Source organism: Eleginops maclovinus, chromosome 3 (assembly GCF_036324505.1).
Source record: "Eleginops maclovinus isolate JMC-PN-2008 ecotype Puerto Natales chromosome 3, JC_Emac_rtc_rv5, whole genome shotgun sequence".
Lineage (NCBI taxonomy): Eukaryota > Metazoa > Chordata > Actinopteri > Perciformes > Eleginopidae > Eleginops > Eleginops maclovinus.
The window spans coordinates 15,957,436-16,101,614 of NC_086351.1; the positions used below are offsets into that span (position 1 = coordinate 15,957,436).

A 144,179-nucleotide genomic window follows, 5' to 3' on the forward strand; every position below is an offset into this window, starting at 1 on the left:
TTCACATATTGACATAAACAGATAATGATTGATGCAAAAACAGTAAAGAACAAAATGTCGTTATAAAGCTGAAGTGCAACATCACCACCTAAAATCTCACATCACGTTCCCGTTACTCGTTTACTGTTTTGACATTTCAGATTGTTCGCATTATACAAATGCCAGGACAGTAAAAAAAAAAAACCAACAACATAAGCTTTTAGAAAGTCAGTCATTCAACCTCTAGGTACCTTTTCATTCAAGCCCACCCAACCTTGATTATTTTGTAAAGCATCCTCCTTTCCTAAAATTACAGTATAAAGCATGGTGTTTGAAATAAGATGGGAACATACTGCCATCTCCTGGCCAGCGTAGTTGCTGTCATATTCTTGAATAGAATTTGGCTCCCTGCCTGAGACATCTGGTTGCAGACATCTAATGTTACTCGATCCCTGGAGACCCTTTGCTCTTGTCCTATCCAACCTGGTGTTTCTATTTGCTTGTGTGTTTGTCTGAAACAGGGAGAAAGAGAGGAACCGAGACCAAGAGTGAGTTCTCGTTAAGATACTGATTGCCCTAACACGTGTTTCTAGAACGCAGGGACATTCTTCCACTCCTTGGCTACAACGCCCTCCTCACTGTGGGCGGCATGCTACTCTCAGTGTGAGTTCCCTAATGGCCATAATGGAGGACAAGACCATTTATTATTACTGGGGGGTGAGGTATGTATACGGCTACAATTAAGGAGAAAAACATCCTGGTGCTTGTAAAGGGCAGTAATGTGACTCGGGGAGTGATGGATGCTGCGGGAATGAGTCTCGCAGGCCAGTGGGAGTATCTTATTATCTGAGGCAGGTGGGGGATCCGTCATTGAGGTAAATTAGAGAAGGGAAGGAGAAGGAGTGATAGGGAAAGGAAGAAATGGAGAAAGAGGGGAAAGGGGTCAAGAAACGAAGTAAGGCATATTTAAACAGCCAGTTGCATAGTAACAGTGGTTTACGACAGGTAGGGCTACACTTGTTATTAGTATATTTGTTATTAAAGATAATTGCGAACTCCACAGGGAATGACATCATTGGCAAATTACTAGAGATCATTTCACATTCGTAACTATGACTTCCGCTTGTTTTCATGGATGTTGCCATGTCTAAAAATGTACAAGTGATGGTGAGTGTTTATGTTATTTAATACATTTGCATAAAGTATGTCAATGCACATTTGTGTCACTATGCAGCTATCCAAAAATAATTTTACATACGTGCTAAGGTGTGTATGAATACAAATATACATTGTGGTTGATGTAACCATGTTTACATGTGGGCATATTTTTCTCTGTAGCCTACAATGAAATGAATGTGTTATTCCAGGGTCCACGGTCATTAATGTGTGCCTGGAAACACATTCTTGTCTCAGTGTACCGAATAGGCCTGTCTTCCCTTTTTAATAAGTAGCTATCTATTTGAATTACCGTATCTAGCTGCATCCACAATCACAATTTTACCCTGGGGACTTGGTCAGACAGACCATTTGGGTTGGTCAGTGGCAAGCAAATCTCAATTACACTGACAGGTGACAGCAAACTGAATAAATTGTCATTATGCCTACCGAGTGCAAGCAAATGTATTGCAGACTTTATGTGTGTCTATATGTTTGTGTGGGTTCCTGTACACGTGTGTCCTCTTTCTGGATGAACAGCCATATGCACAAATTCATTCTGTGGGGGCAGCAGATGCCTATGAGCTGCCTAATAGCACCATTAGGCTCTGACAAATGAAAACACTAACTTACTCCAAAATGGAGATTCACGTGTTTCAGTGCAGTTGGTTTCTTAACCATCAGTCCTGGGTCAATCTTATGATTATGTATGGCTCTGACATTTTGAACTGCCATTGATTCGAATGGAACATGTTTGTCCATGTATCACTGTTATTCAGCTTGTAAAACAGGATAAAACTGTGGAATTTAATGTGGGCTGATTTTATTATCATAGGTAATCGGTAATGTCAAACTCTAATACAAAACAAAGTCTGCTTGAATCAGGCATTCAGGAGAGGTTAACTCTTCACAAACTATGACTTCCAAATGCCAATAGTTTATTAAGCTATCATTGACTTAATTTAATTGAAGTAAACTGTAAATGACACAGGGTAAATATTATTAGAGATTATAACTATGGGCACTAACAAAGTGCAGACTTCCTCCAAGGTCACATGCCATATTTCCAATGTTGAAGTTTATTTCAATCCCTTAATGTCCTACACTCATGTGGCCTACCTACGAATGGTAGTGGGACCATGCCGCATATACGCTCCACGCCCACACTCCTGTTCCCCACCAGGTTAGCGCTGCAAACAGCCCCATTGCTGTTGTTAACCATATCTTTTTCTGAATCCCGCAGACAAACTGCTATGACACACACATAGTGGCCTTCAAATTAATGTTTTTTTGTTGTTGTTGTTTGTTTGCTTCACCGAGAGGGGGTTTGTTGTAACAACAGTTAGAACGGTTAATGTTTTCTCATTGGTTAGTTCAGATCTTACGAGTCCTTTTTTCTGTAGTCGATAGGGAAACACTGTAGCATGCAGCATGTGGTCAGACAAAAAACTTCTTGGAGAGCATTTCCTTGTAAGTTTTAGTACTTGTTATGTATTTCTCTTCAAATATGTATACTGTAGATGATTCGGAAATTCATGTTTTATTTGAAGAAAAAACTTTTGTTAAAAAATGCCGAGCTAAGCTAAACCTAGGTTCTTGTTTTAGTATGCATATAGGCTGTTTGTAAGCAGTGTTGCCACAGTTACTTAAAAAAAGTAATCTGATTTCTGTTTACTCCTTTAAAAAGTAACTTACTTTACTGATTACTTGATTTTACAAGTAATTAAGTTAGATTACAAGTTACTTTATTAGTTACTTTCAGCAGCTGCCCCCCGCCCCAACATAGGCCTACTACCCGAGTCCACTGCCCGACCAACTTCTTCAACTGTCCCCCACTTACTGGTTTTGCACTGAAGTCCAGCTTTTGTTGTTTGGGTGTTGGGGGACCTCCTGCATCAGTCGCAGCTCTGTGCTTCGCACCACCTGGTGGGATTTGCTCTGTAAGTCTGACTGTTTCCAAATGTTTCTTCAAATTTGACGTAGTGTTTTTGAAGCTAGATAGCACTTTGTCTCCAGCACAGAGTGTACAACAAACCTTAATATTGTCATCTTTAGCTGATACAAACTCAAAATAGTGACTGTATTTCCGGCTGGAAAACACGCATCTCTCTCCTCCCTCCATTGTTGTTTACGTTTGTGTCGCTGCTTGGTGTTACACGTGAGTTGTCCTCATGCTGAACACGTGACTTAATTGTCGCATAGACTTCACTCCTCGAGACGCAAGAAGAAAGCAAAAATATATCTTTTTACTAATGAAAATGACAAAAAATAGTAACGCACAGTGATTTGGATAAGTAACTTTAATCTGATTACAGGTTTGGAAATAGTAACGCGTTAGATTACTCGATACTGAAGAAAGTGGTCAGATTAGTTACCGACATCTCTGTAAGTAATTCAAGTTAATGTGTTAAACTTAAAGAACATTTTGTAACCAAAACATGTTTACTCCACATTAGGTTCACATTTACAAAAAAAGGGATGAAGGTCAATAAAATGACAATTCAGGAAAAACATCCTGATCTAACTTTTGTGTTTGAGTTTTTCTGATTGTTCACCCTGTCTGTCAGTTTTTGCGTAGACGATGCATGCATCCAGGATAGAATACAAAGACAAAAATAAAACAAACCAAGACCAAAATCTTTTTGGCGGATAATCATATAAGCACAAACACAGTAACAATATGTTAATTTAGTGCCCAAATAAATGTTAGTAGCCTAATTGCATCATATTACAGAATTGGACATATCCAAACCGTCCACAAACAAGGGCCATTCCAACATGAATTTTTGCCATACATTTAACAAGGAATATGATAGGTGTGATATGTACGATTGTAAAATGTGTATTATTGTGTTTATTTCATTACATTCTGTCATATGATATGTATCTGTAGTTCACCAAAATACAGGTTCTTTACCAAATAATGCTGCAGTTATCCATGTTGCAGTATAACCAAAGGAAGGCAATTGGTATTTTACCCAAGCATAGAAACCAGGGACTACAGAATATCCCATTTAAACCATGCTGATATGCTGTGTAGACACCATGCAACGTTTTATCCATCTCATTCTTATCTGGATAATCCAAAATTCCAAAAATGGTTATAAAATGTCACGGCCCTCTATCTCATGTACAAACCCGTGACATTTGTTAAGCATGGAGTATAAACTTTGTTTATCCCTATTTCTATGTGCGTGTTGTGCATGTGTCTATGCATATGCATTTCTGTGTATTGTATAATCTCTTGTTTATTGTGTATTATTTGCTCCGTTGTCCCTATGCTTTGTGAGTGTTTTGTGTGTGTCTATGTGTGCAGGTAGACTTTGTAAATTTACTTTTTGGTAGATGTCCCTGATTTGCAGTGTCAGTGTACATTGGGAGGCGAACCAGTCCAATGGACAAATACATAATCCCCAGCATCATGGTGAATACATTATGATAAGAAAAGTATTGTCACATGAATATGTTTTGTTGATATCATCATCTGCCAAAAGCAGGGAGGGAAAAACGAGAGGAAAAACGAGAGAGAAATAGATCGGCGCAGAGGAACAGAGAGAAAGATACTAAGACTGTTAGTCATAAAATGAGACAAAATGAGTACGGTTTAGAAGACAAAAAAATGCATTTATACAGAAAGAATGGACGACAAAGACAGTGAGACAGCAGGAGCAAGTGATAGAAAGAGGCAGATGGGGGACATTAAGTCAAAGTTAAGTAACCATCGTCTGCTTCTTTATCTCACCCAGATATGCTAATCCAGTGAGCCTCTGCTGATATGAGTTTAACAGCCTGCTGGTGTGTGTGTGTGTGTGTGTGTGTGTGTGTGTGTGTGTGTGTGTGTGTGTGTGTGTGTGTGTGTGTGTGTGTGTGTGTGTGTGTGTGTGTGCGCACGTGTGTGTGCGTGCGTGCGTGCGTGTGTTGTGTGTGTGCTTGAGTGTGCGAAAAGACCCAGTTGTCCTTTTTCATCATGCTTCCAGTTAGACCAGAACTGCTTAGCCAGTACAGGATGACACAGTTCTAATCTAATTGCAATGGAAAAGTGAGTATAAATGACCTCTAAGGCACCCAGCAAAATGCAACTGTGCGTTAAGGAAAAGGGGTAAATATGTGTACAGTGTAAAACTTCTTTATGCGTGATAGTAACTGAAAGAGAGTGGAAGTGTGTTCAGCTCAAAGAGGAAGGGATTAGTGTGTGTTTGCATGTGTGTGAATATGTGACAGAGGGATCAGATACAAAGCGACAATTGTTAAATATACATATTTAGAGCTAGAGGGCAAGGTTGATTTATGCTTGCGTATATTTCTGTGTCATCAACGCAAAGGTGTTGTTTCAACAACACTAACGCATTTGGATTATCTTGATCCAAGGGAAAAGTTCACCATCTTGTTCTTATTATTGTTGTTTAATGGAATGGTACCGATGTTAAAATTCAACCCTATTTCCAAGCATGTTGATGGATAAAAATGCAAAATACTAGCCACAAAGGGATTAATTTTCATAAATTTGAATTCTTTGAAGCAGTGATACAGGCACACATGTGCAATGGAGATGTTGAACAATAAGCTAATGTTACTTAATCATAACACATTTTTACCTCGCACGATGTGAAGTACAAACAATAATTCTAACCTAATTTCGAGAGCATGGCCATACCACAAAACCTGCTTAAAATGTATCATTAGAGGCACACAAAAAGATGAAACATGGGAAAGGATGACCAGAGAAAGATCTGTGGTTGGAGGAGCTTCTTTTGGCAGAAGTAACACATTTGCAAAGGTTTCTGGAATGCTTAACCAAGCTGCTCCATATCACGGGTCAACAATTCAATTCACTTATGAAACCATGTTGTAAAGCACATTTTTGATACACTGCCACCTACAGTTTGCGGGAAAATCAGATTGATGCGAGAATAAACTAATTGATTGATTTGTTTTTAGGCCCTATGGATACAGTGCTCTGTATACCCTGTATAATTTATTTTTGAATAATAAAAAAATAACCAAATATAATTGCTAATTTGCAATATAGCAGAATATGATGTTAAGAGGATGTAAAACATTTAATGTAAAGTTGGTACAAGAAAAATTCCAGGAATTTCCAAAATACGCATGATAAAGCCTTTAAATTATCTTTCCAAGCCCTGTTTTATTGAAAGGAAGGAAGGATGTCCCAACGTACCTCTCCAGGCTTGTCGCCGTAATCTGCATCACATGTCCGTAGGGATTGAGCGCGGTCCTCAGGGGAGTGCATCTTCCTTGTTTCCTCTTGCAATAGTTTTGCCTCATCGTCTTTCCCCTGGGATTTCAAAGAGTTCACAGAGTTACACAAAATTAGATTACACACAATAATTGCTTAATTAAAACAATAAATCAATAATTAGCTTGTATATTTGCTCGCATTTACAGAACCACTTAAGCTTTCTCTCTGTCTCTTTCTGTCTTTGTAGACTACTGGGAGATCAGTTAGATGCTACCAAACTGTGTGCAACAAAGAGAGGCCTTATCACTGTTTTAAATGCTTAAACACAGCTACAAATGGTAATGAGACGAGTGTGCTTGATAGGTCAAAGCTCTCTTAAACAGTATGTGTTTTTGTGTAAACATAAATAATAATCTTTGGTAAAGTTCCCATAAAGGTTTACATACATATCAGATGTGGCAACCCATAGACACAAAATTACGTATCACATGGTTATGAAATGATCTTCCATTCTTGTGACCAATCAATTGGACATGGACCCTGCTATCTCTGAGACATGACCTAGTAACACATTTAGATTATAATCTAACTGGTACTTTTTCATGTAAGAACATGTCTAGGCAGAGACAGCATGTCAGTGATCTATTCACGTGTCTGAAGTGTGACCGATCACCTTCAACCTTATTGGCACTTATGATTTAAATAAACCTTATTTCATTTTCAGTGACACATGTTCACGGGACTTTGGCATGCCACAATTAAGTGTGTCCAATCATCACTCTCCCAAAGACTGGATGAATAACAAAGTATAAGCCCATGTTCAAGCCCACATGCTGTTAAATCCATGATACATCTGCAAGCATAGACATGCACCCAGACACATGCATGTTCCCTGACATGCACCAGAGGTTTCAGAACTCTTTACTCTTAAAATGACTATTTCAGGCCCTACTGGCTAAAGTGAATAAGGCTCCATTAACTCTATCACTCTATCCTTTTTCTCTGAAATTCTCCCCATTTTATTTGCTCTCCCCATCTCTGTTTATATCCTGCCTTGGCGCTTTCTTTCTTCCCTTTCTCTTTCTCTTTTCTTCTTTTCCCCCACCTTTTATCCATCTAACTCTCCTTCTCAGCCCTCACTCTAATATCTCCCCTGCAGCCATTTGCAGGACTCTACGGGGAGGGAAGCAATCTTAGATTTATTTTACCTCCAATTTCCAATTTGAGAGACCCCTGCTGCTGGAGGCGAATCTTCAGCAGGCCTGATGTGAGTCGTCCTGTTAAAATCAAGTCTGTAAAAAATGGCAAAATATTTCAATGGCCTCTTATGTTTATAGATCAACAAAACCAGAATACTTTCCATGTTCTGTACACAGAGCAGTATGCATCACTTTACCACCTTGGTTTCTAGGGCTACCAGTTCCCATATGAACTGAGAAGTAATATAACTCAAAGAGAATGAACCCAGGGGGTGACAGAACTAGGCCCAGAGCTAAGAATTCATGAACAACTACCCCCGATTGGTAACTTGACGACCCTCATGCGGCAAGTAGATGCCTTAAATAGAGATGTTAGGATAGACTAGAGTCTGATCTTTGATTATAAGACTGTGCTTGTTGAGGCCTTTTGTGTAACTTTATATGAAGCAATATGTGTCTCGGACATAATACTCTATATCTGTAGTCCCAGACAAAAAACAAACATTTAACAGTTACAGTGGGTATCAGTCAAAGTGCAAAGAAAGCTTTTTCGGTCCTTGTATTACTGCTAATCTGACCCCCTGCACAACAAAACCCCATCTATTTCCCAAATGCCCTGTGATACTCCATTACGACTGAAAAAAATACAGTCTGCCTTGTAGTCTCCATATGTCCAAATCGCAAATCCTCACATAAAAGAGCCTCTCGCACAATATTCCTTTTTACCTCTTGATCTAGCAGAAACACAGACTCCCTCTCCACCAAAAAAACACTCTCTTCCTTCTACACACTGTACTCTTGCATTCACACTCACACAGCACACAGTCCTCTATTCCCAGTATAAAGCCCAGAGACAGGTGTTGGATTAGCTTTCTGGAAGAAAAGAGCTCAGCTCCTTTGATAGGAGTTGAGCTGGCCTGGAGAGCAGGGAGGCAGGTGCACCCCGAGAAGAGAGGAGGGGAGTGAGGCGTGTGTGTGTGTGTGTGTGTGTGTGTGTGTGTGTGTGTGTGTGTGTGTGTGTGTGTGTGTGTGTGTGTGTGTGTGTGTGTGTGTGTGTGTGTGTGTGTGTGTGTGTGTGTGTGTGTGTGTCAGAGGATGCAGCCTAGTCATCCCATCTATTGAGAAGAAAAAAAGGGTTTTTCTGGCAGAGCTGGCCTCTGTAATTGGAGAGCTTGGCGCGGCCAGCAGTGAAGCGTGGTTGGCTGTTGCCACGTGGTGACAGTTGCTTGCCAGCCGGCACACGCTCGCTCGCTCGCACACAGACACACGGACACACACACACACACACACATTCATGCACACAAGCACACACAAATACACACTCAGGCAGACGTTTAACTTTTGAGCTCCTTCAATTGATAAAAAAAATGTCAACTTCATTTGTGATTCGCCCAACACCAATTGCTTCTGTATATTCAGTATCCCCAGACATGGGATTCTCAGTTTCATCTCTAAAATACAAAATAATATAGTTTAATCATGTATTTTGTGAAAATCTTTCACTCAGGATATTTCAACTGCACCATATGACAAATACTTGCATTACAGACTCACAAACTATACAAACACACACAAGCTGCCTGCCTGTAACCACGGTAACTGAGGGAGCAAAGGAGGCCCCCTCCAGATGCCTTTGTTCTTAAGGACACCCCTTGGAGACTGTCTGCAACATCACCACGGGACTTTCTATCAGTGGTTGAGAGACACAGAGAGACATGCAACTCTAATCCTCCAATTTGAGGCTTTTTCATTTAAATGACCAATTACAGAGACACAGGAAGAAAGAGAGGAGAAAGGAACCAAAGTGGATAGGGTTGAGATGACAGACGGATGCAAAGCATACAAAAAGAGCATTAGGTGAAGTACTTACTGAGTGTCCCCAACCAACCAAACCTCACCATACTCTGTGGGGCAGGTGTAAAGTGACATCAAGTTGCAGGGTATACAAAAAGTTTGTCAGTGTTTATGTTCAGAAACAAGTTTGTAACCTCCTAAGACCCTTTATGTGTGTTCTCTCTGGGGGACAGTACACTAAGGCCTTTATTTCAACATCAAACACGCCGTCTAGTTTAATACGTATATACTGTGGCAAGCACATCCTGGCTAAAGCTAAACACATGAGGGTAAGGCCAACAGAGAACATGCGTTTGTTTTTCTTGCAGAAAGGAAGATACTTGATCACAGGCAGTATATTGTTTGTGATCTTCATAAAGATGACTCTTACTTATATTAAATCAAGTGGATGGTAATTTTTCTAACCTTCCTTGAACCATTTTGCTTTGGGTGACAAAGGGACAATTCAGACAATATTTCATACTTCAGAAAACACAGTGTGGCGTAAGGCAGAAAACATTTTGGTGGATTTTTACCCACAATGGGTCTCAGCAGACACTCTTATCTGAGACTGTTTACATTTGAGGGGCTCCTACAATACCACCAACTTGGGAGCATTTTTTGGCATTTAGTTTTCATGATGGCTGCAAAAGAAGCTTTGATTCCAGTGAAGGCACAAAAAGTCATGCGCTAGAAAGTGTTGGCCTTCAGAAAACATTGCCTTCTTACAAATGTGGTTTTATTTACTGTAAATGCAGCAATGGACAAATCCTGATCATACTACTATTAATACACGAGTTCCATAAACAATCTCTTATCTTAACCAAGACAAGAGCTTTTGGATATGAGCCTATACCCAAAGGGGAAAGTGCCCTATTTTGTAGAAGCAACTTTCTGACAACGCTCAACTAAAGGACTTGAAAAACACAATAAGAAAGGGTATGTGAAAGGGTATGGTTATGTGAAAGGGTATGGGTATGTGTAATGTGTGTGTGTGTGTGTGTGTGTGTGGGGGGGGGTGTGAGTGGGGGGGGGGGGTGTGTGTGTGTGTGGGGGTGTGTGTGTGTGTGTGCGTTTGGGGTGTGATCCAGCATGATTAATTGCTATTAAGTGTGTCTCTCATAAGTGATGCTGTGCCTGGAGAGCAAAGCAGAGACTATTACATCTCAGACACACACATCAACCCCCATAGGCCGGTGACTGATGACCACTCAGTGTAAATGTTTGAAATGGCACAATTAAAGTATGGGGGTAGCTGAGGATCACCGTTGGAGCACAAGTCTATAGCCTCAGAAAGTGTGTGTGAACACGTGCGGCGGGGCCTGAAGGTAAGTGTCGTCACTAAACTGAAACAAATAACTTATTTATAAATGATGATCATGACTTTCATATTTCATATGAAAATGTATACCAGTAGTCATTGATTTGTAAATTAGTTGACAAAAAAATGAGGTGCTTGACATGGATAAACATTTATCCCTTTAATTTACATAAACACTTCTGTCATTACTTGGTTTTCTCGTAGGAATTATTCATGATTTATTTCCTTATTTTTTTTCCTAACCATAATACGTCCTGGTGTCTTAAAGAAAATCAACATTACTATAAAATTCAATCACAAAAATGTATAGCAAAAACAAGATGTAAGTTTAATTTGTATTGGAAGCCCAAGTGTCTAATATGGTTATACTTTCATTACAAAGACAGATATTTTATAATTACATTTTGCCTATATACTTCTTTGCCTACCTTGGAGTTGTTCTGTGATTGATCTGTTTAGAAATCCCAAACTGTGGCTTTACCATCCTAACCTGATTCTCTGTATCTCCCCTGAAGCGTCTCAGTTTGTTAATAAACGATTACAGGAAATATGAGCAGCGTCTTCTCATAAATAGATTTGTTGAAGACCACGTAAAACAGATAGCCTTTGGCCACAGTTTGAATATATGGATGTCATTAGTGAAGGAGGATGGGGGCTGTGTTACGCTTACAATTAAATTTGCATAACAGTTATCTGTATTTTCTGTCCTTTCATAACAAAAAAAAGAAATTGGGGCTGCTCTGGATTATTGACAAATTTAAGGCGTTGGTCCTAGATTTTCTAAGTATCACTTAGAAAGAGCTGAATAAGTGTGCCATCTAATGTCCTTTGGTGGGATGTATCCATTATTCTATTACAGGGCCAAAGATAATGATGAATTTAAACCAATTACTTTCACCAAAGGCCAGCGACTATGTCAGTTTTCCACATTATGCAATGGGGGTTTTATTCAGATGCGTCCCCACTTGTAATACCAGTATTTGAGACTGTATACATGATGTCACCCTTGCCTGTTATAGCTTTAACTTTGACAGCTTTGTCCAGCAGAGAAAGATCACCTCCATCAGAACGACACCTCTTTGGCCCCTTCAGTCAATGGTTTATGAAATACAGCGCAGCCCGAGTGGAAAGTCCGAGCTTCCAGCCCTGGTATGGCAGAATGACAGAGGAATCAATAAGATGAAAAATGGACAACACCACCAAGGCTACGGTTCCTGAGATGGATAGATCAGGTGGCTCTCCCTTTCATATATCAACAAATATAACAGAGGTGGGGGGGCACTAAGGCAAGTCAGCAGAAATCATTTTATGCAGTACTTTTTGTCCTGTTTGAGAAATCCCCCAAATAGCTGTTATTTATAACTGGTTTGAATGAGAAAGAATAGATTTGTTTTCTGACACAATCCTTGTGTTTCATTCTCATGGTTGTGTGCATGGAAATAAAATATGTCAAATAAATTATATAGAAATGTAAAAAAATTGTAAATTGTTTTAAAGCAACAAAGATGAAAAGCTGTAGTTCTGCTGTAGAGTTGTGTTTTTGTGAAACACTCAGTTTGATTTAAGAAATATACATCAATATTTATTTGAGGGATCATTCATTGATTGTACAATACGTGAGGCAAATGCATTCATCACCCATATGAGAGAAAACATTGTAGTATTGCATTCTGGTGTGGTTAAACTAACCAACTTTCCCATCTGCACAGCATGTATTTACTGTTGATGCAGAACCCATGATGTCCAGTAGATGTCAGCCTTGTTAGTAGGAAGTACTTAATGTGTACATTGCTATTTACAGCTGCACATAATAGTCTGCTGTATTGACTGCCTAAATGGTATGGTAAATATTATTTAAAGCAAAATCCATAACATCACAATATCGTGGTGATCAGAACCATATCCGGAGAACACATAATATTAACAATATACATTCTTTCGAATAATTGTGCATTTATTTGCTTGTTTCATGTGAGAATCTATAGAAAACGATCAGATGTTGGAATAGTGATCTTACAATTGCTTAAGAAGTGTATAAAAATAGTAACATCATTTATCCCTACTCCCATTTGAGGCTTTGTTTTAATATATCTATTTAATGTTTTATGGAGACAATCTTATGTGTATTTTGGTCTGAGGGTAACCTAGCATGCGAGGGGGGAAGTCATTGGTGAAGTTACGAATGAAATAAAATCACAAACATATAAAAGAACCTTGCCCATACTTCAAAAAGTAACCTATGCAGACATTAAATAATAATAATACTAATAATAACAATACTAATAATACTACTAATAATAATAACAATAACAACCATAATAATAAGTAATACATGCGCAATTGCTACAATCCATATTGTTTCAGAGCAGTGATGAAAAACATATATTTTTTATCATGGAAGCATGTGGAAACCAAGGGTTCTCTTTTTGTTACATTAAATGCACATAAAATACATTCAGGTTGGTGGGGAAGACACTTTGTGCCACTGGATAAGAAGAAGTCATGTTCCAATGGCCTTGTAAAAAAAATTAACCTACAGTTTATTATAATTAATATTTGACTGCTCTGAGTAGTTTTTATTGCTGATTATTATTGCCTTTGCTCTTGTCAAACCACAGTGCTTGTCGCATTGTAGCTGCAGTATATATCTGCTAATGTAGGTCGTAACGTCCTGCCAGGCAGCCAGGTAGGAACGCCTTACATCAGCTAAGTCCTCTTGTTTGTAAATGATCTGACAACCAGGCAAGTATGGCCTACATTACAAAAATAATTAGCAGATAAATTAGTCTTTTTATTCTCTTACCCAACAAGTTATTTACCTGTCTACAGTACCAGCATCCATCTGAATTACAGAGGACAGTCGTCATCTAATTCCTTATAGTCATGCCTTTTTTTATTTCTGCTAAATACATTAGCATCACTTTATGTATGAATAAAGTGTGCATACTGCATTGGATTCCACATTAAAAGCATGGCATGCCATTAGTTAGATGTTCTATTGTGTCTTTGCTCTCTGTCTAATAATCTCCCCCATTCCCCTCCACCCCATTTCTCTCCTTCTCTCTAATGAGCTGTGGTCTGTTATCAGTCATTACAGGAAGCCTGATTATCCAACTGGCATTCTGCACACGCTCACAGAGAACTTCCTGAAGGTGACCTTTCCACGTCGCCATAGTAACCGCCTCTCTGCTCTGAGATGCCCAGCTTGTACACACATTGTGAGAGAGAGAGAGAGAGAGAGAGAGAGAGCGAGAGAGACAGAGACAGAGAGAGAGAGAGAGAGACATAGGAGAGAGACAGAGAAAGAGAGACAGAGAGAGAGAGACAGAGAGCGAGAGAGACAGAGAGAGAGAGACAGAGAGAGAGAGAGACAGAGAGAGAGAGACAGAGAGAGAGAGAGACAGAGAGACAGAGACAGAGAGACAGAGAGAGAGACAGAGAGAGAGACAGAGACAGAGAGAGTGAAAGAAAGACAGAGATGACAGAACATTTTCTTCCAAACAAAAGGACATTAGTATGCTGTGATGGGATAGCACATGCACACACACACACACACACACACACACACACACACACACACACACACACACACACACACACACACACACACACACACACACACACACACACACACACACACACACACACACACATTGTTTTATGATGTTTGATTAACAAATACTAAAAAGCAATAAACTGAGCTCTTTTTAAGCTTAGGACCTTTGACAACTTCAATTTCTCATACTTAATTATATCTTATTTATCCTAACAATGAGAAGGTAAAGGTATATTAGTTCATTTGGCCTGAAGCAGCTCTCAGTAGCAAAGTCATCTATGTGTGAGCTGATTAAACACTTTTCTTTTTTGAAATAACACAGTTACAAGCATCTCTTTTAAATTAATTTTCCACTGTACATGAAATACTTTGTGTGATGGAATACAGAAATGGATGCAATGTATTTGCAATTATTTGCTAGAACAGGTGAATGCTTTAAGAGAATGGCATACAGTACAAATGCACAAGACTTGTGAAATATGTTAAAGGCTCTTACTTCAAATGGTCCTATTCTGTTTTAGCACCTGTACTTAATGAGGGATGCTTAGCTACTTTCCAGAAGCATGTCATGTTGTCACATATGTGCAATCAGCATTGGTTCCTTTTATTTTGGACCATTCAGGGTCACTGGGGGCCTATTCCAACATACAACAGACACAAAGGCAGGTATACACCCGAGATGGGTCTCCAGTCCTTCACATATCATCATCTGCATGTGGTAGGCAGTACAATACATTTGGACCAGCCACTCAAGTTATGGCAAAATAATTCAGGTGCATTACCATTAAAATAAATCACCAAATGTCATATGTCTAACTCTAGTACAACCCAATGGTCTTGACTCATGTAAAGCCAAAATTACTACGTTGCAAATGGGATGCAGTTAGAAATACTTGTGTTTTAATGAACAAAACAAAACTGTTATCATTGAAGACTCCTTTGTGGAAATTATTTAACTCATCTTGATACACTTTAAACAACTCTTCAAAGCAACCAGGTGCACAACACAACTAAATAAACCTCAATACAAGTCATTTGTTTACATGAAGGTAATGACAGCTATTTGAAATGTTCATGTGACGCACATTGAAACACAACCTCTCCTTAGAGACATAACAGCGTCTCTTCAGCTTCGAAATAATGAAGAGATCATTGTCATGGCGACAGCTGCTGCCACCTTCTCATTTCCTGTGCTCCGTAGTTGAGCTCATCTTGTGTACAAACAGACCTCTCCTGGTGTGCCTGCTACAGAAACATGCTTTTCCAAACCTGCCAATGAGCTGATGTTGAGTTTCCAGTCTGACTTTACCAGACCACATCAGATCTGTGGTCCAGTGTTACAAAAAATATCACTTTCTAAAGGACTATTGACAATTAATAAATGGTGATTGATGGTGAATTTTAGACGTCACTCAGTACAGCCCTCACTGAGGAAAAGGAAATGGCAGTTGAAATTACACAATTTATGTAACCCAAATTAAATTAAGTCAGAGACCAAAGAAACCAACATTTTCCTGAATTATCAAACACTCTCACTTTGAAAAAAATGTTGCAAACATGTAGTGCTGGAGTCCTGAAATTATTACATTTGTGTTATTACGAAGTAAGGCATTGTTTGTTTGTTTTGCAAACATGAGGATAACATTTAGTTTAATGAAAACCAATTCCTCTGTTGTTCTCTAATGTATTTATCTTTTTCTCGATATATCTTTTTTTTCATTTTTTGGTATTATCCCATTTAATAATGTTTTGGAGCAAGTTCATTTTTGGTGTCATGTTGAAATATTGAATGTGATGTGATTAAACCCGTACTCATCCAGTACAAATAGGATTCTAAAAAAAGAAAGAAAGAAAAACCATTTGACCAAGTGCATGCCATTTTTGCAGACTCTGAACTTCTGAATGAGTAATGCATAACAACTGTTTGAAAGAACAGCAGACTCGTATTTAACTCAGCAGGAATTTTATACTGGAGTCGTGATGTAGTTCATCTCTTTGAGGTCATACCTTCCTCGAGAGGAGCACTGAGGGAGTGACTAACACTTCCCTAAAACAGTACACGTCACTCACAGTGCTAAAAATAGACTGTAGACAGAAATGTGACCGGAATCCTGGAAAATGGTGTGTGTATGTGCGTGCATGCGTGCGTGCATGTGCTTGCGTGCATACGTACGTATCAGCGTGCATGTGTTGCTTTCACTTTGAATCTACTGTCGATTTGGCATTATACCGCATTTATATATTATAATCTGTAATTTAATGTCGTGTTTCACATATTTTAAGTGTCTTGTTTTAATTATGTTTTGTTGAATTGTACCTCTGTAAAGTGTCTTTGAGTATTATGACTATTCTTTTTTTGCATATTGTATATACTTATAAAATATGTATCTATATCTAGATACCCATGCATTGCGTAGCTATCCCTCGACTTTCCATTGACAGTGTTATTGCTCCCCTTAGAAAAAAAGCATTCCTTCCCTTCATCTTTATAGACACATACACCTACCTCCATCTACCTATCTAACTATCTATCCACCTATTCATCTATCCACCTATTCATCTATCCATTCATTCGTTCATTCATTCATTCATTCATTCATTCATTCATTCATTCATCAGTTAGTCAATCTAGGCATGAATGTTGAATCCTGAATGAATGTATTTCTCTTCCAACACTCATGCCAACTTATTTATATACGCAATATTGTCATGGATGTGACGCATGCGCAGTAGCCATTCAGAAATTCTGAATCATCGATGGAAAGAGAGAGAGAGAGGGAAAGAGAGATGGGGAGAGAGAGAGAGAGAGAGAGAGAGAGAGAGAGAGAGAGAGAGAGAGAGAGAGAGAGAGAGAGAGAGAGGTGACTGTAGAGTGATGGGACCCGGCTGAGGGAACAGCAGCGAGTGATCAGTCTCCGAGCTGGTAAAGACAGTTAAAATTACTATTTAAAATTGTTTAGAATAATATTTCTGCACTCATAGAGCCTCGGATCAATTGTTGATTTGGTAAATAACATGCCGGGAAATCGTATTTCCTGCATGGACTCCGTCAGCGGTGCAAGCATTATCTGGAAATGTCATCTGGAAGTAGCGATCATGTGGGAAAAATCTCGGAAGAATGCTCTATGGAACTTTGTGTTGTCATTACATAATAATCGCTGGTTTCTGTTTGTATTTACGCGCGTTTCGGGCGGTGGTATCCTGAGATGAAATAAAACTTCAGCGCTAAGAATTCTACCTGCACATGTCATATTTAGTGTTTATGCTTGTTCGGGTGGTTAAGACCACACGCGACCTGATTTAAGTCTAAATGTTTAGATGCAAAGACTTAGTTTAATTGAAAAGATCACTGTGTCTATCTGCGTCTCAGGGGGGGTTGGGAAGAGCTCTGTTCTCAGATTGGCGTCACATATGACGTCTGTGGGTTTTCTTGCTTGGCTGAGGGCTGGATGATAATAATGGCGATCAGCACCAGGGCCAGCTCCCGGTTTAACGGCGCACAGGACATATTGTATGTTGCTTCAGACTTTGGGCTTTTTCATCTACACTGTGGTGTTTCTATTTCTGTACTCTGATTTTATTTTTTCAGATCATAGTTGGATTGAGGTTATTATAGGTCGAGATGCATTTTGTTTGTGAGGAAACATTTTTAAATATGAGAGAATGCAGACTGGAAATTACCCAAAAGAAACACACAGTCTATCTGCCAGCTCATCTCAATCAAGTTTTTGGCCATTTTTACATTTTGTTTTGGTTGTATACTTTATATATCTCCATGCATTGAGTGTATGCTATCGTCTCATTTAGAGATATCAAACATTACTGTCTGTAAATGGCTTTATGTCATGTGTTGGTTGGTTGGTTGGTTGTGTGTTTCTGTGTGCGTGTTGCCATACGCCACAAGGTCAAGGGCACTGAAGCTAAGATTATGTCAATACATGAAAAAAAGACAACATGACATTTTAATTTCCCAGTTGTGTTTAGTGTTTGAATGGAAATAGATGAATCTTCAATGTAGTCTCTATACCTTAGTTCATGATGAACAATCTGTCATATTTCCATATTACACATTATCATTATAGCTGGATGAATATTTAAAATGTCTTGAATATATGCAGTGAGGATGAGCAGCATCTGGGTAGATTCAGATGTTCATGACAGTCCTCAGCAGGTTCAAATTAAGCAGTAATATGATTAACACAATGTAACAGGGGAAACTGTGTCTCGTCTTTATGCAGCTTCTTACTCATCACACTCAGATTATGTTATCTGACTGAATCTCATACAATGTGTCAACTCATGTTTGCCAATTTTATTAAATGAGACACTCTTCACGTAGTTTGCACATTTCTAAACATCTATTATCCCTCCGTATTATCTATAAGGAGATTCAGACATGAAAAGCAATGTGTAAAATACTGTAGAGTTGCAATATATTAGCTGTGACTCACCAATGTTTAAATTATACCCCAAGTTCTTTAACTTCAAGCATTCCATCTAATGAACGTAAACCATACATTATTATGCTTAACAGATGGTCAGAGACCCTCAGATGCCAAATATTGACTGGGTTATATAAAAAAGACTTGTCTGTGGCACGACAAGTCATATTTAGATGCATAATGTCAGTTTTCAATGACAAATAGCCAAGATTATAATGAGTTTCGTAATTGATTCATTATTTTAAAACCTCTCAAAGCTTCAAGAACACACGTTCTGTAACGCAGACTGAAGGTCAAAGGTGCTCTTTTGTGCGTACCTAAAATGTCCTTATCATTACTGCAGAGCTTGCATCAGTAAATATTAGAAATACTGCGCACACTGATTATTTTCACCTGCAAAGAATTTGGTAAATAGTTCATTGATAAGTTTACCACAACGTGCCTCCAGATACAGGCCCAAAATGTACTGTATCCCCTACAGTATTTTAGTCAACAACATGTTTTTTGTGCAACTATTGCTAATTATTTCACCCACAAGTCAATGTACATCCCTATCCTGACTAACCATAAACCCATTAAGCCCCACCAGTAACAAATATTTCGCTTCTTTTTGTAAGTCTGTTTCTTTCATGAAGTGTCATAGGAGCTTGCTGCTTTTGGATCAAACCATGTTATAAACAAATGTGTGTCGCAGATGTGTGTTCAATGTTTTAAACTGTTGGCCTTTTGAAGAAAATTACAACACTAGGAGCAATATTTTGGTCCCAGTGCTCTTCTGTTGTGGTGCAGATAGTTAGGATTTAAAGTTAGCTGATGGAAAATTGAAACAGAGTTGTGTTTGTACAAAGGCACTGAGCTGGGAAATGCCTCTGGATCTCAAATGGATGCTGAGGGACTTGTACGTGTTCTAGTAAACGGTTCCTATAGAGCTTCTCTTTTGTGGTCTCTTAATGTAATTGTTTTTATAGCCTCAAAACAAAAAACAGGGTTACAAGTTTAATGTTGGATTTAATTTTAGGCTGCAAAACTAGCAAGTCAAATAACCTGAATGATCTTTATGTATAAACATTTGAATCTTCTAACAACAAATTAGTATAGGCAAATTACTTTAATTATTGATGCGCAGCTCAAAAAGTGGATGTTGTTGTTTTTATTGTTGCATGAAATGAAGTATCGAAAGAGGAGAAGGGGATTTCTCTGCATGTCAGCACCCTCTGGATTCAGCCGGCACTATATTGAATTTAAAAAAGAGGACCGATTCAACATTTCATGGCTTATTTCATAACAGCAGACAAGGACAATGCTTCATTAATCTCAATGTTTTGAGGCACCAATGCCTTCAGCACAATGTTACACAACTGGCTGGCAGTGTGTGTAACGGTAAATCCTTGTGTGTATACATATATTTTATACACTGTTTATTCATGTGTGCATGTTTATCAATGGGTAAATGCTAGAGAGGTTTTGTCCACAAATGTGTGGGTGGTTGCACAACTGACATTCATCCATTCATCCGTGTATGTGTGTGTGTGTGTGTTTTGTGTGTGTTTCTTCAAGCAGGTAGACAGATGTGAAGGATGACTTCTTGCTCAGAGATCTGTGGGTCGGAGTATGGTGAGCAAGCTCAAGCCAGCGGAAACTGCCAACAGTATGGAGTCCGGTCTTACCTACACCAGGTACACAACACACAAACAGGGCAAATTGTTCAAAAATTATTTACGGTTTCTTTTTGAAAACTTAGATTAGAGGTTTTGAGATCTTGATCTCTGGTGGGTTTCAGGGTCCATGTATGGAAAGTGAAAAAATCAATCTCTTTTTGATGTCTTCTCTAGTTTTACGAGGAGTGCACAGCTTCTATCTGGGAACGTGATGAAGATTTTCAGATTCAGAGATCGCCTAGCAGGTGGAGCTCTTTACTCTGGAAGGTGAGTTTAAACAACACAGCCACTCACCTGCTGTTTTTTGTGTAATGAAGTCGCGTAACATGTCATTTTGTTCTCCGCCAGGTCTGTCTCGCGTTTGGATCCCTGATCTTGTTTGCGGGTCTTATTGTTGTTTTGGTTGGATATGCCACTCCAACCAGGACTGAGGCATTTGGCGAGGATGATCTCCTTTTTGTTGACAGGTAAAACCAAAATATGGAAGAGGGTTAATGAAATATTTTACATACATATACAAAGCAATTCTGTTTAGTTAACATTAACATTTTAAATCCTTTTTATCATATAATTTTAATTGATAGTGCATTGTTTTACTGGAAAGACATCATTCAATGAAGGTCAACACAATTACAAGAAGAAAATACATTTTTGTTTTCCCAGTGTTTTTGGATGAATATTTTAAACTTGTTTTAGCTTGACAAGTAATGCTTATCCATATTGAATTCAAATTTCCGTCATTTGTCTTCCCCTTCAACAGCCACGCCGTCAGTTTTAACCATGCTCTGGATGTGTGTAAGCTGACTGGTGCTGTGTTGTTCTGTGTGGGAGGAACCTCCATGGCTGTGGGTCTCCTGCTATCTGCCTTTGCCAAAAGCTACTCCAAAGAAGAACTGTACCTGCAGCAGAAGTTTAAAGAGAGGTTGGCAGATCTGCACGCAACAGTTGGTAAGCCTTCACTCTCTATCTTCTTTATAGACATTTGTGAATGGGTTAAAATCCAATGGAAAAAAGTGAATGAACAACCTGGTCTCAAGCACAGAGCAATACAAACTGATGCATGATCAGACGACGTCTTGAAAGTAAAAACTCAAACTACTTTGTACTGTAAATTTATCTCACATAGCACAACTGCTTTTGTCACAGGTACCCCCATCATGAGACCACCGACCCCCGGAGAGGGAAGGGTGCCAGTCACGCTTTCCAAAGTCCAGAACATACAGCCAATGAAAACAAAGTCGGAGACTTGACAGAAGACCACATGAAGGCATAAAATGAGGAAGTGTGTGTGACGACTGTGTGCAAATCTTAATTTGTGTGTGTGTGTGTGTGTGTGCGTGTGTGTGTGTGTGTGTGTGTGTGTGTGTGTGTGTGTGTGTGTGTGTCAGAGGATGCAGCCTAGTCATCCCATCTATTGAGTGTAGAAATATGAGTGCATTTTCTCTTTTCAAAGGTCAGCTTACATGACTGATAGCATTTGCTCTTCATTTTTATTTGCTTGACATTAGAGCTTGGTTTAAGGTGTTGTAGGTGCAGAGTTTAATTTAGCTGGGCAAAGTTTAAGCCTTTTGTTTGTTTGACAGCAGTTATATGAAATTCACAGTGATCTGACAAAGCACAGCTAGATCTCGAGCCCTACCCAGAAAATAAACCACAGAAACAAATCGATAGAACACAGCCACTGAACAACAACAACATCATTTCTTTCACCAAACATGTTTCTGTCGAGAGGATTCACATTTTGTGAAAGAGAATGGTGTTACTGCTGGAGGGTATCGAGCAGCAGATGTTGCGTTGTTCGAAGTATTTGGTGATCGGACCTCCATTCCAATGATCAAACGAAGCCCTCAACAAAACAACCATTATCTGCTAGTGTCTAAAAGGACATCAAAGGGATCCTTTCTAAGTGCACATGCTTTTTGTACACATGCTGTATATGCAGCATAACCTTATTACACCCCTAATAAGAGCTGTCAATCACAAACACACATTATGAGGATATGTGCTTCAGCTGAATACTTATTTAAAGTTATGTTTGTATGCAAATCAAGCCAAGTCTTAACAAATACTTTGACAGAAGTTCACACATCAGAGCAGACAAGAGAGCAACACAGATTAGAACAGACCTCCAAGGCAGATTTCAAGCTGCCTTTTTTTCTGTCTTATTAGGCCTCTGACCTTGTCTCCTTCAGTGAATCTTCAGACAGGATCGATAGGCGAGACAAGAAAGACTGATGAAAGATGAACCAGACTGAACATGCGGAACAATATACCGTAGTCCATCACATATTTCAGATGTCTTCCAGATAAACTAGGTTAAAACAAGGTATACTGAAGTATTTACCCTTCTCTAAAAAAAAGTAGAAGGCAGACCAATTTTGAGTATACTTAGTATGATCTTCATTAATGTTCTAAAAGTGTGCTATTTCAATACTAACAATATTCTTAACATGCTAATTTTATATAATTATTGTTGCGGATGATAAACTCAAACACAATTGAGGGTATTGACTGTACTATAACAATTTACAACAATTTGTTAAAACTAAGTGTATTACAGTCATATTTTAACAGGACTAACAATTTATTTCCACAGTTTGTTGCATTATAAATATATGTATTGCATTGCAGGTGTTTTAATATATACATTTAAACAGTATGAAACATTTACAGCATTATAGAAATGTTGTATGAAGTATATATTGATCCAACTGCCGTTTGATTATAGTACAATCAAGTACTTTCAAATGTACTATAGAATATCTTCCTAAAAGGTCAAATTGGTATACTAAACACATTGTAAGTACATCAAAAATAGCACATAAGTCTTGTGTATATGGAAGTAGTCTAAGTATTCTTAAATGAGGAGTACTAAAGTGATCTTCTTTAAACTTGGTTATGAAAATAAGGCTTTCTTTATACCTTCTATCTTTGATTTCTTTATTTTCTAAACACTACATTACCCAGGCTCCCCCTGAATGTGTTTCCTTCCCTCACTGTGACAAACACAAGCATGTAGACACATGCCTATCCATCCAACTGTGCACAAACGTGCAGCGAGAGGTCATTTTGGCAACAAAAAAAAGAAGACGCAGGTGCTCCGTGTTAAAATGAAGACAAAGCAAGGGCGCACCAAGCGAGACAAACAACGTGACAGATTATGTAAGATAACGGAGAGAGAGAGAGAGAACGCACGCAGCTCTCCAATGAGATCACATCAGCTACTTTGTGTTTAACAGCGCTCTTTGTTTACAGCCTGTCTAGATTCACAGATGCTCTCCACACAATAACTGCCTTCCTGCTCTCACACACAAAACTTGAAACTACATCATGAAGCATGCTGAGCAGCATCCAGTATGTGTGTCTCATAGTTGCATATTTAGTTGTATAATATTTGAGAAACAGAAGTTAAATTAAGAAGGTTTAACTAAGGTTTAGTTGTTTTGTTTTATTCTATAAAAACTCTGCTCTTATGAACGATGTGACTTTAACTAACAAGCACAATAACCTGTTGATGTTCATTATTTGCAGCTGAAACTTTGTGTATTTTAAATATTATTTGTTTTTATATAGTGACCATGCCATTTTAAATTGTTCAATTTGTGGTTGTTTCTTGTTAGTTGGTTTTGCATTCAATGCACACAGATACAAGATATGCTATCAAAATGGAGCATTTCTTTTTTACTGTTAGATTATGGTAGAAACAGTCCAAGTGCCATCAAGCTACATGCCTCATACTGTGCTTCAATGCTGCAGGGCTTTCTGAACTCTTCAGAATTATGCAGCAACAATACAAGACAGAAAAGAAAAACATTCTGTTTAAAAGAATATATGTTTATTCATAGACATACATAATAGAAGCTTTAGCAGCTATTGCTCTGCTGGCTACCTATGCTCATGTAAATTGACCTTTTAATATCCCACAATCTTCTTTCCATTATTTGATGTCATTTTAACATACTTTGGTCTCAGAAACAACACACGTGTAGATATAACTATGAAAAAATATACTTATAATTAAAACGTGTTCAAGGGATATTACGCAACCACTGTTAAGCTGCAAACCTACAGTACAAGAAGAAAAAACAATCTTTTAAAAACAAACGTTCAGTGTGATCAGAGCGTTAAGTCATCAATACATGTGCTGACTTGTAGTTCAATGCTGTAAATTGTGAGTTTATTTTTTATTCTCATTTTGACCAAAGTTGAATTCTGCATTACAATCTCAAAATCTGCGATGGATATTTTTCTGCTCTATATCTGATTTCCCAGTTTTAGTGTCCCCTGATGTACCGTGGATTCTCCCAGTAAATACTACAATAAAAAAAGTATACTGTACCTATTGGAGGTTGGATTGGAAAAGAACAAATCTATTAAGATATCAATGTCTATATACAGTATGTCTATTTTTCAAAGAACACAATAAAATTGAAATGTCCACTGCTCATAATGTCAGAAGACTGTGTGCATCCTTGTCAAGACACATACTCACTAAACTACCTATAGCAAATGAAAATTCAAAGTTTAGTTTCACCTCCACTATGTTTACACGTTTAATACAGTATTGTGAGCATATCACACGGGCCATTCTGACTTCTGGATTGCTTGAATATGGGTTTTATTGTGAAGATGTCTCCGTTTTATATAGTCTTTTTTGCTGTCAATATCAAGTAGTTCACATACATGGACAATTGGGGAACTTCAATGCACTTCACATGTGTATTAATGTCTTTCTGTACTTCAAAATAGTGTGGCCTGCAGAAGACCTAAGAGACAAGGTGAACCAATGAGATTTGATCTCCTATATTTGGGATTTCATTTTTGATAAAACATATTGCAGTGCATAGGCTGTTGCGATGTCAGGGCTGTCCCCTCCTAGTCCAAAATTGGGTTGTTTTAGTGTAAGGTGCTAAGTCAATTGTATCGCTAATTTCATCCTAATGACTTACTGTATTTCCCATAAAAACAATCTGAACTTATTCATTACAGGACTTTTGAGTCTGACCAGTAAGCAGGTTTTTCTTTTTCCTTATTTAATTGAGTTTTAAAAAAATATGAACATAAAAGATAATCTATTTCGCATAAGAGGTTTTACCCAACATTGAACAGCAAACAAAAAATAACTTCCTTGCCTCTGAGGGGTTACTGTGTCCCTTTCTGATTGGAAAACAAAGGAAGGATGAGCAATTATGGCATTTGGTTTTCATTAATAAAAAACTTCCAACTGTCAATGGTGTTCCGACACACTAAGCCTTCATTGCAGCGTGTAGAAAGCTCTTACTGTAATCAATCAGGTAAGTCATTTAGAAGAAAATGAGTGCTGTTCAGGGGCTTATTAATACACCAGCGCGCACACACAAAAACACACACTGGAAGGCGCCGGTGGAGGAGATAAGATAAAATTGATGGTAATTCCAGAAATAGCACCTTAAGGATCATCACCTCGACCAGTCAGGCCGAATGACTCACCCACACCCGCCTCCTCTGCCTCCCCCTGTCTCTCTCTTACTCTCTCCCTTTACCTCCTCTCTCATCCATGTTCTGCGCCTCTCGTGGGATGGTGACTCACAAACACATTGACTGCATGAATCCCAATTTGAACAGCTGCAGGGATGAGATGGCAGCGAGGAAAGAATTAGATCACAGTTCATAGTTTTCTTTCCTGCCTGTGGGAGGGAGTTTATCGTGGATTAATGCAACCTTGTTTCATGGTAAAACAGAGATGCAAAACAGATGAACAAAATAACGAGATGTTTTTCTGTAAGCGTAAGCTACATAGCATTATAAATCTTGTCCCGCCTGTGTTGCTGATTATATATATTTTCTAGACTCAGGCCCAGAGTATTTGTCCCTTATAAGATATTGTATTCACACATAATTATTATTTTAACCTGCCCATTAAGTAATGCAACATTTAGCTGTTTCACTGTAAACCCTAATGTTATTGTGTACACGTAATTATCATGCACACAATTCAGAAATTATTCATTTGTATGAAAAACGGGCTAACGACGAATGTATTGGTCTGACTGTCACTAGAATGACAAACATGGTGTGGCTCACCATGTTGTCATGGTTAGATCATGGTTGTCATGCTAACTCTGACATCATCTTACAGATCAGTTGTCCTAGCAACATGGACACCATCACTGTTGCTGGTGGATCCATCTATCTAGGGTGAAAGCAACATTATTAAGTTCAACTAGCTACACTTTAATGAGTAATGTAAAGCAAAAGAACGCCATTCAAATTACCAAACTGTAGTGAAGAAGACATGCTACAACTGTTGTAGCAGGAGTGGCTGAAGTCAATATAGAAGTGTTGACCTTTTATCTACTTCTTATATATCTATTTTACAATTTCAAAAACACTGTTTACAGTAAAGTTGAAACCAACACCGTTATCATGATCACACTTTGAGTATTTTATTAAGTTTGTTGACACATTTGATTACAGTGATTTTATAATGAAGTAACAGCCATCAAATTCTGTTTAGTTGAATCCCTCCCTTTATGACTGAAATAAATGAACTAAAATGCATAAGACTGAATGACTATGTAATGAGGAATTTATATTTTGAAAAAAAAAATCACAGTATGTCAAAAATATTACCCATAGCTTATTAAACATACTTTTAAAAAGTTCACTTTTATCCCTTGCATACCATAGAAAATCATGTTTAAAAACAAGAAAGCATCACCTGATAGAAATACGTTTTTTTTTAAAGAAACGGTCATAAAGAATGCACATATATATTTAAGTTCCCCAGCATCACCCAGAGTACACTGAAACAAGCAGCCCAAGAGTTTTTCTTAATGAAAAATAAGAATATATAACTAAAGCTCTTTTTTAATCTGTTTCATAAATAGTTTTTAAATACATACCTGAAATTTAGATCATTAAGCAGCCATTCAAACCTTCTTCTCGACATTTGGGGAATTGTTTTTATTTAAATGCATACTTTACATGGCCATTGAATCTGTGAATTTGTTCTGCCATTTCATTATTTATATATTGGATTTGAAAAGTATTGCTTTATATTATGAACATTCATTTTCTTTATTTATCTTTCCTTGTTTTATCTTGATTGTCTTCATTATCACTTGCTGCCTCTTTCTCTCCATTTTCTTCGGCATCTTTGGCAGATTTCTCCTCCATGTCCAGTTCTGCTCCACTCTCCACCTCCTCATCCTCTCCGCTGACCTCTTCATTCACCTTTCCCCCCACTCCCCCTGAATCTTTGGTAGCTCCCTCTTTTTTTTTGCTCTCTTCCTCTCCCTGCTTACCGCTGCTTCTGCTACTTCTCCCGTTTTCGCTCTCTTTTGTCTCTTTACCTGACCGAGTCTTCCCCGGGTCACTGCTGTTTTCTGTCGCTTTCTGTTCCTCCCCCATGTCTACACCATTAACTCGCTCCTCGCTGCTTTTTTTACCCTTCCCACTGTCTGTATCTCTCTTCTGTTCTTCTACATTTTTGGCTTCCCTTTCACCCTCAGAAGATGTATGGCTTCCATCTTCTTTCTCTTTGCTGTCCCATGTCTTATCATTGCTGGTAATGCTGGGCCCCTGCTTCTCACTGTTAACCTCCTCCTTACTCTCATCAGTGACCTCTTCCTTCACTTCTTCTTCTTCTTCTTCTTCTTCTTCTTCTTTAACCTCCTCCTCCTTCTCCTTAGATCCCGCTGTTGCTTCTCTCTCTTTTGTATCATCTTTCTCAATCTCTTCCCCTCCATCTTTATGGCCACTTGTCTCCTGGTTTTCCTTCATTTCCTCTTTGATAGGAGAAGTGTTTTCTTCTGTGGTGTTTTCACCTTCCTCCACCTCCTCCACCTCCTCCTCCTCTTCCTCCTCTTCCTCCTCCTCCTCCTCCTCCTCCTCCTTCTCTTTCTGTTCTTCCTTTTCACCATTCTTCTCTGTGGCCTTTGCATCATCATCATCATTGTTTGCAGTTTTCTGTAATGCAATAACACCACAGAAACCATTTATAGCCCTAAATATTTTATGTAATGCAATAATTTACAATAATTCTACCTGTGACCTACACTTTCCAGAAAGAGAGTGATAGCACTATTGAATCATGAGCACTTACAAATCAAGTGGAGCCAAATCATTTTAAACCCTTGTTATGGCACGCCAATGAAATGAAATCAAACACATTGTTCACATAACGATATGTATGATTAATATATTTTTTTATATAAAGTCATTTGGATAAAGAAAATCTAAATGATATGAATTTACAAAACTACACTAGGCTAGCAGACTCAACAAATTCTCCGGGTATCATGTAATAAACAGAAATGTACCCCTTTTTAGAATGACGCCATCTATGCTTATGAACTAGTCTATAATCAAGAGTTTGCATACCTCAACAGCTGGCTGGTCTTGGGAGGTTTTGTCCTCAGCGTGCACATCATCATCCTTTGATTCAGGGTCATCTGAAAAAAGATAGAAAGCACAGTTATATGAATTAAGGACACTGATGGAAAATGGGCAGATTTCCAAGAAATGTTGTATATTTCTTTAAGAAAGTGAATTACGGCATATATAATTCAACGTGCTCCAGCCTTGAGTGTGTCATTGGATTTGGAAGGGGTTTGTTAGGGGCAATATAACATAAGGGTGAGTCATGGAGTTCATCATGGTATAACTATGTCAACATTTGTTGCATCTCATACCGGTTCAAATATTATAATAATAATAATAATAATAATAATAATAATAATATTATAATAATAATAATAATATTAATCATTGATTCAATTAATTTGATAATAATTTGACTGACATTCTGGTTTGTAGAAGCTCAACAAGACAGAATGAAGCAGAACACATAGTACAATCTGCACATCACAGTCTTAAAGGTAAAACTATCCCAAACATGTGTTCAGATTTATTAAATGCCACTTTTGTTGTATACAAATCCTCACTGATGACTCTGTGTTTTATTCTCTAATGTCATTTTACAGGTTTAATATGAGGAATATTGCTGACTACTTTTCTAAGACCATAATGCCTGTCAGAGCCCATTAAATCATTTCAGAAATCCATAAAACGTCTCTTGCAAATAAGGGAGCTTTTATTCATCCTTCAGTAAATGACTTGTTGAAATTATACATCTTTTATAACGCAGCTGTGTTTTTCAGTCTTTCTCGAACAAAACACAGCACAAGAGTGACACCTGGTGGTGAGCTGGAAGACATTCAAGAGTATTTCGGGCAAGTAAACAACTTCCACAGACAATGGAAATGTGGAGGTAGAGATAGAGAATATTCTTGCAAGCTCAGGACAGGAACAGAGGCAGTGAGAAATTGAACAAAATAAATGTCCTTTGTAAGCATTTTATTTACCATGAACCCCACATGTATATTAAGGTATATGATTTTCTATCTTAACCAAACATTAAAGAGATTCCTAAATGGCTTTTACTGTTAGTATGTCAACTCAAAATGTACTTTTGAAAAAAATCCCAGATTTATTCTGAAGCTTTTTAGATTTCTAATAAAAATGGTATCAACGTTGTTGCAAGCTGCAGTCATGTACTACTTTCATGGACGACACAATGTGTACAGACTGAATAATGTACCTAAGGTTGGTAGATTGGACACAAGAACATCTGAGAGATTACAAGAACATACTGTATATTGCCCAATCCCCCAGAGGAAGCGCCTTTCATTATTTACTATCCAACTAACTGTGTGGTGATACTGGAATTTGATGTTTCAATGAGAACATCATAACCAGGACTCCTTTTTTTATTGAAGCAATCAGCTCAGCAAGGCAGGTTTGTTGGAGTGCAAAATTAAAACCTTTTTTTTCCTTTTTTCAGTTTTCATGTGAGCATGTGCATCAAAGGCCTAGGAGTAATTAACCCTAAACATCATAAGAGGAATACAACTATACGCTCTGATAAACAACATAATTACACACTTGTTTTGAAACACTGGATGAGACTGAAATTTCCAATCAAAAATAAGCGGCAAAAACAGTAAGGGGGTAAAAAAAAAAACAGAACGGAATAATTAATGTCTTTAATATTAGTTTCCCTTTCTACACATACCAGTTAAAGAAGAATAATGACTCGGGTAGAGATTAGAAGAGTTTATGGAGACATTTAATGCATTTCAAATGCAAAACTGATTGAAGTTTAGCTATTGTGGGAGATGAAACGTTATGGTAATAATAACGGACCTCTTTAAGAATATTTTATGGAAATCGCTCGCATTCATTAAGAGCGAGGGCCGGACGATTGAGTGTAAGCAGTAAGCAGTGGATGAGCCGCCGCGACTCTAAACATCTTAACGTGATTTGAGGTTGAGACACGGGCTCATGAAAATGTTAAATCGAATTAAACACAAAATGTACAATATCCCCCTCCTTGCTCTTCAATAAATCCAGTAGACTCGGGTTCTGGTGTTGCAAATGGCTTGACAGTGTGTGTGCAAGTTTATGTCTGTCTGTTGTTTTTTTTTGTAAGATCAGGCATACACACAAACATGCACGGACACACATCCCTTCTTTCACTTTGGCACACAATCTCAGACAGAATGTGGCCACACTTCTTAAGTAATGCTACATCTCATTCATCAGTGTGAGGTAAAACTGTAACTGTGTATAATTACTCATATAAATGGCTCTTGCTGCCATTCTTATGAAAGGTAAAGTTATAAATGACTGTTGTTCCAGAGGAATGTAATAAAGCAATACTTAAGATGAAGTGATAGCAGATAGTAAACTATAACATCTTCCCACTCCTCGAGAAGCAAGCTCTCTCTGTGCAAACAAACATACACACAGAATGTGTATTACAGCAGCAGGATTTGAGTTTTAAGAATGAGCTTCTCAAAACAAAAACACAGCACTTGTGATCTCCATACACCTTGGCTACATAAAACTACATTGCTCAGCTTTGATCTGTGTTTCCATTTGATGTGCTCATCCAATTCTAGCAATTCTAACACACCGGGGGAATCCAGTGTGCAGTTTACACCAGGTAACATTATGTTAATACTATTCCATGAAATATATATGGATTGTATTCATCAACTCAATTAATAAAACAACAAAATGTATCAGAGCTGAAACAACCCCCTGTGGTTCACTGTGCTTGGGTGAACCCTGAACCTGAAATACAACTTTTTTTTTTTCAGTCCCAGTACAGTGTAAGCAAAACCAGTGCATTGTTTAATTTATTCCATGTGATAAAAGAAATTGGCAGCCAATCTGCTCTCTTTTTTTTTTTTTACAGAAGTTGTAGAAAATGAGTTTGAACTCAACAGGGAGTATGGTAGAAATTGACGTGTGAATAAAGCTTTCATTTTATGGGACAGCAACAAAGAGCGACATTGTATCTTTTCTTTAAAGTGTTTCAGTTTTTTCTTCACTGCAGGGTTGGAGTGAGTAATCACATCTAGCAGAGACTCACAAGGTCTAATATCATGTCTGAAAGCTTTTCCACTCCAACAGGAAGAGTTTCTGAGAAAAATCCATACAGCACAATTATGTTCTTGACTCCACAGGATATCTGTAGCACACCAGGACATGGATCTTTTTTTTTTCTTCCACGCAAATGGAACCACAAATTGGTTTGTTGAGTATGTATATGTTGTTTTTAGCAGCCGTGAAGTCACTGTGCTGCAGAAACCTTTCTAAATGCTGTGTATATCCTTTATTCTGGTTTCTTTGGAAACTGTTTGTAATTGTTCTACAGTTACAAGATGTTCTCAGCGCTGTGACACTTCTGGGAAAACGCATTGAACTGATCCAAGCTTTTCTTAGGCCTTAGGCCGTACTACAGAACAGCTTATCAGTGAGGTGTTTAACTCAAAAGGTAACTTGAGATTTCAAATAAGCAAACCCCAAAATAATGCCAAACGTTGCCTCTTTCGTAAGAACTCCACTTATTACACTATTTATGAGGAGTCACAAAATGATCAGCATCCATCATTTACAGTGCAAACTGGAATTGACCTCGCTTAGAAGTTACAGTAATCCAGCATTGTGTTTGCCAGTATATTCCTTGAATGGGAAGGAATGCTAAACCAAATTAAGCCTCTAAAACAGGGGTGTCCAAACTTTTTTTCACCGAGGGCCACATACAGAAAAATATACGGAGAGCTGGGCCACTTAAAGAGGGGAATATTGCCTCATAAGTTAAGTTAAAAGTTAGCAAAACAAATCAAATGTAGGTGAATAATGCAAGATACTTTCAAATGGTTTAAGAAAAAAACTGCCTCCATCCCGTGTGTCTTTAGGGTTTCATTAATATTGTTGGCAGTTCATTCCTTAAAACAGTAGCGTCAGATTGCTTAAAATAAGAGTAAATATGAAGGTTACATTTCAAGCTTGTTATGGAAATAAGTTATTGGGATTTTTTTTATCAACTAAGATTTGTTAGAAAATGTTTTAAATTTTAAATGACTGAATTTATTTGAAAATTGGGCTCATTAATATATATTAACATACAGTGGTATGCAAAAGTTTGGGCACCCCTTAGGGAAACCACTGCATCAGTTTGTCACTTGCTGAGCTTTTGAAGCAGCAACTTCATTTTAACATATGTTATACCTTATGGTAACAGAAACATCTCAGTAGTGAAATAACTTTTATTGGTCAAACAGAAACATGTTTATGTGCATTCAAACAAAAATAGGCATGTGCATAAATTTGGGCACCCCTAAGAAATAATTCCATTAATATTTAGTATTGCCTCCTTTTGCTGCAATAACGGCCTGTAGACGCCTCCTGTAGCCACAGACAAGTCCCTTAAGCCTGGCAGGTGGTATTTTGGCCCATTCTTCCACACAAAACGTCTCCAGTTCAGTCAGGTTTCTTGGCCTCCGTGCATGGACAGCCTTCTTCAAATAAATCCATACATTTTCAATGATGTTAAGGTCTGGGGACTGGGATGGCCATTCCAGAACATTGTACCTGTGCTTCTGCATGAATTCCTTGGTGGATTTTGATCGGTGCTTAGGATCATTGTCCTGCTGAAAAATCCAACCCCGGCGTAGCTTCAACTTTGTGACTGACTCTAGAACATTCTTGTCAAGAATCTCCTGGTACTGTAAGGAATTCATGTGGCCCTCAACTTTAACAAGTTTTCCAGTACCTGTGCTAGCCACACAGCCCCATAACATGATAGATCCTCCACCAAATTTTACAGTGGGCAACAAGTTCTTTTCATTGAATGCAGTGTGTTTTTTTCGCCATGCATACCTGTTCATGTTATGACCAAATAACTCAATCTTGGTCTCATCTGACCACAGTATTTTGTTCCAAAATGCTTCTGGCTTGTCCAGATGTGCTTTTGCATACCTCATGCGACTCTTCTTGTGATTAACACTCAGGAAAGGCTTTTTGCACATCACCCTTCCAATGAGCTCTTCCTGGTGCAAAGTACGCTGGATTGTGGAACGGTGAACAACTACAACATCAGCAGCCAGATGTTGTTGTAGTTCTCTGGAGGTGGTCTGTGGCTTCTCTGTGACCATTTTCACCATCCTTCGCCTGTGCCTTTCCCCTATTTTTGTCGGCCTACCACATCTTTCCTTCACACGGACTGTTCCTGTGGCCTTCCATTTCACAACTACGTTTCTGACTGTGGAGACAGACAGTTTAAACCTGTCAGATAATTTTTTGTACCCTTCTCCTAATTTATAATGTTGGATTATCTTAGCTTTCAGGTCAGTGGAGAGTTGTTTTGAGGTCCCCATCTTGCCACTCCCTAAGAAAGAACCTAGGCCAGGCACAGCCAGCTATTACCTATGTTAAATAGCCTTTTTCATGATTGGTTCCACCTGTGTTTGTAATTGAAGGTCTAATGAGCTAATCAAAGCAATTTTGTGCAGCAACCTGTCAGCTATAAATCCGTACAGGTGTTGAAATGAATGCTATTTATAAGGGTGCCCAAACTTTTGCACATCCCATTTTTTGCATTTTATTTTATTATAATAAAACTATGTAATGCTACCCTAAGAATTTTGGTCTGGAAAACACTAAAACGTCTACATCTTTGTAGGAAAACAAATGTTGTTGCTGTGATCTTCTATTATAAAGGAAAAGCAAATTGTCATGAAATCTCAGAGGGGTGCCCAAACTTTTGCATACCACTGTATATATTTGAGAAGTACAATACAAGACAAGCAAAAGTTTGATTTGTGGGCCATATTCCATTATACTTTTAGAATTTGCTGAGGGCCGATTCAAAATGGCCTGCGGGCCGCATTTGGCCCCCGGGCTGTAGTTTGGACACCCCTGCTCTAAAACAACAGCTTAATGAAATGTATGTTATTTCATCCGTTTGGCTGTTAACATGCGCCAGGAGACACTCACATATTTGAACTCTGACATTTTACTTAACAAGCGCTTTAGGAAGACATGTTCTTGAAAATGCCATTGTTGGAATAATTTCTGTGAGTTTTGTTTAAGTTGCAGGAGAGCAGGATCTTTATTTTTTCAAACCCAGTAAGTTTCTGAAAGGCAGATGTTATACAGTAGCTGAACTACAAATCACTTCTTTTAGCACACAACATTTGTGCTTGTAAACCAACTCATGGATAAATCTTTGGTGTGGCCTCTACAAGCCAATTTAACTTTTAGTGGATTAGCTCAGGAGTGTTTAATACACATTTGACATATTACTTAATGTACCTAAATTACCCAACACAACACCTCCTATACATCACCATACAGTACAGTGTATTGCTTATTTACAACCAGCTGATTTAACCCACTCAGCACATGGCTGAGTTATGGCAGGATGTAAAACCACATGGGTAGTAACTCTGAATTGTAATTATGAAATGTTGCCACTCAGCAAGTGTGCTCCAGTCACGGGCCAGGGTCCTGTTAAAGCATTTAATGACTGCATGCCCGGCCACCAGCATGATAAAGGCCCAGTTGGTATCGGGTTTATAGTGATGTGGCACGCAGAAAAACAATCCATCTGATCAGTGTAAAATCTCATGCCTGGATATTGTGCTTGTTCATCTGTTCCTCTCTCTCTCATGCATACACACAATATATTTTATTGTAATTCATATGTTTATGAGGCAAAATGGCATAAGAGAATCATTGAGTTTAGAGTGATGCGTGTTTTACAGTCAACAAGGCTGAGAATCATAGCTGAGTACAGCTAATTAATCATATTTGTAATGCTGATGCTTTACAAAACAACTCTTTGAAACAGGAACAGCAAGATTTTTACAGCTTAAATAAATATAGGTGTTAAAAAAGAGCATTACTGTGCCTGGAAAACAGTTGTTTGGCTCTATTGGAAACATTTCTCATGACAGATGCTATCAAGTTGCGTTATGGGGAATGTAATAACCAACATTTTCAGAGATTGACCAAATTAGGAACTAGATGTCACAAAAGCTATGTCTCTGTTGCTTGACTGTTTTTTTTTTTTTTAACCGGTCTCTTTTTCGAGTCCCTGAGCTTAATGCTAGTGCAATGCTAAATATTCACTTTCAATAAATGAGCATGGTGGAGCCTGTGCTTAAGAATAAGGATAACAACTATAGATTGTTTTAACAGTGAATGCACTAAAAACAGATACAAATTTCTTATAGTGCATGTGGTAGGACATATGCAGCAGTTAAGTTTCTCTGATTATTTACATAAAGTTTTTTTCCAGGATGCATTTGATTCAAAAACACTATCTCAAGAGTGATTTTTTCAGTGGTGTAGAACTTTCCTCTCATCTACCATATGCGTGCACAGATTTGACATTAAATCAGAGGAAGGCTCAGTTTAAATTTTGAAATTTATTTTATCAACACTAGCAAAAACCTAAGTCATTTTAAAGTATTTATTAAACACCTTGAACAGCATTGTTCTGACTAAAAACTCATAAATTACAAAAATGTTCATTTAAAAGTCAATGCATGGCTGCGTTAAAACCTACAGTGATAAACAGAAAGCACTTTGCTCTGGCAGCAAAGCAACTTCCTAAGCCTATCTTCAAAACATGATGTAAACTTCAGATCCCCATAAATGTCAGATATTTACTCTTGCCATTTAGGTTGAATGTCAAAGCTGTTTCAGTGTCTCAGGCTGATAAAAACCCTTCAGATGCTGATGTTCCTATCACAGCTACTCCAGATGTCCGTCTATAGCTAAACCTCTAAGAAAATGCTAAAACGCGAAAAGCTAGTGAGCTGGATTAGAAGTGACAGAAATTAAGAAAATGAATGTCATTGAAAGTGTCATACGTTGCCCTAACTCTGAACTTTAGATGTCACATACAGGCCTGTTGTATGTCACAGCTGAAACACTTGTTAACAGATTAATGTGGCAGATCAGTACAGCTACCCTGCACTTTAATCCAGTAATCCTGCATCAAAGGGTCACCAAGAACCTTTTTCAGATGTGGTGAAAAGGGGAAGATGAAAGGAGAGGAAGAATGAAGGAGGGGATAGAGGTCTGCGTTGTCTAAGATGTGACATGAGAGCGTGTGCACGAACACACATAAAAAACAGGCATGCTCATAAACCCAGACATTAACACTTTTAAAGCAGTGTTCACTGATACTTTCCAAGAATTTAGCAAGAAGGAAATCTTCCTTTAAATGTTGCCATCTCTCATCCTTCGCTGCTGAGCTTCTTTTTTTTGACACAGGCACACAAATTCAGACTCACAGCCTCTTTGTGTAGATGTCTCCTGCCTCCCGACGCGGTTCTGAACCCTATTTCACTCTGACAGGCATTATAAATACATATGCTAACAAGGCTAATTCCCCAAGGCAGCATCACATTTTATGACACCAGAGGCACAAAGTTGATCTGGCTTGGATGGATTGTGCACAGGCAAAAGCACGCATAAACACACACAGACATGCTCACAGATGCTCCTTCATTCCTCTCACATTCAACTTGCAAATAATACCAATAATGTTTCATTTTGGAAATCAGTCTGTTCAGAAAAATACTCCATCTACCTTGACTTCAAATCAAAATTCCCTTCAAGGAAAATTATAGGAATGGATATAACAATGGCCAATTGTGTGGCATGGATTGCCTTTGGTCCTGCTACATTAAAATATGCCACTTTCTGCATGAAACATTGGTAACAGGCTATTCAGAGCAAAAGGTTTCCTGTTAAGGGGATGACCCTGTGTTATTTCAAAGAGATTTGCAACAAAATGCAGAATAAACCATACTGATGACTTGCGATTGTACATTTGAGATAAAAAAATATATATACTTGTGTGTTTTCTGTGAAAGAGCCCAGGGGGAAGGCCTTAGGATGTGTGTCTCCAAACTCTCGCTGATGAAAAATCTACTAATAATTTAATCAGATTAAGATTTTTTGTTTTCCAACCGTATCCCATAGTGTAACACACAAGGAACTTGCTTGTGTAGTGCACATTTTATTTATAATACAATAAATCCAATGCGAGCAGTCTGAAACCTGCATTATTTCTAACCACCAGCAGGGGGCTCGACTGGTAACAAGAACACGTTTGATTGTATAGAAGTCAACGACAAAATCACCCTACTTCACACTTGATTTATTACCACAGCTTTAATTTTCCTGACAGGTGTTGAGTCTCAATCGCTAGTTTAAGGATTTCTTTAATACAGCATGACGTCTATTTTATTAACGATGGGCCCATTTACAATGAAAACAAAGACTGTAAAGCGGTGAAACTAAACATCGGTGGCTTATTTCGGCAGAAGCCAATCAGGTGCAGAATAAGAAGGACATACAATAAATGTTGCATGTTTTTCAAATCAAAAAGGCTTCTTCCTAATCCATGTGCGGAGGCATATATAATGAATTTAAGAGTCCAAGTAATCAGAAGACCTCCTTCTCTTCTCATTGTGTTGTGATTTTTTCTCTCTCTGCCTTTTCCTCTCTCTCCTCTTGTCCATACCTTTCTGTCTGTCCGTCCTTCTTGAAGTGCAAGGCTCTTTTGTTGATTTTCAAAGCAGCAATTTGGCCCCAGCAAGGGGCAGAGGCAAGTAAAATTCTGCTTTGATGACTCTAAATGGATAGGTTATCCAAATGAAAGGCAATTATCCAAACCCCACCCATCCCTCTACCCTTCAATATCTCTGTGGCTTTTTTTCTCCACTCAATGCCCACGCTCCACCATCTCAGGCTATTCATCATACTAACAATTTGATTCCACCTGTACTCTTTTCTTATGTTCTCCTTCCTTTTAATGTCATCCTCCCTTCATCATTTCAACCTTTATTCCTTCTTCTTTCACCCTTTTTTCTTTCTTATATCCCGTCACCTGCCAAAAAAAATCCTTTCCTCTTTCATTTATCTTTTATTCATTTTCCATTCCTGCTTCTTCTCTTTTTACTTTTTCCCTTTCTCTCCCTTCTCCTCAAGGGAGCAATTATCTGAACTGGTCACAAAGGCCCTTTAAGAAAAAGAACAATGATAAACATCCTATTTCTATTTTTGAGGTTAGCAACAACTGCTGATTGGTAACATGAACATGAATCTGTTCTTGATCACCGAGAAATCAGGCTGACAATTTACTGAATTTAAAAGGATTACATAAAGCATAACAGAGTTTGGTGAAGCGTACGACATGCAATGCATCTTGTTGGTCAAGTCTTTTAAGCCAAATGTCTTTGTTATAGTAAGTTCAAATTCATTCTGTGACCTTTGCTGCATGAGTGGTCACACTGCACCCCCCCCCCCCCCCCCCCCCACCGTCTCTGCTGTCACTCACCAGTGTGTTCACTCTAATGAAGCAGAAAAGTCAGAAGCTTTACAATACAGCAGACACAACCTGCTCGAGTTGTCCTCAGTCTGGCTTCCAGCAGCTGATAGACAGTGAATAATGGGGACTGGCGTTCCGGCACACACACACACAAACGGACACACACACACAAACTAACCTCGGTGTCACAGAGTCTGCAAAGAACAGAGGGAGAATCTCGAGTTACGGGGTCACTCTGTCTCATTTGTCTCTTTTCTTCTCTCTCTACCTCATTTGCTTGTTTCAAAGCCTTTTTTAGTCTGTGCATCTATATCCCCCTCACCTCACAAATACTTTGGTAATGACATGACACCTTTATAATAATCCTTTTGTTTTCATTCCAATGTTCCAGCCCACAACACCAGACATCTGAAGTGTGGGTTTCATGCTGTGTTCTTTCCACAACCTCTGCCAGTCATACAACTTTTTGGCTGCGTTCCTTTTTGGCTCCAGATTTAGAAGTGTTTACCTCAAAGCCAGCCAGGCCAGGATTCCCCAAAGGGAAGATAACACTGAACACACCTGTGTGCTGCAGTGAATCGCTAAACAAAGGTGGTATGAATACTGTGCTAAGCTAAACTGCACAAACATGACCACAACCATAATAGCTTATGGTGACCGAAGTAATCTTCAGCTCTCACTTGATTTTGAGAAGTAAAACAGCATTTTAGCAACTATTTGCCTTGGGCTAAATAAAAAGAGAGGACCGTTTGGGAATCCTCATTATGTTGTATGTTAGTGTTTTCAGCACCATAGACAGAAACACACTCTCACAGAATACAAAACACACACTACACAGACAGTAGCTACTACGAAAGACAAGTGAAGCAATGCTTTTTTTCCAAACATGACAGCATTTGAAAAAAACACTTCATTGGTCAAATATTCAAGGTGCATGAGAACGTCATATGCTCTCCAAGCTATTCAAACGATCTTCTTTTAATGCCTGATCTTGTTTTCCGAGTTGTCTGTCTGTTAATTTAATCTTTGGTCAATGTCACCCAAGGGGAGCAATAATGCAACATGTTTTCTCTCCGCCTGTAATACGACATGCCACACAATCTGACGGCAGAGGATTTTTGAGGGTGACATTACAGGTTTCAAATGCACACACGCACAAAAGAGACACGCGCACACATTCCTCATCCCTCTCTTTTGATGCTAAATGCCAGCTCCCCTGAACCACAGACACAATTCTCTACGCTCCTCTGGGTTTCTGCTGTCAACTCTCATGCCAGAAGAGCAAACAGGCAACATCTATCATGAGCCACCAGATGACGTAATGGTGCTTCATACCGCAGTAGGAGTGATAATAAGGTAAGCAGCAGTCTGCAGAAAATCCAAATCCTTTCTACTGTAAACGTTGTTCCTTTTTTTTAAATAAAGAAAGCAAAAATGTGTTATTCCCTATCACGGTGTTATTTACAATGTGGTGTATACCATCTATGGAAAACATCTGTTAGAGTCCCAGAACAAAAAACATCCCAATGTTAAAAAGGCTGTAAAAACTGGAGTTCCTGCAGGACATTATAATACACTGATCATAAGCCCAGAAGATGACGTAATGCGTTTCTTGGAATAGTAGTTAATGTCATCATGCTAGACCTACTTTCAACACATTGTCTATATTTTTTGCAGAGCAACAGTGCCACTGTGTGGGCATTTAAGAATGAAGCAGGTTACATAAGATAAGAAGGACATGCATTACATCATATCTGAGTCTCGTATGACCCCGTCTGTAAAGAAGCCATAGACAATCGGTATCTTTTGAGTAATATTCTGCCTCTCTTTATATGACATATTTACTGCTAATGATCTATTCTGGTTGTTTACTTTTGTATTGCTGCTTTGTTATATGCTTGTACTCCCCATAACGTGAGGTCACAGACAAGAAAACCGACAATACAGAAATTAAAGGTAAGGTTCTCACATTGTGTAAAAAGTGTCCTTTAGCCAGCATTCATCTTCTTGGTCTTACAATCACATGCAACCACACCTTTCACTTAAAGTCTCTCCCATTTTATATAGCACATGTACTGTAGACAAATATTAAAACAATGATGAATGATTAATACAACATGTCACAGATTTCGGTGACCCCTTTAGGAGATTTTGGTCAAATGTGACATCCCTACCATTATACTGCAATAGTAGGGATGTCACATTATTACCAAAATAGGGTGCGTGCAAAGAGTTCAACTAATATAAAACAAAGATATTTTAATATGTATTTATAAGAACAGATTCTAAATTCATTGATAGTGAAATAGGCAAATGAGCTAGTACAACCAAACGTTGAGAGAATACAGACTTCTGGACTGCTAAGGAATTTGATGAGTATAGATTCTCTTTATAAGCTTTTGTGTTCTGAATTGTTCCAAACTCTTAGGGTTGAATCTCATTGTTTGCTTGTAAACTTGTGATTCTAGTTTCACCTAGGAGTATTATTGTGATGATTTTACCTCATCGTTCTTTTTTTTTGTTTTGCTTAACTGAATCAGTAGGTATATTATACTATGGAATTGCTACTGTTCAGTTGTTTCTGCAATACCATTGTCAGCGATGCCGGGGGTCATGCTTTGTCCACTCCTCTTCTTCCTGAGGGACATGAGTCTGGCCTGGGAAATCTCTCTTACGATGGAGGACAGTTGATCCTTGCTGCTGCCGTTGAGGCCTGGAGGAGAAGCCTTGGATACTTCACCTCCACTATTACTGCATCGCACCACAGACTTACTCTGGAGAGAAAAGTCGAGCACAGATGAGGAGAAACTTGAAAACATGGACCAGCAATAAAAATACATACAGCGCTTGACTATAAATGTAAAGAATACGTTGTACAAACATTATCTGCTCCTGTTTGTCTCATTCACTTCCCTGGCATTAATGTTGAGTTGGACCTTTACAGTTAATTATATCAGAAATATAAAATGGATGGATACATAAGAAATGTGTTCAGTAAGCATTCACACAACAAGGCCACAAAAACACATCCCTGGACTAGGCTGAATTTTAATAGGTGAAGCCCTCACAAAAAATGCTGTGACAATTATTTATGTGTCAGTTGGTTCATGAAAGCTATGGAAGGTACCGTTATGAAAATATTTTATTTGTTCATTTCAATTGGAAACACAACTAAATAGTCAAAGATATTTTTTCCGGATACACATGCAATGCTTACATTTCCATTTTGCTTGGAGCACCTGTAGATAGGTGGTAGAGAGTAAGCTTTTGTTCTGTAAACAAAGCAAACACAGAATATTTTACTATCATAAAGACATGACACTGATTGTCTGCCTTACAGCTCTGGTTTATGGTAACTATTTAACATTTCCCTTGTGATCTTGTTCATTTCTACAGTGTGAAAATCAAGTCCTTCATCCTTCAAATTATATTTTGAGCCGAGGGATGTATATGTTTCAGTAAAAAGCAGATATTAGCCCTGGAAGAGTCAATAGTTGCCCCACTGAAAAAAACACACAAACTGAATGGTCCCCAAGAGGAATCCCAGATGGCCAAAAAGTCAAGTTTCTTAATTGCCATAACGTTCCAAAGAAGACTAAGTCAATACTTAATCATGTGTATCATTGGTCAATACAATGTAGTCAATGTTTATATTGTATAGTTTGAGAAGGCAAAATAACAGTATATAAGGGAGCAGATGTTGGAAACGTTTATTTAGGAATCATTTCGAAAGTGCAGTGCTTACCCATTGACCCTCCTTGTCCCCCTGGATTTGGTCAAAAGAAGATCACTGTAAGGCAGCTTCTTAAATTTTTCTCTTCCCACAGCCACATACAGCTGACCACACTCCAGCTGATTTCCATCAGTCACCTGCTGGCCTTCATAAGTGAAGAGACTGGAAAACAGACACAAAGCCAAAAGCCCAACAGTCTCTATCAAAGATTTGTAACAGTTTTTCAAAACAAGAAGCACTAAAGTTGCAGAACATGCTCCAATAATCCTCATTTGGACCGATTTGTTGGTCAAATTTTAACAAGGAAATACTGTTTCTGTATGTCAGATCACTGTTTTTGTATAACATAAAACATTCAAAAACCGTTATGTTAACATTATTAACTTATGGCAGTTAAGTCCTTCCTTTTTTCAATCTCAGTTATATCTGAAAATCAAAATCTAATAAGATCTGCTATAATAACAAAACATGCAGTGTAAGTCCAAAAACTTGTATTGTGCTGGTGCTTTTTGCTAACAAGGTAAAAGAGACATTACATCAGGGGAAACAATACAATCCATATGTATAGTGTGAGTCTATTGTTTATCTGTACCTTCGGACACCCCCCATGACTCTCATGCCCATCTTCTCTGTGATCACCTCGAGTACTCTGTCAAACTGGCCGAGTATCCTCTGGTGGATCAACAGCCTCATGGCGGGGTTCAAGACATCGCCATTTGCTACTACACTAAGTAGAGAAAAAAAACATTTAAAGAAAACATTAACACACAATGGTTTCCCAATGAGATTAGGACTAAGCTGTCCATGACATTACCTAACACTTGGGTTACAGTCTCACAGTCACAATTTGTGTTGAACATTTATTTTTTGTACATTTAAGGCTATATATCATTTTGTAATAAAGAGGTCAACTAGGGATAGGTATGTGGCGATCTGAAAGCTTATCAGGCAAAATGAAAACATAGTTAAAGTGCAGGAGTAGAGTGCAACTTACAATATTGTACATGGCTCCTTGATGGGTTTCAGGAATCGAGCTGACACAACGATTCGATTCGGTGGAAGTGGTTTGGCCTTCAAAAGAGTGATAAAATGTGTCAAACCTTCAGCTGCTCATAGATCAATAAAAATGATGTAGCATACATACAGTATATATCTGGTATTAGCAAAGGGCTAAAGATAAATGGAATATCCATAATATACTTTATGTATTTCTGTGAATACAACATGCTTCAAAAGCTTGTTCGCAGCTCTGTGTCCAGTTGGGATTTAAGGACACCTCTTGTTTCCCAGTGGAGACCAAGAAAAAACATCCAAACTTCAGGGACTCTTGCTTTTGGGACGAGTGCTAATACAGAGGTCAATATTGATATTCTTGTTGGCAAGGACAACATTACAGCTCCTAAATATAGCTGTTCATGTCAGGACAGTCGCCAAGGCTTATACTGCTTCAGATTCAGCGCCACCTGAAGGGGTAGCATTTTAAAGGAGGAAAACAAAATATACAGCTGGTAAAATAGGTATTGAACACTTCACCATGTTTCTCAGTAAATATATTTCTAAAGGTGCTTTTTACATTAGATATTCATCAGATGTCAGTAACAACCCATGCAATCCACACATTCAAAGAAATCAAATCATAGATGTCCATAAATTAAGTTATGTGTATTAAAATGGAATGACACAGGGGAAAAGTATTGAACACACTTACTGAAATGTATGTAACACTTCGTACAAAAGCCTTTGTTGGTAATGACAGCTTCAAGATGCCTCTTATCGCATGCAAGGCTCAGGTGTGATTTTGGCCCATTATTCCACACAAACAGTCTTCAAATGTTGAAGGTTCCGTGCGCTTCTTCTATGAACTCTGATCTTTAGTTCTTTCCATAGATTTTCTATTGGATTCAAGTCTGGTGATTGGCTTGGCCATTCTAGAAGCTTTATTTTCTTTCTCTGAAACCAATTGAGAGTTTCCTTGGCTGTGTGTTTGGGATCATTGTCTTGCTGAAATGTCCACCCTCATTTCATCTTCATCATCCTGGTAGATGGCAGCAGATTTTTAGTAAGAATGTCTCTGTACATTTTTCCATTCATCCTTCATTCAATTATATGAAGTTTGCCAGTGCCGTATGCTCAAAAACAGCCCCACACCCTGATGTTCCCACCTCCAAACTTCCAAACTACAAAAAGTTTTAATTTCTTTGCATGTGTGGATTGCATGGGTTGTAACCGACATCTGATGAAAATATCATGTCAATAGCACCTTTAGAAATAAATTGTGACATGTTCAATATTTATTTTACCCGCTGTATATACTTTTAAAACTATTGTATATTGTTTTCTTTCCTTTTGTTTTGAGAGACACACAGTAGAGGAAAGCAAGATTGTGTGAAATCAAAAGCTTAAACCCCTGACGGCAAAGAAAAATAGCTTTTGTAAACACTGAACTATTCTACTTCCCATCACTGTGGCAGCAAAAGAATGAGCTTCTTTAATCATTTGAGGTTGTGAGGTTGTAAAGAGTGAGCACTGCAGGTCCTGTCCCACAATGCTGCTAACCCACTGTGACTCTAAGTCTAAGATGTGGTCCTCTGACACAAAGAGAGATAAGGAAGGAGGTATATGAAAAGTCTCCTGGGGGCCTGGGAGTGCACCCTGGCAACAGAGATGTAAAGGCAAGTAGAAGAAGTACATTTCAAAACGTACTTCAGAATAACAAGGTGTGATATATTAGTTTCACTAATATACAAGTAACAAGTCACAAGGTCAGGATGTCCTACCGTTAGTGGACAGGCTTTTAAAAGGATTTTGATGCACGTGTGATAACTTGTTAATGCTGAGCGAAAGCAGTAAACAAAATTCTGACCTGGCATATCATAATTTCTATGCAGTTTTAGAATCGCTGATAAAAATAACTAGACAGGCGCCACTGCACTTCCTCGGGTGACATACGACAAGCATGAAGTCGATTGGTCAGAGGATTGGCAAGTAAATAAAAACTCAGAAACACTCACACCTAATATACAGTACACCTACACACACACGCACGCGCGCGCGCACACACACACACACACACACACACAGAGCTCTGTCACTACAGTATGATGAGGTGTATTACAAACCACAGAGACAAGAATAAGTCACATAGCTAGTTACCAATTGAAGCAAGAAACAAACAGAAAACAAGCAAGGCTAGATGTGGTTTACTCTAGGGTGCCATTAAAAGAACTGGAAAAGTACATCGCACTTTGTAAGCATATAATCTATGATTTTAAAGCAAGAAAAGTCCACTCGGTTCATTTTATAAACCGTTGTCTGCTAATTCACTACGACTTACTGTTCATTCAAAAGTTTGTTTTTAGTTTGTTATTTAGAACGTTTTTTTTTTGGATTACTTATGGATCTTTCAAAAGGCAAAAATTCAGATGTACTTTAGCAAACAGAGACATTGCAGTTTATAACTGTGTTAATAAAATCTTCATTTACATTTAGCAAATAATTGTAGAGATTTATTATCCCATTATTGTAATGTTATCCGATTATAAAAAAACAACATCTTCAACAATACATCGTAAAAATGTAATATCGGCTGCCCTGCTCTCTAAATATTGACATTGGCCAATGTTAAGCCATATTGGTCAACTACTAATAAAAAGCTACATACAGAATGGGTTCATCTGAGGCAGTAACCTTCCTATGATTAGTCCTTCCTATAATGCTCCAAAATCAATAAGAACAAGGAACCAGCTTACCAACCATCCAGCCAGCTGAGAGTTCTCATCATTAATCGAGACAATCAGGCAGGTTAAGTGGGGTAGTGAGGGGGAAGCAGGGTCCTTGTGAAATAAATTGGCACTTTTTATGCTCACCACGTAATCACAGCAGCAACAACAAGCCCTTGAGGTTATCTTTGATGAGTGAGCTTACACTGGGTGATAAGACGAAATCAAGAGCATAGAGAGCATTTCCTGATTCACTTTGTATGATTAACATTTTAACGTGCTGTGTGAGGCAAGACGCCCAGGACAAAGTCACAGAAAATCATTGGCTAAAGAAAAGACCTCACAGAAAAAATGTATGTAAGTGTCCGTTGTCCATTGAGTAAAGCCACACTCTCTCCATAATAATAGAATACAGGTTAATAAAGCCTTCCCTAGAATGCATTATTACTACACATCACGTATAAAAACAGAAACACTGAAACCTAGAACTGGGTTTTAAGCTGCTCTGTATTTGGCTCTGACTTTATAGCTGGTGATTAAAGATGCATTGAAAGAAGGGACGATTATGATCCATAAATCAATAATGCATGGCCATTGAGACAACAACAAAGTGATTATTGGAAAGGAATACTTAACATAACACCTTGCCTAAATTATCTTTCTCAAACCTTTACACTGTGGGAGGGGCAGGAGTGCAAGGGTGAATTCTCATGCATTTTGTATTTAGTGGCAGTTTCAGATGTTGAAAAGTTGGATTGAGTAAGGATATAAGAGCAACTGAAACACCATCGGTGAAGGGTTTCATCAATCTAATAACAGATAAATGAATACATGCAATTAAAGAAATGTGTCTGCAGCATAGTTATTTATTTTTATGGGACTACTAAACCTCTACTGCGTAAACAACGCTCAAAATTGGGAATAAAGAAGCACATCTCAAATATGTTCAGAGTGATCAATGTTGATGTGTCCAACAAAGACTTTGTACTGGATTTCTGTAATGCACAGGCTACCTTAATGTTAAGATGTTGTCCAGTCCACTGTGTACAAGGTAATTAGCAAGGGATGGACAGACTTGGTCAAGTGAGGCCACTGGCACTTCTCACTGCTAAAACTAAAGGACCAGGAGTTGCAGTGGAACCTGAGGGCTTTCTCTGGCAAGGGCATGTGGTAATGTACCACACCCCAACACTGTAGGTGATTGGCAGGACGATGTAAATTATGTAAACAGGTTCCATCTCTGCAGATTGTGTTTATAATATGATGCCAATGATTTTGCAGATTGGAAATGTCAGGCATTAACAAAAAGGCTTTGCTTTTCTCTAACAACACTTCCCGCTTAATATACTTGAATATGTCACTAAAACAAAACGTTTAAAATCATATTTGATCTGGGGGATTTTATCTTTATGATTCTGGGTTAAAATCTTAAAACAATGTGATCACACTGCTGTTTGTTTCAGTCATTACATTAATTTAATAGGAACTTATCTTTCTTGACTGTTTCAACAAATGAAATACTTTTCTGACTTAACACAAAAAAAATGTGCTCACTATAGAACTTTAGCCTTACTTGTAGTGGAAGAGTCTGCATCATCCTCTTCCTTCTTGAGCCAATCTGTAGGTAACTACGAAAAAAAGAAAAAACGTAAACTCAAGTTAGCCTTAATAAATCATGCAAAGCTCACTGATGTTTAACTGTTTACACTGTAACTCACCAAACTAAGAAATACTACAATATTTAATTAGGAATTTTCCTCAAATATGTGTTGGAGTAGAATATGTGATTGTATTGTAAGACTAGCATGTATTTTATTCTTTATCTTATAAGTAATCAGAAATGACATCCACACATCCCTCAATAATGTGGTGGAGAAAAAAGTAGCAGAAAATATAATGTCCTCATTGTACATAATAAGTAAAATATATTAACTGTAAGTAAATGTAAGGTTATTTTTGTAATGATATTTTGCAATTATCATGTTATGCATTATAACTGAACTCCACACAATCCCTCTGGGTATTGAAGCAACAGCATGATGAATTGAGCGCATGTTATATCCTATCTGTTCTGCAGGAGATAATATAACCATGTTTCTTCCTAGTAATATTAGTATACACATGGCAAAGAGCATGGTGGGAATACACAGACGTCATGTCCCCTTAATACCTTGCAATTGATCTGATTGATCACTGCACACCATGAACAACTCGCTGCACAAGTGCAGTATAAGGCCACTTATTTTTAGATCAGAGCAGAGTACTCTGCTCTGCAGCGCTGATCTCATCGACACCATGCTGTGAGTCGGCATGGGAAAAAACTGTTGTGTCAAAAAAACTTCAAGACCAGGAAAGTCTATAAACAGGTCTGAAGTGACAACAAATGGTATATTTAGACACGAACTGATTGACAACAGTGACAGTGGAACCCCGTTAGCGTATGCATTTAAGTGGGTTGAACCTGGTCACCAACAGTGGTTTGTAGCATATGTAACACTTCAGAATCTTCGCCTATGTATAGTCTATTGGGGCATAGATACTTTGAGGAATGTATTTTACTGTAGGCTACTTATCAAGCCAAATGCAATTCTTACTCAAGTCTTCGGAATCTCTCCCTCCCAGCAGCGACGTACTGCTCCCCGCTCTGCAGGCTCTCCAAGCTGTCCACCTTGTGCCCTCCTCTCGGTGTATAGATGTTTCTCACAGCTCCAAACGGGGCTTGTATCCCGCCGGTCACCTCTCTCAGCAAAGTGTCAAAGCTGGACACCCTCTTTTGGTTTATCACTATCCGGCGAGCGTCGTAGTAAGGGTCGCCGTTTCGGTACATGAAAATGTTCTTCACCACGGGCTGGGACAGAAAGTTTGGCTTCTCCGAGCCCATCGTTGTGCGTAAAAGTAGAGAACGTGAGGGATAAGAGGTCTTAGTTATAATAAACAGACAACAGCTTGATCCCCCTTGCGAGTCAAACGCTTAGGCCATTATAATGACAGAAGAGGTGCTCCATCTCGGCCAAATGTTTAGGGTTGAGTGGGGCTGCACGCGATGTCAGATCTACGAGGAGGACAGCAGTTTGAACACGGAGGCGTTCAAAGGAGGATCTTACTGAATCAATAAAATATGAGCACATGCATGAAGCAGTTGATGTGCCGGTGTTGTAAATGTCAACTCTCCATAAGTTTGCAGCAATCTCCTTCGGCTACCGAGGGAATTTGGTGCCGAGTTATTCGCTTCGCCTGCACCTCTGTGCACCAGGTGGAGATAAAAAGTCACACAGGTCTCTAGCTTCCCCAGGATGTAGGCTGGGCATCACTGGAGCTCATCTGTTGGGATGTATCTATGGGAACACACCGCTGTTAATTCTCTCACCGATTACCAGGGACCTCATGCAGCCGTAATTACCAGGCAGTCAATCATTCACTAATCAGAATATGTTTTAAAATAAAATAATATATAAAATAACGTTGCATACTGTCAGTGTGTAGGAAACATTATCAAAGATGAATGAAGAGCTATGTGCGTAGAGGAAATACACACGTGTAAGGCTTAGGCTGTGTGAAACTCTGCAACAGCCATGTGAGAAAGTTAATTGGGCATCGAGAGACCAATTGGAAACCCGGGGGTGACATCCCAAAAGTGGGACAAAAAACATGTTTGTTGTGTGTACTGTAATTGTGTTGCGTGACAACAGGAAGATCTTATCTGCACTCAATGTCCTTTTTAAATATTAATATTAGAGGCACGTTATCGTTTCCATCAAAATAAGAGATGTGGATTTATACATCTAATATTTATGGATTCCTTAGTTGTTGCTATTGTTTGTTTGTTTGTTTGTTTGTATTTATTCCAGTGTCCTTAATGTTACTATATATTTGTATTATTCCAGTCCTTAATGTTAATGTATGTGAACATTATACAATAATTATAAATCATACAATGTATTCCAAAGGCTCACATATAAAAGTTGTAGCAAATCTATTAAATGCTACAGTTTAATGTCTGTAAAATTGTTAAACTTTTTCAGGCTTCTGCCAGCTGTAATATAGTTGCCTGCGCCAGATCACCAACATGCACTATAGATGTTATGTTTCATAAGCCCACAAGATGGTGCCATTTCGTTTAAAGTGCGAGAACAAGAACATTGTTCAGCAGAGAAGTATCAGCAGTTAAAATATCTTCGAATAACACACTCAAGTGTTAATTTGCAAAACTCGCACGTGCCTTACAATATTATCCTTAAAAGCAGTCATGCTCTTAAAGCAGTTAATGGATTGATGGCTACCTAAAATATATTGATCGATTTCGAGCATAAGCTATGGGTATATATTTAATATTTTGTATTTTTAATATTTTTTGTTGGTCGACAAAATGCGAAACTCCTGTGTCATACTCCTCAAACGCATGTTCAGCAATTACTAACTATCTCGTACCAAGGTGTTACAGAAAATATTGTTTCTTATATTTCACTGGATTTAGTTGTTAGTTTTAAAGTGTAATATTATTTTATTTTTTTGTATTTGGGCTATCAACATCCCACAGTTGAAGAGAAAATAAATAAGGTGTGTTTGAATTTACAGTTTAGGCATGGGTTGAACTATGATAAATACCCATTAACTTGACAAACATGTTCTTGTTTCTTTTGCAAAGATAAGTCAAAGAGTTGTTTTCAACGTAGACAAAGGGATCTTGGGTGTTGTATGAACTTTTGACTGTTGTGATATGTGACAATGACTGCACAAGTATTTATTGGTATATAAAGTGATGTGTAGTAAGGGTGTATTGTCAGTAGAGGACAGTGTTAAACCAAAAGGCCCAAAAAAGGCCCAAAAAAGCTTCACAAGTTGGTCAATACACATAACCTTGTATAGCTATACTTTCGGGGACCAGGCCTTCCTAGCACCTTGCCTTAACCTTTTCAACTAAATGCCTGACCCTGGCCTGCAACCTTTCTCTTTTCTCTCTCTGTCATGAACCTTAAAAACAAGTTTAAACTCCCAAACAGTCTTTGAATTGAAAGTACACACAAACCAACATAAAGATGGAAATAACATTCTGGTGCGCTGTCTTGTCTCTTCTAAATGGGATGGTCACCTAAACTCACAGTACCTGGTGATGAATCTAAAGAAGTGTATTCAAACAGAAAACTTAAAATGTATTAAAGCAGGGTTGAACAAGTAGATCCTTAGTAATGAAACAATGCATACAACAAAAAAATATAAATGCCAATTCATATCTTGTTTTCTAAAATGTTCCCCCACCATTTTGGCTTTGGCAGATGCTCTTTATTTAAATCATCTTTCTTGTTGCACTACATTTAGATGGAACCCTGGTTAACGTGCAAAAAAAAGTGCAGTGAACCTGAAAAGAGTCCTTTTTTCTTTCACCTTTCCTTGTGTGTATCCTTCAGTTTCGTCTCTGGCAAGACATGAAATTATACATAATTGCTGTTGTTTATTGGAGGTGATGATGGCACCTGTTAAATCCACTCCGTGCATGGCTCCACAATTGTCTTAGCTGACAACGTTTGAAAAAACACACAGCAAAGATCTGCCGGAGCCCTTTGATAGTGTCAACAAATGGAGGAAAAACACACCGTCTGTTATACATTGTCAATTGAATTAAAGCAGGATGTACACAATATATTTTTATGGTCTCTTCTTTTACAACAATATTTGGTTTCTATAAATGTATCTTAATGCTAATGCACCCATTTTCAGTTCGTCTGATCTCTCCAATGAAAGCCGTAGTGTGCCAACATTACAGACGTTCTGAGTGGGTAATTATAGTGAATGACAGAAGAATTACAAAGGGAATATTTAAATAAATAAAAAAAACTCTCATTAAGAGGGACATAATTCAAACAAAACTACAAATGTATGTATTTGTTGCTGTAATGATTCTCCTCTTCCATTTGCCGTGTGATTTAGGATGCTCTTAGCATATCAAGCACAATCAGTTACACAGGGAAAAGGTAAAGGGTGATTTGACCTTGGTAAGGGATGGAATTGGGAGAAATGATGAATATGATGCATTTGACCCACAAATGATATATTTTTGTCTTTTATTGCCCATAAAAAACTAATAAATAAGTTATTGAGAAGCAAATAATTGTAGAATAGTATACAAACATGCACAACAGGAGGGTAGACTGTACTCCCCGACTCATTTTGCTAAGAGTCAACAGTGTATAAACCTTACAAACATACCTAACTCAAGAATGCCATTCAGGCCACACGCTTTTAAGACAGATGTAAATTCATCCAAAAGCTTTTAAGACAGCAATCATCCCCAAATGCTGTCTGCTGTGGATATTGGGTTCTCCGTCTGTTCAGAATGTCCCAGAGACAGTGAATCACTGTAATGAACACTGTAGATTCAGGGTCATGCTGACTAATCCTAAAGCTCAAAACAATTATAGGTATTCTTCACTACATTAGGGCTGTGCTTTTCTTCTCTGTTTGCACTCGATAGGCTTGATGGAACACATGGTTAAAGATTTTTTTTTAAGCAGCACAATCGACATCTCATTTTAGAATATTGAAAACGACATCTTGATTGACCGCTTATCTTTATTTATCTGGTGCAGTGCAAGCGGTGGAGAGCTTTAAACACGTTTTGGGTATTGTTGTAGCTTATTAAGAAAACTAACTGAAAATATTGTGTGTGCATTCTACAAATATAATGATTGTTTAAGTACAAATGGGAGAAGTACTATGATATTCAGCACCAAAGTAATTCTAAAAAAAGTTTTCTCTTCAGTTATCAGTTTATATTTAAACATAGGTTTGCTATGGTTCCTTCCAAATAGACAAACATCAGTTCAAAGGAAACAGGAAGAGCACAAAGGAAAAATATAAAGGAGAATATACAAAATTCTACTAATATTTCAAGTTTGATTCTATTTTGGAATCAAGCTTACCATAATAACCAACATGATAGTATAGTTATGAAATGAGTAATGATTGGCACTTTTGCCTTGTTGGCCTCACAATTACAAAGATGCAGTTTTAAATCAGTGGTTGACCTTCTGTGAAATCTTCTGTACACCTTTGCAGTGTAAGATAAATTAGGATCAAAAGTTGCAGGAAGAAAATGTGATTTAACACAAAATAATATAAAGGTAACGGAGAGAGTGACATTCAATAATATAACAACTTAATTCTTTATACTTTATTCAACAGTGCAAAACAAAAGTCATACAGTCAGAAACAACACAAGGCACAGTACAGCAGCAATGGCATACAATTTGGGACATAATTAACCCTTCAGTGTGTTACATGTACTACAAGGTGACAAGTAATTTATGATCAGTTTGTATTTTGCTGATTGAACAGAAAAGATAAGTATGAAAAATAAAGTTCATGTGGATTTCTCAAGTAATCCTCCTCAAAATTGTTAAGGTTAAGATGTTTAACTCCACATTAACATATTATTAAACCACATATATCATCTTGTTATTCAATATCATACAGTACAATACGATACAAGCCCCTCTACATTACATTTACTTACATAGATATATAACTTTATTACTTCATATATTACATTACACAATATTTATTGGCAGTTCAATAAAAAGAAACTTTTCAAAACATTCTTGAAACACTTAATAAGATTCTGTAAACAGTACAATTAAAGCTTTATGCTTTCTGAAGATGTGACAGTTATAGCTTTAAATCAACACCCGGAACTTGACGGGGATTAAATTACACAAAAAAATGGCAAATAAAGTCTGCTTTGACAGTGATTATGTATAATTGGGAAAAGAGAGATTGAACTTGTGTGTTAAAACAATCAAGCCATCTACTGATTTGAACAAAATATATTATTTCAGTCTTTGGTTTATTAAATTAGCAATGTGGCTTAATATGTAGTTTTATCAGTGACAATTATTTGAATGTAGACAAGTTTAGAGTGTTTGTTCATGCATTAGGCTTGTACAGTTGTTAAGCTGTTTAAAGTTGTCAGTTTATTTATGTATTTATTCACATATAGATTGATTGCCAAAACTACCCGTTTGCTCTATTGGTAAAACTGTGTGTCTGTTGGTCCATCTAAAGAATGAATGCTGTAAGAGAAGGTGACTTTTTCCCCCAAACAATCAATGCTATTGATTTTTAAATGATGAGTCTTCATTTACAAGGCCCGGGTACTGTTTAAACAGACACAGTTTTAGTTTATTCATTTGTCAACTGCTGTAGCAACTGTTCTTTCATGTACATTTTTTTGATGTAAACAAATGTAGGAGTCATTTTTCAGAGATCAGGAATGACATGTATTATAACAGTCTTCAATAACAGAAAGTACATAAATAAAGATAATAAACAATACATTGACATGGACTGGGATTAAGTGAAACCAGTAGAAGGTAACACATGTCCAATCTAAAAGAAATACATATTATTTGCACATTGTTCAGATGAAGTATATTCAATACGAATTAAACAGATTGAAGAAATCAAAAATGTGAATAATAGGAAATAACCGTAACAAATTATTTCAAATGTGCGTCACTCAACATTGAATGGCATTTGTATATTGTTAATGTTCATTTTGCCTCAGACAAATATTATTCCAAATCCATTCATCAAGAGTTTTGTATTTATGGACGAAACAGTCTGAACACTGCATTACCTGTTTGACTGAATCCCATTCACAAGAGTCAACTCAATGATGGTGAGGTTTAATGCACAGCTTCACATATGCAATGATTAAATTAAAGCATACTACAATGTGAATGGGTGTCGGCACTTTTAAACTGCTCGTACCACCACCACCATTATGATCAATTTAAATGGCTATTTCTTTCTTCTTCTCAGTTCTTCAGACCTTTGCTGTGCATGCATCTGTCCACCCAATGTCCACACTCTCATTCTTTCACTCTCTTGATCTTTCTCTCTTTTTCTACCTTTCAGATCACCAGCCAGTGTTTCAGCTGTGGGAAAAATGGAATACGCCCATGAAATAAACTGAATATTTTTTTGTCAGAAATGGTTATATGCTTAAAAAAAAGTTGTCCGGCATTAAAGTTTTTCGGAATAGTTTTACTTTCTTCATCTTTGCAAACCCATCAAAAGCCTTTACAGAGAACAGCTTGGACTCAAGGATGGTATGAAAAGAACGCAAAACGTTAGGATGTGTGTGAACGTTTAGACAATTGTAAGCAACTAAACGTTAGCCTCTTCCTAAAATCATTCATTACACCACATTAAGTTGAATAATCAATACGTATTGGTCCATTCCAAACATTTTAGGGCTGAAAATAGCAGACCGCCGCTAAGGATAGCAGACTATTACTACACATTCGAACCAAGCAATTCTTCCGCTTGAACGCTTTTTCACATTTTTTAAAAACCTAAGTTTAAAAATACAGACTCCGAAATAGGCAAATATGAATATTCATCCTGCAGACGTGGGGTTCCAGTCAGCAATAACAATACAAAATGTTGAGGTTTAAAACAATTAATAAATCAGCACTTACAGTAAACTGCCGAACTTCCCCGTTGTCTACCAAATGATGCTCTGTCTCTGGGCTGATGGCATATGCGAGTCTCTGTTTCAGGAGAAAAGGATATATTCTCAAAACATAATATTTTAAAGGGAATACTTGATCTTTAATGAAAGAATAACATTTACTATTCATTACAAACAATTAAATTCCTCTAAATTTTGATCTAAAAGCTTGGACTTACATTGCAGAACTTTCCAGGCAGGATGCAGAGTTTGTAGATGGCGTACAGAGGCACCATGGACATTGAGGAAATGGCAAGACACCATCCCACCATGTTAGCCCATGGAGGAAAGGTGTAGGTACCGTAATTTGGAGGGTTGAATGTGGCAAAGCTTACCACTACCATAAACTAAGGAAGAAAATCATTTTAACACAGAAAGACCTGATGAGCGATTAGTTCAAAAGATTGCCTGTTCATTTCAATCTTAATAAAAGCAACCAATTCAAGTGGTCCAATGTAAAATACATATTTCTGTCTAGAAATAGGCAATGAGAATCCTGTTGTGTCTACAGGTGCAAAACAACATGTACATTTGTCACTGCTCCTTTTTGGACAAGGAATGGGTAGTATAGTTTTTTTTTAAATTATGCAATACCATGAGGGAAAACATAGATAGAAATACTAGCATGAACTGAAACATATGTACCTGACTGATGCATATATTGGTAAGTGTCAGTCTAAATAGGTTTTCATCCTATCTCTTTTCAACTTGTCTTTTGGTTTGGCGAACATCGCAACTATTGAACTTACATTTATATCGCTCTTAGTTCATTGTTAATCAATTGTTTCAATATAAAACTAGTATGTGCACAGACTTACGAGGAGGAAGCAGGGGCTGACAAACTTCCAGCACAGTCTCCAGTACAGGCCTGGTCGATGGCCAATCATCTCCTCAATGTCGTCACTGAATCTGTCTACTCCTGAAACACAAACAAATAATTGACATTACTTCGAAGACATGATTGATAGCAGCCTTGGATGAAACTGAATAATGGATAATGACAATACAATCATGGCAGTAAGTGCTTTTGTTTATGGTCACTATGCATCAATTTTGAATCAAGACAATAATCATGACACTATAGGATAAAAACATATAATTCACAATTCAAGCATTTGCCATATCTAAATTCATGCAGTGTCAGTTGTGGAAAGCTAATGCACTACTTTTTGTCTCTCTTAAACCTGACTGTAAAAATGTGTTTATTGTCCTGCCTGGAAGGCATTTCTCACTGCGGGGGAATATATCCAGACTGACGAGCAGGTATTCAGCAAAGCCAAATGTACGTATGCAGTGGACAGCAAAACGAAAGACCACAGTGGCAAGGGGTCAAGGGTTTCTGTCAAAAGTTTTAAGGAAGGGGGAAAAGGCCCACTGAAGCCTTAGGCTGGATTTATCTGGTATGCCAAGGTCGGGACCCACCAAAGGAGGGCAAAATGCTGACGCCATTGCCTGGGGCCTGATTAATAATTAGACCTTTATGGATCCTTCTACAGTCAGGCTCTGTAGACACGGAATATGAAACTTGATGGGGAAGTTCAGGTAAATGTTTCCCCTGGACTTTAATTTTTTTCTAATAATATGTTTTGGGAGTTTCAAAATGTGGGTTGATAATTTTATACTCCATGAAATGTTTTTTCTTTTGTTTTTAGCTGCTGTTGTTGTGGGTGAAAACCAACGTAATAACTAATGAACCCATCAATTACCTCCACCAAAGAGGATATGTTTAGGGTTTGGTTTGTTTGTCTTTCACCAGAATTACACAATTACTACTAGTGCGGTTTTCATGGGACTTGAAGGCATGTCATCCACTCCACAAAACTCTCTTATCAAAAGTAGAGATAAACAGTGATTTATATATACATAGATATGATTGTGTGTGTTGTAGAGTGACACATTTGAAAAAGAAACATAAAGCATTGTAGAGGTGATGGCAAATGTGTATCAAAGCAAGTGTCAATAGAATTTAGACATCTGGAGAGAAATTTACTTTGAGGTCACCCCCACTTGCTACCCACAACAATCTACAACCTAGTAATTAGACAGCTGATTCCTGTCCATGACAAATGGGAATTGCCTGTTCCACAGCTGCAATTTTCTTTATGTGTAGGCTCACTACTGCTCAGAGAACATGGAGGTAACACTGGCAGTGTTCAAACCGCAAGCCATGTAACCTCACTGAGCTCTCATGATTACAAAAAAAAAGTATATCATTGTATTTTGACACATGCACTACGATTGAAGAGGCCAAAACCATTAATGGGAACAGACTTTCTAGCTACAGTGTCCATATTTCTAATAGAACTATATTGCATTGTGGCACAACACTCGTAAACTAAGAGATCTCTCATCAAACCTTTAATATGGCATCAGCTTTGCTGACCATGAAAATAATGAATCAATGTGTTTTTCCTTCTCCTTTTCTCTTGTCCATCTTTCTCACCGTAAAACCATGCGATGCCAATGGCTTCAATAAGCACTCCAAAGAGAATCGATGTTCCTGCGGCAAAGTGGTCCAGCAGAGTGAACACATACATCCCACCCTGAAAACAAAGGAACAAATATTTAAAAAAAATATATATATTTTTTTTTTTGTTTGCAGAAAGCTTGATCATATTGTTAGAGTTAAATCAAACATAAATTAACTTTATTGAAACTTAAGATACTTTGATTAGTAACCACAGTTTATTGAAATTATAATATCTATGTATTAACTTGTATGACTGCCGTTACAATGCTTACATTTGTAACGCAGAAGAGGGATATGAGGAATGTTGAAACAACAATGAAGAGGGTGAACAGCTCTCTGTGTTTGTGGAGGCATTTAAACTCATCAACCAGCCCTGTGATCACTGACTCCATACCACCCATCTACAACAGAAGACACAAAAGTTAGACCAAAACAAAATGCACTTACCAACTAGCTCAATTCCCAAGTGTGGGTCTGGTGTAGGGTTGTGTGTGCATACTCACTGCACTGTCGATGCCCAGTGATAACAGCATGATGAAGAAGATGACCGCCCACACCGAGGATCCAGGTAATGTTGCAATTGCTTCTGGGTAAATTACAAAAACCAAACCAGCACCTGGAAAACAACACATTCAAGCAAGAAAAGTAGCAAACAACACAAAACACACCCAGACAAAAAAAATTAAAAATGTACTGACTGCACTTCAAAACAAACACAGACAAATAATACCATACCGTCTCTGGCAACTTTGTCCAGGGCTACATTGTGCTTGTGGGACAGGTACCCAAGGAAGGAGAAGACCACAAATCCGGAGAAGAAACTGGTTAAAGAGTTGATGGAACTGGTGATGATGGCGTCTCTGTAAGGAATCAAATTAAAAGTAAAAGAGAAACAGTCCATAATAACAATGTAGAAAAATTAACCCTATATTATTCAGATTGCTGTGAAAATAAACATTAGTCACCAGTCAGTCAATGATTTAGTCAGGAGTGAGCCAAGGCCAGTTTTATTTGGATTAAAAACAACAAAAATGCGCGTGGCTGTATTGATTTAATGGATTTGTCAGGTAGTCAATCATTTGCCTATTACTTATTGGGAGTTACACTTCCGTCAATATGCAAAAATGTACATTATAAATGTGTTACTCGGAAGGACTTGGTGTGTGCAGGTTAAATAAGGAGACGACATTTAGCAGTAACTTAGTCCTACTCTAAAGAAAAAAAGTAAATTCTCAATTATTTCAAAACAAGGCATATTTGGCATTTTGCCGTCATATAGTTTCAGGGATTTGGAGTTATGCTCATGAGGTAATCCTGAGGGTGGAAAGGGTCATTATGTCAGTTATAAGAAACATAAAAAAAGACAAAACAAATAAATAAAATAAAAGAGGTAAAAGCCTCCTGTTCGGATGCTGATTATTTTCAAAGGGTGCGTCAGTTTTGATTGGTGTTACGGCTGCCTGTTGCACAGCATGGTGTCAAAGACATAGCGGGTTTCAAGGAGCTTCAAAGGTTATTGTAATTCACCTGCTTATGTTGCACGTGTGTGTTTGTGTGTAATTCCCTGTCCTCTCCCTGTTTCTGTGAATCCCCTCTTTCCTCCCCTTGTGTGTCTTTACCTGTAACAGTTGTTGCTGAATTTGTTGTAGCTGGAAAAGGCAATTAGCACACCAAACCCCACTCCCAAAGAGAAACAGATCTGTGTTGCTGCCTCAATCCAGACCTGGGGAGCGACAGAACAAGCACACTTGTATGAAGCGGCAAACAAAAGGCACAGGAGAGGAAAAAAGCCGTTATTAGGGATAATTGCAGGAAACTCATTCAACGGCAGTAGATGAAAGACGCTAGTGAATACAGGGGGTAATTTTGCAAATTACTGCTCCATGAATCTATCTAATCTAATTCTCCAATTGCAGCCATGCATCTCTCTGTCGCCTTTCTTGCTTTCTCTCTCATTCTCCATAACCGAGTCCTTTAGTCCCGCATGCTTAGTTATTCAGCTCTTTAGTGCTGTGATAACGGCTTTCATAGATATGGAACATATTAGAAACAGTTTACACAAACAGGATTCACACTTTTTTTTCAAGCCTAAAGGAAAACCTCTGTTTTGGTTGCCCACTTAACCCTGCATTTGATTTGTTATTTCTCTGGTTTTATATGATAACTCAACAGTTGGAAATTGAGTTTGCAGTAATAGTTCCCTACTCAGGCATTTTCATTCAAGTAGTTGATCAAAATGAAAGATTAAATATCTTCTCCACATTTCTCTGTTCCTATCTTCAGTGGTTTTTGTTCTATGTACAGTTGCAGTTTGCTTAATATGAGATATTTCCATTTGAGCATGTACAAGGGAAACACAGCACAATCAACATTGGAAATAACATCAATATTGCCTGCAACACTTGCTAGCAGTAACTGTTTGTTGCAAAGCCCTTGACATGGATTGTTATGTGCTTACAATACATATTGTTTGCGTACTAAATAATGGGTTTAAGTGTTAATGTAGAATTCAACTCACAAAATAACAGCTTGGAGTGGATAATGCCAATTATTATATTTTTTACTGGTATATAATGAAGTGCATTTTAGGTTTCTCAAAACATTTTAGTTCAATATTTAAGTAATAAAATAAAATCTCTGCATGCTTCCTTTTCTTCTTCTTGCTCTAACCCCTCCCCCACTTCCAGTTGACACTCACCTGGGCATCGCACAGTTTCAAGAAGTCCACGGACAGGTAGGCCTTAATGCCATCGATGGCTCCAGGCAGAGTGACTCCGCGGATCAGCAGCACAGTCAAGACAACATAGGGCATCGTGGCTGTGATCCACACAACCTGAAAGGGTCGTACGAGGTACACACACACAGTTTCACACACATTTGAAAACCAGCAGATTTGCACAGAGATAGAAGGTCACACACACATAGTCTGATTCAAACATTTACATGTATTCAAACTGGAAAACAATGGAGAATCCATAGCTGAAATTGAGTCACTGAGAGGCATCAGCGTAGTTGTGTGTGTTTCACATAAAATAACATTGGCAATTGTTTAATTTCCCACCTTTCCAGAAGTTTTGACTCCCTTCCAGAGACTGAAGTAGAGCAGAACAATCACTACACCTAGACAGGAAGTCAACTGCCAGCGTGGACGGCCCAGATCATCAATACCATTACTGTCCTGGATGTGTAGCACCCCTCGTCTGGGGACAGAGATGTTAGTAAGAACCACTTTCCAGTCAAAACTCTTATTGTTTTATAAATCATTTAAATATTATACAATTTCAATTTAACCAATACTTGTTCTAAGACCTGCGCTGTGCACAGGTTGAAGCCTGTGACAGAAGATTAAATGGCCTTTGTTGGTCGCTGTACCTCCTAATTTGGCTCAATGTGCTGCTATCTATTGGTAAACTGACTGAATATAGGAAGTCAGTTGAAAAGACAGTAAAGGTCTTCATATGGAGGAGGTTGGGAGGAAGCATGGGTTAAACAAACACAGACTTCCACCAATCATATCGCTGTTAATGTCCTCCCTACATTCCTGATGGTGTAATTAAATTCATATTATGTTCAAACAAAACCATGATCCTTTTTTTTCGTAAGCAAAACTTACCAAGTAAGTGTCTTCCAATTTGCAGTGTCAACCACATGTTTTAATATATGAACATTATTATTCACAACATGAGTTGAGCAACAATTTGCTATATGCACGGCTACTTCCTGGTTTTAGATAAGCCAGCGCGGGAATTTCCGGTCAACTGTCAAAGATGTCGTTCTATACTCGGTGCTTGCAGGATTTACCTCAGGTCAACATCAATGATGTACACCGCCTAATTCAGGCAACCTCAAAGGCTTCATCAAGTAAACATGAAAACGGATTTAAGCTGTACATATCCAGCTATATCCATGACTACGAAGGTAAATTGGCAAAAGTATAATTCTGTCTTCTATAGGCTAAGAGACAGCTAGCACTACGCTAGCGATAGCATAACATCGGTAAACAGAATATAACTACCGTTGGCAGCATTGAAATGTATAGATATGCATTAACATAAAGTTGTGTGTTGCTATGTCTTTGTCGTTGTTGAATTCGTTGCTTCTGTTTCTCAGTCTCTGACAAGAATGAGGCAGGAAAGGTGTCTGTGAGGGCAAGCTGCTTCAGGTCGATGAGGAAAAATGAGAGACCTCACAACAGGTGGGTGAGACAGGTTCAATATAATAATGTTAAAAGTCTCTGCTTTCTGGACAATTTCTTCCCGAAGGCTTTCCTTTTTGCTGAGAGCCAGGTCAACAAACGCGGAGTCCGGAGATGCGCAGTAGTCGTGGTCGTTGGCACGTATAGCGCCAACATCTTCGCCAGTCTCCACACTCTCTGGTCTCTCTTTCTGTTCCCATACCCCAAGCCTTCTCACTCCAAGATAATAATTGTTCCAGGGGAACAACACCGGTACTGCACCAGGCTTCGGTCTCCACCTACCTCCCACTTCAGCCTACTCGGTGACTTGTTCTGACACAAAATGTCGACTACATGTACGAGTGTGGTGTGAGATTATTAGTTTCGCTCTTCTAATATTGACGATCCATCTCTTCCGTTGTTGGTCGTCGGAGGGAAAAGTGTGGAAACTAATGGTCGAATTGAATTTGGCTGAGGACAACACTGAGGGACGCAACAGTGCTCAGCTGTCGTCCCCTCAGGGCGCTGACATTTAAACCTTTTCATCTTTTACTTTTTTTTCTACAGTAAATGACTAAATGACTTCTAGGCTAGGCCTAACTAATACAACTATATCAAAACTATTGGTATAGCCTAAAATACGCTATTTACACAATCTTTTTTATGGCTATGTTACCTCACAAATTTGTATATGCCGCCACAACAAGAAGAGACGTCTCACCGGAAGTTTATGAGCTGGCTTATATTTTTGCGGAAGTTCCAAGTAACGTTCCATGCATATAGCGAATTGGATGTGAATCTGGTTATTGATATTTTGCATTTAATTGGCTCACCAATCGATGCCTGGCATTGTTCGAAGAGATATGTAAAGCCTGGGGCAGAAAGAGGCCAGGGGTTCAAACATCTGTTGCTGCTAAATCTGGCATTTTTATTAAGTTATGATCATGATAGCATGCCAAGGCAAGAGAACTAACATATGTCAAAGTGTAGTTTCAACTGCTTACTGCAAAGTTGGACTACATGAGTCACCTGAAGTACAGAACATCTTTGATTCAAATCATTTCAGAGACGAAAAATATCAGCCGATGCTCGATTAATATGGTCAAATTGTCTGCAGGTGGTTCTGTGTATATAGCACTCAGCCTTTTCCACTAGCATGGATCAAATATCTCAACTGTCACAACAGAACAACCCCAACACTTTGGAAATGACACCTGCTCAGCTTCACAGTGTGGGAGGCTGCAGAAGCTGCAGCCAAACTCTGCATGGAAAAATGCCCATAGAATATTTAGTTTTTCTTTAAGTAATTATAAGAAAATGTGCTTAGAATTATTATAGCAATTATTAATACCCATGTAATTGTAATTCCATGAACTAGAACCCACTATAGGAAACAAACATCAAGTAAATGTCATAGCCTTAGTTCAGTCCAACTTACTCAAAGTATTCCTGAGCAGGGGTGGACTTGTAGATGTCACTAACTGAGCTGTTGTCAGCCCAGTCAGAGCAGTTAGGACTGTTCCAACTGTTGTTGCAGTGGACCCACGGCAGCTCGCTGGTGAACGAGGAGAAAAGATAGAAGAGCGCCCAGGAGATGATGACATTATAATAGAAACCGACGTACAGGGAAATGAGGATCACTGTGAAGCCTACACCTGTTGGGGACAGAAATGAAAAGGTATAGGTATTAAAAAGTGTTACAAATAGGTTGGGATATGTAATGCTTACTGCCCACTCAAGAACCGGAGATTTTAAAGGGGTATCTCACTGTAACCATCCAACATGCACATCACTTTGTTATACCTTCTATGGTGATTTTTGGCTCATAACCCCTCACAAAAAAAGCAACCACCTGTTAACTTCTGGCCAGTGATCTTTGTTGCATGTCACTTCATTTAGTTATTAGCTTTGCAGTTGGTGACATTTGAATAAGTCATTGAAGTCCAACATAACAGATATTTCAAATAAAAATGTATTAAAAAGAAAGAAAGATATTGCAATGGCGGACTGCGTCGGGTCGATGCTCATGTTGCTTTTTCTCGTGCAAAAATTAAATTCTAATCCAACGTTCTACTGTTCTCCAAAGTGCAGTGGTTAATTCTTTATGTATGTGCATGAGTGATACACTGTTTACTCACAGCATAGGACGCTGGAAAGCAGTAATTCCCTGTCTGACTGTCACACATTCAACATCCATTGATGTATTTCCACCATCCCCACAAGTGAATTTGTTTCAGTCTGATTTGACACTGTTTGGGCTTCATAATGCCGTTATCAAAGTTTCTCTGGTACTAGATATGGCATAAGCCATTTTATACCATTTTACCGTCATATTTTTCACCATGTATTGATTACATCCAATAGCTTCTATAATAAAATAAAACAGGAAAACGTGAGCTGAAGTAGTGTGCTGGTCCTCAAAGTGGGAAATAACATGGAACGGGCGTTCATTAAAAGTAAGGTTAAAATAAACAGTCTTGTCTGGCTGAAGGTACAAACATTTAACTTATTAACCAAAATGATCTTTTGCATGAAAATTAAATTATTTGATGCAACTCAGAGCCTTAATATATTTTAGGTCTCAGATGTATATAGAAAACATCTCTGTGAAGTGTTTGGGTCGAAATAACGAAGAGATCATGCATTGTAGCATGCCATATACCCCTCTGATTCAGCCCTGTTCCAAAAGTGCTGATTCTGTATCTGTAGATGTTAACACAAACGAGCTGCTGCTCGGCACAGCCCCCATGGAAGTGTTTGTTTAAAAAAAAAACAATGGTGCTATAGGAGGAGACTCAGGTGATAGGGTGGGCTGGCGTTACCTTGGTTTGCGGTGGTTGCAAATTTAGTTGGGACTTGGAACCGGAAGGTCACCGGTTCAAGTCCCCGAAAGAGCAAGTGCTGCCGAGGTGTCTCTGAGCAAGGCACCGTTACCTACACTGTTGACCATATTGTACATATGGCAACCCACTCTTCCTAACACCAGGATGGGTCGAATGCAGAATTTAAATTTCCCCTCTGCGGGATGGTTAAAGGTTCCTTCTTCTTCTTATTCTTCTTCTTAGTTAGTTAGATCTTTCAGACGGATCCAAATAGTTGGATCAGGAGAAAAAGAGAGATTATTTATTCCTGAAACAGGAACACAACCTTTTAACACACCGGGGCCACATAATTAAGTATAAAAGACATGACAAAGTGGATTTAGCATAATGGGTCACCTTTAAGCGTATGCTTCAGCATGCACCATAGAGTGAACAAAATGGTTCTGAATAACCATTGCAATCCAGTGTAAACAGTAATCCTTTCCACACATGCTTCAAACTGAGGCATTACTATACATGTGATTTCATCTCAGAAAGGTTCCAGGACTGAATTGCACACCAGAGAGCACAATCTCACGCTCAGTACGAGCCTGTAAAACATGCCTGCGGTCTTGAAGAAAGCCCCTCAACTAAAGGTTTTCTCTTCAAGCAACAATTATCAACCCATCTACCCTTTCTATACATCTGAAACAATATCCACCCTTCTAAAGAAGGATTTAATTGTTAACCTTTGCTAACAGCCATGACCACAAGTGTGCCTTATTGATTCCTTTTGTAATGTGGATGTGATATTTGTACAGGCAGTGATGCCTCTTATTAGCGCCACATGCAGCCGAGCCATCTCTTAGTCTGCCTTTCATGCTCATTTTCTTCAAATGCATTGATCCTAAGAGGAAACCAGCTTGTTGATCAGAATAATGACTGTCAATATGGGCATGCATGTCTAAGTGTGTGTGTGAGTGCATGTATCTTTATAATTACTGTTATCCCCTGCTGAGAGACAGTGAAAGAGTGAAGCGTGTGATTAGAACGTCAACCTACACAGTGTGGTCTGCAGCAGAGGACACATGTTCACACGCAGGAGGCACATGCTCAGAGACACACTATGGGGGAAGTACTTTTTGAGCTAATTCCTATTTGTTCATATAAACATATTCTAAAAAACTGTAGACTTTATATATATTTGAATACTTTATTTTTCTCTCATATTAGGAATCATTGAAATACACTAGGTCTTAGTTCACTGCAACGTCACACCAGACACATAGTAACAGCTGTGGTGCCGATAACCTTAGGTGGCGCTTCTTTTTAATGAAGATTTATTTTAATACAGGCATATATGATTTTGACAAACTCAAGAGTTCGGTTAATACTATATGCAGATGCAGTTGGAGTTTTGGCAGAATGGTCAGTGGCATACAGCGTGTACATTTAGAGCTGAATACTTTGAATACATTTAATTTGTCATGAGATCGCCCTCCAGCTTCCTTGTCTTCCAGTCAATGCTCCAGAAAAGCAATCCCATCACAGTAGGCACTATTTGACATCATCAGACCATGATCTAACAAAATACAGCACCGCAGCATCGTCCTTTGCAGCAACAGATGGTCTGCTGGTTGTAATGGAATTTGATGTCGTAATGCTGTTGCATCTTTGGCGTGAACGGAGGAGTAAAATGTTGATTTAGGTCAAACTCTGCAAACAGTGCAGAGAGAGAGAATATAAAGTTGAACCAAGAAAGTTTTTTTTTTTACCAATGACTTTGCTTAGAAATGCGACTACGCATTTCTTCTCCATTAGTGCATCTTTGGATGGCATTGCTCCTGAATGGCTCTTTTGCTTATTGATGTGTTAAAAAGTACTCCTGAGTGTTCCCTGCCACTTATTTGACAGAAGGATTTGGACAATCAGGGTAAGAGTCTAAAAGCCCAATTTTCATTTGCTTTCCATCTGAGTGCCAGCACAACCTGATGTCTGGGGAGGATAAACAATGCCTGTCGCCCTCAACAAGTAGAGACAAGCAGACAAAAGAGACTCACATGTGGACGGACAGGCATGTGAGCAGACAGAAAATACATGTAGTTCTATTATCAAACAGACAAGCATGCGCAAACCACCACAGGCGGATTAAAAATACACGTGAAAGCATTCCTGGGACGTCATTTGCATCAACTGAGTATGTGTCATTCTTACCTTTAAATATGGGACAGATCTTCCAGACGCCTGCTGCCCCCTCTCTGTTATACTGTCCCAGAGCCAGCTCCATGTAGAAGAGAGGCATGCCTGCTATCAACATGAAGAACATGTATGGCACCAGGAATGCACCTGCACACACAGAGACAGGTCAAACATAATGTCTACATGAACAAATAAATTACATTTCAAAATATTATATTCTATGAGAAAGATAAACTATTTCCAAGTGTCAAGTTGAGCCTTAGTTATTTCATAGAACTATTGTTTATGGAGATATTATAACAAATCAAAGATTAGACTGTTACTGTCACAGAGTAGGGATTATGGTGATTTCAACAATTTTAAAACATATATACAGTTTGTGTTTGGCACACCCAGAGTATCCCTGGTTTGACTCTTACTGGGATGCTTTGTCATTCCCCTTCAATCTTCCTATCGTGAGATTTCTCTAAACATAAACGGCTCCAAATAATAATAAGAAAGGGTTAATTTCCTCAGATTAAACTGTAATATTTTGTCAGATTACAGATATGACAACATGCTGGATTTGAGGGACATATGGTGAGCCTTGCTATGGTCACACCATCATTTAAAGCTCATAATTAGAGCTCTATGTTAAACAGCTATGATTAGGGCTAGTGATTGTTAGAGCTAATCTATTCTGAGCAGCTGTGTTGGTTTTCCCCCTTATTTTGATCTCTGAAAAAGGGTTCAAAAGCACACACACACACACCCAAGCAAATAATCTGTGCTTGCAATAGTACACGTAGGTTCAAATATACAGCATGCATGAACAAATTCAACCTTCATTTCACCTTCTTCTATAATTTGTTCTGTTCTCCCTGTCTTTTCTAATAACACAAACACACACAAACACCATCAATGCTTCAATTTCTTCCTTCACTACTCTCACAGGAGAGTAAGACATTCACTCTAACCACCTCCATTCTTAACTCCTTTCCTTACTTCCTTTATCCACCCTCTTTTGTCCAACATGAGCTTTCTCCCTCACCCCTTTCATCTATCTCACCTCCTCCATTCTTATAGCAGAGGTAGGGGAATCTCCAGACGTTGGCGAGGTCCACTGCAAATCCAATCACAGAGAGGAGGAAGTCAATTTTCTTCCCCCAGGTCTCCCTCTCCTCCCCATTGGGGTTGGTCTGAGGAGGAGTCGGAGCCACTAAGGTGGAAGAGGTGAACTGAACCCCATTTTGCTCCTTCACCAGAATCAGCTCCACCTGAATAGTCATGGGGTTAACAATCAATCAGGTGAAAACATACAGATTTAATGTCACTTAAGTCAATTCTTCATGCACCAGCCTATTTTGTCCTCAGATAAAGTTGGTAAAAAATCTTATCAACGGTTAATTAAATCCATTTTCAAGAAAATGTATCTTCTTCCATTACTATTTGAGTTATTTTTTTCATCCAAACACTGTTTTTAGGACTGCCGAAAGACCAAAAAAAAAAGCTTGCCCCATGCTGTGTTTCAATTAGGTTTCCTTATAGTCAGACTGAATTGCATGCTATCAATCCACTAATATCTGCGTCATGTCCGTACACAAACCTCTTTGGGGCCCATGGGGTTTGAGGTGGGCTTTTCTGGGGCCACAACCGAGGACATCAGTCCGACAGTGCTGGTGGTCACTGAGGAGGAAGGAAGGTAGGTGTGGCTGAAGAAACATAAAAAGGTGGAACTTTATCAACACAACAATAAGTGAGAATTCAGCATAAAAAAATCTAGAAAATGTGATTATATTTACAAAAAGTAAAAAGAAAAGGTTGTGAAATATATTAAATAAATAATTGATTTTTAGATTATAAATCATTACAAGAATTCTGAACGAGCAAGAGGCGAGTGGAGGACACAGCCATTAGTGGAATCCCCACTAAGGGAACAGGAGGGGAAAGGGAGCATCTCCAGCAGGCCATTACAGTGGGCTCATTTTATTTCACACTTGTTGATCGCCATTTTGATCATAGTTTCGCACAATTGGCCCAGCGTCCACTAACCCCACCCAAACCCACAACATGCTGTCAACCGCATACTGTCCAGATTTAATTTCAGTACTTTTTACAAATAGAATCTTTAGGAGAAAAAGGATCAGTTTAAGGCTCCGTTTATATTGTAAATATTAAAAAGTGATGATATATATATATATATTTTTTACATATCTACAAATACAAATATAAAAAGTGCCTTTTATTTGGAAATTTCATTTAAAAATAGTGTACTTGTGCTTAAAATGTGGTCAAATTAAATGATTAATTGTTACATTTATGTCATCAAGAAACAGCAGAAACTCATAACAGATAACATCAAAAAGTTACAGAAATGTATAATATTAAAAAAATAATTAAAGATAACAAAGATACAATACAAATATTATAACGCCACAAAATAAAACAATTCAAGGACACAAAAAAACACCTACCTTAGAAATTTGACAGGGAAATACTCCTCAGTACGTCAATTTGGACAGTTTAATTCCAGACGTGCTGATGTTCGTCTGTGTGCTGCAAGCTGATGCTGAACATATTTACGTAGATCGTCCTTGATCAATTAGACTTGGACCAAGATTGAGGCAAATTGTTTTGAAGAAATTGAAAGAAATAAAGAGATTAAGAGACTCACAGTAAGACAAGAGATGAGGATAAAGCCCTTGTACCCTCTGTGGCTCCAGTGAAAGACACAGAATCCAGAGTACCCTGTGGTCTGGTATGGAGATCTGTCTGCGATACCACTCTTGTATGAGAATCAATCAAACACCCCCCCTCCCCATGACCGTCACTCTCCTCCCTCCCTCCTTCGTCTGTTCCTCCTCCTCTCTCTCCAGTCATTGCATTTCTTTTTACCTGATTACGGTATTTTTTGGATGACTTTACTTTGTGTGAACCTGACGAGGGAAAAATAAAAACAACAATTAAAGTACATTATTTCACAAGGTAGATAAAGAAACAACATTATGGATCTTTCTTAGCCCGAGGATTCCACTTCTGTGGAACAAACTTAAAGTTAGGTGGCAAGTTGTTTTATTTTCTTCATTGTGGCTTCATATACATAACCAAACTATTTTAACAACATGATACAATTTAAACATTTACCAGAATTACATGAATAATCCTATGGAATTAGTCTCTTGGTGAATAAAATGATTTAATTAAGGTTGAAATAATTATAATGAGCATTTTCTATGCATGTGTATACAGTATTGTATACCATCATCATTATAGCAAAACATGTTTTAATCCCTAATGCCAAAACCAAATATTTATTAAAAATCAGCACCAGGTCCTAGACAATGACATGTGAGTGAATTTGATTCAAATGTTTAAATGATTCATTCTAAGCTTAAAGTATTTTAATATGTTATTGATTTAAATGGAGATATTGATTCTGCATCAATTCCTTAATTACCCTGATTATTATTCTCGTACAATAGTGAAACAGATATAGGAACTCAACACATGTGAATTATTGTAGCAGGGTTTACAGTAAACTAGTTCCAGCTTCATGTAAGCAGTATGGTGTTCTTTGTGGTGGTCAAGATTTCATCTGTAAATATTGAAAGAAAATATGTCAAACACTTTTTAAGCCTCTGACTTGGTGTCAGATCTTGTATTCTTTCTTTATATTTGAATAATCAGCAACTTCCAAAGCAAAGTAATTTTTAGGGAGCAGTGTAGGGAGTGCTGCCTTTCTCAGGGACACCTCGGTATCACTTGGTCTTTCGGGGACTTGAACCTGTGACCTTCCGGTTCCCAAGCCAAGTCCCTCAGTATTTCGCCATAAGTGAACTTATTAATATTAAGAAAATACATCTCCAGTGCTTTTGATTCCTGTGTTAAATCAGGTGTTAAAGTCCCTCCGTACCACTAGATAAAACCAGTTGCCTACTTTTATCGTCCTTTATTCTTTTACCACCGTCAATAGACCCCATTGACCCACCCTACCGCCTTGTCAATAGGCAGAAAATCTCATTACCTGTAATGTCCGACAGGCCTAAACATAATTATCCCTGACACTCAGACCTCTCCCATTTCAAACTCAACCAAAATAGGGACAGCGTTTTAAATAACCCAATCAGCCCGCTCCCCACGGACAGATTTATGACTGTGTGTCCACAATGACAGCTTGTTGTTTGCAAGCCAATTGCAGTGATCAATTGACCACTAATCCCCAACACCAACACCACAGTCGCCGCAACACACCCTTAAAGTGCAATCATCCATCAAGCCTTGGGCCTCATATCAGAAATTGTTGGGTCGATGTAGGCCACGCTCAACGTATGAGGTTTCCGATGGAGCTCGGACAAACAATGAGGTGAACATAATCGAGTGTCTTGTTTTCATAAAGGCAACAGCTGGGACCCAGATAGAACAGGGAAGAGTAGAGGGGGTGCAGCAGTTGAGGCAGAGGAGATGGAAGAGGGTGGTGGTAAAAATAAAAGTGCATTTTGAATTGTGCACATTCTGGGCCTTTCAGAAACACCTCCTCCCCCCCCAAAAAAGCAAATTCCAGCCTAACTGCCTGCAGCAGTGGTCCACATTGCTCTGAAATCTCTTTTCCATTCTAACATGTTAACTGGTAAATGGACTGTATTTATATACCGCTTTATCAAGTCTTTACAACCGCTCAAAGAGCTTTACGTCATCATTCATCCAGAGCAATGTGCTGCTTTTGTTCAACAAATCTAACATTAACACACATTTACACTGTTGGCCATCGGGAGCAACTCTTGGTTAATTATCTTTCCCCAAGGATACTTTGTCATGTTGACTGCAGGTCGCTAAATGTGAAATCTGGATCTTAAGCAGAAAATACTTTGCAAAGCATGTAGAACCAACATCTTTCACCCGTTGTATACATTATCTGAGCATTGTCTGCTTCCTGCAGGTAGAAAAAAAGACAAAAAGAGTAATGAGGGCAAATTCTTTGTCTATTATGTCATGGCTGATTTTGGACAATAAGAGTCGAATAGGTTACCCCCAGACCCCAAAAAGAAAAAGGTGACACCTGCTTAGCAAAGCAGTGAACCTGCAACCTTGAATGATGCATAAAAAGAGCTGCAAAAGAGAAAGTAGTTGTTGATAAAGAAAAAGAAAAACATTCATTAGCTAATAAGAAAATCACCCCATCACTTTAAAGTCACATATAGAAGCAGCCAAGCCCAGGTTACATACAAAGTAATGAGAGTGATATACTTAGATTTTGGTAAGAATTGACTGACTTGCAGTATACAGTTTCGCTAGATGCTCCATGGGGCCTCAGAGGAGATTGTTAAGATATATGATAATGCTAGCATTTTACTACAAGCACAACTGATTTTCCAGTAAATCCTGTAGGGGGAACAACTAGCTGTAGGCTATGTACTAACATCTAACCTGTCCAATAGAATTGTGGAGACCTGTCACTCAAGACTTATTAAAAATTATTGCTTCGCGCTCAAGGCAAATTCCGCTGACGATCGATGTGATGATCAATCCACATTTGACATGCTAGGCATACTACCAAAAATCTCAAGGCATCCTCTATGGACCATGAATGTAAAAAAAAAAACTGTCATGACAACCTTTCACTAGTTGTAGAGTATTGCTGAGAATTTCAGCAGTGGTCCAACCAACGGCCAGCCGAACCAGGCCTCTATAGAAGTGGTAACAGAAAGTTCCAAATAGCGATTAAATCAGTCAAACCTGCAGTAAAAAAGAGACAGGGATGTAACACAAATTCAAAACAACCAGGAGAATAATCTGAATAATGCACATTCATTAAGCTACAATAAGCTTGCTAGTTGAAATCTTTCAATAATTGTAATACAAAAAACCCAATGACACACATTGATCGTTTGCTGCCATGGACACATTATCAACATGTAAACCAATGAGTACAAACACAGATCTTGTGAAAAAGGCCAATGATCATGTCAAACAAACTTGCTAGATTCCGCATCATATATCAGACAATTTAAAGATGTATTGACAATCAGGTTCAACAATATTGATGACATGGATTCCAGCTGCCAGGGAAATGTCAATACCACCTGCATTACCTCTCTTGGAATAGGAATTATGTGCAACACAGTTATTCACAGTTATTATAAAAGACTTTAACAAACCTGATGCAACTGCACTCGAGATTCAAGAATGCACAGCCACCATGTTACCTCAAGAGGGAGACATTTATACAATAAGGAAGATAGTGTAGGTCAGGGGTGTCCAAACTTTTTTCACTGACAGCCACATACAGAAAAAACACAAGACCGGCTGGGCCCCTCCCTAGAGGTGAGGTATATTGCCTCAGAAGTTAAGTTAGCAAAATCAATCAGATGCAGGTAAATTGTTATTGATAACTGAAAATGCTTTAAGAAACAAACAGCCCACATCACAGCTCTCCATAGTTTCATTTATTTAGTTGGCAGCCTTAAACAGAAGCCTGAGTGCTTATAATAAGAGGAAATGTGAAGGGCATAGTTCAAGATTTTATAGAAATAAGCTATTTTTTTTATCATCTAAGATTTTTTTTTTTTTTTAAGTGGGCTTATTAACACATGGATGTTGTGTGATATATTTATTTAATAAGTATAAGAAAAGCCCAGGTTGCATGTGTGGACCATATTCCATTTTACTTATAGAATCTGCTAAGGGTCAATTAAAAAAGGGCGGTAAATTGAACACCCCTGCTTTAAAGAAAAAAAGAGGATAGAATCAGCTGCAAGATCATTGCTGCATCTCAACTTTGACATTACCCTTTGACCATACTCTAGAAACATATTCAATATGCAAGATGGAATCACTTTCCTGCATTAATCATACTTCAATCCTTCATGCAACCAAACACACACACCACCAATTACCATTATGACAGAAACAACCGTGTGTTAACAGTTCATTTTTTATTTCAATCCAAGAGTCACATTAACAAGTTATATCATAGCAGTCCTGAACAGACAAATTCAAAGTAGCTTGCAGTAATGACTCTTCATAATCAAAATGCATTAATAAAATAAAACCTGTTGGGTATAGAAAAAAGACAGGAAGTAAAGCTACAGAGAAAACAGAGAGTTCAGTTTCCTGGTCCACAGACATAAGCCATCAGAAAAACACTATCGCTCTGTTAAGAGTACACAAGTCTTTCGTCTTAGGCTCTCTGCTGGACAAACTGAGGGAAGCAGGCAGCAGTAGCATACATACAAGTGTATCTCTCGCAGGTTTACATTTGATCAGATTGATAGCAAGTACAAAAACTAGAGTCACCTCTACAGAGATATTTGACATAAAGGGAAAGTGTGAAAAAAATGGACCCGCTATATTAGTACAGCCCGATGCCAAATTGTACTGAAGTATTGAATATATATAAATGCACATATTTGACTTGCTGATAAAATATATGATCCTTTAGAACTTCACATTGACATTGTGTTCAAAAAAAGGGGTAACTGTGGCTCAGTACATTTCATTCTTGGTTCTCCACCTATGTACACAAACAGTATGGGTTCCCTTATACATATAGAGTGAATTGTATAATGAGACACCTGGTGTAAAATCACATCACTTGGGAGTACATTTCATATTTAATCATTCCACGGTGCAGTTTTTTGTCATTCGAATCAGAAGGTCGGTGCCAAGTCCTATGCTTTTACAAAGTTGTTTCAAGCTGTACAAATTCCAAAATCCAAAGACGTGTGGATGTTTACACTAACCAAGCTCTTACAGTAAAGTAAAGTAGGACTTTGGACAGCCTCCTGTAATGTGTGACCTCAAATTTCTTCTGTGCTTTCATTATTGCAGCAGATAATTGAATGCAAAAACGTTTTATATTAACAAAATAGAGCTACAATACTGTAACCTACAAACTTAACATGCTTTACAGTAATGTGATATTTCTTTAAAAAAAATAAAGAAAATAATCTAAAGTGCAAGCACAAATACGTACAATTTAAACAAAGTCAGAGTAGTAAGGGGTAAATATTAAAATATTGTTATATGCGTACAGTTTGTGCGATACGGCCCGTCATGTGGTGGCAGACATCACCTCAAGGCCTGACACACTGCCTACGTCAACCTGCATGCCTTAAACATAAAAAAAGTCAATGGAGAGAGAAAGGGTTTAAACAGGATAAAAAGTTTAAATTTGAAAACCATGACTTTTTGGGAATATGTCCACTGGCGATCAGCGCTTTGGGTAGCTTCTGATAGTGACAAGATTGTCTATACATTCTCTTTTTTAGCATAAAAACTCTATAGATTCAAGGCTATCGGTTTCCATAAGAAATCTGCATTGTTGTTTCTAAGCAGTCAACTTAGCGATAATCAGCAGTAATAATATAACAACAATAAACCTTTACACTGTGTAGGAGATATACGACACAAAACATTTGCAGTATTATACAAAGGAAAATGATAATGTAGCTCATTTTTCTCCATCAATACAATCTGCAAAAGAGAGAAGATCACAGATCTCTGTCATGGCAGTGGAAATAAAAATCATTCATATACGTATATCAAAAATTCACAAAATGTCCTGCATTCGGAATATTCAAAATACATATCAGAACTATTTAAAAGCATATACTTTGAGAAGTTTTAAGAGATGTGAAATATTGCTTCCCCGAAAGCCATAATGAGAGCACATGTACAGTATGCATGGTCATGAAAGGGATGGGAATGTGAGGCTCACCCACACAAACATTATCATTAATATGAGTTAACTCTGAAGTGATATCCATAAACACAAACTCAATGGATTGAAACCATGACTGCTCAGATCCCAAGTATAAATGGCTACAGAGTCTCTTGTGTTTCATTTCATCTGCTCAGGAGAGGCATTCCCTTTAACACTTAGTTGTGCTATACAATAACAACAAAGACATTGCAGTATATTATCGTTTTCATTTTGTGAGTATTCGGTTGTTTGCAGAAATACGAGATAGAAATAAACAAGGTAAAAAAACCTGCCAATTACATGTTGGCAAATGATTGAAATGAGCATCAACATGTGCGGCTCTCTGGCCAATACATCCAAAAATTGATTATTATTTTAGATTCTTGATTTAAAAATCAGAGAAAGATACTCTATGGTAGATTCTGGACACATTGCGAAACATTAGGGAAAAAAAAAATCACAGAGTCCTTCACTTCAGTCTGATTCAACTGTGTGCTCAAATATGTTAAAGAACACTAATGACAAAAGAACAATGACTTGAGATTACATTTGTAATCTTATATAGTGTTAATAACACATAGGCCAACCGAGCCTGTGATTATAAATGAAACGGCCACAGGCTGCATGATAGTGCACTAAGAAGTAATAAAATCACATTGCGTGCCAATTAGACCAATACAAACACAAAACAAAGAAAGGCCAACATAATACCATAGGTAGATTTTTTTCCAATTCTAGAGTGGTCCCTTGAAAGTGGCTAGATGGAAAGTTGCTTGGGTATCTTTTAAAAACCAGCAACTTAAGGCTTGTTGTTTACATATTCAATGAACACATGAGAGTAGGCATTTCAGAGATACTGAGGATATGCTGTGAAAATGGTAGGAATGACTACAAATATACCAGTGTAAGACAGAAAGGGATGTATTACGACCTTGCCTTTAGAACACCCTACAAAGCCACCTAACTAACTGTGCTTTCAATGGCCACATATGTGAGCACCCCCCTGCACCCCCTCCTTGCAGCCATTACACCACTGACAGAAAAGGACAGTACAAAGATGACGGGTGACATTAAATCACCCAATGCATTTTTGGTCCACGTTGTGTGATTTCAACAATGAAAAAAAGACACTCGAATTTGCCAACCTGAAAGAAATGTGTGACGGTAATGTGAATGAGGAGTAACAGATGAGTTCTGAAAAAAAAGACATGCACATCACCCAGTGAGTGTCAAAAATGATGACATCATACAAGTTACATTTTTCATTTTTGTCACTGAACCCTGAGCTAAATCAAATGTATCACTGTATATGTAAGAGGCTCATAGCAATTATGACCGTCAACTCACAGAGACCCGGGTTAACCTCAAATGTGGCTACTGTAGCTACAATTGTCACCAGTACCCTCAGGCCTCCCTTCTTCAGATAAATAATCCTCAGTACTGCTCAAAACAACATGAGCCCATGCATTCTGCACTTTCAGTTAAAAAGGCAGCTACCATTAAAGAGAGGAAACAGATAAAAGGTACAGGTAAAAGAAAATCCAACACTGATTTTACTAATATATTTGATAACTTCCCTGTCCGGGGCTTGTGTTTTTGCTTTCTTCCATCATGTTGAACACATGCACAGGGAGCACTATGTTGGAGGAAAAAACATTTGCCCCAAAACTTTCTTATAAGTGCTTGCCCTTCAAGTATTCAAGCATCTCAAACAGCCATTGTTTGGCATTTTGACGATCCTTTCTATGAAAAAAAAAGGAATTTATAACAAAATAAACTCGGTACCAGGCTGAAAATAACCTGAAAGAAATCCATGGACACAATACTTAAAAAAGGGTAAGATAAACTTCTTCATTTTTGTAGTTGTGGTTACTAAAATGTAGTCCCTTACTTTTAAAACATTTCACTAACCAACAAGTACATCGCTACCCTCTGCCCCCCACCCCCTTACACAACACCCTCTCACCAGGAGAGAGGCTGGTTTTTCTTCCACTGTAATTTTTTAAACCCTTTTAGTTATGTTTCTTGAATAGTCCATCTCTTGTGCCATCGTGGTCTTTGGGGCTGAAGTCAGGGCAGATACCGTTAGCTGTTTTGTTGCTGGCAGTGCCTCGCAGCTTCCGGGAGGACAGGCTGGGCTCTGTGTGGTGAGTGTGGCAGGAGCCGCTGCTGAGGCCTGCGTTTTCTGCATACAGGTACTCCTCTGAAAAGTCCGGGTGCTGCTCCACAAAGCATCTGAACTTATCTGTGGAAAGACCACAGGAGGGCGCCAGACACAAAGAAAGCATGAGACTGAGGCCTAAGAAATGCCCAGAGACAGACTGAACTTGCATGGTTGTGATTCTACTGCTCCACATACCAGCATGAAAATAAGCAAAACACAAAAATGTAATTAATAAACATGACCTTATTGACTTAACTGTATCCAATCTCTTACCAAATGTTAACTTCCCTGTGTCTTCAGGATCGATGGCAGTGAAGAGACGCGACACACTGAGGTGCGTCACTCCTAAAGCCGTTTTCAGGATGACTGCCAACTCCATCTCTGTGATGGCACCGTCCTCCTCTGCCTCAAACATCTGCAGAACACACAATGGGGAGGAACGCAGGTGTTTTCTCTCATCATCACCACTTTGGAAGGATTGTCAGATAAAGAGGAAGAGAAATTGTTCCTTGAGTGGGTTCCCTTTTTATAAATCAAAAATCTGTATTCAATGTTTGGTTTTTTTTCTCAGCTCCTTCACTTTAAGAATCACCAAAAATCTAATTGTTTGTTCATCAACAGATTGGTTGCTCTGATAATGCACATTAAATCTGAAGTTATGAAATACACATCTGACCATGAACAAGGAGGAAAACCACGTTTAAACGTGTCAGAATGCTAGAACTGTTTTATTAGAACCTGCAGTTAGTGGCATTTTAACACACCACATGTCACGTGGAGATCCTAAGTGAGCACAGGGAACTATTTTTCTGTGTGGTTGTTAGATAAGCGTAAAGCTTGAAAACAGAACATACCTTGAAGGCCAGTTTCATCGTTTCCAGAGTTTTGGCGGGTCTGCATATGACAGATAAGGCTATCACATATTCTCTGATATCCATGCAGTTATCTTCATGCTGGAGAAAGAACAGAAAAACAAGGCTTTACGAAAGATGAAGACAGAGGATGTGAGCAGGGCTACTTATTTATTTATTTTACCAAAATAGCTGCGGGTGATAGTTGTTTAGATCGTGAACACATTGCTGCAATAAAACCTGGGATTGTTTGTTGGGTTCTATACTGCAAATGTATCCCCGAAAGAAAAGCGAGTTGCTGTGATTAGTTTCAAATATGCATCTAGAATTCAATGCAGCCTCCTGTCTTTACAGTGTTTTTATAGAAGCACTTTGTCAACTGCCTACTTGGAGTTTATTTGTGCACCAAAATGAAGCACAAAATGCTTACTGCACACGTATCACATCCCTTGCCATATAGTGTAGCTATATTGTTGTATTGCAGCGCTTTATCCATTGAATGCAAGTATTACATAATAAGAGAGTTATCCGTTAGAGCTGTCATGGTTGTGAGTGAAATAGTTCCAGTCTTTACCTCATCAAAAAGAGCGAACATGTCTCGGAGCATCTCTGAAACTGGCACGTCGAGGAACTGAGCAAAGTCGTCCAAGTCCAACTTCTGACCTTCCAGCTTCCTGGCTCTGTTCCCATAATCCTGCAGAACCTTCTCAGTGTTCCGGGGTTTTAGCCTGGGGCAGCAAGAAGGGATACATTTTCTGTTAATTAATGACTGGGTCATAGAAAACACACAATCATAAAGACCATATCAGAGATCCATCACATCTATTTCTACTTTTTCAGAATGCATCAAATTAAGAATTTGCTGTATTTTTGCCAAATCATAAATACATTTTTCCCTTTTCTATCCTCTTTTTTTCCTTTTTGCAGGATAGTCCTTGTCCCTGCCAAATATTGGACTCTATTTCTCCTTTTCCCTCCCACAGAGGAGTTGCACCAATAAACCAAGCCATGTGTGGACACTATCCCCCTCCAGATCACACACTGTGCAAGCACAAGACCAACCAATGGAAGCCAGCAGCACAGTAGAACACAATCCCATACTCCACCACCTGTGCACAAGACCAGTTTCATTCGCTGGAAAGCAAACCACTGCCAGATATTGAATCCGGATCCCTGCAGTGTTTGGTGAGTATTTTGCCCTTGTCTCACCCTTTTGCCCCTGACTTGGTTCTCTTTGATGGGAGGATTGAATTGGAATGTTTGAGAGACTTACCCCAGTCTCCTGGCGAGCTTGGAAAATTCCAGCAGACAGGTGTCCACTGGCAATCTCAGCTGGCCTTCTGCCATGGCCAGCTGGCAGTCTTCAAATGAGTAGTCTGTGATGGGAACCCCCAGGGCTCTGAGCAAGGCAACAAGGAGACAGGGACGGGACATCAGTATGTACAAATCAATACAAACTTTGGTGAAGACTCATAAAGGATAATGTAGTTACTGATATGGCAACTTTGACGTTCAGAACAATGTGTTTAGTTTTTCTGCAGGACTTTTGTTTCCCATCCCCAGCTTCGAGAAGTGAAGCACAGAGTGTGGGAGTGAATGATAACACAGGTAGCCTGTGAGCAGTGCCTAAGATGGTTTAAATGAAGATTAATGTCTGGTGGTTCAGAATATAAACAATACTGCAGGTGTTGCTCGATGCAGGAGAGGTATTTAAGGCACTCAAAGTGTCAATACCCAGGGATATCAGGGAGGCAAAATGTTAATAAAAGGTTTCAATTTATTTATTTGTTTCACATTTTCAAAAAGGGATTGACTGACTGGTGTTAAACTCTCGCCAATCCTTCTCCTTGATCAAATTACGCTATTGTTGTTGACCCAAAAGCAAACACAGGCACTCCCTTGTTTGTTGCATCACTCTTTGTCCTTTCTAAAAGACAAAAGAATATTGTGTTCGTTCTTTATACGTTTAAAAATTAACTGTGGGAAGTTTTCACTGGATACCTCAACTTTTCCCTTTGTACATTCAAAATGAGCGTCCGCCACATATTATGTGAATCACACATTTGAACTTACTTAGCCATGACACGTCTCACGTTGATAGCATAGAGAGCAGGGTTCTTTTTCTCCTCCTCTGACGGTGTGTAAATGGGAAGGAACTGCAGAGAAAGAGAGTAAAATTAGCTTCCTTTTAAAAGGCACACATTCAGTAAGTATAAATACTATAAGCGCAAAGTCATGATCATGACTAAATAGGACAAGATCTATTGCAGTATTGGGAGCCTACCTCAACCACAAACTCGTTGTGCAACTGGCAGAGTGTCAGCCACAAGATTTCAAACCTGTGAAGATAAAAGGACTCATTGAAAACAATAATCAAATGCAGACACAAAGACCTCTGATTGGTGTCCATTTCCAAGGCAAAATGGGTTTGGCACAAATAATTCATTCTTTTGAAAAGCAAATATTTACTTTTCTTGAAATGTAGATGCAACAGGTTTTCTCGAAAATGTCCAACTTGTTAATTCAATACTTTTACAAACAAAAAAGCCAGTGTTGGATGGACTATTTTTTTTAGAGTATGCTTGTCACAGCTTAGGGATATGCATACAAGCTCAACTTAGGTATGAAAATATATCATGTATATGTAAATGTAGTATTACTCTTAAACTTTCTATGAGAGGTTTGAAATGAAAAGTCACTTCATGGTCTGTCTGCATAATGTTAGAGTCTGTGTGTCTCTTTCAGAGATGTATTAAAATAATGTATAGCTGTGCTCTTTGGAGCCAGGCAGACAGCCAGATACATTCACAGGGCCAACATAATGATGGAAACCGAAACGTGATAGAGACACAATATTCTACAGACATATATTCTGAGGATGCTACAGAGACAGATAACAAGGGCAGTGTTTCTCCTCCAGCCAGAACTAATCTGCTCCCAGTCTATTTGAGATCTCACTTAGGAGATTCTGGTTCAGACCACAATGTTCAGTTCTAAAATAGTATCCTGCACTTGAGTCGTAGAATGACAACCTTGACGATACATGATAGTGAGTGTTCAAGAATAATTTATGTATGTTTGCAAATACGTTTAAAGAGACACCGTCAATTTACTTCATTCAGTATGTCCTTTATTTAGTTCAGCATTATTATCTTTCTGCACAGTGTGGTTGAAAACCCAGATATTGAATGACTTGTCAAATAAATACATTTTATTTTATTGTGTTTTATATTGTTTTTACATCATGTATGAGAGTGTTTCAGTCCGTGGCTTTAAGAATGGTTTTATTGTCTCGTGTTCTACATTTCTTTTATGTCCTCTCTGCTGTAATGTATCAATGCTGCTTTTTATATATGTATTGATATACAGCACTTCAAAAGTTCAACTCTGTTGTTTTTAAATGTGACTATGTAAAGTTTGCTTGAATAACACTTTTTTATCATCAATGACCAATCTTATTATCATTTATTTTATATTACTCGTTTAAGAGCTTTAAAAAACAAAGTGCAGACACATTTTCCTGCCACATTTGAAAAAAAAAGCGAATATACTAAAGCATTTTATATGAAATAATGATAGTGTTCTTACGCTCCAGGCCCTTGCCACGTCCATGTGATCGAATCCTGTCAAAAGAACATGAAGAATTATAAGACAGTTTGAAGTAAATATGCTCTCACTTTCCTCCCTCATATCAACCAGTTCACAAAAACCGCCTTCTTCCACATCAAAAACATCGCCCGCATAAGACCCTCCCTCTCATCAACCGCTGCTGAAACTCTCATCCATGCCTTCATAACATCCTGACTTGATTACTGCAACAGCAGTCTATTTGCTTCACCTGAATGCATCCTAAATAAACTGCAATATGTCCAAAACTCTGCTGCCTGCTTGCTCACCTCCACCCGACGCCCTGATCACATCACCCCTATCCTCCACGACCTGCACTGGCTCCCCATCAAACACCGGATTGACTTCAAAATATTACTTCTCACCTACAAAGCCATCAACAACCTTGCCTCCCCCACCTCAGTGACCTCATCCAACAACACACCTCCAGCCGTTGCCTCAGGTCTGCTGATGCTAATCTACTGCAGCCCATCAGGACAAAGCTCTGGACTTGGGGTGACAGGGCCTTCGCTGCAGCCTCCCCCACCCTCTGGAACTCCCTTCCCAGTCACATCCGAAAGGCCAACACTCTGGAATCCTTCAAGAAATCTCTCAAAACTCACTTATTCAATCTAGCTTTGAATCTCTAAGCAACTCCCATCCCCCCCATTTGATTCAGCATTTAGGACTTTTGTTGTTTTCTATATTTTTCTGTTTTCTGTTTTGATTTTATGTTAAGCGTCTTTGAGCATTAGGAGAAGCGCTACATAAATCGTATGTATTGTATTATTATTATATTAAATATTTTTTTATGAGCTGGTTATTTTCTTCCCACAGCTGTTCCTGCAAAGAAACAGCGTCATGCTCATTTGCACACCACAAACCAGATTGGGCGTAATGAGGTTAAGGCAGGAAATCACCATGCATAAAACCCATGATAAGATCCAGTTTGCATCTTCTACAAAATATATATATACCAATTGTGGCATATTTATAAGTATGGAAAGTCCACAGGTTAACAAACAGTAATGTAGCCATACTGTATTTACTAAGGCACATGCAAACAATGACAATGAGAAAAGTGACACATTGCTATGTGTATCAATCTTGTGATTACATTTATTTCAAAAGCCTGACCAGAGTCTGAACTAACCCCACTCAAATGTTGCAACTACATTTGTGATTTATACAACTCACTTCCGATATTGCAGAACATTGAAGCAATAGCTCTTTCTATATTAGAAGCTACATGTTAGCTGCATTTATAAAAGCCTAAAACAGTTCCACATCGCACAATGTCCTACGTTCGTATTCCACAGCCTCACTAACAACAAGCCGTATAACAAGAGTTATGCCTTGTATTTGCCTTCTGAGTCACTCCATGATTAGCCAGATTCCCAGTCAGGCAATCAGGAAGAATCTCTGTGTGCCCATCACTGAATTCTACCCATAACCAAGATGTAAACAACTTCAGCTAAATCAGACCCCTTGTCCTTCCAGTACGCATCTACTGAAGAAAGAGTCCCATCATTCATATGAGACGCAAATTAGTTTGGTTATCAAACTCAGCCTGATCTGAGCATCCAGAACATGAGCGGGGTAAGCTCATTCTTTCTTCAATAAAATCTTCACCTATATAGAATTCTTGCCAGAGGCTGTAGAAGCACAATGGGAATTACATCTGAATCATAAATTAAATAAACAGTTGTAAATGTTTTATAAATAAACCAAAATAATGCATTCACTTAACATTGCTGCTGCGGCAACATGAGTCCCATATGCCCACAGCATGTTGTATCTACATAATTACTACACGACTGGATCACAAAGCCTTTACAGACTCACGTAATATCTGCAGAGCAATGCTGTTGAGTAGGCACAGGGAATCAAGGGACTGATTGTGTTTTTTCTTTTTTATATATATATATATGAATCTTAAATGTATAACTAACATAAGTAACAAAAATAGTCGATAAATATATATATCGACTATTTTTGTTACTTGTTATGTTAGTTTTACATTTAAGATTCTTCCTATGAACCAATAGACACTGTATGTGTTCTTTACCTTTTTTAAACAGTGTGCACCGTTATACCTGTATTTAAGATCAAACAATTACACAATGTGACCACGACAACAAGTGTTGACCGGTGGAGGATCTCACAGTACCATATAGGATTCTGCTGAGTTTGCATCTTTCTGCATTACTCCGAACATTTTCTCCTTCATGGTGACTTTATATAACTACAATATCTTTCCACCTGACATGTGACCGGTAACATCTTTACCTACCCACTGAGTGAGACTCTGGTGAAGTGCCAGGCATAGTACACACACACACACACCCCTACCTAACATCGCTGTGAATAAGGAGATTGATGGGGAGTTACTCATGATATTTTGCATTTCTGTTTGATTTTACAGCATTTCAACACAAAATAGAAACTTAAAAAGGTATGTAGAAAACAAAATCTTAAATGGATGTTTCTAGAAATGATCTTACCAGTTTATTGGGGTAACGAATCACTACGGGCTGCACAGGTACAGCTGGGATGAAGGCCCCTGCAAGAGTAAACAAGACAGATCACATTGGCTTGAGAAGAATAGCACACTTGTTTGAATAATATTTGCATGTTTTGTCGGTGCACTCAAGGACATTTTTACAAATCAAAAATACCACAGGAAGCAATGCAGAAATTAAGATGTTACTTATTTGGTTATTCAAATATCTGTGTGTTGTCAAAGTTAAGGGTGACATTTCACTGCAATGTGATCAAAATGGCAGGATCATGTTAAAGCAAAATCAAAAGAGAAAAGCTAAAATGATGATGGGAGTGTTTTACCTGGCTTGAAGGTGATTAGGCAGGATCTATTTGTGCATGTTCCCTCTGGAAATATCATTATCTGTAGGAAGGAAGGAATGGTTCACAAATTATAAAATCAAGGGTCTTATCCTGCACAAAACAGTACGAAGCGGGAAAAATGTTTTATTCAGCTGCAATAAAAAAAATCTAAATAAAGTGTACTCATCACTCACTTAAAATCAGGTGCTGTTATCTGTATAAGCCCAACATTTTCTGTTTACCTGAGGCCATTCCCCTCCAGAGTGGGCTCTGCGTTTGATCTCCTCCACAGTCTTCTTTCTGGAGTCCTGGTCCGACCGTGAGACAAACACCGGTCTGATGAACTTTATCAAAGCTGGAAACAAGAACACAGAAAGAGCAAATGCAAATTAATGTATTTAATTTGTCATCAACTAATTTTTCTATGCATTATTGGTATATACTGCCTTAAGTAGAAGGAGAGGGGGAACTCTGACTTCTGGATCTAACAGGTATAATACAAGAACAAGAACTCAGTCAGATCAGTTAACCAGGTAATACATGCCATGTATGAATATAGTGCTGCAGGGATGATATTTTTGTAGGCCAAGCCAGAAGTTATCTTTGCCCTGGTTCCTTTAATCCTCTAATGAAAAGCCAATTGTATTTGTGCATTTCCATTTATTGGATTTCTGAAGCAGAAATTCAATCGGCAGAAGTGAGAAGGTAATGTTTTATAACCAACTAAACCATGGTCACATGACTATAGTTCCATTTAGCTACTTGTTAGCAAACTTTTTTAAAGACAAGTACAAGCTTTAGAATTCACAAGTGGGTTATACTGTAAGTTGACCTTTTTGTTGTTGTAGAACATAATGTGACAATCTCTCAAGCTGCCTTAACCAAAGATCTTATGTCTGCCATCAAACCAAAACGGCATTAAAAAAAACCATCAACTTCAATCAGGAAACTGAAATGAAAAGATGCCACTTCAGCATTATCATTTCAGCATTATCATTTCAGCATCATCAGCATTATCATTTCCTCTTGCTTTATTATTTAAAAGGCATGTCTTTGAGTTACATTTTTTTTATTGTATTCTATAAACTACTGAACATTTTTCTCTGTGTCAGAATTCAAGAGACACTGGAATGGCTGCCATACATGTAGAGATAAAGATTTAAGAAATATTTGGAGTGCGCTCTTTTTTCCAGAGCTACATACTGCCTTAAACAGTAAAAAAATATGTAATTAACATTATGATCATGACTTTTGAACGATGTGATACATTCAGAAGCAAAAACCCTGTAACTGCTGAGAAAAGCCAGGAAGCGAAGAGAGCGTATTATCTCCTTTTTACATCAACCCCCACTCTAATGATGTCCTTAAACAAAGTACTTGAATTCAAATTACTCAGCGTGAAGAGAGGAACAATGTGGCCATACTGAAACATTCCTCTGTGTTTTTGTGAAATTTCTGTAACTGAAAAGCAGTTCTGAATAAGAACCTCCGGATCTGGATAGATACAAAAAACTACCGTTATTGGATTAACTGATAAGATAGCAAATGTATTAGTCTTAATCAGGGTTAAAACTTTTTGATTGTGGGTGATGAAAATCTTCTGGCCACTTGCATATTTTAGCAGCATTTAGCTGTTTAATAATGCCAGTTGTTTTCCCTGGCTTAATAACTAATTGTTGATGCTGGGTAGTGGAAAGGCAATGTGATATTTCCAAGCCAAATTGTGTTATGAAATATTTATAATATAGCGTAAAACAAGAAATATAATGCAAGATATGTCTGGTTTTTTTCTTTCTGAATATAGGCTAAGAACATGGTAGTCCAAGTTACAATGGTTCCAATCCAATCAGGTTTGAGGGGCGATCAATGGGGTTTTAAGAAATAGCTGGCTAGACTAATGATGATACTGTCTTCCTCTTATCCAAACTGTACAATGCTTTATGGTTATTTCACACATTGAGAACATCATGATTGACACTATGGTATTAACAAAATGTGATTTTTATTGTGTATTAATTTAAGTTACCATCATGTGCAACTGTATGTGCCTGAATAAAAGCAGATCCGACTCTTACAACAGAGCAAATATTCCAACAACCTTATTTACCAATTGAGTGTTTGAAAAAACATCACACAGAAGTCCACCACAACACAACTTTTATCAGAAGCCCCTAGACAGCTCTGACACAGACACACAACCTTAAGAGAGAAACAACACGCTGAGGAGTGTGTGGGCAACGTATGATGAGGAAAGAAGAGAGGGAGGCCATTAGAACAACAAATTGATTCCAACTGTGAGCTTCCCACAGGAAGAGATTAGGTCTCTTTCTGGTACCCTGAGAGACTCTGCACACGTCACTGTGGCTGATCAGGTCTTAATGCTTTTTCTGGACTCAACTTGTTTGGCCAGGCCAGCATGACTAGTCAAACTTAATTTGACGGGACACATTAGTTGATAACCTTTTTAACAAAAAGAGTACTACTAAAAATGTATAAGCAAAATAAAAGACATATTCATTGTTTATGCTACTAAGGTTTTTTTGAATGCATCACGTTGATTGTAATGCCAATTTGCGTGGTCACATATGTTCTCAATCCTGAAATGCAGGCAAGTAAGGCTTAAGTTGTTTGGCAAGCTTCACTCAGCATGAAGTGGCTAATTACTGACTTAGTGGGCAGAGAAGGGGGAGGAGAAAGAAAGGCTAAAAACACACACCTAGGACTTTTACTGCATGTCGTGCTGGCTGGGGGCCAGGGGCATAAAGAAAAATGCTTGAACTGGAACTACAAATGAATCAGAACTTAAAGGTACAACCTGTTTGTACACTTAATGGTGTGTGTGCTGACCGTCACTGAGCAAGGGCTACTTGAGAATATTTGAGCTGTGGTGTACAGAACATAACTCAAGCTGCCTGATGGGATACACTATAAGCAGTGATAGTGGGTTACATAAAGTGTTCCTTTAATTGTATAATGGCAACCACGCCAGGTGGATGATGACCAGGTTGAAAGAACGTGAGTCTTGGATTTCATTGAGGACATAACGAGATCATTTTCTCTGCCATAAAATCTTTCATGGTTAGTATTGGCAATTATGTTTGACGCGCTAGGCTTTAATCTTTGGATCTATAGCCTTGAGTATTTTATGGAAGTTGTGGGTTACTAGGAAGGGATTTTCCTTCTGCAGTGAGATTAATTAACCAAAATCAGACAATTTCATTTCCGTTTCCTCCTGCCATGAGTGGTGTGTCATATGACTTTGGAACTGACTGACCTTTTGCTTTTTTGTCACTTTTCTGGTTCTAGCATGTAGCACTCCTTGTGTTTCAACCACTCAGAGGCCGAGTGGAGCTCAAGAGGAGCTGCGTCAATGCGTCATTGTTTGTGTCATGACGTAACCGTTTACGTGCCCTCTTATGACCCACACGTGTTTTATGTTTCTGATTTTCTCCCCAACTCCGCTCACAACAACATCAATGGAGGACTGCGTCAGGTCAATGCTCGTGTAATCTTTAATCATATGAAGCCAGATTACATTAAAGAACTTCTTCTCTAACCGTAGCGAAGCTACTCTGACTATCTTGACTACTTTGCTATCCTATTGTGGCATAAGCCGTTTTCTGCAGGCATATTTTACCGGCGTAGTTTTCATTATGATTTTACTTCTGATGGCAACCTGTGTAGCCCATGTATTGATTCCATCCGATAGCTGCAATCATACAAAACAACAGGAAAACTTCTGCCTGCTCTTCCCAATGATCAATAACAGTGAATTATTGATGGTGATTAAAGTGAGGTAAAACAAACAGCATCACACTAAGCCTAGTTAGTGTTGCCTGACTTTATAAAGTGTGTTTTAAGTGTGTGGTCGCGTTGTAGTCACTTTGCTCAGTGCTACTGTTGTTACAACTTGTATTCGCCATGAACTGTTATTGCTCAAGTTAATCTCGCCCCCCTCCGAAGTAAGCGTGACTTATTTGGTTCTTGGATCTTGCCGTGCAGCCGCGTGGGGCCAGAAAGATCAGTTTTTTCAGCAGCCGGCGCCGCTGTAGTGGAAACACGAAAAACCAGATCTTTGTTGGCTCCAGCTCCGGCTCAAGCTCCAGCACCCAAGTTGGTGAAAAAACGGCATCAGAGTCAGTGCAGTATTAATTTGCTGAGTCATGGTTGAGAGGTAATGGTCTTATTTTTGGAAATGTCTTCTGCTAAACTATAGCAAGGCGTATTATTGTGTTAACATATTTCCTTTACAACCACTGCTTTGAATATAACCAAGCTGTACGTGACCTCAACCCTTATAAAGAAGTTCTGCAAAGTAGATTGAGCAATCCCTTTGTTTAATGTTACATCAGGAAGATAGCAGTAACTGTTGAGACCTGCCTTTTAACCAGTAGAAAATCACAACACAGGGCAGACAACTAAAAGACCAATATATCCTGGTATGCGTTTGGTACTTACTGCCCCAGAGAGGTATGTCCTTGCTCTCGGCCTTCATTACGATGGAGGCCATTGTCATTGTGACTGGGATGGCATCAAAGTAGGACGAGTGGGGGGCCAGGGTTAGGATGGGTGCTTCTGCGGGTAACGCCCTTCGCCCTTTCACCGTCATCCAATGAAAACCCCCCGCAAACCACATGACCCGCATGATGATCTTCAGAATTATGTCCACCACTCTGAAAACAAAATCATGCATGTGTGAGGGGTTTCAATTCAACTGCACACAGGGACAACAGTGGACAGTATTATATGTATCTAAAGACATGCAAAAGTTGAATAGAAGATTATGGCTGGGTAAAAATGAAATTGGGAATAAATATGATCAGTGACAAGCGCCAACTGTGAAGACAACATAATTTAAAGATACCTTATACAGAAATAACACAGTTTACAAACTAAAAAGCTCTTTTAGTAAACCTAAAATGTGCAAACTGCAAAAGAAAATGTTTGATTCCCTCAGAAGAGTGTGTTGTAAAAGAGCAGTTTGCATGCTCAAGCCCAACATGGCATTTTGTAAATGTATAACCCTAACTATTCTTACTCTCTTACATCTCTGAGTTTCTAACTTGCTGTGTCTTTTTAGACTTGACTGAGTCTAAAGAAAATCTATTTATTTTCTCAAGACAACTCACCAACCCACCCACACATACAACAAGTGTCCTCTATATGACATGATTCAACCGTATGTTCATTAACCTTTGTGGTGCTATTTTTAAGTGTTTAGTTTTAAGTGTTCATAAAGTGGAAACCTGAGTCAGCTGTGGGAGTTTGACAGACTTATACAAACAGGTAGTATTAGACAGAGATCTAAAGTATTAATGCTTGAGAATTAATTAGAATAAAATGAAAGGAAACGTGTCAGACATTTCAGTTTCATTTTTTAATGTTGTATAAAACAAAGGTTTTAAAGATTAGTAGACACGGACTGTTATAATTAATTGTAGATGTAACGATAGATGGCCAATTTCACAAAAGAAAAAGGATACCCTGGGATATAGTCTTACTGTTTGTAGTAAGAAAAAGTACCATTTTGGAGCCATGCTAATTTGTATGCTAATAGCATTCTACAGTTACTGCTATACAACTTGTTTTTACGACAAATAAAAGACAAACACCCACCTCCTCCAGAGGCACTGGGGTTCGACGGTGGTCTCCGAGCGCCCTACTGAGGCCAGGAAGGCGAAAGGCCAAGCCAGCAGCATCATGAATGCAGCTATGAGCAGACGGATGGGGAACAGTGTGACTGTCATTAATGCAATCTGGGAGAGATTGAGGGGGAAAAAAAAGGAAAATGGTTAAACAACACACATCCAAAAGTACATATTTCTTAATGTTGTCTTGGTACCATAACAGTTAAAGATTTCAGAGTTTAATCTCTGCATTATTAAGCCAAAACTTGGCATGATGACCCTTTTCTGTCAGTATTGAAAATGCAAGAACATAGCTGACTTTATTGAATCTTCTCACAATAAATTAAAAAAAGCCCATCAGAAAAACAATGATTGTTTTCTCTTATGCAAAGCACAAAAAATTATTAGCACACATTACTTAAAAAAAGTATGTTGGCTTAAGCAGCTTTTTCCTGTATGTGCCTGTCCTATGCGGTACAGACATGGCCTGTTTTGAACAATTTAATTGACTAGGTGTGTCTGCCTTAAGGTCACATTACAAACCTTCTGCAAAAGCTTGTTCTCTTTGGGTCTAATGTTGACTGTTTTTAGAGTTTGTTATGAGTCCCTGATAGCAGCACTTATCTTCTGTCAATATTTGTCTTGATAAAGACCACTACCCTTAAGCCTATCTACACTATCTGATCCAAGGAGAGTGTTTGTCTGTCAGCATGGTCAATCTAAAGCTGGCTTGTTGAACCCCAGACAATAAGCAAGTAAAACATTTTGGACAGTAGTTTATCTTCATGTAACACATGTCTTCTTTTCTAAAACACACACCACTGTTGGAATGGGAAACAACCATGTCTATATAATGATGGTTTCATCATTTCATCATGGTTTTCTGTGGCACCCAGTGTAGCCCATCCCAAAAGAAATCTACCAATCTCTTTTGTATTTGGGCCAGAAGGCCTGAGGGAGGGTCTACACAGGTAAGGCCGGTGCCACAGTTGGGATGCCACAAGGTTGTTTAAAACCAAAACTCTACCTTTAAAAGACATCTGCGGGAGCAGCCACTTCCATTTGGACTGTTTTTCCTCAATCTTCTCTGTGACGTTCTCCCAGTTCTTCTGGACTATATTTGTGTTCCCCACGAACACACCCAGGTACTTTATGCCATCTCTTTTCCATGTCGTGCCCTGGGGAAGAACTGGGAGACCGCCACGCCACTCACCGACAGCGAGGGCCTCACTCTTCTTCCAATTGACCCTCGCTGCCGATGCTGAACTAAAATCTGTCACAATATTGGTTAAAATGTCTGCATCCCTCTAGTCACTAATAAAAACAACGATGTCGTCCGCATACGCAGATAAAACCGTGTTTCCATTAAAACCAGGTAAAAACAGCCCTTGCAATTTAGAGCGTATTTTGCAGAGGAGGGGTTCTAGGGAGAGTGCATAGAGCATCCCAGACAGAGCACAGCCCTGCCGGACCCCTCTACACACTCTAAAAGGAGCACACAGCCCACCGTTGAACTTCAGCACACTCTCAATCTTATTGTACAACACTTTGATCTTAGCTATGAAACCAGCGCTGAACCCAAACTTCTCCATTACTTTCCAGAGGAAGCTGTGCTCAACGCGGTCAAAAGTCTTTTCCTGATCTAGAGAAATCAGACCAGTATCAATGCCCAATGAGCTGGAGACCTCCAAAACATCTCGAATCAGGTGAACATTGTCCACCATGGACCTGCCGGGCACACAGTAGGTCTGGTCCCGATGGATGACCTGCTCAATAGCTCTCCCCAACCTGGTGGCCAAAGCCTTGGACAGAAGCTTGTAATCCACACACAGCAAAGACACAGGGCGCCAGTTTTTGATGTCCTGCAAGTTCCCTTTTTTTCAGGACATTGGCATAGACCCAGAGGCCAGACTCTCATTAAAAACGTCTAACAGGTCATGAGACAAGATGTCTCAATACGCTTTAAAAAACTCAACCGAGAGGCCATCGATACCAGGAGCCCGCCATCCCTGCATGCCTTGCAGTGCGGCCTGCAACTCCTGCATTGTCAACGGCCCTGTGAGCTGTGAGTTGGCCTCCTCAGAGACCTGAGGTAGTTCCGCACAAAACTCCTCTGAGAGCGTTTCGTCCTCGTTATATTCACTTGTGTAGAGGGTGGAATAAAAACTCACAGCTTGCCTCCTGATCTGGCTTGGCTCTGTTAATTCCTGCCCTGTGTCTGACAGCAGTGAGTGGATTACCCGCCTCTGTCCATTCTTTCTCTCCAGGCCGAAGAAGAAACTAGTGGGAGCATCCATCTCACTTATGTTTAAAAACCGGGACCTGACCAGTGCACCCTGAACTTTAACGTCTAGCAGGCTGGCTAGAGCCATCTTTTTCTCTTTGAGGATTTCAATATATCCTCGATCTCCTGTGGACTCGCTTATTGCTTCTAGTTCCACTATATCACTCTCCAGGTCTTTCATAGATCTGATGTTGTCCTGTGTGACATTGAGGGTGTGCTGTTGACAGAGCATTCTTATCTCAGTCTTACCATGGTCCCACCACTGCCTAAGACTGCTAAACTCTCCCTTCCTCTGTCTAAAAACACTCCAGAAATAAGTAAGCGCCTCTTTAAAATGTTTATCAAATGTTAAAACCGAATTAAAATGCCAATAAGCACTTCTCGGTAAAACATTTCTAATACAAACATTACAGTGATCTGTAAAACCAGCAGGGAGTATACTGCACATTTTAAAAGTATTAAAATGATGCTTAAAGCAATTAATGCGATCTAGTCTGGCTGATGAAATCCTATTATCTCGGATGTGGGACCAGGTGTACTGCCTATCGTCTGTGTGCATCCTTCTCCATACATCCACCAGGCCGTGGGAGTGGACCAGCTGCCTCAGAGCATGTTGGGATGCTGGATGCGGCTCTGCATGGTTGCGATCTAAAGATGCATTTTCCGTACAATTAAAATCCCCACCCAAGAATAAAAAATCCTCCGTGGCACAGCCGTTTAAAACATCATTCACTTTTTGTAAAAACAGCTTCCTCTCTGCACCGTTTGTTGGAGCATACACATTCATAAAAACAGCCGTAAAAAGGTCAAACCTTGCTTTTATTAAAGCAACCTCCCCTTGATAAACTGCTCGACCTCCAGTGAGACAGGATTAAAAGACTTGGAGAGAAGGAAGCCCACCCCTCCACTGAGAGAGGTGCTGTGGCTTAAAATGACTTCGCCCTCCCACTCTTTTTTCCAGTCATTCTCGTTACCAACGTCGCTGTGCGTCTCCTGTAAAAATAGCACGTCGACATGTTTTATACTTGCTGTTTGATAAATTAAGGCTCTCTTTCTTAGCTCTCTGGCTCTATTGACATTCAGTCTTCCCACTCTAAAAGTGTCCATTGTGAGTGAGGTAGAGCATACAATAATAAAAACAAATAAGTTAATTAAAACACACGTAAGGGGTTTTAACTTCATTGCTGCTTATTTGTTTTCGTACTCTATACACACGTTTTTTTAGTCTCCAAACTTCTTGTTCTGTGAAGACAGACTCCTCTTTTCGACTAAGCTGGAATTTGGCCGAAGAACAAAAAACGACCAAGTCAGGGAAATACTCTTCTACAACTACCCCATGCTGTTTCTTTGTCTGGAGTAGATAGTTTTTAATCATTTCCGCTGTGTACATTTTTTCCTTTTGACAGTCACTGAACCCTATCACGTCACTGCCGTCCGACACACACTCATCACTCATCTGTGTGCCATTGCTCTCGTCCTCTCTTTCCCTCGCTCCCTCCTTTGCTGCTCTTTTTAATAGTAGGTGCGTTGTTCCTCGTTCTTCTGCGTTTATTAGCGGTCTTTTTTTTGTTGCCACCTCTTCATCCTCCATCTCAGCAATCTCCACCTGCTCACCCCGTGTTTTCCTCTCCTCTCCTGTTTTCACCATATGCGCTTCGTTTCCCATATTTTCCTCCTGTGTTTGGCAGACTTCACCCGCCTCTACCATTTTTTCGATTATCTCAGTTTTTTCTTGTTTTTCACCATTTTTATTATTATTTTTTCTTTTTCTCTCCCCACCTGATTTTCTTCACCTCTACACAAAACCACAACCTCCCTATCGTGAACATCTTTACCATCACCCACACCCTGCGCAACACCCCCGCATGCCCCGTCGGACACAGCAACAGCCGGCCGCTCCGGAACAGCGGCGCTGTCAGCAGCCGCCGCCGCCTCCGGAGGGGAGCCCCCCACCGCCACAGCGGCCACATTAACGGCCACCGTCGCTGGAGACACCCCAACCTCAGCAGCAGCAGCCGCCCGCTGCTCCACTACAACCGGCACGGCCGCAGCCGATCCCGGCGCGGAGGCAGAAGTGACATCCGGACCAGGCGGAGTCGAGTCCCCGCGCCCCGGACAGGCAATCACAGTGTGCCCCTCTTCCCCGCAGCCAAAACACTTCATAACTGACGAGGTTGCAAAAATCACGTAGTCATAATCATCTACTTTAACGTAAAAACGGAGGTTGAGCGTTCCGTTTGTTAAGTATCATATAGACCTGTCTGCGATGAGACACCACGTGCTTCAGTAACTGAGACTTACACCCAGACAGCATCTTCTTCACCGGAGAAAAACAAGTTTCCCGTGTCTGGACAGCTCTCTACTGAGGAACTCATCAGTTATGAAGGGAGGGACGTTGGATAGAACCACTTTGGTTGCAGGGAGCGTCAGCGGCTGCACCCGCACAAACATTTCACTCATCGTGATGCCCGTCTCGATAACGCGGTTCACTTTCTCCACCTGGTCCAGAAAGATCACGACTGCAATGTTCATCCGCACCAGGGACTTAATGCTGCTGTGTCCGACCTTCTCCCCCACAGCCAGCCCGATATCCTCCACCGTGCATGGGAAGCCGGCCGATATTTTAATGCCGTGCTTCCGCGTGAGTTTGGCAAAGTCTCCATTTACCATGGCGTCAGACGCCGGCCGGCGAGACACCGGCAGGAGAAGCCCTCAAAACACCCCAAAAACACCACCAAAAGACACAAAAGTTAAGCAAAGTAAACTATCACCGATAAACTATATGAAACTAACACCCATAAACAAGCACAAACGGAAAAATGTAACGTATAAAGCGTCGCTCTTTTCTTCCGCTCACACTCCAAAATCTCCCAGCATGCACCAGAAGAAGAAGAAGAAATATTTTATTTATCCCTACAGGGACATTTCTGATACAACTCTTTTTATGCAAATATGAAGCAAACACTTTTACACAACTGACAAACAAGCATTTCCTATAATAAAATTCGCTATGCCAGAAACGCTCGAGAGCCACTGTATAGTGCATTTGTTAAAATATTTATTCAAACCTAAACCATGAGAATGCATGAATGTCACCTAGAATTAAAATAAAGGCAATGCTATAAAACCAGAGAGGGTTTTTACGAGTTGGAGTGAATGCAGGCATTGTACTAAAGAGTATCTTTAAATACATGCAATAAAAGGCTTGTCACAGTCTTAAAAGCAATTGTGAAAGCATAATAAACATTCAACTGTACTGATGCAACTTGGGAATTGTTTTTGGTTGCAAAAGAAACACATTCTAACACAACTCTAAATGTACACATTTAACTAAGGCTATTTAGTAGTTTCAAAATAGGATAGTAAAAAAGCACAACTCACATTGACTGTGTAGCCATTTGCCGATATTACTTACAAACCAGCAAATGCAGGCTATTGTGAACCAGATGTTACCAGTCTGTTGTTATTATTTCTGCACAGATGAAGACCCTGCAAGGTTGAAACCCGTCATTGCATTTTTAATCATTATTACTAAAAAAAACAAAACAATAGAGCAGACGCTGCGTGTTTGTGAAAGTAAGGATCTGCTTCAAACAGTTATGCAAACCCATCCACATACAGAGGTGTTGTAGTCTTTATTCTCATCAAAATACAAAGGGACTGTTTTCCCAAACACAAACAACATGCTTTCCATCAGATTTCTTTGTCTTTTCTTATCTGAACCAACACTAGGAAGCTGTGGTAGAAAGCTTTGATTTTAACCAGCAGTACAGAAATGCTCATGTGTTTTTTGTTTCAGGCTTACAAGTCTGAACAATTTCCTCACTGGAGGGTTTTTGAGTTAAGCGAGAAGCTGCAGCACTTTGTTTAGTATTTCAAACATTGGCATGGTTGTTATGTGTGGTACTGGTTGTATACTAACACAATACACATGTGTGAGACACTTGAGTCTATCGCTGAGAAATAACAATACAGGAAACATTCCCCAATTGCGCAAACTGCATCTTACAAGTCTGTCCACAAGTCTACCTCATAAGACTACTCTTATGAGGTACATATTAGTTGGCCACAAATGGCGATGCACATAAATGATGTGGCAGGTAGCATAAGGCATCATAATTCAAGAGTTTCCTTAAAAAGTAACTTCCCTTAGATGAAAATGATTTACGCAAATTCACCTAGAATCATGTCTTTATATGACATGATACGTAGGTTTCCTCATTGTGATGTCTTTTTATTGAAGTAATTCCTTGAAATTGGTTTACAACTTTAACAGGAAAACTCAACTTAGAAACCCCAAATAAGTGTATTATGGCTCAGTCGACGATAAAAAAGTTGTTCCAAAAAAAAAAATTGGGACAGGAGCAACCCAATGGAAACACTGACTGATGAGCAGATGCTGTGAGATTATAGATTTAACTGGCAATCAGTTTATTTGTTGTCCAACAAACTGGCACGGGATTTGGAACACTCAACGCAGCTCAGCTGCCGCTCCCTGCTGTCCCACAGTAACTATAGCACTACGCTTCCATGCCACTGGCTTCCGTCTTTGGTGTTGGGAGTACGAAAGTAATCTGAACAGGGACTAAGGTTTTCCTGAAGAGCAAAGCTGTGTGCAGTCATTGACATAACTTGGGCACTTTCATTGCCTGCTACACATTTGGTTTCTCTACATTATGAACCTACCTTTGTACTGTACAAATGATCTATTTCCATTAAGCACTTCAAAATATTTCTCTGTTCCGTCATGTTTTTTTAACTTTAAAGTTAGTAATACCAACATGTTTCAGTTTGCCCTTGGTAAACAGCTAAATTTGGGATGTTTGCAACTTAGAGTTCCTTAAATTGCCTTATAAGAATAACTTAAGAATGTCTATGCAACTGGGTTCTGGTTTAGTTGTGGGAATAAGCTATTGACTCAGCCCTGCATTGGCAGGATCAAAACAGATTTAGGTCTTTATGGGATCGTTCTTCGATACATCCACACAAGGAATGTAAATTAGGCCCATCTAACCTAAACTGGGAATAAAATCAACTGTAACACTAGCATTTTGACACGTTACCAACGTTTAGGCTACAAATTAGGACTGTAATGTATGCTGATACCTAAAATCTACAACAAAAACACAGCAATGTGTTAGATCACATTATGTCTATGCCTATCAACTCTATAGATAAATTAATTAGCTCATTAAAAAGGTGCAAAACTGCAAGTGCCTCTTTATATGGATTGAAAGGTCATGCTGCTGAATTACAGTATAGCCTACTAATGACAATCTACACATTTGAACAGTTGCTCCAAGATTTGGGTCAACTAGAGATTAATTTACTATCACAAAAAACATCTAAAAGTAACAGGTTAGCAAGGAAGTGTGTTTTGTATTAAAGTATAGTGTAGTAGCGTCCTTGCCTTAAGCCTACACATAGAGGCAGTAATGTAGCTTTGTGGTCCAACACCAAGCATACGATCAAGTCACGTGTTAATCCGAATAGTCATCTGTTTCTATCATAATCTGTAGGCTAATCCCTCATAGTTGGCACTTTGGAGGATTTTACAAACAAAACTTTGCCGAACTTTGTTTATCCAAAGAAATGTGTGTTTAGACTGGAAAACAGCTTTTAAAAAAATCATCTGTGGCCAACCGTTCACAACATTCACAAAATAAACTTCAATGCTAAGGTTTCATTACGATAACTCTAACATAGTTCTGACAATCCTGAGTCATCTCAAGCAATTCAGTGACAGTCTGCACCGTGACTTTGAAATAGACAAGGGGCTCATTCAACTAAACAATCCCTTTTCTCTTTAAACAAATAAAAAGGTTCTGTCGTCTCGTCAACCGAGACAGAACTATCCCTTTTTGTTCTGGCTTTCAGTGTTTTGGTTCTCCTTTTTTCCTCCTCATGTTGCTGCGGATGTGAAAGCAAGACCAGCACAACACGGTCAAAGCTCTCAGCAACATCAGAGAAACTAAGAAACTCATTTTCATTGTCACTCATGACCTGCTTTGCTTCCGCACCTAGTGTTTGAGTCTTTGAGGTAAAGTTGCAACATGTACAAGAGTACTGCAGGAAAGCTTTGCAACCAAGAACATGACAATACGTCAATGTAGAGTCAAAGTGTATTGCTCTGTTTTAACTTGCTTGATTTTATAAAACAAGTCTTACAGATGGAAGCCTCCTATTAATGTGTTTTGATCAACCTGACATTTTACCTTTTTCCTTCCAGTCTCTGTCAAAATAGCCAGAAGGAAAGTAATGTGTGTGAGCCTCCCCAGGTGACTATTCTTACTCGTAACACGATACTCTGTTATGCCTGCTATTCCAGAACCGCCATTCATAAAACTCATGCTCTCCCATTGGACTTAGGCCTTACCTTTCCATTGAAAATACCTCACAACTGTTTTTCATTCCAGACCATTTACCAAGACTTCACACCACCCTATGTTTGCCTCATCTACTGTATGTGATAACCATTCTGGTAGGTGATATACAATAAATCAATGTGCTTTACTGTTGTTGTACTTACAACAAATACAAGACACGCACTGATGGATATCAATAAATCTGCTAATGGGAAAAGCTGCTTTTACTTTTCAAAATTGTAAGCTCTATAAAGAGAAGGAAACCTGATATTTGAGATCGGATTTCATACTTTTGTTTATTTATTGAAGAGCTATGTGTGATAAAATGCACCAAGTCATATCTAAGAATGCGTCTGACTTTATGGTTTCCTCTCCCCTAGAGTGAATGTACTACATGCTCAAACATGATAAGAACACCTTATATTGATAAACAGGGACAGAGCTTATTAGGCCCATGGACAAATTCAATATATGGCCATGGTCTGTGTCTCTCTATGTTGCTGTACAAATCTATGTTTAATTGAACCAGGTTCTATTACTCAATGCACTGCACCTGTTAATGCTAAACCATGGCTTGTTGATTGACAACACAGGCACACATTTCACTTGTACATAAGGGGAAATGTTACAATATTATCACGAAAGGCACACCTGTAACTTTCAAGCTGGCCATTTCAATTGGATAAAATAGCTTTTATATTTGAATGGCTGTGTTGTTATATCTCTGCAGGCTGCAATCCAATTAAACACTTTCATAGCAATTGAGCTCAAAATATTAAAATCAGTGTCTTGTAGTACCCTGCACCTTAACACCTTTTGCAGAGAAGCATGAAAGCTCTACATCTGATTATCAACACCAAGGACTGGGCTGAATATCTGCTCTATTATGCAAAATTGTTATCATGTGACTGATGATAAAACATGTTAACTTTTATCTATGACTGTCCAAGTCATAGATGATGGTGAAATGAATGACTGTCATTTTTGTTATCCCATTCTTCACATTCACACGTGTTCCTTGATGTTGAAGTGGGACGTACCGTGATAACCATTAAAGCATGACATATACCGTGTTTACAATAAATGGAACTATCCAAAACAGGTTGAAGCTACAACACAACATGTTTGTATAGCTGCACATGATAACAGTTAAAGAGCAACAAGCTAGGCCCATCGTGCACAGGCGGCCATGCTCAAATTCTGTATTTCATTCCAGTGGGTTGTTAGCACATTCCTGGAAGGAGACTGTTTTGATTTGTATGGTGTATATGTGAAATACATGCAGTTGCTGCAGCTAAACTTAAGTTAAAAAAAAACAAGACTCCCATCCTTTTCTGCAATATCACTGCAAACAAACAAGACGGGAGAGTTAAAGCAACATGTATGTGGCTACTGTTAGCTAGCTAACACTAGCTCAGCTGACTATATGAAATCAGGACAAACCAAGTTGAATGATGGTGACATCCTCTCCACTGTGTACTACAGACTACCTAAGCCAAATGTTACCATACATGGACTAGAGAAAAGCATTTTCGTGCAAACATCATTTTACCTTTGCCTTTTCCAGAGGGGAGAATTTCAAGACGTGCACAAAAGGGTTTCTGAACGGAGGAGCTTGGTCCATCTTCTTTCCATCTTCTTCAATCGCACATCGTCTCTTACTCGGTAACCTCATTCTTGCAAGAAGTCACGTAGGTCGAGGTTACAGCTATATGTTTTATATTCCGAACAGAAAACGGGTTATGCCTAAAACCTTACGTTGGATTCCTCACGCAAAACGCAGTTTCCCTTATCAGTATTGCACGGTGGCTAATTCAGGTGGCAGTGCAATGTTATTATCGTTATCTCCCTTTCTCGGACAGCATGGAGGGATAATGGTTAGCTCAAGGATTAGCAGAGGATATTTGAAGTCGCTGATATATCTCTGCCTACAGTGCGCAGGACGCCTTCCTCCACACCGTGTTTCCCAACCACTCAGTCTGCTAGTTGTGGATGCTAACTGAGCCACGATTCCGCTCTTCTCACTAGACGCATGCGCCACTCATCCTTCGCATCCATATCACTGTGCCTGGGATGCTGCCTTCACAACTGTTCAAAATATAGTAGTTCAAATAATGAAGCATCGATTTATAATACTTTTCTTCTTTGTTGGTCAATAAAAAGCCATACAGTAAGGCTAAAGAAATGTCATGTCATAGACGTTAAATTATGTTGTTACAGCTGCTCAAAGACAGCAAGATTAAAATTAAATTACAAGTAAAATGATAAAAGAAAAATAGCAGGTATTCAAACCAATATAAGTATATAATAACACAACAAAAAAATGCTAAATAGAAAACACATCATGTGTTCCATCTGGTTAGTGTGATGTCAAGCATAACAGCAACTCTGAAAATGTAAAGTATATTATGTGTGTTCTCTATTGCAATACAATATGTTATTGCATTTTACTGGAACAATATATTGGATGTTGCTGAGATGCATCACGTGTTGCTTACTGCAACTCTGCAACAACAAACCTACAGACTGTCATTCCCCAAATTCATTCCCCCCCCCCCCCGAAACTATACAATCAAAACAATTAATACTCAGTGTGTAGATGCTTGTCTATTAGAGGTCTATCTACTAGCACTCTGGTTGCTGAGGCTGAAGAGTAGGCAGTACCGATCTGCTTTGCTTGGAACAAAATTAAAAATTAAAACTATTAGTGGTATCCAGCCTTTCATTCAGAAAAATAGAGGGAGTCTTTACAAAAGGTGTTCATTATTGGACGAATGGTTAAAAAAAGAGCAAAGTTATGGTCCACAACAGCTATTTTGCCTGTGTCTATACTGTATGTTTGTGAACTTTAGTGTGAGTGCTTGTGGATGTAGTCAATGGCGTACACATTAGTAACTGAGTGGGTGTTGTCTCTGAAATGAGTCACGACAGCCAGATATTGCATATTATATTTATGAATGAGGTATATTAATATGGACATCATATTTGCTTAATTTGAAAAAATGTAAAAAAATTGATCAATGGATCATTTTGTCTCAGTACAATCACATTGCACTTAAATTTGAAATCGGCAGAATTTTTCAGATCTATACCAATACAATGTTAATAAAATTGTCCACATTAGAAGGTATATGGCTTGGAAATAGGGTATGTTTTACACCAAACATGATGTTTTCGAAAAATTGTCACACATTTCACATTATGGCTTAATATCTGTGGGAGAAAAGGTGCAGAGGGTTAGCAATCATCTCTTCTAGACCTGATTCCTTTTGGTATATGACACCTTTGTATTGTGTCTTGCTTGAAAAGAAAATAGCTCTTTATAACCGATGATATGCTTCCCTCTAGTGGTGAATACCTCACATTACATTCAGAGGTTTTATATTTCAGAATGAAAAAAGAGAAAAACAGAAACAACAAACCTGCTCAAACGTTGGTGCAAACACACACAAACCCACAAACCCACAAACTTGTTGTGGACCTTACACACACTAAACAATATACTTTGTTCTACTTCACAATAATTGTAGCCTGCAAATGTTAACATTCCTTTGTGTTAAGTAAAACAGGATACACTTAGCAGCCAGAGCCAACAGAGTATGTAGACACCAGAAAATAGGCAATTCAATAAATGACAATGACAACTGTTTTCAAAGCAAGTACCAGCAACAATTTATGTTTCTTTGAGGGGGTGGAGAGATCAAGGTGCTGAACTCTTTTTCACCCCGTGTGATTTTTCAGATGAGTCTAAATCTGAACCACAACATCCTGTTTTGTTGACTTATTTTTACACCATACATTTCCCTTGTAACTGAAATATGTGACAGCGAAGGAGGTTTCACAAGTGTCTGAGTACAAAATATTTAAATGAAAAATAAAACCAGGATACAATGCTCTGTGACTAAACAGGATGTTGTTAAAATGCAATTCAGTATTATAAAACAAAGCAAAGCTGACACCTGACCAATGTTATGCGAACGTAAAAAGCCTGCTGTCATATTTTGATTGGCTATTTTCTATTTGCCACGTATTGTAGGGCTCTCAATGTAACAATTTCAAATCATACCCTGACATTTTTGGAAAGAAATGTTTTTTGAAGACAAAGAAAAACTAAAAGCGGCACACATCCTTACCACAGTGCTTACAAATTGAATAATGCGTGCACAGCAGTTTATAAGGTCCTACATTCACAAACTTATTGATTGGACTACATGTTCATATAGGTACTCAAGCATGAGGTGTAAGAAATAGTGCTGTATGTTGGAGACTGTACTTTATTTATCACACTTGATTTCTCCTTGTACTCTCAGCAATCATGTTTTTTCTTATGACTTTTGTAATTGCAACATTTTCAAGATCAGGCACTTAAACATAAACAAATATGCAGGATGCACATCTTGCAGGCACAAACACACACCCACCATTCGACTTCATATTATAATTTGGGTGTGGAACGTGTAGTCAAAGTGCCCTGTGGGCTGACCATATCAGGTCGTGACATTTGCATTTGACAGGAATCACATAAGACAGGGTTAATACTGAGAAGATGGAGGGATAGAAAAAGGGAAAATAAATAGTGGAAAAGGTTTCCCCCATTCGTCCTACACCCCCACCCCTCTCTCTTTCCCTCCCTCAATCCCATAGCTGAGGTGCTTAAATTAAAAAGGAAGAAATGCAATTTAAAGACATGGGGTAAACAATCACAAAACACTTGTTTCTGGAGGAGACACAATTTCCTGGTGCCTTGTCCAATTTCTTATGGCCCCGAGGGCTGCCGCATTCGTTTTAACACCTGGTTCTACACCGCTGATTAAAATTGTAATGCCAGTGTTGAATCAATCCATATGACATTTTGAAAATACACAAGTATCAGGTCATTTTATATATACAACATTTTTTTCTATTGTTTTCATTTGGAAAGAGAAAGGTGCAAGGTGGTGACTCGCGCTGGGTGTCACTGCTACGCCTTCCAACTGTTTGAAGGGAATAAAGGAAGTTTCAATATCCTAGACAAGTATAAACATGTCACTATCATTGTTTCCTTACTATTGCCTCAAAAGCCACATGTGCGGTGTACTGCAAAACCAACAGTGGGAAACTTACAAAAGCATTTCTTTGGTTTAGTCAACATTGCTGCAGTTATTATCATTAAAGGGGCCATAATTAAACTGCTTCAGCAAAGTGGGGAGAATTTGGAGTGCTTTCACTTCTCACGAGGTAAGTGAATGATGTCCGGTTGCTATCATCATTGCTAATGTCTCTTTAAAGGGAAAGTTCACCCCAAAAATTATAATAAAGTGGATCATTTTTTAGTTACTCTGTAATGATAAGTTGCAGTTAACCTGTTGAGACAAGTCTGACATTTCTACTGTCGGTATCTTGAACACTTGGCAACACTCTAAAACAATCTGGATTGAAAAATAGCATTACTGGTATGAACAAAAAAACATTTATTGTTGGTTTTGAGGGGAATGGTCCCTTTAAACAGGGATCTCCAACTGAAACGGGTTATTTCACTTGATCCAAAACCTCAATTGACCATGAAGGAAATTTGAAGACCAAGTGTGAAACAAGACAAAAAAACAGATTGAGAGTTGAACCATTATTTAAGAGCAAAAATGCAAATAGAGGTGCAGTATGAATGTGTGAAAGGAAAGGGAGGAGAGGACCTCCAGATTTTTGTACATGTATTGTTCCGGTATACCCCCTCCGGCCAAACATCAGTGACAGACGGACTGCTGTTTGCTTCACACCACAGAAATGTTTTACCAGCCCCTTCGCCCATGTCAATCAATGGCCGGCATGTTCCAAAACATATTCAACACACAAAGAGAACAATTTGGCTTGAGGAAATGGATTGTGCACAAGATTGGCAGCTGACTCTCTGGATGTGTCAATCACCAGAGGCCCTTTGTTTTTACCGCTGTCCAAGGCTTCAAGAACAAAGACGTTTCCTTTTGTCTCATTTGTCTTTGTGTCTGATACAAACACACAAATGTTCCCGTTTTACATTTAGCTCAAAGATACACAAAAAGCTCAACTAAATGTATAAACTGCAGCCATAGAGGTAATTCTTTTAATCAGGTACAACTGAATGTCACAATAAGCATCTCTTTACAGCATACTTTTTACTACACATTTCATGATATGCTGATGATGACAGCAGGATGAGGGGGTGCAGCGTTGGGAAGGCAGTCAGATTGTTAGCGTTTGAAACCACAATTTCACACAACGGACATTTGAAATCGGAGAGAGCTGACAGTCCCTGCTCTGGCATTGAATCTAAGCGGCTTCTCTCAGTTTTTTCTTTCCCTCATCTCTCTCCTCTGGTCTCTTGTCCTTTCTTCCTGTCTGGCCTCTCCAGGTGCTGCGCTATCTCACAGCTAACACAGGAATCCATGAGCCATGTACATCCACGGCCCTTTGAAAGAGGAAGCCACTTTGCCGCTCATCTTGGAAAGCACCTTCCATCGTCCTCTGTGTTCTGTGGGGAGATGAAGGGGGCTCTTGCTAAAAGAGCGGGTTTTTGAAACCAAAGCCGCATGCTGGGCAGGACAGCCAGTTGTAAGACAAGAAAGATCTTTGTGGCAAACACAAGTGCTTGGCTGTCCTCTTGCATGCCTGTCTGTCAGCATTGCTTTGCCGGCTGGACACCTGTACAACTATAATTTTACACAGGCAAAAACAAAGACATGAGACACAGGGAGATGGATGTGTAAAGAGGGGATTATACAGGTGTGTGTTTGTGTGTTTTTTTCTCTGTAAATAATTCAGTAAGTGGTGCTGAATGCCCTCCTCTGAAGGGTAACGTTTGATGATGAAAAATTATCACTCCCCATCTGGAAAATAGTCGGCCTTCCCTGAGGTGAGACTGATATACTGAACACGTGAATGTGACATTTGACACTTGTGAAAAATGTTGCTGGGATAGTCGAAAGATGGCCTTTGACCTTGAGAAAAAGCTGGTGTGAGCACTGAGTGACTGATTATTTTGAACATGCTTTGATCTACTGTGTGTAAGCTACCCTTTCAGTGCTGTTCTCAAGCTTGAAATACATTTTTTTAAAAAGACTAAAGCACTGAATAAAACAAAGGAGTAGCAATGAAAAAAGACATAAGCCTGTTTGGGAATGAAAGCGGAGGTCATGGCTTTGGAATGTGAGTGGATGATAGAGAGCAGGAAGAGGAAACAGATAAACTCTTGCATGAACACACACACACACACACGCACACACACACAAAACAGATACCCGTGCCTTGTTGTGTTATCAGTAAGGGTCAAGTGTTAGTTGACAGAAACCACTGATCTGCTTCAATGCTAAAGCAGTGTGCACCAGGACATTGGTGACCTGTGCCCGTCTGTGTGTATAAGAGACGCACATAAAATCAAAGCTCTATTGTAGAACGGAACAGAGAGGATTGAGGCCAGAATTACTTATTGTAATTTATTTTTATCTTGTTCATTTTTCTAAACATAGTTGGGACAAGCACACACTGCTCGCTATCTTCCCCATGACTATCATGATACACAGGTTAAGAACCAGCTCTTTTGACAAGTGTCACTCTGGTTCCTAAAGTATAAAACAACACTGCCAACATCACAGTGTGGCAGGTGTTATGCTTCATTATTTAGTAGGCGCAATCCATTATGTATATGATTTGGCTTAAATGATATTCACTAAAAGGCACACCCATCACTTCAGTGATTCACGTCTCCTGTTATTTCATATAATCTTTCTACATAGAGTGCTTTTCACTCGTTGACACATACAATCACAGCCTAATGGCAGCAGAGTTGCCATGCAAGATACTGGACAGCCCATTGCGAAGGTCACTTGGGTAAGACGATAAGACATATACCATGTAAATGTAATGCCCCCAAGAAAAAAAAAGGAAGGCAAACAAGCCCACAAAAGTATCCTAATGATGTTCAATCTTTCTCTAAGTCACACTGATTCAAAAGCAGAAATATGCAACATAATCAGTCTATCAAAAGAGAATGGGCTCAATAACACTAAAAAGTAGAGGACCAGGAAAAAACATTATATTACATCATAACAGATAGGGCAAATGTCAAGAATCCAAGGCTGGACAGAGAAGAAGAAAAAGTCAATTATTTTCTTGACAAACAGATCAAAACTATGTAGATAAAAGAACAAATAAACAGGTTTGAAAGAAGTGTGGGTGACATCACAGGAGACCTTCAGAGTCAAATTGGTGAACGTCTGATGTCACAATTGTTTTTCTGTGAGTTTTTTGGGGAAATGTCTTTCTGTGTCTCCACATCTGTTGACACTGGAACGAAAGTGTTTTTTTTTTCTCTCTGACTCTCTTGTCCCATTCTGTTCTGTTTAGTGTAATTGACCATCTATGATGATGACACAGGTATCAAAGCAATGTGATTTTCATTTCACGCTCTCTTTTCCTATTGGACTTTCCTGTTTCTTTCCCTCTTTCATTTCCTCCTCCCTTCAAGGGCATCTAGTTCAAATCTCTATGGTGGTGGTGAAACCCAAAGGTTAGAAAATGATGCTTATTGGGCAGCTGGTTATAATCCTAGAACTTGGGAAAATATGAGTTTAGAATTTGAATGAATGGGAAGAAGAAGCCCTTCTTCCTTACCACTACGAAAAAAAACAGCAATTAACCCAATGGAGCTACTCAGTGTTCCATGGTTGCTAATACATTTTCTAAAGTCTTAAATGTGGAGTTCTGGTAATTTTGGCTGGTAAAATCCATTATTTAAAGACGACCATTGAAGAAATTTTGTTAGGGAATTTCTTTATGCACATTTTCTTTTGCTTTTCCTTTACATACATGCTTGGGGTATATGTAAAATAGGACCGTAGATTATGTAGTATACTGCATATTCAAAATAGGCAACAAATGCATTTATGGTACCTATTTAGATAGGTGTCACAAGATAACCATACACTGTAAAAAATGTAAAACGCTGCGAGTCATCTATACTATTTTTTTTGTAAGTGCATCTAACCTAATTGTGATTTTGTTTCAGTTTCAATGTATGTAGGTGTTTTAGTCAGAAGTTATATCTTACATATTTTATCTTTGTTTTGAGTCAGATACCATTTTAACTACGTATGATTAAGTAACAGAACAATTTAATAGAACATACACTTTTTTATTTGTGTGAATAGCTGTTTGTTAATAAAGTATTCTCAACTACAGAGTGGCATTTGTCCTAAAGGATTGTGTTTGTTGTAGTACTGGCTGTGAGCAAGTGGAGGAGCTCTAGTGATGTTCTTTTGACCAGTTGGGAAGACCACTGGGAGGACCACAACACAAACATTGTGTCTCTGTCTGTGAGGGAACATCTACATCTACATGAATGTGTGTTTATTGTAAGCCCCCTTTCTGTATGTTAACATGTTTTTTGTGCACAAATATATACATACATTTGTGACATAATTCTCATTTTGTAGGTCTTATGGGGACCAACAGTGATTTGATGTACTTGTTTATGCATGTCTACGCATATTTTAAATAGACTCTGATTTTTCTGTATGCTAAGGTGATAATGTGTATTCCAGTTCATCTACTTAGAACAATGAGGTTAGGAAGCAATGGATAATTACTGGTGGGGCTGGTTTTAGTGTGAAAACATAAATAAAGTCTATTTGCTATTTGACATGTTATTCAGTTGGTAATGCCCGCTTTGCAACATGATGATAAACTGTCCTGTTTTATGTGGCTGAAATTGACTTCAAATGCACTTTGTTAACAATTTCACAAGCATCTCTCTTGAATTTAAAGGAAAAACAATGCATAACGGACATGCATAGCCCAAAACAGTATTTGATAGCCTCAAATAACCATGGGAAATATGGATTTTCTTAAAACTGAAGTTTAAATTCTGACTTTACACGTGTGATTATTATGATGTATTGTACAAAAAAAAAAAAAAATGAACAAAAACAATCACATAGTGGAAGATGTACAATAATTTTCCATGAAACTTGTAATGCTTAATAGGCGATCGAGTATGCATACCATACCATACATTTAAAAGATATTTTAAAAAGTTCATGTTCATGTGTAGAAAATATTATGAATGTAAAAGAGATTAAAGGGGATGAAAAGAGGATACTGGAAAAAGAGGATACGTGTTAAATTGATGGATTGGAAGTGAAATGTGAAAATATTTATTACATTTAGTCTATTCTTATTTTGTTAAAAGGGTCCAAGAAATGACCAGAAACTAAATATTTTAACTTTAGGGAGACAACACAAAACTTAAAACTAAGGCCACTAAACACTACCAACCATACATTTGTCAATTTGTCTACATGTCAGCTGTCTTCATGATATAAGTTGGTATCGGGTTAAAAAACATATGATTCTCTAATTATCAGAGCTGACTTACGAGGACCGCAAAATTCAGTAAAAATGTAATGAATGCAGGAATATGTTAAATTGCAACATAATTATGTATGCAGCATTGTAATAATAGTTTAAGTAATGTGTGCCTTGCATAGATGGGAAAAAAATAAATAATGCTCGTTCATCATAAAAGAAATAAATCATGGAGACAAAACTCAAAACAGACAGCAGTTTAACATAATGGGGAAGAAAGTAAAGAAGTGAAGGTCAGCTTGCATTTGACACTGGTGACTGGGGGGTTGACACGTGCTTAACTTGTAATTATGAGAAAAGAGAATATTGTTACAAAACTTCACAAGTTTCTCAAGACTCAAGGATTCATGTACTTTCGAAGAGTTAATGTCATTTTCCAATGTGACTGCAAACAATGACATTCAACAGCAGACAAATTATCAAGCAGAAACATCCTTTCTCTACATCTAAGACCCAGCTGTCTTGCAGCTCTTACATGGTGTTAAAACTGTCCCGGCACAATGGTTGACATTGGTCTTGCAGCAAGGAAAACAATGGCCCTACACGCTCCTATCAAACTCTTACTTAAATCCCCCCTTTTACCCCGCTTTCATTCTGTGTCATTCTGCCTTGTATCTGGCCAGGACTTACAAGTCTCCGGCTGTGACATAAGGGATTCCATGTTGTCCACTCCTAACAGATTACACAAGGACGCAAAGACAAAAGAACAGCAACATGGCCTGTGCATTTATTTGCCTTGCTAAAGAGAGAGGGCGAGAGAAGCGAAGGGAGTCAAGAGGGTGATAGGAGATGGAGAAATGAGGAGAGTAAAGGAGAAAAAGAGAGGGTTTAAGAAAAAAGAGAGAGAAATAGTTGTTTATGGATATGGATATTGATGACTAAAAGGAGGGAAAGAGGGGAGAGAAAGGGAAGCGTTTCTTTTTACTCTCTGCGGTTATCGCTGGTCCAGGCCTGCATCTTTATTCTACCAGGAGAAAATGCTAATCATCAATCTCAGGCTGCATGCTACGTCTCTGTTTAATAGCTGATAGGGAGTCTCCACAGGCTGCTTTGCTTCTTTGTTTAAAATGACATATAATGGGACTGTGCCTTATCTAAGTGTCTCAATGCATTCTCTCTCTCCCAGTTTCTCGACCAGTCTCTTTCCCTCTCTCTCTGGGATAGCGGTCCAGTGTAAAGGAATAAGGAACAGCAAGCCGCGATTGATTCTGAGCCAGGGATAACTTAATCCATCAATTTAACATGAAATGAATATGCAAAAGTGAGGGGGGAGGGGGTTGTAGTGGGAAGGGCATCGGCCAGCGTCTTCAACAATAACAGGACAAATAAATGGAGGGAAGAGAAAGAGGGATAGAGAGAGAGAGTGGTATAATGGATGGGGATGGCTTTGATATTATTAGTTACTACCTCCAAAAAACATATTTGTATCTTCAAGGCAAATTCATCATTCCATGTTTTTGTGTGTGGTGCCATATTTCAAAATCACAAATACGATGAACTGGAGCCAAATCATAACCACAATTCATTGTTGCACATATCAATAACTCTAATGAAAAAAAAAAAAAGAGCATCTTCTCTATAACATTTAAGATGATTTTACAGAAATGTAGGGTGAACACTCACGATGTCTTCTACCTATGTATGTAGGCTTCTACAGTTCCAGGTCAGCTTGGAGAGAGGTTGGTAGAAGACTGGTAGTGACCAAAGCACAGGTTGGATTGATTTATATGGTTTAACCTAAACAAATGCCCAATCCTTAGTTGAAGTACAGTGGACACAGTACAACTTCTTTCTTATGGTTTAATACTACTTTACGTGTCTATAGGTTATGGTAATGGGATAAGATGTGCAGCAATATGACAGCCAAAAGCAGGAAGTGAACATGGAGGTTTCCAACCTTTGAGAAAATGTTACTTTTTTGAGGGGAAGAAAATATTTTGAGTCATTTGTTTTGACTTCAAGGATACAATTTTTGACAACTGTTTTTGAAAGAAAGATTTATTGGACATCTTAGCCCAAAATCTTACTACAGTGCCATGTTGTAAATGGATATTGCTTTGGTTACATTACATTTCCTTTGGTCTCACAACAATGTCTCTTTGTTATCACCAGACTGACTGAAGCTTTAACACCCTACAATATAATATAATATAATATAATTGCTGTATCTGATCAGACATGCAAGTTTCTGCTACGTTTTCAACTGTAAACCATTCTTTACACTACCCATGTGATACAATAATACCAATGCAGCTGTACAATGCATCACTTTCTGTGCATTCCCTTCAACTGCCATTGATCCTGTTTATAATAAAGCAAAAACAGTTAGTTACTGTCTGCCCCCGTCTTGATACGTTTTAATGAAACACAAGTGGTTTGATCATCAGGTTATCAGATTGATCTTTTGGGACACTTAAAAATAATCGACTGCCATGCTGGTCTTACTGTCCCGAAAAAGTCAATGAACATAGGAGTAAGGTGTTGTTGCCTTTGTGTTTCTATTAAATTAACTGTATCTGTGTTTGTAACCAGTGGCTTAAGGGCATTGTATCTTTATTGACTCTCTTTCACTGAGTTCCTGGCAAAAAAAGAATAATAAGTAATATGTAATACAACCCATTTGATTCAGTACACTTTAGTATTGGGCTTTGAAAAAGTTCGCAAACTCAGGTGTAGATTCTACCTATAATGACCTATTTGATGAAAATCAAATAAAGTAGCTTGATATGTCCATTTCCTCACCGTCATGCACTTACAGGTTGCTAGTGTTTACGGTGGTTTCGGGTCAGCTGCTTGTCTGTCACATGATCAGGAAGGAAGAAAAACATTAACATTGAACATGGGCTGGAGCAGATGAAAGCTCTTGGCCTGACTGTCAGTGCTCTGAGGTGATGAGAGATGTCATTACTTATTCATGAGTCCTAAATGCAGAGCAGAGGAGATGGGCATGGCTGACCCTGAATCATAGGGGGTGGGTTACATGTGTGTGTGTGTGTGTGTGTGTGTGTGTGTGTGTGTGTGTGTGTGTGTCTGTGTGTGTGTGTGTGTGTGTGTGTGTGTGTGTGTGTGTGTGTGTGTGTGTGTGTGTGTGGGTGTGGGGGGGGGGTATTAGATGAAAGCTGTGTGATTGAATTAAACACAGTGTGCCAGCTGTGGTGTTGACTTTATCTACACGGCCATCAAAGACAACAAAGAGCAAATGCAGTCTTTATTTCTCAAATGTGTTTTTTGGTCATGCCCAAACAGTCCCAAGTTTTTGACAGAGAGGGAAGACAGAGTTTGGAGTGCGTTGTGTCTCTTGGTTTTTTTAGGTACATTTTGAACTTTAGTGCTAATTAATACATGTGGAAAAATGATTTTAGCCCTTTACCAACAACTCTATTTGATTTGCAGTGCAACTGATTTTTCTAATAGTTTGGGATGGTACTGGCTCTGAAACCATGATTTGAATATTTGTATGTTATTGTTAGCATTAATTCTGGAGTGAAGCATTTCTACAATATCATTTTATTGTATTGTATTGTTAAGGATAGGATAATATTGTTTGTGGCAACTAAATAATGGTTACATTTATAGTAGAGAAATAAAGCTGCTTACGTTAAAAAGGAAGAAAGAGACACACGGAAGAACCATCTACCATTCCTACATTTAAATTCTAACGGTACACCTTGCTACAGGGTCCGGTCGAACTACGTACCCTGTTGTCACGGAAATTATGAGGTTCCAAGTCATCTCATATGGTTGCAGGACCTAAAATAAGATCCTTGAAGTGTGTAAAAAGGGAGAACTACAACAACTCAATACATAGTACACAAAAGTACGTAATTAAAAACATGACAATATTTCACGAGTTATTTCAGAAATATCTCACATGCAGTTGAATTTAAAACACCATATCATCAGTTACTGTAATTCAACTTCCATTCTTGAGAATAATGCATGAACCTTATTTTGCTTCTACATATAAACTGTTCAATGACTTAGATTGGATTGGATACATATTTGTTCATTCTCTTTTGAGAAGAAAAAGGTGAACATGAGAAGACACCTGTTCCTGTTCCTCCTCACACTTTGTTTGAACTGTCCCCCTCCTATTCCCCCTCTGCTGAGTTCAGTTACAGTGGAATTCTTTGGATGGGATATTTTGAGTGAGCCGCATCCTTTATAATCCATATCCAGTTATCCAGTGACTCAATTTCCCACTGAATGCTGCCCTTGTGTGATCAGAGACCTGTACACAGCTGAGGGCGCTACTGTTTCAAAGCAGCTGGAAATGGCCTGTCATCAGAGGGGGGGAGTGGTTGATGATAATGGATGGGTATTATGGGTTGTATCTGAAGGCTTAGGAAGATCATACACATTTGACAAATGTACACTCACATGTTTTTGTATAAATGTGATATCTGAAGGTTTGAAATCTGACGCCGGACAGCTGAACTAGTACGATCTTACGTTGTGAACACTCATCAAGAGATTTGCCAAAATAACTCAACATAATATCCTTGAAATATCACATTGACTGTCACTACTGCGACCATACCCTGCCGTCCCAGGCCCAGTGAACGGTTTCCTTGACTGATACCGCTGGCCAGGGATAAAAAAAATGTAAACTAAGTCCCCCGTCTTGTAGCTAGACAGATGATAGCAGGTAAAAAACAGTGTCGGTCCATGTTTGCAACCTGATTTACAAACTGTGGGCTCTGTTTTCCATCTACCAGACCCCCGAGCAAACGGGCCAAAGAGGTTACACTACAGGAAATGAATTCAATATCACCTCACTATTTCTATTTGATAGAGGTGGGTGTAAAATATGCGCGTCTTAACTCCATGGGACAACCCCGCCAAGCTATTATTGACTATTCATTTTTTTGCTTGTCATTGATATATGTAGGCAAAGGGATAAGTAATGCATATGTAAGCCATAGTATACTCCTTCTTAAATATACATTGGCCAAGAAGTAAAAAGCTGCCCCAGTGATTTTTCCACAGTCCTTATCTGCATTTGCAGGTTGCCCAGATCCATCAATGTTTATGAAGCCGAGGCCAGTGTAATTCTAGCACATTTATCCAGCTGGAACACACACGTGCGTGTAGACATGCACATAGAAACATATAGACACAAACACACACACTTCGAGGGACTTTTCCATTAAGCCATGAATATCTCTGGCAAGGCCCAGTATGTTTTTTTCACTTTGTTAATATCCAACCCAGACAAAAATCTTGAATTATTTTCAGAGAAAAAAATTCAAAATATTTTATAGTAGATAAGGCCGAGGGAGGCTTCTGGCTGGGCGTCACTGGCAGATAACTAGGCTTTATTAATGACCTGACAGTGGAGCAGGCTAAAGTAATTAGGCTCTCCCTTCTCTCCCTCCCTTCTGCCCTCCTTCTCCCTCTCCACTTTCGATAGATGGGCGAGCAAAATTTGGCGATAGTTTGATAACCAAAGGGACACCAGCATCTTATGGACAACGCAGCAGGGAAAAAAGAGCAGAATGAATGAGTGCAGGGAAAAAAAGAGGGATGCCATTGATGTTATCGAAGTTCATTCGATTTGTCGCTGAGAAAGCAAAGCGCCTATCGGTTACATTCACCTGTGAATGGTTAATTGACCAGCACATGCATATGGGCGAGTCATTAATAACATTTGACTAATGGTTTGATTCTCTCTCTCTCTCTCTCTTTCTCCCCCATCAACCCTCTTTTTCATCTTCTCCCTTTAAAATAAATGAAACAACATTTCTTTCTGTTGTCATATTGTAGGTATTCTACTTTGTAGAGCAACGCATAAAGTGTACTTTCACAAAACCCTCAAGGAGACTTCTAACATTATACACTCAAAGTTCTCTTACGCTCTTTTTGTTATGTATATTTATTATCTATATCTATAGATATAGATAATAAATATATATACATGTATGAATACAAAAGATAATAGAGAAAAAAAAGTACAATTATGTTGCACTGTAAGTATTTGAGCAGCTTTGTATTCACGGCAATAAGCCCAAGAAAATTAAATCATAACCTACTTAAACTTAACTAAAATTAAATGTGCAAATCTGGAAACACAGCAGTTTCTTATGATCATTTTGGGAATGGATTTCTTAATATTTTTGTACAAGATGCCACCACAGTACAGGACAATGAACAGCTTCAAAGCAGGTTTTAATATCAGTTTACCATTATTATTCATAGAAATGTGAGGACAGTGAAGATACTACCTAGCACTTACAGTTTAATCCTCTTCGAAAGAGACATTTCAACCATGAGTAAAGAAATACTTATCTATTTGTAAAGGAGAGGACATTTAAGGCAACACATAAACTTCTCACTTGCTATAGTGTGTGAAATGCCATGCTTGTGTGTCAAAATAATAAACATTTGCTCGTAACAATGTGAAATTGGCGTCATCCTTCTTAGCTGCTCCCTCAGACAGCTGCATATGACAAAATCACTGGGCATACGAACTCATAAAACATGTAGAACACAATGTGATACATTGCACTGCTGCAGTCGCTGAATACATTTTCTGTTGAGCTAATAAAAAATAGCATATGATAGAAATCACCAGATGAAGAATAACTCATATAATTATCTCCTCAAGACACACCACCCATGTGGGGCCTACTCTCCCTTTTAAAGGCCCATTTGTCTTTTGATCCATTAGTAGAAACATCTGCACTATCTGTCTATCTCTTACAGCAGCTGTAGGTTGGAGAGGAAGAGTATGAGATACATTAGGACAGCCAGTCGCTCTGTTAAGTGTTTAAATGTGATGCTATCCATCCCCCGGGGGCCGAAGCTGACCCTCAGAATGTATGAGAGAAAGAGAGGGTAAATCTATGCATCAAAAACTTGTGTGATCTAATAATGACCCTGAAAATGTTTCTGAATATGTGCGTTTGCACACCCACAGATAAATGGATGTAAATGTTCTTGCGAACTGTGTGTGTATGTGTGTGTGTGTGTGTGTGTGTGTGTGTGTGTGTGTGTGTGTGTGTGTGTGTGTGTGTGTGTGTGTGTGTGTGTGTGTGTGTGTGTGTGTGTGTGTGTGTGTGTGTTTGTGTGTGTGTGTAGGTCAGACGAGACAATCTGGCAGACAGACAGAGAGCAGCAGAGAGTCACTCCAGATAGATCCAATGTCCACTTATCACAAAGGAGAGGATAAGGAGATTATCTGGAAATCAAAGGCTGCCAGTGCTATCTGAACTGGTTCTTCTCTGAGCCGGATGGACAGCCTGTATCTTTACTCCTACTGTCTCTTGCTTTTATTCTCTCCATCACTTCTTCACAGCCCAATTTAATCTTTCGTTCATCCGCGCCCTTCTGTTTACTGATCTCAACACCTCTTCATCCTACTTTATTACTTTTGTGACCTTTTGCAGCTGTTCTGAATCTTTTTTTAATTTATCACATCCTCATTCTACCCTGGGGTTAGCGGAAAATGGAGATTAGCACTGTAGGATATCTCTGTATGGGAGGGAATAAATGATAGAATCAACAAGTTATTAGTTGCTCAGATTAAGGGTGAATTTAAAAAAGTCTAAATGTTTGACACATTTTGTGTATATTTTAATAGTGTACCATCATCTATGAAGGGAAAAACAGTCATGTAATTGGTTATGTATTTTATTTAAAAGGAACTGTATTAAGAAAGTGTGGACTGTCTGGATCATCGTTCTGGCATTGATTATGCCATCAAATAAACTGGCCGTGAGTGATACTGGAATTTCTGCAGAGCTCAAGATTGTGACATGTTTCATTTGGACAATAGTTCTATGCTTGCATTTATGTAAATGCTTATGTACAAGAGGTAACACTTATCTCTGAGGATAAATAAAGGGAGGCCAGTCTGTTAGATCTAGAAATCTAGTTGTCAGAAAACAGCAAGTGAGGTGCTAGAGGCCTACAGTAAATACATCAGCAATACCTTTATTTGTGTTATTTGTGTCCTTCGCTGAAATAACTGAAACGTTGAGTCTATTTATAGGTATCATCTCAACAGAATCCACATACTTGTATTAGGTCAGTTGAAAGCAAAAGTATTAAGTTGAACCTAATATTTTATATTGCTTTCAACTGACCTAATACAATTTTGTGGAATCTGTTGGCATAATACATTTAATTAATTTTCAGTTCTTTCAGTGTTGTAATTAGGCCACGCTGTATTGGCATATGCATTCTTTCAATATATTAAAGCCAATACAATATTTTCCTTCAGTGTGTGTGTGTTTTATGTTTAAAATCCATGGAGCCATAATTGCCTCAGTTTGCAGCCTTAGGTTTGTAACAAGACAGACTTGATGTACTTCAGCCAGTCGAATGATGGTCTCTTGATTTAAGATGTGGTGCAGCAGTTTAGCTCTGGTGTACGCGTTACACGGACAAGATGTTCTACAGCCTTAGCAATGACATATCTGCGGTCGGAGATGTGGGTGTGTGTGTGTGTGTGTGTGTGTGTGTGTGTGTGTGTGTGTGTGTGTGTGTGTGTGTGTGTGTGTGTGTGTGTGTGTGTGTGTGTGTGTGTGCATGTGCCTGAGTGTGATGGATCAGCGCTGTGTTGACATGTCCAACAGGAGTGTAGTACAAGCTCAAAGAAACCATGTTGCTTCTGGTCAACATGCTCTGTGCATTTGCTCAGCTAACTAGGTTTCTTCTTGCGGTAAGCAACAAGCACTTTCCACCTCCGGGCATCTTTCTCTCCTCCCCGGCATTCTTCTGTCTGCTATTTCACCGTTTCTTTTATACAAAAACGTGTTTTACCAGAGTTTCAATAACTAATTTTAACTTTTAACTTTGCTGTCTGTCAATGTATAAATGTTCATGGATAAATGAATATAAGGCCTGAACTAAAATAACAACATCATACGATGTAAGACTTAAAACAATAATCTAGAAAAATTACGTATCAAATTATTTCAACTTAATATATTATATATATAATGATTGTTTTTCCATACACCTCTGTCTCTATCATTTATTGTTACATTGATGTAATAATCATAGTTATATTTAGTTTTTATGCCTTTTTTTTTTTGTATATGTGGGGGTAATTAGGGCAGAAAAGTTGCTGGATGAAATACGTTTTCCCTGTACTGACCTGCTACAGCTGCCATAGCAACTCAAATCCCCACAGAAAAGCTTGCTCTGTCTTCTTCCTCTATTTACTTTGTCTGCAAGGGTTGGAGAGTCCCTGCAGAGCATCACCACAATGCAACACACGCACTTAGACGCACACACACAAAGGGCCATTATAAAATGCCAATTTATATTTCATATGTTCCTGTTGGAATCTGTTTGCGCCTCACAGATACAAATGGAGGCGACATGGTTAAAGTATTTATGCTATGCAACCCAACAGTCTATCTATTAGTAATATGGAGGAGTGAAAGGAAACATATTCTTTGTCTTATATCCCTATCTATCCCATTTGTTGTCAGGATGGATTCACTCATTCAGGAAGATGCCATACGGGGATAACTTGGAGTTTATAATGGGCAGGGACGTGTGTTGTGTGTGTGTGTGTGTGTGTGTGTGTGTGTGTGTGTGTGTGTGTGTGTGTGTGTGTGTGTGTGTGTGTGTGTGTGTGTGTGTGTGTGTGTGTGTGTGTGTGTGTGTGATTATAGGAAGAAGTTCACTTGTATGTTTGAGCATTGGTTTGGCGGAGTCAGGGATAAGATTAAAATGTATGTATATTTTATTCTCAGGTTTTAACCATGCTCTTTGTTTTGTTTAAGGTTTGTGCCTACCTGTCCAGTATCTAGGAGCACAGGAGATTTTAGCTAAATAAGGTAAACAAAACCATCTTACCACCAAAACTATAATGTATACACAATGAGCTTTAGGTCATGGCCAACAAGTTAAAAATGGCCTTACTTTGTTCGTTTTCAGGTTCATATTTGCATTTTGTGCGTCTGCTGTGACGTTTTTACATTTAATGTTCAAAAGGTGCTGTATTTGTCTCAAATTTCTCATGATGCAGCCCCTCTTTGCGATCTCTGTCCAGTCTGCTCTGATTGATTAGCGGGCTGGCTCTGTTGTGATTGGTCAACCACTTACAGATGTCCCCAACCCAACCTATCATGTACAATGTGTTGAAGTGCTAACCTCACAATAGAAGCGTAAGTTTAGTGATGTCAATATGTTACAGAAGTAAAGAAAGGAGTCCGATCAAGGCTTTTGGATTTTAGCCATTGCATTTACTTTCATAAAAACCTATACATCAAACTACAGGAAAGGGAAACACTCCTTTAAAGACCTGAAACCTGCGTCCCGCATTACAAAACAAATGGCATTGTTATATCAGGACAGTCGTACTTAAGGATATATTGTTTAATCACTTTGGTAAAAACCTCAGTGCCATGGAAAACAGAAAAAAAAAAACGTACAATAAAGTAGCCTCTAAAAACAATTCAAACAGTAAATCCAATTTATTTGTAGGGTTATAACCAACTTTGAAAGAGCACACCTTCAAAGTGTAATCCACAGCTCAAATTATGACCATAACACCCCTCTGTCAAATTACAAACAGATCCCTTTTACTTTATGTAGTTAGGATCTCTATTCCTTTTGTAAAGACGCTGACTCACACTTGTATTTTAGGTATCCCGGTGACACCAAATCTGTTTGTTAAATCACTTTAGGAAACAACAAACTAATGTCGCCACAGTGGTAGTAGTCAGGCTAACATCATGTAAACAAGGAGAACTGGATGCTGCATTAGGCTAAATGACAGTTAAATCTAAGGCATGCAGCGCTGCTAGCAATATGCCAAGTAGCTGACAGCAAAACAAAAGGAGAGATGTTTACAATTGTGTTACAATGAGCCATGCCAGGGAGAAAGGTAAGAATTAATAGTAACAAAATGGAATATTGCTTCGGATGCATGTTTACCTCTGGTTAAATGCATATTAAATGAAGGGTGTAACCTAAACAATAAAAGCAAATAACATTTTAAAGCCATGCTGAGGTGCAGGGGGGCATGTTGTAATCACATCATGCTGGAACATAAGTTAAAAGTCTTTCAGAATTTATATAACATGGAAGCAACATTATTTTGCATGTAAGCGAGGAAGAGAATTTGCATGAGATATTAATAACTTATGAGGTCACAACACAAGTTTTTTACCACTGAAAGGCACCAATCAAAATTAATTATTTCTATTGTTAATTTTTTATTGTCTCAACACATGACTGAGAAAATGCATTAGTCACTTAGCATCCATTAAATGTTTTATGGCAAGCTGCTTGGGAGAGAAAAATAAACACTAGTTGCCAAAGAGAAAACAACAAAATGGAACCACATGATGCACGCAGTTCTCACACAGAGGAAAACCGTTGGTAACATATTGACATTGAAGTGTCAGAATTCAGTTTTTACTGTGAGTTATAATATTCTACTTCTTCTATTCCTACTTTATGCAAACAAATACACAACAACTTTGGGAGGACTGAATTGAAGATTTAACAGTTGCAATCTGGTGTATTCTTTTGACTCCATCCATCGCATCTGACTATCTGATTCTCATAGGGAAGTTACTATTCATTCCCGAACAACGAAGTTAAGAATGGATGAATGGAAACTGGTACGCCTCATACCAGAGAAAAATAGCAGCCCTCATCCAAGAGGGATATGGTGGATATGGGCCTTAAATGATATGTTTTCTTTTTCTATATATCTCTCAATCCTGCCCATAACCAAGATAACTGTGTGTGACAGGCCCCATGCATATTAAAGACATGCATTTTAGTGTCAAGCCATGATGATGATTTGTCTGAAAATATGCTCAATTAGCTATTAATCCTTTACCTTCGTGCAATTAGCGTTCATTGTGGAGGAGGGGGAGGTGGGTGCCTGATTATAACAGTTTGGTTCCAGAGGTACAGGAGGTTTTCAATCTGATCAATAATACAGGCCTTAATGAGGCGCAACCTGTCCCCAGCTGGGAGAATTTCATCCAAAATTCATTAATTTCCTGTTTTATTAATCTGGAACCACAAGCTGAGATGTTCAAAGCTGCAGGAAGGCCAGAACCTGTGGTGCAGGCAAAAAGGGCACAAAAGTGAGCGGGAAAGAGACAGAGGAATTATGTTTGGATGTTTGCCCACACTTCAACAGGAGCCCCTACAATCCCTTTCTTAAAGTAAGTGGGAAAGTCAATAACTCTCAAATTCTTAATCCTAACGCTGCCTTTCATCAAAGCGGTCACTTTTGTACGACATAATGAACCAAACAAACTTGGTTAGGAATATTTTCATGATATATATAGAAACAATTTTTAAAATAATTGTAGCTTTATTAATTGAGTGTTTTGGCTTCTTTTATAATTACACTCAGAATATGGAGGTGGGATGAACGTCTATAACCATGTTACCATTCTTAAAACAGGTTCCCGAGTATTTACACCACATTATCATATCGGTATTACTAACATGATTTCAATATATCGTTTTCTAAATATCACAGTTATTTTCAATAACGCCAGTATTGTGTAATGATAGTCATTACTGGTATATTGTAGCAAAAAAAGATGTTGGTTAGAAATAAAACCCTCAGTCTGTGTTTACAGTCAAAGTCAGACAGAGTGACAATGCATATTCAATCAATTTGTAATGGAAACGCCTGCACAATCTAATATAATGTACTTTAACAACAGTTGACACAACACAACAGACAATTGTTTTTGCTGAGCTGAGTCTGGAATGGACAAACACACACACACACACACACACACACACACACACACACACACACACACACACACACACACACACACACACACACACACATACACACACACACACACACACACACACACACACACACACACACACACACACACACACACACACACACACACACACACACACACACACACACACAGTTCGCAAGAACATTTACATCCATTTATCTGTGGGTGTGCGATGCCCTGAAGGTCATGGAGCGTCAAGTGTTTAAACTGACAGGGTTTTTGCATACACAATGTGTGGCAGACCAACGTATAGATTTGATGGGGGAGGTAGAAGGGGGTCGAGGGCCATGAAAATGATATGCTGAAAATGGAGAAGAAATGATGGAGAAGAGATGGATGGATGAGACGGTGGTCCGAACTGTATGTTGGGACACAGATGAAGGATGTGCCTGGATGGCTAAAATGGATTGATTTTGATGCTGCTCTAAAAGCTAGTGTGATTAAGATGTGTTAGTCATCTTTTATTCTAAAAAGCAGATCGTGGGTTTATATACAAAACAATTTAATGACCACACAACAGGGGGATTAGGCCTCAGCTCCTCTTCCATGATTCTCAACCCTCACTTATGTCTTTGAATATATTAGAGTAGGTTTGTATACTTATACCAAGTTGTCCACTATTTTAAACCCATTCATTTTTATCTAGTAAGTGTAAGGATGTCGGTACTCTTCAACAGATTTTTTTTTAAGAATGTCAGTCTCCGTGCTTCTGGACCTCCCATGGCTGCCCTTGCCTTTATTTGCATTCATTTTCATGATTGCTCCATGCCTGTCTCTCTCTCCACGCCTCGCCCTCCTATTACCTGCCTGTCCACTCGGCTTTGCATCAGTCTACAGACAGATTTCACCATATTCTCTTCCTTTTCAAAACCACAGGCATGGTTGAGGGGAGCTGTAGTCGAAACCGTTCAACTGTGCACGTTCACTTTTTTTAGGGGCTTGTCATTTCACAATTCTACCTTTTCCAACGCTGCTGTCGGATAGGAGGGGATTAATAGGCATCACTTCAGTGCTCTTCAGATCCTGATTTTGTTTGCCTTTGAAAATATTAATATAAATTCATTTTTCTGCTGAATTTATGTATTTTAAAACATTTTCCTGACCGAGAGCATATCAACGATATTAACAATCAATGCAACGAAAGTTGTTTTCTAAGATCTCCAGACGTAGATACACATACACGTCTTTGCTTTACATCTTCACCAACTTCTCCCAAAATAAATTTAGATTTAATAAAACTAGTCATTTTTAGATTTCATTTGTATAGATTATCAGTTAACAGAATCAAACATTAACCTATACGAGCTATTTTAGTTCGAAACTCAACTGTGTTTAAACAAGTAATAAAGACACATACATTTAACAAGCCTCAAAACAAATGACCAAAAGATTCAGAACCAAATTCTCTCCTGAACTAAACAACACTGATATTCATCATACATTTCTGCACTACAATGATTTTGTATTCAGTGTAGTGCAGAAATGAGTTTTAAACTAGACTTAGAGTCTAAAGTCATGCTGGTGGGTTTGGGATGCTGTTTCAAGGCACAGAAGCTGGACTTAAATCCAATGGAAAGGATGGTTGATTTCCAATTTAGCTTTCACTTAATTGATTGAAACAACATCTACAGAACACGGATAGCTGCACTTAAATGCTCCTGAATGATGAGGATGATGTTTATATTCACAATGAATGCTGTGTGTGCACAACCACATATAAGAAAACAGTGTTTAGTGACCGTGTTGTACCTTTAGCCATACTGTCTTGTCTGGAATGTCAGACCAGGCAGACAAAATGAAAATTTAAATGAATATAGTACATCATTTACTGTTTTACAGAATAATTTCACACAACAATACATACTGTATTGGGGGTCTATTGGCAACAATGTCATCAATTTCCAAAATTGTCCCGACCAGATATTTAAGCTCTATATGTACAGGGACACACACGTGCCTCTTTGCATTTTTGATGAACAGTATCATGCCACTCTCATGTCAGGAAAGTTATCAAGGCCAGGCCGTATAGTGAAGGGCCTTTCGTGTAAAAAATAAAACCAATGTCATTATAATATTCATGAGCTTCAACATCCCCCTCCCCCTTTCCAATTCTCCTTTCTTTCCTTTCCTCATTCCCTTTCCTCATTACTCCCCCTCTGCCTTCGTTCTCTTCTTAATGCCAGAGGTGACAGACAGAGACTTTCTTGTCTCTTCTCCACAGCTCTTAAATAGAGAAAAGGTTAATTCCTTCAGTGTGTACAGACCTCAACCGTCCGGGTTATATCTCTGCCCCTTGCTTTTAAAGACAATGTTTAAATGTTTAAAAACCTTCCTGTCCTAACCAATTTAACTCCAGCTGATCATTCTACAAAAGCACATGGCGCAATGAAAAATGCATAGCAGCCAATCTTAGAGAAGTTTTAAATGGGCATGGATGAAGAAACAGAAACAAATGAATGAGTACATTTCAGAATGAGGAAGGCTCTCAAATTTGAGGTCACAGAAAACTTTGAAGGTTTTTTGAATTGTTAGGCTAGATGTCAAGGAGTTGTCTTTAGTAAAGCTGTCAATTTTCATCTTACATTGATTTCCTTCAGGAACTCAATGCTTTTAAAGAACTGTACATAATATTCATGTGACACCGCTTTCAACATGACAACATCGCCATGGTTAATGTACGATAAGGGTTTAGGGACAGCTTGAACTTGGTAAGGTTTAGAAAAAAACAATGTGCTTTAGGTTTGGAACTAGATTATTAAAAGAAAGTAATTGTGACTGTCTGTAAAAAAATCAGGAAAATAGCAATTTTGTAGACCCATCCTAACTAACTATGCGGAATCTGTGGCTCAACTACAATATCAGGAATTAAAGAAAAAATCTCCAAGGTCGACTCCACTGGCCCTGTGGTCTGATTTACCTTTTCAAATTTTAAGAAGAGAATGAGAAAAGGCTTGAGCTTATTTTAAATTGTTGGTTTGCAACCATGTTTCACCCAACATACATTTGGCCCTATAATTCTTTACCTTTTCATCTTCCTGCGATCTTTTATTTGAGTTTTGCCGAAGACATTGTTGAAGGATATTGTTCGATAAACCGTTGACGTAGTCTACGTTTGCTATCTAAAAAGGTTAAATGTCATCAGGTCTGTTCAAGCCTTTCATCTTACAGCAGGAGCCATTTTTCTTACATGGGAAAATATGGCTGCTCTTTTATCCGACATGTACACTCTGCTTCAAACTTTTTCAAACAAACTCTCACAATCTCTCACTCACATACTTCTTCAGCTACTCAACGTCTCTCTTTCTATCATACACTCACGCATACACAGTACCTATCTCAGTCTCTTTTTGCTCACTCTGTCTCCCCTTATCTCAGGCTTTCTAACAAATAAGAAACAACAAGCAGAAAAGTCTGCTGGACGTACACACACGTGCACACGCCTTCACCCAGCCGCCCCTGCTGCAGCATCTCTGCACCTCAAACAAGCATCTGGTTGTTATCGCTCTTCGCCATGCTTGCTGAGCAAAGTTTAAGCTGATTCTGTGACAACCCAAACCGAGCCACCCCGGCATTTCCTTGCAGCGAGGCCCCTAATCTGCCAGACTGGGGGAGAGACAGAGAGTGGTCCGCTCTCTAATTCGACAGAGAATCGAGGCTCGAAACAGCACAATTAAAAAGATACTGTTGTGTTTACACTCGCTGGCCTGTGTAACTGCTGAATGGGGGACATAAACAGCTTAGCTGCAGCCAGTGTAAGTGGCCTGCGTGGGCCTCCTTCTGCTGAATACCAGAAGAGCTACTGTATTCTGTCACACCGCATTTGACAGGAATTTGAAATCTGCTGCATTATGTGCTGCCCACAATAAAACCTTGTGTTGTTTGAAAAGCCGGCATTAGACAGCAGAAAACTGGCATCAGAGAAGGGAAATAATTTGATCTTGTCTAATCTGACTGAGGGGGGAACTATTGTAATCCCCTCCGTGCTCTGTGATATGTTCATGAGCCTGCATCTGGCTGTGTAAGTTTGTGCATGGGTGCTTAAATTCCATTGTGCACATTTATTTCCATGCAAGACAGAGGTTTTTTGAAAGCATAATTCAGCTATTTGGTACTTTGTGTGAAATTGTTGATATTTGCCTTTTCTGTGTAGGTTCCCATAGGTGTTTCTCACACAGCAGAAAATAACAGGAGAGTGATTTGGAGCTGGAAATCCATTGAACACACTCACGCACACACAAACTCACACACACAGTTCTCCAGGGCCCATCAGGCCTCTATTGTAAAAGCCTCTGGTTTTATGAGGAGTGCAGATGTAAATCCTCTCATTCTCTGTGATATCTCTTCGGCATCCTGTTGTCTCTATCTTTCATCACCTATCTTCTGGGAAGTGATGAGCGCTGAGAGCCAGAAAACGCAAACAACAGACACATTAGGCCTGTTGTATTTATACGCGTCAAGAAACAATGGACCTGTGTCAGGGCGATTGTTTCCCCCAGCGGACTCTCAGGGAAGGCTTTGAAAACTGAAAAACAAAAAACTTTCTGTTTCACACAAGCCTGTTCCATCTTTCGTCAACATTGTTGTTCCTCTCTGATAACAGGCTTGAACAAAACCCAAAAACTAATCTCACATGCTTTTATTCATTACGATCCTGGATCAGAAAAAAAGAAGACATTTTTGGATTGTTGTTCAATCCCCTTTGTTGCTTTTGTTCATGCCAAATGGTGTGTTCAGTCATTGTTTTTTGGCTATTTTTCCAGATGAAAGCTACCATATACCTATGAATGCATAATAGGTAATCAGGTGTTTTGGGCCGGGGTATATTCTCACTCTGCCCTTGATGCTGGAAGGATCAGGGGAATGATTAGCAGGGCGCTCTCACCCAGAGAGAGGAGACAATGAGTGGAGTAGATTGTCTTGTGTTTGACGATAAACTAAGAGGCTCATTATTATCCGTAGAGTGATAAACCACATGGATAGCTCAGATATAATGCTTATGCAGCTGCTGTGTGGTTTGGGCTCATGCTTCAATCTGAACACATTCCACTGGATTAAAGCATGAACTTTTGCTGAAATCACTGTAATAGTTTATCAAAGGCAATGTACAACACTTAAACAAAGCAGCACTCCAGCCATAAACAGCTTTGGATTGTTTTCCTTTTTATTGCTCTTATTGTTTGTAGTGATTTAAATTGAAGACTTTATTAAGTAGCAAATTAGTAGTAGTATTAGTAGTATTTTGCTGCCTGAAAACAGGTCTATGTTACTAATTTAAATAGGTGGATGACTCTCAAAATGGTCACATATAAGCAGTACACTTCTTTTTGTATAAAAATCACCCAAAAAACTTCAAGAAGAAAATATCATTTCTTATCCTGCTTCTTGAAACATGTCTGCAGATGGGGAGAGTTGTGTGACTTATTTACCTGTCCAGCCTCTCTGTGTACAGCGTTGTCAACAAGATGTTAGCACTCAAAGGGGAAAATAACTGCAAATATAAACATGGTGAGGTACATCTCGAGCTGGAACAAACCTGCTTTTCTGACAGCTTGACAGTCACCTAAGGGTGAAACAGATTCCAAAATCACTGTCCAACCGGCCACACATTGTCTTGCTTTGTCTGACAAACACACACACACACACACACACACACACACACACACACACACACACACACACACACACACACACACACACACACACACATAAACATGCAAGAGAACACGCACACACACACACACACACACACACACACACACACACACACACACACACACACACACACACACACACACACACACGCCGCAGTCCTTAAAGGGGGCAAGCAGGCTGTCTCTGGCTGGGCAGCTGTACGGTCAAGCAGAAATATCCGAATGTTTCCCCTCCAGCAAACTGCTGGTATCAGTGGTGACAGACAGACAGTCTGACAGTCAGACCCTCACACACAGACACATGCATACATGCACAAACACACAGTGATCGAAACACAGAGATGGATAGACAAGGCAGACAGACAAAGAGATACATTCTGTACATTCCATGAGGCAGAGAGAAATACACAAGAGAAGGGGGTTCCCTCGATACAATCACAAACACATGTACAAGCACACAAACACAAACAAACTGAAAAATACACACCTATAAAATGTTGTCATTGTTTACCTTATTTCATAGAATTATCTGGTTTTCGTCCTTAATATAATTTCCCAACCCCTTTATTTAAACCAATTCTGCATGTTACCCATGTTTTGCATGTTCACCAAACAGTTTCACAATATGTCATTTAAATGAAATAAAAAAAATATGGAAAATGTTGGTTCAAGTTCAGGTTCAGGTTGTTGAATGGCATTTTTTTTTTTTTTTATCAGCTGTGGAACTTAACTGTTAGGTTTACATTTAAGTTCTCAAGCTTAATGTACTACTCCAGTTATGCAGTTTCCTTTTACATCCATAGAGGTCACTGTTGCTTTACATACTAGTGAAAACAGATTGGCTCAATGTAAACCTCCCTTCATCCCTCATAAGTATCCTTGCTCCTTGTAGTTTTTTTTTTGTTTTGTTGTAAAGATGCCATTACTTTATTATTGAATGATGTCCATGCTATTATTTTTAAATATGCTTCTCTAAAAATATGTTCTTTGGGTCTTTCTCAAGTTCTACCTGTTTAGTTGTGCCATCACAGTTCAAAGGGCCATGTTAAGTGTATAGTTCAAGTATCTCAAAATACAGTCTAAACTGTGATGTATGGAGAGTTAGGTGTGCTGGTTCACACATGAGGGAGTGTCTGAATAATAACGCTGTTGAAGCAATTCAGGTGTAACTTCAAACTAACCCCAGACATTTTACAGAGCACTTACGACTTGTGGTTAAACTTGCTGCAAGTAACATAACTCGAGGTTTAGCCGGCAATATAGAAACCCTGTAGAAGTACTTAACCTCTGTCACACCACAAACCCATACATTTAATGTTTATGTTACAGGCAAGTGGGTATTAATAACTATATTCCCACAAGAAAAGCCTGGAGACGTCTTTAATTTGAATGAAGTATGTGCTGGCAGTGAAATTAAGACACAATGTCAAAATCATGGTAAAATCACAACCTATGTTGCACTTCCACAACTTCTAAATCTGCATCATCACAAGACTTTGCTAGATTTAACTTATCATGTCATTTTTGTAAAATCAGTAATTAAAATGCCAGTACCAAACATCCGTCTCAAATTAAACATCCACTGCAATCATACTGCATATATAAGTATGTGTTTCGGAGCTTAGTTCAAAGCCTCAGTTATAAAAGAGGACAAAAAACAACTTGGAATGTATATCTTGACAGCAGCTTTAGCTTCAGGCTTACATTGTTTTCCTTATATCATTATCATCTTCAACTCTAACTTCTGTCAGTAGTATTTGCCTGTCTGACTTTCTCCTAAAAAAAAATAACATATTCACACTGGCAATAACATCTATCATGACCATAACTGTAAGTGTTCTTTGTACATGCTAAAGATAAAGTAAAATATATACAAAAACAAACACCAGCAGTGTGATCAAGCAAAGTCCCTGTCTCTGAAATGCACACACACACACACACACACACACACACACACACACACACACACACACACACACACACACACACACACACACACACACACACACACACACACACACACACACACACACACACACACGGACACTCATAGAACCATCTCCACCCAAACTTGCATGCATACACACTGACGCCACCACACGGATAAAAGTGTGTCTCGGTAACCCAGACATGCTGTGTGAAAGTATACAAAGTGTGCAGGTGTCCATGGGACATGCTTAGCAAGTTCAACACACCCCTATACACACTGACAACCATGCCCACATTTAACACATGAACTGCAAGTGCGAAACGTTCAGGCTCTGCTGGCTTTTTCTGGAGGTTTGCACACACACACACACACACACACACACACACACACACACACACACACACACACACACACACACACACACACACACACACACACACACACACACACACACACACACACATGGCATCTCATGGAATAACCCACTAGAGACTTTGTGGCTTGGTATTGGGCCCATCAACATACTATTTTCTCTCTGCCCCTCTCTCCTGAAGTCTCATTTCCATCAGCTGACAAACACAAAGGCTGGATCCTCCCTGCCCACTGAATCTGTTAAATAAATAAATCAATCTTCACTCCAATGTACATCAGTTAATTATCTGTCTCATTGAGTGGCAGACTGTCTCTACCTCACTTTCTGCCTGCATGTTATTGCACAAAGAGAAACATAGCGATACAGAGCTAGACAGAAAGCGAGAGATGGCAGACTGCCACGGTGGCTTTCAATGCGAACATGTTTAGTCAAAATAACAAGTCGGAGGATTATGAAAGAACGTAATTAGGTGTTGCAGAATTATTTGGCGAAGCAGTGAGTGACTGCATGCCGTGCTCCTGACTTACCTTGTTAAAAAGTCCTTAAGGTGAGTTGGCATGTCATTCAGGCTGTAATGCCTTACACCTAGCGGGGGAGTTTTAAGTCATTTTGGCATGTAATTATCAAAGGAACACTTTGTGATAGATGGCAGACTCAACGACATGGACAGATCAAGGGAGCAGGAGGAACACAGAGTGTGAGACACCCACTCCGAACCTCATCATAATTAGAGGATTTCTCTGACTTTGATCCAACTGATAAGAGTTTTGAATGAATCTTTTTTGAAGTTGATATATTAGACGTGCACCTGTGACACATCCGTGCACCTGTCAAACAAGCTTTTCTAATTAGCTGTCAAAGGCAAAACTTATTAAATGTTAACCTTTACTGATAACACTGATGAAGTCAAAGAGTGTGAAAGGAAAGCACAAATAACGCATTGTGTATGGCAGTAGGTATTCTGGGTGGTGTTCATTTTTTTATATGGCAAATAGAAGTGCTCTGAACCTTGATCTCCATAAAATGTGATCATTCGGGAGTATAAATCCTACAGTACATTGTAGGTCAAGTGTCACTGTGAAAGTTATTATCCTGCCTACTCCAAGTATGTAGTCTAAGAAGCATGGTGTCATAGTGACTTCTTGCAGAGCTAGCTTATGAAGTACTATATGTCAAGTATGGTAAAATCTTACACAAAATTGTTAATGCTACATCTGAAAACTGGACAAACATTTTTTATGAACTGAAAACACACAATTGTAAGACAAAAAGACTGCACAATCCAGTGGTAGCTAGCAACCACTGTGCACTGTGCAATCACTTGGTCGCACTGCACTAGCATGCCTGAAAGAAAATATGTAAGAAAATAACAATGAATACTTTTTGAAGATAATACATTTAAATTAGACCGATTGAGAATGTTTCCTTGAGAAACAATTAATAAAATACGATTAGAGGATGGCTTAACTTCCACTTTTGTGTAGCTTATCTATCAATTACATACTCTACTGACACAATCCCCTGTCAGGCTTTTGGAGCAATCATATTTTTTTTCTCTGTCAATTAGCCTTTTTCCAACCGTCTTTTTGAGCTTCTCAACATGTGACAGCTTTAATGTCTGTTTCTGCAGTAAAGACATCAGCTTGTTGGCCTTGGTCCTTATCCTTAGGAGCAAAACAACAAACATAAGCTTTCATAAAGGTTAAGCTAGGCTAAAAAAAACACTTGCGATACTGACTTGACTATTAAAAGTCAACGTTTTAGAGAGAGTTGAAGACATTTGATAGCTTTGCAAAACTATTGCTAGAAAAAACCTAAAATGTAACACTGTCTGTGAGAGCCAGTTACACCAAAATGTCTCCATATATACTATCCAAGGTTGTGAACATGTACATTTCAGTTTCGCCATTACAAAAAGACCCCACTCCTTTAAAGCTTATTAGCTTAAATAGCTTTATGCAGTTTGGAATCTCCAGCTCTCCACTGACTCAAAGTTCAGGACTGTCAGAACAGTTTGCTATTGGTCAATAGCACACACCTGCAATGTCAAATTTCCCCACAAAATGTGTACCTTGCCTCAGCATTTGTATCGCCAGATTAAGGCAATCCTATAAGAAATCATGTCTTTGTGTTAAATAATGACAGTTTTAAAAGCTGATCACAGCAGTACATAAATACAACATTCATTGTAAGAATTACAACTTCCGCATGTTTTGATAACATTATGATTTCTACTACATCTATATGCCTTGATACTACCATCCCATCCCATCATTGAACTGCTGCCATGCAGAGGAAAGGGCATAATGCTTCAACTCAGAGATGCTAGCCAAATCTGTTCTGTACATATGCATGGCATTCCTGTTTAGAGGATGTGTAAATAAAGGACTGAGGTTAGTTCAAACACAGAGACCTGTGCAACCTCTCACTCTCTAATCTGCAACATTTACACTACATGGGAAAGGGAGAGGAAAACATGAAATATTCAACGTTAGGACAACATGTAAAATATTGCAGTTAAAAAATGTTTTGTAGTGTACAGTAATGTTATCAAAGTAAAAAACAAACACACATGTAACGCCTCACCACCTAAACAATCTCAGGGATTGATAAAGATAAAAAGTGTTATTTTGTTTTCTTTTTTGTTTCTTTTCACTTCCTGTTTCATCCTCAAACAGATTTCGCTATAAATCCTCAGGAAATAGCCATTTATTGTCTGGATTTACTTTAAATACAAAAAGAACCCTTTCTGGGAACATGTCTTTAACAATGCAGGAGAAACACCAGGCCCCATAGAAAACACAATACATTACACACTCCGGGATAGACGTGCCAAGGGACAAACACTTCCTACTTTTTTCTTGATCCAAGTCATATTTATTTTATTAGGTTTATTCTCCATAGGCTTCATGGTGGCAGGAAAGCCATGCGCTCAGACACTCAAACACACACACACACACACACACACACACACACACACACACACACACACACACACACACACACACACACACACACACACACACACACACACACACACACACACACACAGGACTCCAGATGTCCTCTGGTGCATGATTCTATTTTTTTCCTCTTGGAGTTTTTTCTTTTTTTCATTTATTCAAGGGAGTATAACGAACACCATCAGCCAGACATAATTATTATTGGAGAAGACACAAAGAGTAGCTCCTAATGACTACAAACATCTATGTGGTTGACTTTTGTGTATGTAATTGGAAGGCTCTAAAAATCAATAGCATTCAATGAAAACTAATTGCAAGAGGTGAGAGTCGGGAGCTGTTAGGTGTCTATTAGGGGAGGCAACAGCAAACCAGAATGAAAATTCTTCACCCAGTTAGAAAAGCGCTCTGAGCGCAAATTTGTGTGAAACTGTGCGTAAAAAATGGCTGAATAAAATACCCATAATTCTTCTATTATTTAGTAACTTCCAGGCAACATGGAGTGATGGGAAGCAGCATGGAAAACAAGGGGAAGAGAAAAGCATTGTCTCCTCAATGTTTGCTGTTGGTGGTGTTGGTTGCTGAAATAAAAAGGTTTTTGTAATTGAAATGTTTGTTTCCTCTGTGTGTGTGTGTGTGTGTGTTTTTTTTAATGACTCTCGATATGCAAGTAAACAATTCATTATGTAACACATAGGAAATTGAGCTACAAATAAAATAAAATGGCCGGTCAAACTTTATGATAATTATTTTAAAAAGAATGATAAACATAAAGAAAATCCCTATACGAATTATCTCCCCCCAATGACTTACAAATCAATTCTTTAATAAAAATGGTTTTGTATTTTTGTTTTGTTTGAATAATAACCATTATCAAAGGGCAATATGTTTTTGATCTTTTTTTTTCATGGAAAAAAAACTGTGTAATGCACCATACATGAATTAAATACAGGGACATTGTTTAAACCTTTTTTTTATTTCACTATTTCTAACACTTAGGACACTAAATGTTTGAAAACAGTTATGACCTACAAACCTATAAATCCTACAAATTACCACACATTTACTGAAGTGATTATTCCTACGCGGACTGAATAAACAGGATATCGATGGCGTCAAAGTCAAACACTCGGGCCATCAGGAGGATAGATACTGGCTACAGACATCTGCCAAGTTCACAGGGGTGCATGTTTACACTGGGAGTCAAAGCCTGGAGTAACAAAGGGCAAGCTCTGACAAGGAAATTAATACTATAGTGGCAAAGGGGCCCCTAATAAGCCTTTAATTTATTCCATTTATTGTGTTTAAAACACATTTTACAGCTTTGATCAGGTTGAAAATCACAAGCAACATAAAACTTTACATTTTACACCTTTTCAGGGATATATTGTCAGCACTTTGGTTTCTGAGGTCCTGGCTCTGCTGGACTTCAAACATCACCTGTGGTCCTGTACACACACACAGACGCACACATGCGCTCACAATTACACAGAGATTATGGAGAGGCGCAGCCAGTTCACACTCACATACACACATGTGCACACAAAATGTCAGTTGGCCATGGTCACTGGCAGTGGCCTTGCCATAATCTCTCTCTAATTATATACACAGCCAGGCTTACTGTTTCAATGCAGAGACCTGAGAAAATACAACCTACTAATCTTATTTGCACACAGCCACAACAACAATGCTGGGTGAGGGGAGAGAGGAGAGGAAAAGAGAGGAGAGGAAAAGAGAGGAGAGGGGAGGAAAGAGATGAGATGACATGTGAGAAGAGGAGAGAGGAGAAGAGTGAAGAGGAGATGGGAGAAAATGAGAGAAAAAGAGACAAAAGGAAAGGAAATGACAGGAGAGAGAATAGAAGAAAAAAAGGAAAGTAAAGAAGAGATGAGGAAAGTAGTTGAGGAGACGAGAGGAGAGGAAGAGAAGTCAACTTTTACATTTGATTTTTCATGTTATCCTATTTTAGTGTTTACATTTATATTTAATCACTGATATGCAACAGCAAACATAAAGTAAAGCTCTAATACAGTTAAATTGCAATTTGTTGTGAGTGTTTTCCCTCTTTTTCTTCCAGCTTGAAATATAAGAATACATGTAATCCTTTCCTCTATGGCCCTACTTATGAACAGTGTCAATGACAATATGTCCACCTAGACCCTCCTCTCTCTGACTCTGTATATAGTCTCTATGGAGAATGGCTGAGTTTTTGTTTCCACTTGGATGCCTTGTGATAAAATATATTCCCTCTCGAAAGGAGGTGCGATGCAGACACGGCTTCTCACACAGACACACACACTCACACACATAGACCATCACAGCTACACACACTATGTAAATAATGCATGTGTCTTAAAGGGTTTCACCCCACCACAGCTGGCCCACTTCAATTAGAAGGCTTTGCACTCATCCTTTCTCGTGAGTCCTTTCTCTCCATTTCATCGCTCAGTCTGTGCTTTTTCTACTTTTTGCTCAAAAATATTAACTGTTAAAATGTATTTCCCCTCTATAACATGTTAATTGTGAAAATTAACAGCAATATGCTACATTGAGATGCATTCATTGGATCTCATTTCTTCCTCACAAGTGTATGCATGTGACAATCTAAGAAAGCTTAATTATTTTTAGAAGTGTACATAAGGAAATACTCTGATTGTGCCCCATATGTTTTATTTTTGCTCAAATAAGCCACTGAAACACTTGTTTGATCTGCTGTGTAACATGCTAACCTGTGCAACTATGTCCCCTGCTGAGGGAGAAATATTCCAAGGTGAGAAATAAATAAATGTGAAGTCCAACATATCCTCCTGAACCTCACTTGCATGATGTTTAAACATACTTTATCATCCTCTCTCTGTGTCTGTCTCTGTTTCCTGAGCTCTTAAATTTAGTGGAGGACTTGTGTGACCCTTGCTACGCAACCACACCACTCTCTCTTTGACTGCCCCCCCATTCCTCCCCCTTTACTTCCACTCACCATAAGTGAAGGCCCTGGCCTGGTCTAGTCTCCTCCGAACACATCTAATTACCCCAATGCCAAGCATTTCCCATCCATCACATTATCTTTCAGAGACGAAGTATTAGCGCTCCCCGTCCCGTCAGCCAATTACCTGCTGCCTTCTGCTTGAGTCACCTGCATTGCAAATGTGACCTTTCCTTCGAGGGCTGATTGCATGTTTCCTAGAGTGTGTGGGTGAACGCAAGGTTTTTGAAGTGGGTATGTGTGTGTGAGAGAGCATGGGATCACTGAAAGGGTGTGTTAAGAGAATGAAAATGTGTAGGTGCATGCAAGTGTTCATTCTTATTATCTAAGAGCCTGCATATGCTGCCTATGTGTGTTATTTTTGTGTGTATGTAAGAAATGCAGATGGACTCTGAGTGCATGTGAAATGCCTGAAGGCCCTATGCGGGTGTGTGTGTAATGTGTGTGTGACTGGGCTGGGGCAGTGAGCAAACCCTCTCAGACACCCTTCTGACCCCCCCTCACCCTCCCTCATGTGACGGGCTGTCGTGAATGTTAATGTTCTGTGATGGCTGTGGAGCAAATAAATGTTTCTGACACAGTACAGGCTCCCATTACAGGAGCAGGCCAAATAGGCTCGCTAGTGCCTTAATGAGCAGGCAGGTCAGTCAGCCGCAGCCACTGTACCAGTCCCACACACTGCTTATGCAGTGACGAAACCTCAGCACCAGACCGGGGTAAAACCGACTTCCACTGCTGTCTCCTTGCTCAAGTTTTACGAATTTTCTTTCTTTTTCTTCAAGACTTATAGCATAGTAAAAACCATAGAGGATCTGGTACTTTTCCAGAAAAACCTTAATGGTAAATACACATGCTGATTGGTTGTGAATTGTTTTACCGTAAGGAAGTTATTTTAAGAAGCTATTTCTAATTGTGTTTTCCTGTCAAAACCAGACCATTGAACATTAGCGTCAGTGAGCACCTACTTTATACCACTATGTTGTTGTTTTTTTGTTGTCAAAAACAAGTCTTAACAAAAAAACTTTAAAAAAGAGAGGCCAAAAATAAGTGATACATGTCAGTGTTTGCATTATTCATGTAAGTGAGGTAATTTTGAGGTGGGTAAATGTCACCTGTCAAATACAGTTCAAAAACAGAAATTGGGAATGTGTGCAAAATATTCCACTGAAGGGCAAACCAAGAGCCTTGTCCATGGTCAAGTCCCAGTTAGCCTGACAGCCTGTGGACACTGTAAACTCAGTCACAAGCAGTCCAATGCAGCTACAAGCCTGAGAACAAAGAATCTGTCTCTCCCTTCTCCCTCTGGATTGTCAAGAAAAAGTATAGCTTGTAGGTTGAGTCAAACAGTTATTTCTGAAAAAAAGGGTGGAAAGCACATCGCTTGGCTGACTCATCATAATTTGGAGGGGGAAATGAATCCCTCTTCTTCCACCTGAGGAGAAGAGAGATAGAGAGCAAAGCTGAGAGCAAGGAGAGAGAAGGCGGGGAGTGAGAATTAGGCATGATTGAGACGCATGGCAGACGGAGAATCACCTAGCGCGTCAGAGCACATCCTCACAGTTGGCCAGGCTGTCTCTCAAAACTCTCCAAATAGTCTAAAGTCGACCTGTTGGAGTTACTGAGTCGTCACACTACATGTTGTAGCCCAGGAGCAATGGGCCTGCAAAGGTGTCTCCTTTCCTCTCTCTACGGGACTTGTTAGCGGTACTATTTTGGAACCTCTGCCTTCATTCTCGCTGCTGCAAAACACCTTGAGGTGTACCACATGCTTTATAAAATTCTGTCTCTTGTTGAAAAGCAATCCTGGGGAAATGGTTGGATTTAACATTTTAAAATTGTAAATGGTTTCAAAGCAGCAAGTGCACCGGCATCACAAGTTTTCATGCATGCTACAATTATTTTCTTGCTCATCCAAAACACAGATTTCACATCTTTTACCTGTCTGTTGAATTTGGAATCAAACTCCTCGTTTCTATATGTATAATGATTTTGTGCAAGCACTTTAAAAAGATCATAGGTGGATATGGATACTTTATGTCCACAGAGTTGTGCAGCAAAAGCTAATGGTCAAGTGTGCCTGCACAGGAAATAGTTATTAACATCCTCATCTGGTAATTGGGGTTTTACTGACTTTGCCATACATAAACCTCATGGGAGAGTGAGAAAGAAGTTTGCTCTCCGAAATACTTTCAAAAGGAATGTTAACAATTGTAACCTAAATCAATGATTTCTGCATTACACTGAGTTAGATGACAACATTAATAGATGATGGAAGTGCCAATGCAGACACTTTTGCCATTAATGAGACTCAAAAGGTCACGGCAGCACTTGGAGGCAAAAACCCTTCAAACGCAAACAAAACGGATTAAAAAAAGAAGAACACATAGATAATTTAATAAAATTATTCATTGGCAATAGTTTAACAAAACACCTCATTGTTAGACATTAAAGCGCAAATACAGCTCCCAAATCACCAGGCAAGAATGTCAATATTGGACAATTTGCCCAAAATCTCAATTATGTTCAGGGTTAAAGTTTTTTTTAATATACAAATAATTCCAAGGTTTCTTCCAATTCTTAAACAATCTGTACACAGCAACTTTAGTAGCATTATGGTTAGGAAAATATTGCAGTTATCACATATTAACTATGATTCACAATATTCATCTTAAAGTGGGCAAGAGCATATTGTGGTTAGGGTTCATAAAAAAACAAACAGGAATTGACATAAATCATGAGCTACAGAATCATTCAATATAAAGATAATTCCAGCGACATTTGGCTGTACTGTTGACATGTGTTTAAGTAGCTTATGTTGTTGTAAGAAACTGTACATTTCCTTTAATTCAACCTGGCTGAACACATGCATAACAGGTTAATATAATCTAGACATGGACTTTAGCTTATGATACATGTTTGAGTGTAAACTGATGTGTGTTATTATGAAAGCCCAGCAGAATGGAGAGAAATGAACACTTCTCCTTTGTGAAAAAAAAGTATATTTTATACCTCACCCAGCCCTTTAAGAAACCTTTACTTCCAGAGAAACAGGAGAGCCTCATTTGTATGTTTTGTTGGACCTCTCGAACACAATGGAAAATGGAAGCAAAGGTCAGTGTTAAGTCTCTCCTGGCTTTTGTTCTTTAAAACAACAATATTGTATTGATCTGTCCTGAATGATAAACACAAATGTGTGGGTAAAACACAGTCTCTTTTGACCTTTAGCAATTACTTCTACATGGCTTTAACAGTATTGCAGGTGAAAAAAAAAAAAAAAGTCCAATTCATTTTATTTTCTTTCTATTTCTTTGTGTGTAACTATACCTACACCTCCCTCAAGTACAGCTAGCTCACATAACACAAGAACATTTGAGGCAAATTTCACAGATTCTGCTGTTGACAATTTAATGTATGGCAACATCATTTGACTGAGAATTACTGACAACCAGAGAATTACTTACAAATGGATGTTCCACGCAACCACATGAATCCTCTAATAAGACTGTATGAAATAACAAAATACTGCGTCTTTGTTTACTCCATTACATTAAATATATGAGCTACAAATGTGATGCCAGATATCTCATGAACTTGAAAGATATTAAGGTTGTACCAGGCTATAAATAAAAAAGAAAATAGATCACAAATCAGCCTCAAAATAACCAGAGAGAACATCCTAGATGCCTGCTTATCGAATTGGAGTTATCTGCTGGTGAGATTAACTGGGTCTAAGTTGTCCGGCAGAGTTGAAGTGTGTTGTGATGAGCCGTGATTAGAGCCTCTTGGCCTTTCCTCTGACTCTAAGAGGGTGTGAGATTACAACCCTGGACAATCACTAGTAAGCCAACCAAGCCAAACTTAGATACACAATTTAACTGGCTTTTTTTGTGAGTGCTTTTAGAAGCTGTTAGGAACATTTAATTGTGTTGTAATCAATGAAATGAGGAATATATAATATGAAAAGGGGTAATTGAAACGTGCATTTTTCTATCTATAACATAGGCACTCAGTTCAGTCAGACTGACTGAGACGGTGAAAAGCGATGCCCTACAGGCTCAAACCTCTTGACCTGTGGAACGACTGCAGGGAGGCGATGATAGAGCCCTGATAGAGGCCAGTCACTGGGGCCTCAAGGCACATCCTGGACATGTCTTTCTGGCAGCAGGGCTCTGAACACAGCCACACATACACACACATGATCACACACACATAAGCCATATCTCCAAGCAGCTGGAGGTAGAATAAGAGGAGGCTCTTCAGATTTAAAAGCAGAGGGGTATATTCTACACCTCATCCTGACAGCTGTGGAGGGGTATCATTGTGGTCTTGCAGCCACATAATCCAAATCTAAACTTTTATGTATGTAAAATGCTCTACCTTGGTCATTTGTATTTACTCAGCTCTATGAATTCCTCTATACTTGGTGTATTATTCAGAATGATATCAATATATTCACTTGCTATGATCAGCCATGCCAAGCATTCACATCAACTGACATTTAGATGTAATTTAATTCTTAGGAAAGAAAATGTTTTTATAAATGATATTATTACACACCTAAAGGCTGTTTCTTTCATTGAAGCTTTGCAGCTTTGAATTTATATTTTCTTATAATAATGCGCTTTGTTTTAATTGGAATAAAAGGCCACTCAATCGATTATTGAAAGGGCGTTCGGTCCAGAACAACAGAGTGCCATGTACTTGTATGTGTGTGTGTGTGTGTGTGTGTGTGTGTGTGTGTGTGTGTGTGTGTGTGTGTGTGTGTGTGTGTGTGTGTGTGTGTGTGTGTGTGTGTGTGGTCTCTCTACACTGCTCTTTGTGTGAGGTCATGCTTCATATTTTCATTTAAGCTTTGATCACATTACTGCTATTCTCACCATATTAATGTAAGTCAATGAATAGATTCAATATTCAATTAAGCCCAATGCGTGTGTGCGGCGTGCGTTAAAGTGTTTTTTTGTGTGTGTGTTGATGTGTAATGATGTGTAAATATATTTATGGCTCAGGGTCACAGTGGTATTAACCTGACCCAGACTCTGTCTCTCTGGGGAAGCTTCATGCTGCTGATTGTTCTGTGTTTCAGTCAGCTTTTCAAGGGCCTTCTGCTAGAAACAGAGGATATGTTTGACAGAATGCTTGTTTGAAAAAGGTGAGGAAGTTAAGAAAAGGTTCCATAAGTTTTAGGATATTGCTTGGAACACTTGTTTTGAGACTATCATGCTGCGTAGCTCTGTTGGACATTGTCTTTTAGAATGTGACATAAAGCTTTCGTATGAATCCCTTTACTCAGCTAACTCACAGGAGGACTACACACTGCTGCTCACTTACGTGCCGCTTTTACCAAGCGGGCAAGGTATTCAGTTAAATGTCCCATCAGTCAGGCATATGCCAAAGGCCTCAGCTTATTCAAGTTTTAGACCCCTAATTGGTAACGTTTAAAAGACGTTTAAGAGTGCCCTTTCTTCTCCCTTTTCTCATTTCCCATTTAATGTGTTGTGTCAAAGTCTATTAACTCAGTTGGACATTTCTGTCCCTTAAGTTGAAAAAAGGGAAAGGAGCGAGATGGAGGGAGAGTGAGAGAGAGAGGTAGAAGGGGGTTGGGGGGGGGGGGGGGGGTGAGAAAAAAAAAAAGAGAAGCCATCAGCTGAGGTTTGCCAGGTCGATAAAGCTTTTAGATTTGGAGATGTTTTCAGGGGGAGCCCATTTCCTGCGGCTAAGAGTTGTTAATGGAGCTTAAGGAATTATCTTATGACTCTCCGTTTGAGAGCAGTTTATTCCAGCCAGGACCTCGCTCCTGTGTCGGAGTGGCTGAATATGCTGCTGTCAACCCCGCTTAATGAAAAGTAACGCGTCGCTGATTACAGTTTTATTTGGTCTCTATGTAAAAAGGCCCTGTTAATTTACCATCGCGCTCCCTCTGTGTGTTCGTATTTGCCACGGCTGAATGATTTAGTTATAGCCGGCTTCTCTCTCTCTCTCTCTCTCTCTCTCTCTCTCTCTCTCTCTCTCTCTCTCTCTCTCTCACACACACTTCGTGTCTCTTTCTCTCTAATACAAAGCCACTTGGTTTGGAGGTCTAATAAAACCTGTCTTCATGCTAAATTAATTAAATGTCGAGACTCCATTGTTTTATCTGTGGGGCCTTTAACTCTGGCCTAATTTTTATATCAGTGGCTATGAAAAATTAAACACAATTGTGCATGTAGGTTAATAACTATCCCTACACTATAGAAACTGAGAAGAAAAGTATTTTTATTACACCGCATCACCTGTCAGATATTTATTCCCTGACAACATTTGTGTTTGTTTGCGGTCTTGTCCCTTCCTCTAGAAGTGCTGAAGGCAACGTTTTACGAGGGAAGAAGGCAAATAAAAACATATATCCTGAGTCCGATTTATAGAAAATCCCTATTGTCCACTACTGCACTTTCTTCCATGAGATGGGGGGGCTTTTTCCCATTAAAATTCATCACTGAACCCCCCTTCCCTTCTTCCCCTTTCCCCCTCTCTCGCAGGACAGACGGAGTCCCCCGAGAGCTCCACTTTCGCCATTACTGTCAAGTACCCTTGACTCCTTTCTTTTTGCCCTTTTATCTACAACAACTAATTCGAGTTCCTTTGCCCTTTTCACTTTTAGAAGACGTAAGTGCCTCCCCCTCGTAAAGCCCTTTCACTTTTCAGATGGAGGAATCAGCATCCAGGCTTTTTTTTCTTCTTTTCTGCAGGGCCCAGTCTCGAGGAAATTGAGGGGTTAGTGTCAAAACGAAAACTCTTCACTTCAAATTATTTCGCAGGGCCTCGGTTTTGAACCCGTTAATGGACGTATGGCGAATAACTTACCCTTTTGACAGCTGCATCATGGACGGTGTTGAGATGTTTCGATAGTATTATCTGAGAGCAGAGAGGGGGAAATCAATAGCCTGACATGAAATATGACTGCGAACATCCCAATTACAGCCTGTTTAGATTGAATTAATGAGGCAGATCTTAGATACTGATATTGTTCTGTCTTGAGGGTTGAGCTGCCTCATTTTCTCCCTGTCACTAAATTAGAGTGTTTTTTTTTTTCTTCTTCTGATAAATAACACATGCTGGGG

At 38.8% G+C, this 144,179-nt stretch overlaps 4 protein-coding genes across 5 annotated transcripts; 1 reads left to right on the plus strand and 3 right to left on the minus strand.

Annotated features, from left to right (window-relative positions):
* Positions 1-17,067: 17,067 nt before the first annotated feature.
* On the plus strand, positions 17,068-24,781 carry nrsn1 (neurensin 1). 2 transcript variants are annotated; one of them, XM_063878574.1, is made up of 6 exons: positions 17,068-17,166; positions 20,243-20,361; positions 20,518-20,610; positions 20,692-20,810; positions 21,104-21,291; positions 21,490-24,781. In XM_063878574.1, exons 2-6 carry the CDS (start codon positions 20,263-20,265, stop codon positions 21,591-21,593), a joined length of 603 nt encoding a protein of 200 aa, XP_063734644.1. In that variant the 5' UTR covers positions 17,068-17,166; positions 20,243-20,262; the 3' UTR covers positions 21,594-24,781. The 2 variants fall into 2 exon arrangements, with proteins under 2 accessions (XP_063734644.1, XP_063734645.1); XM_063878575.1 differs by having other exon boundaries at positions 17,106-17,166; positions 20,246-20,361.
* A 2,111-nt stretch (positions 24,782-26,892) lies between these two features.
* LOC134861704 (doublecortin domain-containing protein 2-like) lies at positions 26,893-49,361 on the minus strand. The gene is made up of 9 exons (XM_063879120.1): positions 49,075-49,361; positions 48,054-48,108; positions 43,756-43,832; positions 43,354-43,488; positions 42,774-42,923; positions 42,246-42,300; positions 41,619-41,802; positions 28,708-28,778; positions 26,893-28,293 (listed from the first exon to the last, which is right to left on the minus strand). Exons 1-9 carry the CDS (start codon positions 49,359-49,361, stop codon positions 27,403-27,405), a joined length of 1,905 nt encoding a protein of 634 aa, XP_063735190.1. The 3' UTR covers positions 26,893-27,402.
* Positions 49,362-53,690: 4,329 nt separating this feature from the next.
* On the minus strand, positions 53,691-70,350 carry slc6a3 (solute carrier family 6 member 3). The gene is made up of 16 exons (XM_063880228.1): positions 70,089-70,350; positions 69,221-69,326; positions 68,684-68,891; positions 67,651-67,782; positions 64,074-64,290; positions 61,523-61,661; positions 61,160-61,294; positions 60,081-60,184; positions 59,197-59,321; positions 58,965-59,077; positions 58,734-58,862; positions 58,435-58,534; positions 56,810-56,910; positions 56,171-56,338; positions 55,960-56,031; positions 53,691-55,413 (listed from the first exon to the last, which is right to left on the minus strand). The coding sequence occupies exons 2-16, from the start codon at positions 69,275-69,277 to the stop codon at positions 55,390-55,392; spliced, it is 1,824 nt and encodes a 607-aa protein (XP_063736298.1). The 5' UTR covers positions 69,278-69,326; positions 70,089-70,350; the 3' UTR covers positions 53,691-55,389.
* Positions 70,351-74,529: 4,179 nt separating this feature from the next.
* Positions 74,530-102,105, minus strand: LOC134862100 (lysophosphatidylcholine acyltransferase 1). The gene is made up of 14 exons (XM_063879806.1): positions 101,609-102,105; positions 91,397-91,536; positions 90,239-90,453; positions 86,023-86,135; positions 85,781-85,841; positions 85,441-85,499; positions 82,919-82,953; positions 81,615-81,669; positions 81,404-81,486; positions 80,604-80,729; positions 79,905-80,058; positions 79,334-79,432; positions 78,753-78,894; positions 74,530-78,560 (listed from the first exon to the last, which is right to left on the minus strand). Exons 1-14 carry the CDS (start codon positions 101,729-101,731, stop codon positions 78,328-78,330), a joined length of 1,638 nt encoding a protein of 545 aa, XP_063735876.1. The 5' UTR covers positions 101,732-102,105; the 3' UTR covers positions 74,530-78,327.
* Positions 102,106-144,179: the final 42,074 nt, after the last annotated feature.

Coding starts and splice junctions, on each gene's coding strand:
- nrsn1 (XM_063878574.1), top strand. CDS start 20,263: ATGACTTCTTGCTCAGAGATCTGTGGGTCGGAGTATGGTGAGCAAGCT. Junction 20,362..20,517: donor TCCGGTCTTACCTACACCAG/GTACACAACACA, acceptor TGTCTTCTCTAG/TTTTACGAGGAGTGCACAGC. Junction 20,611..20,691: donor GGAGCTCTTTACTCTGGAAG/GTGAGTTTAAAC, acceptor GTTCTCCGCCAG/GTCTGTCTCGCGTTTGGATC.
- LOC134861704 (XM_063879120.1), bottom strand. CDS start 49,361: ATGGGCTCGGAGAAGCCAAACTTTCTGTCCCAGCCCGTGGTGAAGAAC. Junction 43,833..48,053: donor TGCAGACTCTTCCACTACAA/GTAAGGCTAAAG, acceptor ACTCTTTTGAAG/GCCAAACCACTTCCACCGAA. Junction 42,924..43,353: donor GTCATGGGGGGTGTCCGAAG/GTACAGATAAAC, acceptor TCTGTTTTCCAG/TCTCTTCACTTATGAAGGCC.
- slc6a3 (XM_063880228.1), bottom strand. CDS start 69,277: ATGTCCTCGGTTGTGGCCCCAGAAAAGCCCACCTCAAACCCCATGGGC. Junction 58,535..58,733: donor CCCTCTTCTGCGTTACAAAT/GTAAGCATTGTA, acceptor CTTTGTTTTCAG/GGTGGGATGTATGTGTTCAC. Junction 56,911..58,434: donor TGGCATCGCATGGTTTTACG/GTGAGAAAGATG, acceptor TTTGTGTTTCAG/GAGTAGACAGATTCAGTGAC.
- LOC134862100 (XM_063879806.1), bottom strand. CDS start 101,731: ATGAGGTTACCGAGTAAGAGACGATGTGCGATTGAAGAAGATGGAAAG. Junction 90,454..91,396: donor CCCCAGTGCCTCTGGAGGAG/GTGGGTGTTTGT, acceptor TTTTGTTTTCAG/AGTGGTGGACATAATTCTGA. Junction 81,670..82,918: donor ACGTGGCAAGGGCCTGGAGC/GTAAGAACACTA, acceptor TTATCTTCACAG/GTTTGAAATCTTGTGGCTGA.